Source organism: Uloborus diversus, chromosome 3 (assembly GCF_026930045.1).
Source record: "Uloborus diversus isolate 005 chromosome 3, Udiv.v.3.1, whole genome shotgun sequence".
Taxonomy (NCBI): domain Eukaryota; kingdom Metazoa; phylum Arthropoda; class Arachnida; order Araneae; family Uloboridae; genus Uloborus; species Uloborus diversus.
Genome location: NC_072733.1, coordinates 80,887,917 through 81,032,095, shown reverse-complemented (window position 1 = coordinate 81,032,095; position 144,179 = coordinate 80,887,917). Strand labels below are relative to the sequence as shown.

The window sequence follows — 144,179 nt, the reverse complement described above, 5'->3', positions numbered from 1 at the left end:
TGATGTTTTATTTATCTGCAAACTCATGAAACTAACTTAAAATGTGCAGCAAATTGTTTTTTTTTTAAATTTTTATTTTTTAAAGTAATTTTTTTGAGAAATGAAAAGTTTTATATTTAAAATTTCATCTTTTCCTCATTGCTTTGAGCACAAAAGCGCTAAAAACTTTTCAACTAAAGTGTAATCTCATGAGGATTTTTATTTTAAATTTTTTTTTTTGCAACAAATTCAAAAATTGACATCTTAATTTTCAGCGTCGTCGCCATGTTTGGTCATTTCCAAGATATTGGTACGCAAGACTCTTTAAGTGCCTACGTTTTCATACACAGAATTGGATGTTATTGCAATGCAAACTGTAGAAAATTATGCAAAATGTGCCATTTTTTTGGATAATTCTTAATTACTGTCTTGAAAAATGCAAAATTTTATCTTAGAATAATATCTTATCTTCATTGCTTTAGAGCTAATGTGCTAAAAACTGACAATTTCATCTAAATTGTAGTTTTTAAGGATTTTGAATTTATTTCTAGTTTTATGTAACAAAGTCAAAAAACTCTTTAGAATCATTAATTTTTTGCGTAGACGCCATGTTTGGTCATTCGCAAGATGGAAATAGACAAGACTTACTTGCCTAAGTTTCCAAAGACAGAATATTCCGTTCACCTCAATACAAACTATTGAAGATTACATGAAATGTACAATAAATCATGATTCTTTTAAAATAATTTTATTAAAAAAATGAGAATGTGTGTACCTGCGCAATTGGAATTGCTTTGGAAGCTTTACTATAAACTAAAACATTCATCTAAAATACAGTTTCCTGCCAACTTCTCATTTACTAGTTTATTTATTCATTTTTTGAAAAAAATTTCAAAAACCTATTTTAACTTAAATTTTCCAAAAGCAATTATTCAACACATATTTAAATAAATATGTATTGAATAATTGCTTTTCATAGTGTGCAGAGTTCTATTTATTTTTATGAAAGTAGTAAAAGCTGCCCATCACCCCTTTTTTTTATATTTTCGGCAACAGTGGTGGCCACTAAGTTTTTCCGGTCTAATGGCCACTATCCAGTTGGAAAATTTCTGAGTCTTGACCTTTACTTGTATATTTTATGAAAACTCAAAATGAAACTGATAATAATGCTGCAGATTATTTTCAACTGCCCAAAATAGTGTCATAGACTGGCTAGAAAGTTTCTGCTACTGGGCCCATGGTAGTCTTGTACACGATAGTTAAACATTATAATATAAGATGTCGTCAAACTTTGCCCGTTGCAGTGAGCTGTAAATTTCAAAATTATCTATATTATAACTTTTAACAGTGGAACTATAGACTGAACTCGGAGTGGTTTAGGGATTTGGGAAAGTGATTAAATTTTTGAGGGAATATTTTTTTTTCTAGATTTAATATCTGTATCTTGCTACTGTGCGATATGAAACAAGTCCAATTAAAACTTTATGTAAAGATTTGTTGCCCCCCAAATGTTAGTGCCCTGGGCCTGTGCCCCATGTGCCCATACCTTAATCTAGCCCTGGGTATGTAGTACGATTCCTCCCTTTTTCAAAAATGCATAGAAAAGATGGTAAATTCCTGTTTTTTTAAACAGTTTTAGCTTTATCAAAATGTTGAAATTCTGTTTTATTGTATTTATCTAAAATAATTTTATAGTTTGTCTCTTGTTATGCATTTTTTGATGTTTGACATATTATAATTTACTACTTATTGCTTATAAATTTTAAAATTTGAAATAAACTATCAGAAAACTTTGTGCTGCTCTGTTTGCTTTTCATTCTAAACAGAAGTAAAACACTCCAGATCTTACCAAAGAAAGGATGGATGTAATGAACATTTCTGTCTCCCCTCCCAACAGAATGTGTTATCTAGAATGTTTTGGGCTATAAAAGCATTTTTGAGCTAAATTTTTCCATTTTAGTAGCACACACAAGGGGAGGGTTCAGGCGGTCTGCACCCCTTCCATCAGCCTAGAGTTTTTTTGATTGACTCTATTCCTATTTATGTAGTAGGTAAAATAATTCCAAGCAAAGGTGAGATTAATTTCAGATTTCATAAATGAAAAAAAGGATTTATTTTCTCTTTCTTCACCTGTGTGTGTGCCAAATCAAACTGTATGTGGACATAAATCATTCTAAAATGAGTTTGCTGTTTTTATTTTCAATTATGAGAAAAGTAAATACGTTCATTCTTGTGCTCCCTGGTATTTTAATTAACTATTTGTTATTAATAAATTTATTTTATAAACTAATTCAAAGTAATTGTTCAAATTTTTAAAAATGTTTTTTTTTTTTTTTTTGTTCAAAACAATTGATAAAAGAATGTTTGGATGCATGTTGGAGTATGATATGAGTATAGTGGATCTTCATTTCTGGACCCCCCCCCCCCCTTGAAAAAATTCCTCTGTGTGCCACTACACCATTTCAGTACTTTTACTTCTATTACAGCTTTGCTGTAAAACATTTCTTCCTTCATGGCCATTTGCTGCTTCTATCACTATTGTAATATTGTTATTCCCAGATGACATAGCAGGTTTGGTAAAGCAGACTATAGATTCTAAAATCCTTTTGGATACTTTTTATTTGCGTTCAGTTTCTTTGGGCAAAAGACAGTTCCTGATAGAAGGTTAGCTGATATTGGTTGATAACCCGATCAAATAGATCCTAGTATTCCGTTACCCTAATTTTAGGTTTGGAACCTTAAACTCTCGAATTTGTTGGTCCTTATTTCTTCTTTGAATTGCCCTATTTTTCCAGTTCATTTTCGTAACATTTTGATTGGTTTTCGTCAGTTGCCATTGTAGTAGTTGCATTCATGCAGACTAATTAACTTGATTAAGAACAGTGTAAGACATCTTCTTAATAGGCCCTGGTTTGCTTTCTTGAAACTCAGAAGAGCACAGTGTATTGAAACTGTTGTGCAACTATCAAGTACATATTTTTGATTCTATGCTCAAATTTTCAGTATTTTCCCTTCGTCCCTGTAACCTGACAGGAGTAGCCGATAATGGTAGTTTTAGTAGGTTTTATGTGGAGCTTGACTTCGATTGGGTTGGAAAGTCTTTAGGTCCAGAAGTTTCTCCATCTTATTTGTGAGGTGTCACATTGAGAGCCGTTAGTATGCAAAATGTGGCATTAAAATTTTTTTTTCTTTTTTCAACACTGACAATGGCACTTTTCCCCCTGTTCTTATGGGAGTGCCGTTTCATCTGGCTGCTATTAGTTAAGAAATAGGAACTTTATTCATATTAAAAAAAATCTACCAGTCATTAGGCATGCCTTTTGAGTTGTTGTCGTTAACGGTGTGAACGCAAATCAAACAGAATGCACAATTTCTAATAGCATATTTCAAATTTTAAAATTTAAAAGCTATAAATAAGGAACTTATAACACCCCAAATCTAATCATTGCAAGTAAATACAGCAAAAACAAAATTTTACATTTTGCAAAATTTATTAAAAAAAACATTAGCAAAAACATAAAATTTAAAAACTTCTATACATTTGCAACAAGAGAAGGAACTATACCACACACCTCAATTTTTTTTATGGGAATTTAGTGCCACTAATGGCATTTTTTATGCACAACCTATCATCAAAAATACAAAAATATTTTTCAAAAATTTTGTTTATAACATCAAAAAACATTTGGTCGAAACTTCAACATAATTGCGGCAGATCAAAAAATTGTCCAAAAAATTTCATTTTTATATGCACTCTGCCACATCAGTAACACCTTTTTGCTCTACCCGTCAACAAAATTAGAAAAAAAAGGTTTTTTCGGCCTACCTTTCAAACGGGATGCCAACTAATAAAGCCCTAAGTTGTAGAGTAAGTAGCAACACATCCGCCATCTTGGGGCTAAACTGTGCTTTCTTTCAATGTTTGCTATGGTGAAGTAGTGTGTTTTGGGTCTTGATTCTGGTTTCTTATTAACTGCATGTTAATCCTCAATCAGGAAGAAAAACACTTTGCTTCATTATAGCAGACATAGGAACAAAGCAGCATTTAGTCCCTGGGTCATTCCGTGTCAAATCAACACACTTTTAATTAAAATTTTACCTCACCCCCTCAGATTTTGATAAAATTTGGCACACATATAGTGGGCACTAAGAATAACAAGAATACAAAATTTCAAATTTTTATCTTGAATAGTTTTTTGTGTACGGCCTTGTAAAGTTTTCAAAAAATCGTGAAAAAACTACAAACAAGCAATTTTCAAATTGCTCTAAAAGCTGTCAAAATTGAGTTAGAGAGGTGGGACCGGTGTTATTTTGTAGCTTTTTTAATGCTCTTTTAAGAGATATGCAACATGTCCTATGTAGTAGTAAAAAAAGTTTTTTTTGGTGCAAATCAAATTTTTGATTTTGATTTTTTTCAAAAAGTACCACTTTTAAAATTTTCAAAAAAATTCTATAAATAGACAGTACTTTCATAAACTGCCATGCAAAGTTTTATGATGGGATGGTAATGGGATCTATGCCAAAAAAATATATTACTGACCCCTATTTTTCTTGAATGCCAGATTTTGACCAAATAATAATTATTTTATTGTAGCAAAATATTTTGTAGTGAATGCTTTCATGACAAATATGAATGCATTGTACTTTAAATTCTTCTTATAAAAATATTTGTAAAAATTAAGGCAAATAAAGCACCAAAAATTAAATAAAATTATATCAATTTATGCTGTATGAAAAGTTGATAAATTTACAATAAATATTGTTGTGGCTAAATAGTTTGATAAGCAAGTATTATTTAAAAAAAATTTTTCCCTTCCATTCACTTGATCCAGTATCTGCAGATCTAGCAAGTTGGTACCTTTCTGTGCAAGTTAAAACAAACACCAAGTCTGCCACATGGCCCCCCATGTGGCAGTCTGGTATTTCTTCTAACTTGCTTAAGCCAGACTCTCCACAAGCATTCATTCAGTGACTAGAGACCTTGCTAACAAGTAGTGTTTTAAATTTTATTACTGTTTTAAGTTATCCATTCCATAATGTAAAATAGTTGTGATACCTCACATAAAAGAATTATTACTTTGAACTTCAGTATTTCTCATGTGTTAGCGAATTTAATCTATGATTAAAACTTGTAGTTAAAAGGCAAGTTTTAAGAATTTTTTAGAAAATATGGAAACTAGTGAAAAATGCAGTACTGTGGTAAGAGTTCAGTGTTGTAATCCATTGAAGAAAACAAATCATCGTGTTCGAGATAGAAAAAAACTGAGAAATGTCACATCTTGGATGACAGGTTCATTTCCACAAATACTTGATGGCTCCATGATTTGTGATCAGTGTAGAAAAGACCTAACTAAGTTAAAAAATACAGTGCCCATTAGTAAAAAAAATTCTGAAAATGAAGATTCTCCTGAGTTGGAGGTGAATGTTCCAGACGAAGATCCAGACTTTGCAACAAGTTCAGTGATTGTTCAGACACTAAATACTTCACTTCAAGAATTAGGTGTGTCCCCGATTGATAAGAAGAAAATAACTTCCAAGCAGTATGCTTCGACTAAAGTAAAAAAAAACCTCTTCATCTATGAAACGTAAACTCTTTGTTGCTGCTGAAAATTCTTCATCAGATAATGATACTGAAATTGACCAATCGGTTCTTCAAAATCTGAAAACCAACTTTTTGAATTGTACAAATAGATCAAAAAAAGTTATGATTCTCACATGTTTACCCGAGAAATGGAGTGTTAGGAAGATAATGCGTGAGTTTAATGCTCCAAACTACTTAGTTCGACAGTCAAAGCAAATTTTGAAAGAAAAAGGGTTTATGGAAGGTCCTAATCCAAAGCCAGGGAAGTGTTTATCAACAGAAACAGTCGAAACTGTGCATTCTTTTTACGAAAACGATGAAATTAGCCGGGCGATGCCAGGAATAAAAGATTGTGTAACAGTTACTCCGCCAGATGGAGGCAAGAAAAAAATGTCAAAAAGACTTATTTTGTGTAATCTAAAAGAAGCGTATAATCATTTCAAAGATAAGCACATAAATATAAAAATTGGTTTTTCTAAATTCGCGGAATTAAAACCAAAACACTGTATATTAGCTGGGCAGAGCGGCACACACTCTGTATGTGTGTGCACAACTCATCAAAACATAAAGTTGATGATGGAAAATGCTAAGCTAAATTCACTTACAGATGGTAACTTGAAAACCTACAAGGATTCTATTGCAAAGATGCTTTGTAACCCATCAACAATAGATTGCAACATGGGGAACTGTGAGTATTGCCCTGGAGAAACTGCTTTACGGAAAATTTTAGAAACTTCTTTTGAAAAAACTTAATTGAAAAAGTTCAGTTTCGCCAATGGGTGTCAGTCGATCGCTGCAACCTAGAGATGTTTGAGAAAACCTCAGACGAATTTATAGATTTATTTTGCAGCAACATGCCTTCTTTAGTCCGACATGATTTTATTGTAAAGCAACAAGCATCATTCCTCAACAACATTAAAGAAAACGTCAGAGAGTCAGAATTTGTAATTACATGTGATTTCTCTGAAAATTACAGCATAGTTTTACAGGATGAAGCCCAGAGCTACCACTGGACTAGTCAGCAGGTCACCATTCATCCCTATGTGATATACTTTAAGAACGGCAAAATTGAACACTTGAACTTCGTTGTCATTTTTGACTGCCTAGAACACAATACAATCGCAGTCTACACTTTTCTCAAGAAACTCATTCCTTATTTAACGAATAAGTTCCAAAAGCTTCCAAAAAAAAATCTATTACTTTTCAGACGGTTCTGGCGCACAATACAAAAATAAGAAAAATTTTTTGAACCTTTGTCTTCATCAGAAAGATTTCGGTATTGAAGCCGAGTGGCACTTTTCGGCCACGGCGCATGGAAAAGGGCCTTGTGATGGAGTAGGCGGTTCAATTAAGAGACTGACAGCTTGAGCAAGTTTGCAGAGGCCATACGAAAACCAGATCCAAACACCAAGAGATCTTTTTGAGTGGGCAGTCGAAAATGTTCCAAAAGTAGATTTTGCCTTTTCCACACAAAAAGATTACATTGAAACTGATAAGATTTTACAGCCCCGATTTAAAGAAGCCTTAACAATCAAAGGTACACAGCAGTTCCATTCGTTCATCCCTAAAAGTGGTTCAAAATTATTAGTGAAGTACTTTTCAAATGATACTCAGGTGTGGGAAAAGGAGGTAACGAAATCTCCTGAGAAACTTACATTTGAAGATATAAGAGGCTACGTTACTGCCGTGTATGACAACAATTGGTGGCTTGGTTATGTATTAGAAAAAAACGAAGAACAAGATGAAGTTAAAATTGCTTTTCTTTATCCAAGTGGACCCACCAAATCTTTTTCCTACCCCAGGCATTCAGATGTAATGTGGGTCTCTGTTGTGAACATACTAACAAGAGTGGACCCTGTTACTCCAACAGGAAGAACTTACGCTCTTCTAGAAAATGATATAGACCAAACCCAATTGGCTTTTTCAAAATTTAAACAGTGAACTTCTGAACATGGACCTCCTTCTTTACATAAAATCTAATTTATACTCAACAATTTCACTTCTTTAACCTTTTTTAAGTTAGTAGTGATTTCTTATTTGTTTAAAATTAATATTTTTAGTTCTGTGTAAATTTTCAATGAAGTTAAAATAATTCTCACCCTTCTATATCACTCATAAATGTAAAGGCTTATAAAATCTGCTAATTATTGTAAAGCTGTCGACTAATGATAACTATTCATGTATTCACCAAACAACAAAAGTATGTTCAACTTGTATTGTAGATTTCTATAACATCATTATGTTATACAGAACTAGCAGTTTTGCCCCAAATCCACAGTTTATATATAGTCTAGAAATATAGGTTTTATGAATTTATTATGAGCACAGAGTGTTTATTTCATAAACAATTTAATGTATATTATATATAGGGTATATATAGTTTTATGTCAAACCTCTCTTATGGTGTGTCGAACGTCCCTCAAGTGGGGAGGTTTGACCCAGTTTGAACACTCTTGAAAAATCTTTAATAAAGAAAATAATTTTTAACTTAAATAAATAACAGCAATGTAAAAAGTTGCTTGGATGTATTTCCTTTCGAAAAAAGTCAACCAGGAATTTTTTTTATTCGAACTTTAAAAAAAAAAAAAAAAAAACCTTAGTAAAAAGTGGGTCAAACCTCCCAGTTTCCCCTACTCAAGTGATTTTTCATAAAATCTTATATCACTACATTAAAATTATTATTATTTGGTCAAAACTGTCTTTATGAAAATTTTATTGTAAATATTTATTGTATTTGTATTTCATACAGCATAAATTGATATAATTTTAAATTTTGGTATTTTATTTGCCTTAATTTTTACTAATATTTTTATAAGAAGAATTTAAAGTACAATACATTCATATCTGTCATGAAAGCATTTACTACAATATATTTTACTACAATAAAATAATTATTATTTGGTCAAAATCTGGCATTCAAGAAAAATAGGGGTCAGTAATATATTTTTTTGGCATAGATCCCATTACCATCCCATCATAAAACTTTGCATGGCAGTTTATGAAAATACTGTCTATTTATAGAATTTTTTTGAAAATTTTAAAAGTGGTACTTTTTGAAAAAAATCAAAATCAAAAATTTGATTTGCACCAAAAAAAACTTTTTTTACTACTACATAGGACATGTTGCATATCTCTTAAAAGAGCATTAAAAAAGCTACAAAATAACACCGGTCCCACCTCTCTAACTCAATTTTGACAGCTTTTAGAGCAATTTGAAAATTGCTTGTTTGTAGTTTTTTCACGATTTTTTGAAAACTTTACAAGGCCGTACACAAAAAACTATTCAAGATAAAAATTTGAAATTTTGTATTTTTGTTATTCTTAGTGCCCACTATATGTGTGCCAAATTTTATCAAAATCTGAGGGGGTGAGGTAAAATGGGTGTGTTGAGTTGACATGGAATGACCCCCCCTAGACTTAAACTACGATCTAGGAATTTATCAACTAAAAGTGGTTGCAGAGAGGGAGCTTCTGCAGATGTGCTCACAAAGGGGATTAGTAACATCAAGCCCGTCATGTAGGGGGTTAAGAAGGGGCTATCCCTTTTAGCTTTTAAAAATTATTGTGCTGCTATGTTAGTGTAGATTTTGCTGGTATTCAGTATAATATGGCTTGAATATGTACCCTTTGACCCCCTCAGCCTCTCTTGAAAAAATTTGAAATAATTGGGCACATATACTACTTAGCCACTGAAACCAGTGGCCAACTGTACTTAATCACTGAATTATATACAGGGTGTTCCGTTTTAACTTGCAAGACCTCTATTTTCTATACTTTCGCAACCTTTTGTCCTAAATGCATACTTTCAATTGCAAAAATATTCAAAATCAGATGCAGGATTAAGATATTCAAAGTATGAAGCAAAAATAAAAATGCCAAAAAATAAAAAATTTAGCTTTTTATATGGGCCGTAGGTCCCCTAATTTATATTCAGAAAATAATCTCCATTGAATAATAATTCAAACACTAAAAGTTTGACATTGGTAGAACCAATATTCACCGAGATATAAAATGCAGCGTTTTGTGACTTACACCACTTAACACTAGCCGTCAACAGTGGCGCACACAAGGGAGGGGTCCAGGGGGTCCAGACCCCTCCCAAAGGTCATACTCAAAGTCTCGGTTCTAATAAGTGAAAAAAAAATCCTCATGATAAAAGATTTTTAAAAATATTGTGCACTTTTCCTATAACGAATTGCCTATAACAAGCAGAATGGTGATTATAAATTGAATACACTAAAAAAACATGTTTTTAGTTTTGTAATTACAGATTACATCAAATGAGATTCTATGAACTTCTATAATCATATGGTGCTTCTGCAATGATGAATTTGATTTCTTGAATCCATTTTTTAATTATGGGAAAAGTTAATGCGTATATTATTTTGCCTTCTGGTAATTTATTTATGTATATTTCATTCAATAATGCTAATTATTTGTTCAAAAGTTTATTTTTTACTGTATTTCGCGCTTGAGAATAAAAAAAATCGAGTCAGTATGTTTGACGGCGTATTGGGGTTATGATATGAGAATGAGGCTTTCAATCTTGGACCCTCCCCTTGCAAAATTCCTGTGTGCGCCACTGGCCGTCAATAACACATTTTGGGGGGAAATGTAGCAGTTATCAAGGGTTTAAAATTATATGTGTGCACAGCGTGCGGTTTTTCAAATTGATTGAGGTTTTGTAGAGTGTTTTTGCTTATCATGGCATAACATTTGCATTTATTTTTGAAAAGCGATGAAAAATATAATTTTTTTTAATTGAAAAAAAAAAAAAAATTACTTTGGCAACCTGTCATTCTTCTGAAAGGGTGATAAGTTCCAGTCTCATCTTCTATATGGCCCCTTAAATTTTTGAACTCTAATATCTCCTTGAGTTTTGGTCGCACAAATGTAAATTTTTTTGTGTTAGTAATATCTTTCAATGGAGATTATTTCCCTAAATATAAGTTAGGGGACCTAAGGCTCGTGTAAAAAGTAAAATTTTGTATTTTCTGACTCATTTTTATTTTTGCTGCAAACTTTCAATACCTTAACTCTGCCTGTGATTTTGAACATTTTTGCAATTGGAAGTATGCATCTAGGACTAATGGTTGCGAAAATAGGTCTTGCAAATTAAAACGGAACACCCTGTACATAGGGCTTTAGTAGTTGGTCATTTGAGAGAGTGATTTCTGTTTTTCGTTCACCTGTAAATTTCTGCAATCAACACAACAACAAAAACATTGTAAGACTTTAGGCTATACCTTTCTGACAATGATTTACTAAATTGTTTCGGAAATAAAAACATTTTTATTTTAAAAACTAACCTTTTGTTAATACAAGAAAATGCTAAAGTAGTCGGCAAGGTGTGGACATCCAGTGCTGGGCCATGTATGAGCTCAGTACCTAGTCAGCTGTTTTATTTTCATTTCTCTTATGGGGTATGATTGAATGAATTTAAGCAAAATTTAATGCCTAACTTACAGCACAGCATTGTACTTACATTTTTTCAATTATTATGAAATAATTCTGCATTTTTGATGTCTTTTAACATTTATGTTTACATTTTTTTATCAATTAGCAACCAGTTTGGATATGCATCACATGCAATACTTTTTTTTATTATTTTTCTTCTGCATCACTCACTAAAGTAGTATCATATACTGCAAAAACAGAAATTAATTGAAGTAAGATAAATTGTGTTAGCAGGTATGGGGTAATTTCCCCCTTTTTTTTGGGGGGGGGGGGGAGCGTTAAGTGTATGAATTCAATGCATTTAAAAGGAAATAAGAATCAAAAGACTAGCATGAATGCAAATTTAAATTTTGTTTTGAAAGTACAGTGGATCAACTGCCCCCCCCCCCCCTGATTGCCCAAATGACAGGCCTGTATGTGGGTAAATTGAAATTGAGAAATGGGGGACGTCATGAAGATAATCTTACAGCTTACAACAAGAACATTAGTGAACAATAAATAAACTAAAATGGAGTGGGTAGCAAGGTTATGCAACTTTGAAATCATGTTATTTTAAAATAAATTCAGCATAATTTTAAACAAGTAAATTTTGATTTCCTTGTGAAGAAAACCCAATTTGGTTAAAAGCAGTTAATAAAATGTGGTACCAACATTTAGAATATATAGTCTTAATAAAATACAGGTTTCTTGAACCTTTTGGTGAAGCAAATAGTTCAGCAAAATTAGCAATAGAAAGAATAATCACAGGTTTAACGCTCATTGAAATAATTTGAGCTAATGTAACTATTGCAGTTTTATATCTTAATTCCTTACAATGGCAATGTTTATTTATTGCCGATTAAATATTAACTGCAATTAGATCATTTGTTTTATCAATTTCATCAATGCATCAAGATTCAATTAAAAAAACACCCTCGATAAATTACCATTTGGTAACGACAAACTGAGTTTACAACCTGTTTTTGAGAAATCTAAACTAAAATCAACATTAGAAGCAGCAAAATGATGAAATGACTCTTTTTGTCAAAAAAAGTCAAGGCACAAAATTTAAACGTTTTCTTTTGAAGAAATGACATTAGAAAGGGAATTTTTACTCAAAACAGCTAAATTGCTGCTTTGTCAATCCTTTATTTAATTACTATTTGATGAACATTAGAAAACGCATATTAAGAGGACTCATCAGACAGAAAATTTCTATCTTTTGGAAGAGAGAGAGAGAAAGCTGTAGCGTTTTACTTCCCCCTCTACGTGTAGCGGCTGACAGGTTTTGGGGGACGTCTTCCCCTCTATGCTGTCACCGCTCAAAATTTATTGGCAGGGGAAGACGGTCCGTGTATAGTATTGGATGACCACATACAGTTTTTGCGTTGACTCTTTTAGCGCATTTTAGTTTCGACCGAAATCTTCTACACAAATCGGTGTTTTGTGCCTAACTTTCCTTTCCTTATGCAGTGAAACCAGGGTTCGTACGCTCCGGGAAAACCGGGAATTGTCAGGGAAAAGGACACTGTCAAAAATGTCAGGGAAAAGTCAGGGAGTTTTTAAATTTTGTCCTCCAAAAATTTTTTTTCCATTTTTTTCCCCAAGGAATTAAGTACCATGAGATCTAATCTTCGTTTTTATTGTGATTTCACGAAAAAAATTGTAAATTTTTATCTAAACCGACGCTTAAAAACTGCAATCGAAAAATGAACTTTTTTTTCACAACGAAAAATGCGCCAAAAGAACGAAGATTTTCTTACACGGAGTTAGTGAGGGGAACGCATTTCTTTCTACTGCCTAAAGTTTTAGATGGGTTGCCACAACATTCTGTTCGTTTCACTTTCAGGGTTCGTACGCTCCGGGACAGGGAGTAAAAGGAAGGAGACGAATCTCCATGTTAGCAGTTTGGCAACAAAATTCCACTTCCGCCCAGGGGCGGATCTAGAGGGGGGCCATGGGGGCCATGGCCCCTCCCAAAGCCTTGTGATTGTGTATTAATTTCTTTAAGAAAAAAGAAAAGAAAAAATATTATGAGAAGATAACAAAATTTAACACATGTGTTTTACTGAAAAAGAAGTATAGGCTTTAATTGGGAGATAAATTATGTCCCTATCCTCAAAACAAAACTTTTATTTCCAAAATTTTTCTCCATCTTTTACATCATTTCTTGATTCCAACTATAGACACTTGGACGATCTCTAAATGCTGCTGTTCTCAGAATAAACCTATTTTTGACAAGACCAAAGAGAGCCTAAATTTTCCTTTTTATTGCTTTGATTTCGAAACTAGGGGGAGAACCCCCTTTCCCATGCTCTTTCACAAATGCCTTGATATGTAGCAAAAAATTGCATTTTAAGTCTTTTATTTGGAAAAAATGTCAACGGAAACTAGCTTATCCAGCCCTTATCACTTAACTTACTTAAAAACAACTTAAATGAAATTTTTTGGAACTTCAATTACAAACGATTTTTGATAGGACCCCCTCCCTCCCTTGTTTATATCGTGATGACAGCTTTAAAAGGAGGTTTTTGGAGGAGCTCACGAATCTTCCATCCCTTTGTAAAATATGTATAAATATAGTTAAAAATCGAATTTTTAGAGCCTCAAAAGCAAAATATTTCCTGGAAGGAAGGATTCTAAGCACCTTCACACTTCCTTTAATGTAAAAGCAAACATTACCTAAAGGTGCATTTTTAGGCTGGACAACTGAAGAGCTCGAGAAGATCACCCCTCCTCTTCTAACTTCTCAAATGTATAATGACAGAATATTTTGGTTTCTAAGCTTTATTTTCAAAAAGTATTTTTGGCCAGCGCCCGAAACCTGATACCTTTCTCCGTACACCATCAAAAATAGACAAAATACGTTTTAGTTTTCTAATTTTCAAAAATTACTCGGAAATTTAAATTTTGAAACATTTTCGAGGGAGATTCCTAAATCCACCCCCTCACCTAATGTCTCGATACCCCGAAAATTGAGCTTTTAAAACTTCATTTTAATAAAATTTCTGAGGAGTTCGGAGTTTGTTCAAAAATTTCGGGTGGCCCCTCCCAAAACAATCGGCTGGATCCGCCACTGCTTCCGCCAGAGGCCGCTAGAGTATCATCTCTCGCACTGCTTATATCTTTTCGCTCGTAGCGAAGCATTGTAAACAAGTGTGTTTTAAAAACTATCACCTGTATATTTGGAAGTATTAAACTACTTTCGCCATGAAAGCTGTTCAAAGAAGCATAGAATTCTTTACTCCACCCTAGGTTTTTGGCATATTTTGCATTCGATGTGTTTAATTTGTATTTCTGCTACGACTTTAGCGAGCATTCATTCTTGTTATGTGTTGTGCAATTTGTGTTATTTTATATATTGTTTTTGATATGGCTGTTCTGCCATTTGCCATGAAACTAAAAATGATTTTAGCTGGCTTTTGAAAACATTTTCTCCCAATAAAACCCGTAAATTACGATCCGGTTTTCATAATTTTTCTGAGTACTATGCATTTAATTTCAAGAGTAAGCGAGAAGACTTGATTTTAAAGTTATTCATTTAAAAAATTAGAAAGAGAGTAGCAATGAACAACTAAAGTTTTGGAATTTAAATCACTAATTTTGTTTCCTTCTAGTTATATTTCCATGTCCTTTTTCTTCTTATTTATTAAATTTCACATATGCTTAACTTGAATTATAGAAACTCCACTGTAGTAGAAAAACTCAATAACGCACTCATGTAGAGAATTCAATTGAAATTAAGGTTGAACTAATTAACATATAATTTTCATCAAAATATTTATGTTTCGCTTTTTTTTTCTTTAAATTTCACTTAAATCGAGAGCAGAGCAACAATTTCAAACTAAACGTAATACATAAAGTTTTATGTAAGCTTATATCACACGAAATTTATGTATGGAAGGAGGAGAAAGAAAGTAACTATGGTAAGTAAAAACGAAACACAATGTGATAAATATAAGCTATAAACTAGATCAACGCTTGTAATAAATAGCACTTTCTTCTAACATTATTTGTAATTGTTCACTAATAACTAACGATAAACAATTTTTTTTTTTCAATATACAGAGTATTAATATTTTTTCTAATCGTTTTTAAAGATGAATCCAACAAAAGAAAAAAAGGTTATTTCAGCAAAAGTAATTAATTAAACAAAAACGAAACTAAATATTGGTGCACATAATACAGTGAAATATATTAAGTTATATGAGCTAATATCGCACGAAATTTGTGTGTGGGGGGGAGGTGCAGGATAAAGAAACTCGGTGTAACAGAACCAAATATTGGAATAAAAGAACCAAGTAATTATGGTAAGTGAAAATGAAACTCAGCTTGATAAATATAAGCAATAAACTAGATTAGCGCTTGAATTAAATATCACTTTCTTGTAAGATTCTTTTTTAATTGTTCACAATTAACTAACGAAAAAGCAGTTTTTTTCAATGTTCAAAGTATTAATTATTTTTTTTTCTTATCGTTTTTAAAGATTAATCCACCAGAAAAAAAAAAACTGCTTTTTCAGCAGAAGTAAACAAAAAAAAAAAGAAACTAAATATTGTTGCACATATTACTGTGAAATATTTAATTTTAAATGAGCTTATATCATGCAAAATTTATGGGGGGTGGGGGGGGGGAGAAGGTTGATCGGGGGAAGTAACTGCATAAATTAATTGGAGTAAAAGAACTAAGGAGAAAGAAGATCGAGGACACACAGAATTAATGTCTAAATTCTAGAACAAATATAAGAAAGAAAGTAATTTTAGGTCCATCCTGCTGACCGCGCGATATTATTGAGTTCCAACAAATTTTTCGTATCAATGGCCCCAAACTAGCTAACTGCAGGCATCCACCCAGTCGAATACTCGGGGTCGGTTTCAGGCGAGTGAACTGCGAGAGATGGACCACTAGCGCCACCAGTGGCGATGGAATAATCCGGTCACTTTTTCGCCCCGCTGCCAAAGGCGATGAGGCTCCTTCTTTTAGCCTCCCTGCTCCGGGAAAACCTGTAATTATCAGGGAAAATGACATAGTCAAAAATGTCAAGGAATTTTCCAAATGTGTCCCCAAAATTTTTCTTTTCCCAATTTTTTTCCCAGGAAATTTTGTTTTATGAGATCTAATCTTCATTTTTATCGATGTATTTAAAAAAAATTGTAACAATTTTAAAGCAATGAAAAAAGTGGCGACCCAAAAAATCTTCAGCAGCCGCCATTTTTGGCTCTCAGTAGTTCCCAAGAAAAAAAAAATCAGGTGAACAGGAATTATGCACAAACTCAACAGTTGAGAAGACAATTTACTGCTTCGGAAGCACAACCTGTAGATGGGAGGGTCGATCGGGGAAAATCGTTTTTTTTTTTCTTCCTTGATCGGAAAATCATTTCAGCTACGTGTGAAACGTAGTCGCCATCTTTGGTCTTTCACAAGATGGAAGTAGATACGATCCTAAAATGGCTGAGTTTCTAAAACAAAGCAGAATTGGATGTTTTCTTTAATTGAAAACTGATGAAAATAACAGAAAATGGTCTGCAAATTGTTTTTCTATTATTATTATTATTTAAAATAATTTTCTTGAGAAATGATAAATTTTGTTCTTAAAACTTATTCTTTTCCTCACTGCCTCGGACGCAAATGTGATAAAAAATTTTCAATGAATTGTAGTTTCATGAAGATTTATTATTTTTTAATTGTCTTCATGCGACAAATTAAAAAAGTTATTTCTTATTTTTGGGCATAGCCGCCATATTTGGTCATTCCCAAGATGGAAGTACACAAGATTTTTTAGTGTCTAAGTTCCCGAAAACGGCATTGGATGTTAATTGCAATGCTAACTATTGAAAACAACACAAATTGTGCCTTTTTTTCCGGATAATTTGTAATTATTTTCTGGAAAAATGCAAAATTTAATCTTCATAACATTTTTTTGTTTAAATTAATTTAGACTCTTATGTGCTAAATACTGACTATTTTGCTTTTATTGTAGTTTTTTAAAGATTATTAATTATTTATTACTACTTTTATTACTACAAATCCAAAAATCAACTTATTATTTTAAATTTTTTACTTTGTCGCCATATTTGATCGTTTGCACAATGGAAGTAGACTTAAACTTCCAGAAACAGAATTGGATGTTTATATCAATGTGTACTATTGAAAATAACATTAAAATGTGCAAAAAGTTATGAATTTTTGAAAATTGACTATTACTTTCTGGAAAAGAAAATTTGAAATTTTAATGTAAGCGTCCTTTAATATGTGGAAAAAAAAAAGATTATTGGCATTGGCCTAAAGATCGGCGTATGTTGATTTTTGTTACTATGCATTATATGGCATGCCGATTGATGCAACAAGTTAATCATATTTATACTGAAATTTAGCTTTGCATTTTGCTCAATCTGTTTTGTGTAACTTACTAATAAGAGAATAAAAAGAAGTATTGTAAACCAAAAGTTGATGCTAAAAGGTTGCTGCAGGACTACAGCAAAACGCTATAATATTACCCATGACATCAAAGAAACGCTAAAATAAGTTGAAAGTGCTCTGTTTTCAACAAATAGTAAACAAATTAAAACAATTTTGAACAAAATGTTTAAAAAAAAACTTAAAATTTTGACAGACAAAACAAAGGAAAAAAAAAATTCCAATTTTTATTTAATTTCGAATCTAAGGGGAGAAGTTTTAGTTCTTCTGCATTGCTACTTTAAACAATTTTTATTATTTTGAAAATATTACTATTTAAACTTAAATTTTGAATGAAGCGAGTAACCTGGAATTTTCTAAAAAACAACCTGGAAAAGTCAGGGAACTTTTTTCAACCAAAAGTGTATGAACCCTGTGAAACTCGAAATTTTGTTAATTTTATATTTGTTATTTGTTTTCTAAATTTGATTTATTAAAATGCTTTCACATGCTACTTTTTATGCACAAGAAAGATATGCAGTAGGATCATTAACATTTCGTTTTCCTTCGAAATGCAGCATTATCAATCGGGAAATTAAAAGCATTTGCAGGATTGATAAAACAAATTATGGATCACGTTGCGATTCGAATTTGCCGCTCTTGTTCATCAAATATTACAGCATCATTACCGCCAGCACCAGGCAAATGGGCGCGAAATTCCTGCAGTCTGGTTGAACTCACCAAAATGAAACAATTATTCAAAATTTGAGGAATGTGCCAAAACAAGGCCCCCACCCCCCCTCCCAATTTTAAAGAAACGACTTGGACTTGAAATGATCTTTTCGAATAAAAGCAAAACTGTTACTTTTGAAAACAGTTATATTCCAGTATTATTTTAATCTTTTGCAATCTATATTCTGTAGCATTTGATCTATTTCAGCCTCTGCTTCACATTTTAAATGTCGATTATGAAAATTACGTTTAAGAACTTCGTTGGCCGCTGCGACACCATCATTAACTTTCTAACCAGAAGTCAGTAAATTTAATAATCAATTAAATTTATCCTGATTTAATTAAACACACTGGTATGATAAATTATAAATTCATTTGTAGAAACGTGAATCGAAATAAAAGTAACGGAAAAAGAATGATTATGAAAAGTTTTCCGCATTAATTTCCATATTTGTCAAGCTGTATGGGAATGACAGAATCCTTAACCCCCCCCCCCCACGCCACTTATCGATGCGAATTATCAGGGAACGTATTTTTCGGACTTGAAACATACTGTTTTAATTCATAGGGAAAATTTTAGGATTGGTAAAGCGTTCGAAAAAGAAAATCAAATTTGTTTCTGAAGTTTTTTAATCAAAGATTGCAGTCTTGAATCATTACTTACCTTTTTTTTTTTCTATGTCCTTTTTTTCTCTTTTCGAATTTGTGCGTAGTAGTTGATTTATGTATGTTTTTAAAAGCAAGAGTTTTGAATAAATTTCAGGTTTTCTTTTCAGATTTTTTGTTTACGCTAAATGTTTCACGAAAAGAATACTAATGAATCGAAACAGTGTAAAAGTTATACCATAAGAACAGTGGCACCCAACCTGCGGCTCGAGGGACACATACGATCTGTGAAGTTGATACGTGTGGCCCGTGGTCTTCTTTAAACTCAACAAATCGAAAAGCACGTTTAATGAGAACGTCAAAAATTGAGCTAAATATTCAGAACTGGTTTCTGATAAACTGATGCAATTAAAAAAAGATGCATCAAGTAATGATTACATCAATTATTGGTTTTTAGTTTTCATTCTTTTTTCCTCGTTTTCACATGTTATTTAAAAATATGTTGAACATTTTCAAATTTTTGTTATGTTCTGGGTGCTTATTCCAAGCTCGAAATTCACCTTGCGAGATTAGTTCTGATCGCCTCACTAGATGGCGCTATAGGGAAAAAAGCGGGTCTCGAAAGGAAATTCTCGCAAGTAACAATTCCAATCGCCAAAAGAAGGAGAAAAGTGACTTTTTGAGCGCTTATTTGCGGAGCGAAATCTCGACTGCCCTAAAGTAGGCGAGATTGTGCGATTTTTGTGATACAATTTGGGAGTTTGTCTTTCTGAAAGGTATTGGCTCGAGGAAAACGAATTTGGATGTTGCCAAACTTGGAGATGGTGCAGGGGGCAAGGGGGGGGGGGTATTAAAACTGCACTGGGGGGGGCGCAAGTGGTTTTCCGTTAAATTTTTGTGACACAAAAATGGGAGCTAGTTTTTCTGAAAGGTATTGGCAAGCAGAAAACAAATTACAATGTTACGAACATTGAACATAGTGAAGGAGAGGGAGGGGGGTTAAAACTGCGCTGGGGGGGGGGGAGCAAGTGGTTTTCCGTTAAATTTTTGTGACACAAAAACGGGAGTTAGTTTTTCAGAAAGGTATTGGCAAGCAGAAAACAAATTAGAATGTTACAAACCTTGAACGTTGTGAAGGGGAGGGAGGGGGGTTAAAACCGCGCTGGGGGCAAGTGGTTTTCCGTTAAACTTTTTTGACACAAAAACGGGAGTTGGTTTTTCTGAAAGGTATTGGCAAGCAGAAAACAAATTAGAATGTTAGGAACCTTGAACATAGTGAAGGGGGGGGGGAAGGGGAAAAGTGGTTGTCCGTGGAATTTTTGTGATAAAATTCCGGCAGTTGGTTTTTTCTGATAGGTATTGGCACTAGAAAAACGAATTAGGATGTGGCCAACCCCAAAAATGGTGCAGGGGGCAGGGGGGGGGGGATTATAACTGCAAACATGAAATAGGTATATATGCAACATTTTTCGCTTTACAACAAGTTTTCTAAGCTTAAAATGTTTAATTCAACTAATAACAACGTTATAATGCACAAACATCCGAATTAAATTGCAGACACGTGTTTCGGAAGACACGTTTTAAGAGCTCCTTTTTCAATGTAAAAAATGTTACTTTGTGAATGAAAATGCATTCGGCTAAGGTTGATAACTTCCATTGATTCCACTTTCTTGTAACCAAACCCATCATTTAGGAATTAAGGTAAGGGTGGGGGGGGGGGGGGGGGGGGATCGGGAGCACACCAAATTTTCAAGATATAATGCATTTGAAATAATTCAGGGGCTAGGAATTTCCTACTCCCTCTTATTTTTTTGACCGCTCGACGGCCTGCACAAATGCGTCTAGGGCAAATTTTATGTAAAAAGCGTTTATAAATTTTATTTTTCTTTTGTACATTATCCCACTTAAAACTTTGTTTTTTCACAAAAGTACTAGTTGTTCCTGAAAATTGTATGAATTTCAAATTTACACAGAATGTACAATCTCTTTTTTTTCGCATTTTAGGGGGGGGGGGGTGACATCACAAATTACCACCCCGGGTGTCACCCATGCTGGGCACGCCACTGACGTAGGTAATTTTTTTTTTTCTTCTTTTGCTATAAAATCCTCCTCCCCCCTTTTTTCCTAAATTCTTTATTTATTACCTACTGTCAATATTCAATTTCAATTGAATTCAATTTGTAAGAAAATTTATTTTTCTTTATTGAAATTTGGTATTGATTAACTAATTACAAAACAGTAGAAAGGCTGGTAATGTCTGGGGAATTGTTTCTAAAATTTGATTTTCCATTTCGCCGACATCAAAATTAGCAATATTATACAAATACTGTAATCGATTATACTGTAAGCATTTGTAAATTGGCTGCTATATAATATGATGCATTTCAAGGAAAAGAGAATGCTTGAAAATGCTCCTTTTTTTCATTTCTTCAATTTAGGATCTTTCCTTTGGGTTGAACTTTAAAGTTCTTTATCAGCTGAAGAGAAATAATGATTGAAAAATTTATTCCTTTTACGAATATTTTTCAATATACATTTACAGAAGCAGAGTATTTATTTATTTTAAACTGCTCTTGTAACCAAGATTGCTGTTTTGACTTTTTAATCTTGAAAAATAAAGATAGAATTGTGTAATCATAGGTAAAAGTTGCTTGTTTTGGAAAAAAAAAAAAAAAAAAAAAAAAAAAACTAGAAATGTACTGTTTTGAGGATATCTTAAGTTTGGGTCTTGGAAAACAATTACCTAGAAAAAATGGAATTTGAAAACCGAAATATTGAAGAAGTAATACTTTTTATTTAGCATATGCTTATTAAATTAAAATTTTAAAGGAGAAGATAAAAAAAATATGGAACATGTCTTTGAAACTGAGATTGTTGTTATAATTGCAACTGGAGTGAGGGGAGGGTTGGTTTTTACATTACTAATCCTAATATGGAAGATTATATATTCTGTTATGTCTGCTCCCATCCCCAAAAGCTCAATTAGCACAACAAACCTTTTACATTTTGTAGAGGTGCCCCTCCCCCCAAATATCCGGAAGACTCCCCCCTTCAAAAGTAAGAGCCCCTCCCCCCAAATAAAAAAATACCCCTCAAGCCCCTTTAAAAATTTCAATGGCGCAGTCAGCGCCATGCCCTAACACCCCCCCCCCCCTGCATTTCAGTGTTTTTTTTTCAATTTGAATTAGCAGATTTTTTCATCAAGACTTTTGGATGCCTCTAAACCTTTCGCACTCTGCACTTCATTAGACATGGCAACAACATAATATTCAATCCACGATTACGAACTATTTATATTTTTTCGTCTGCATTTATGACGGTTAAGATTTTTTTTATTTTTTAGTATCATTATTTTTTTAAAGTTATTATTATTATTATTTCGATTATAGTTTCTTCGGAAAATATATTTCATATAAGACGTTCTTACTAATATAGATGGTGTTATATAGTAAATCAACAAAATTTACGGTTAATTTTTATCATATTTATGTATTGGCTGTTTTCACCTCTTCGATTTTTGTTTTAGACACTGTAATATTGAAATATGCAAAAAATACGACTTACTTTTTGCCATTCGACTAAGCTTTTTGCACCGGAGCCCTCGGCCATTTTTCCTTTGTGTACTATTTTGTAAAATTCTCGGAGAATTAATTTTTAAGAACATCTGGATTTGCTTCAAGAAAATCTAAAATTATTTCGGTGTGATTCTTTGTAACGTAAAACGTATTCTTTGAAGAGTAGCCATTAGCGTGCCAGTCGTCAAAGTTCGCGCTTTTCCCTGCAAGGATTAAACAAAACAAAACTAGCTGTGCTGAAAGGACATTGATTGGAAGAAGTCACGCGTACCTCCTGGCCGACCAAACTAATCGAAAAAATCGGCGCCTCTTCGAGAGACAGCTGCGAGTTGTTCAGAATTCAACGTTGCGAGATTTTTTCGACAACATAGATCACGTGACGGGAAATCTCGAAGTCGAAACGTGAATAGTTTGGAATGACGACCCTGAACCGCGAGAACCATTTTAATATGAGGTGCGGTCTCAAGTAGAAAAAGGTTTGGCACCACTGTCATAAGAGATTAAAAAATCATCAAAAATATTTTTTATTACAGTATGAAGTATGAGTTTAATAATTTTCTGGAAACACTTCGGAAAACATACACAAAAAAATGTCCCCTGTGGCCCGAGCTCGCTTATTATAACCCCAGTTTATTACGTTTTATCTGCAATCTTAGAAGTTTGGATTTTGAAAGATTGGAAAGTTTTGTGTATTTGCCACGATATGAAATTACATACCTTTAATAGCATCCGTTTTATTTCTACCTACATTCGTAGCATAAGATGGAAAAACGCAGAACTTCGAAGCTGTTAAGCTACCTCTCTCTAAATGTTAAAATTATGAGCTCAAACTTCACAATAATTATTTTTTACATAGATGAAACCAAATGGGAGAGTAAAACCAATAAAATAAAAAATAATAAAAAGACCTATTTTGGACCACGCTAATTTACCATGCTGTTTCGTGTAAGCTGAAAACGGACAGGATACAGAAAAATCTTTTGGAGGAGGCACGGAAAATTGAGTCCCCCCCCCCCGCCTATTCAATGTTTAACAACAGAGTTTTAATGACTTTATTTTTAAATGGTTTTGCGGTCAATGAATATACTTCTAAATATAGGAATATTATGCACTAATATATTTTGAATGTGGACGGAAAACATCTTCAACGTCTCAAGCCAATTAAATACTAAACCCAATTTAATGTCACCGAGATGCTATACAATGAGCGGTTTTAATTAGGAACATTGAGGGCAATGTTATTAAATAAACCCATCCCTCATTTGAGATTTTATAAATTAATTTATATTTTAACTACAAAATATTATTTGAGTAAGAAAATCATAACTTAATAAAACATAAGTTTTATTGAAGAATTCAGAAACTCTTTCTGTGTGAATTTCAAAGCAGTTGCTGATTTGTTTTTCAAGTCATGACACAGTTGAGATAACATATTGATACTACATGCCGTTTCCATTAATAATCATGATTTTTCCAAGAAACTACTATCATGTGATTTCTATCATTTTGCATTTTTTATAAGCTGAAAAAGAAATCTATTATTTATCAAATAGCTGCCTGGATCAAAATGACTTTTTTAGGTGAACCTACACATTTTTTTAGAAATGTTAATTATTGATTCCATAAAAGAAGAATTAGTAGACGAATGGCGAGAATACGTTCCCTAGAATTCGAAACCAAATGTATTCTGCCACTCTGTGCCTCTGACTCCAGTATTACTTCTTTAGCAAACAAGAATGCTTTTATTCGAAATATGCTGTGTGTGTTTTGTGTTAATAACCTATATAAAAAATGCAAAAAACAGTTCAATTAAAAATAATTAATAAAATAGTTAAATTAATCTATCCCTTTTGGGGGGGGGGGGGGGGCTGCCTCACCCCTAAAATCCGCTACTGATCATAAACTTATGATTTGCTTTCTGACCCGCCATAACTCTTCTAGGTAAGTACATGCATATGTATTTTTTTATGTTAATTACTAATTCAATGAAAAAAGAAGTAATAGACAAATCGCGATAATATATACCCTTGGGTTTAAAACCATTAAGTTACATATCTTTTTTCGCACTGTCCTTAAATTCCAATAATACTCAAAAAGCAAACAAAAGTGATAAGGGTAAGTTCAAATTTTCTTCTAGGTATATTCAAATATTCTTTCCTTTTTATATGATGTAATAATTAAAAAATATATATATAGTTACATTGTGACAAAATTAATTAAAAATTATTTAATGGGTGAGTTCAATTTATTTTATCCCGTCGAGAGAAGCACGTAAGCTCTCAATCCCCCCCCCCCCCAAAGATTTGCAACTGCATGTAAATTGTGATTTAAATACTTTTAAAGCTTAAATTTTGTGTTTATATACATAATTTTACAAAAAAAAAATGCAATTACTTATTAAAAAATAAGCAAAATTAAAATTATTTAAGAGCGTCATTTTTGCCAGGTTTTTTCCTCGCAATTCTCAAGCGAAGGAAAAAAATGCTTTCCAGACAGCTATTTTGGACAGTCGATCTGTGGACAGCAGGTGGAGAAGAAACACGCCCACAAGTGGGGAGCTGACCGTTTCCCCGAAAAGGCCATAAATCACTTGCGTAGAGGCGAATCTCGTACCTTCGTAAAGGGGGATGGAAATTTTTAGTTTGTGAATTGGAATAGGCTCACCATTTATTTGATTACCGTTGTTCAATTAAAGCTATCGAAAATATTTTAACATCTTTAGAAAGCTGAGATTATACGCTATGCTTCTATTTTTTTAAAAATCCAAATACTCCTCCTGGTTCGTCAAAAATTCACCTTTTCTCAAAGTTCAACTTAAAGTTTGTATAAAAATTTTTTGAATTATTTTAGTGAAAAACCGCAAAAATAGAAGCACTCTATAGTCGTCACAGATTAAGTCAAAAAAAGAAAAGTTTGAAAATCTCAATTTCCCAATGAGCTATTGTAAGAATGAGAAGACATTCTGCCCCGTAGGTTAACATAGGGATGCGAAAACCGGGAATCTGTCTGATGCGGCCTCTTAAGTATACAGTCAAATACTATGTAGATATACCTAACAGTAAAAAACCAGTGGTCAATTTGCCATGGCCATTTATTTGAAATGCATAAGAATTCAAGTAAACCCCTCTAAACATAATTGAGTCTTAGAATTTTTTTTTTTTAAATTGAAACGTTATGTTATACAATTCATTAAAACATAAGAAAAAGCAAATGCACCAAACTAGGGGGGGGGGGGGGGAAACCATTGTTACTCTATCAATATTTGCTACTGCTTTTAGGTTGATAACTATTCATTTAATTGTTGATTTTTTAGTATGTCTAAAAATATTAAAAATAGCTCAACTCAAATAGTTTTGTGTACTTAAACTGATTTTGTATGAGTTTTAGGCTAAGTTAAGAATTCTTTTATCCCTTACCAAAACTATCAATACTATCAAATGATTCCAGCATTGATTTAATTAAGAATTCAAAATATTTAGCAAGCAATATTTAGCATTGCCTATCAAGGCGACCATGTCATGGTAAAACAGAGGCAGTTTTTGCAATAAATCCACTTTGCCTATTCACTTACAATATATATTTGTGGGGTCTGATTAATGCACGGTCCTGCAGGTCCATGAACCTGTGCACCATAATTTTAGAAGTTCCAAAATAGGGGGAATTTCATTCTTTCCCCTTTTTTTGGAACGCTACTTTGAAAATATGGATTTTCTTGTGAGAATGGCATCAAATTTTACTAGGACCTGGACGGTGTAATGTTGTTAAGAGCCATTGTCCGTAAGAATCAGGCAGTTTAAAGCATTTGTGATTGTTGACATTTTTAATTTTTTTTTTGTTTTCACATATGTTGTTCCTTATCATAAATGTAATGTAAATCCGAAATTTGAGCTTTGTCCGACTCGCCATTTTTGAGAAAACAATTTTTTTTGTTTAGGGGGCGTGGCACATTTTTGCCGGTTTTTCAAATTTGTAGATTTTAATGTGCTTGTTGCTTGAAGCGCCCTTATAATGACATGGCTTTTTTAATTCCATATTTCTATATGGGCTTGTTAGATACTGTTACAGCTGTCAAATCGGTGACACTACGAGGGCGATGCCCACAAACTCCGTTTAAAAATGACTGAAAATGAATTTTTTTCTATATTCAAGGCCAATTTTCTCAAAGCGCCTTCATGATGACACCAACATTTTTAGATCATTTTCTAGCCACACTTACATACATCAAAAATATGTATCAAAATCGGTGTCACTATAAGGGCGCCAGCAGATATTGGAACTTTTATTCAATAAATTTCACAACAACACAAATATTTAGAATCTAATTACAACTGTCGCCCTCATAGCAGATATCTGATACATTAGGTTGATAACCAACATGTTTGTCTAACATTTGCACAAAAAAAAATCGGTGTCACTCCTATTATTTTTGGAAATATAATCGTTCCAAGTTAGTACGTTATGGCGTTTTTTTTATATTTATTTATTTAATATTTTCGCACCCAGATTTTTTTTTGTACATATTTATTTTTAATTTAATACAAAGAAGTGTACCTTATAACATAAACAGCTTTGGGCAGCAAGAGAGTCTTTTTCTTGAATAGAAAATGCCCGTTTTGATATAGGTACCAGGTGGATCTATTGTGCATAACATGTCTAGACTATTATACCAATACTCGTCTTGTTTTTTCCGGCCAAACAAATTTATTTATTTCAGTTGTTCTTGACATGCATTTGACATAAACTTGCAAATGGTCAACTTCTACTCTTTTTCTGGGATACCATGTTTTCCCATGCTTTAGTGCTACAAAATTAACAGTTTTCAATAAGAGATGACCGTCTTTCTGAAATTGGTTTGACTTGATTCTTAATGTTTTCTTCGTTTTGGTCTGCGTTATCCTCAAATTCAGTTTCAGATTCTGAATGTTCGCTTTCTTCAATATTCTCATTTGATGTATTGAGAATGCATTCGTTTTTTTTGTTTCTTCCATCGAAAAAAAAGGATTGGATTTGTTTCATAGTACAATACTCTGAAGCAACGAACAGTTTTTTCCCCGTTACGAACTGCATTTCTCATCTAGTGTGCAACTTGACAGGGATGTTATTTTTTCCCAGTATTTTCACTAATCGTAAATTGTTCTTATAAATACTCCTTCTGTTTTGAAGTGAACTTGAACTGAGCTCGTAAAGATAGGGACCATCCAATTTCATTAAATTGAACTTTTGGCAATGCAGGGGTATTTATTAGTTGAAAATTTGAAGCATTTATATAAGATGTTTGTAAGAGCTTCTCTCTATACATCTTTCGTATAAAATCCATTTGCAAGTTGAGGTCAAATGTATGTCGAGAACAATTGGAATAAATAGATTTGTTTGGCCGAAAAAACAAGATGAGTATTGGTATGATAATCTAGACATATTATGCGCAATACATCTGCCTGTACCTATATTAAAACGGGCATTTTCTATTCAAGAAAAAGACGCTCTTACTACCCAAAGCTGTTTATGTTAAAAGATACACATTTTTGTATTAAATTAAAAATAAATGTGTTCAAAAAAACTATCTGGGGGTGAAAAGATTAAATAAATAAATATAAAAAAAATGCCATAGCGTACTAACTTCGAACGATTATATTTCCAAAAATAATAGGAGTGACACCGATTTGTTTTGTGCAAATGTTAGACAAACATGTTGGTTATCAACCTAATTTAGTATCAGATCTCTGCTATGAAGGCGACAGTTGTAGTTAGATTTTAAATATTTGTGTTTTTGTGAAATTTATCGAATAAAAGTTCCAATATCTTCTGGCGCCCTTATAGTGACGCCGATTTTGATACATATTTTTGATGTATGTAAGTGTGGCTAGAAAATGATCTAAAAATGTTGGTGTCATCATGAAGGCGCTTTGAGATAATTGGCCTTGAACATAGAAAAAAATTCATTTTCGGTCATTTTTAAACAGAGTTCATGGCCGTCGCCCTCGTAGTGACACCGATTTGACAGATGTAATAGTCTCTACGAAGACCATATAATAGAGTAGAATTTAAAAATCCATGTCATTATAGGGGTGCTTAAAGCAACAAGAACTTTAAAATCTGCAAATTTGAAAAACACGCAAAAATGTGCCACGCCCCCTAAATTAAAAAATTTAATTTCCCAAAAACGGTAAGGCAGATAAAGTTCATATTTTGCACAAACATTACATTCATGATAAGGACCAACATTTGCAAAAATAAAGAAAATTAAAAATGTCAACAATCACAACCTGCCTGATCCTTACAGACAATGGCTCTTAAGAGTCTGGTGCAGCTTCAAACTTCCTTTAAATGACGACACAGTTCTTGAGAAAAACACTGGAGATTTATTTACAAATATGTACAAGAAATATCATTAACAACTGCTAAATTCACCATAGCATTTAGGCAAATATCAATTAACACTGTATACTCAACGATGACACACGTATTTACATACAAATATGCAAAAACACAGCGAAATGCCTCACAATAAACAGAGCAACGCTCAGACGAATCTCGGACAGCTCAAGAACATAACTGACCCTCCTTCAAATGCCACTCGGCTTTTTATACTGCTTTGGAAAGTTCGACAAAATTCAAAATGCTACTCGTATTTTCTTTTTATTCCATTCACAAATCTTGTCATTCAAAAATGGGAAGACCATATACTTTCAGTCGAATGTTAGGGGGTTGTATGTACAATACAAGAAGCTATTTACGGATTACGTTACTAAGATGATTTTAGATACAAAATGATGGAATAAACTCCTAATTTAGCCAGATTACAACAAATTAATCACAAAAATAATTAATATTTACAGAATATGTAACAACGTTTCTCTCTTTCCCCTTCAGGGCAATTCCATGATAAGGTCAACCAGATGATCAATTTTTCAAAATTAAAATTTCAAAACAAATAAGGTATCATTTTAAAGGTAAAGAGTTGTATATTTTGAAATGCCTGTCTAAAATTTGATGACTTTAGTTATAAATTAGTTACAGGAGGTTAAACTAAGGTTAACATCTTGTATTTTCAAACCATCTTGGTGACTCTCAAAGAAATTGTTTCTTCCAAAAAATACATGCTAATATTATGAATTAAGATGAATAACCATTTAAATATACAATGTATTGCTGGTGATGTTTTAAAAATGTGTAAAAATATAATTCATTTTGATTTGTAAAAGAATTCCTCTGGGGTACATTAAATGTTTTACATCCGACACCAAAATACGCTATTAATTTTGCCGAGCCAATAATTTTAAAGCTATATGCATGTATTTTTGGGTACAAAGTAAGATTTTCAATCTCATTGATGTAACCTATTTTCATTTTGCAACAAGTGAATATTTTTTATTGAAATCTAGGTGTCGGACGTAAAAAATTTCTTAAGTCCAACATTGTTACATTCCTTTAAACAGCATATGTTTTCAACGTGCTTCTCCTGTTTTTGCCTTTAATTTCAAAGTTAAAGTGAAACATGCATAAAAAACAACTTAGTGAATTTACTGTACATACATATAGGGTTGATTGGGATAAGTAGGATCCCTTTTGAGAACAGTTTGTTTTTGGAAACTTATGCAAAAGTTTCAAAAAAAAAAAAAAAATTGTCTTATTTTATCTTAGATATTATTAATAAACAGAAGTCCATCATTGTTTTCTAAAATAATGCTTTAATTATTCTTATGTATTTTTAAAAAATCGAATGGGTGTCGCACTTACCCCATAAAAGGGGTAAGTGGGTCACCTCCCTTTTAATTAAATTTAAATGAAGCATATCTAAATAAGGGATAAGGGGTTCATACATGATAAAGTATTTAAATTTTTAGTGTGAATTAGTTTTTTCAAATGCATCCATTTATGAGATACATACTGTCTTTTAAATCTGTATCATGGTAAATTTTAAAACAAAAAACAAAACTTCATTTATGAAATTTATTGAAAGTCTTTAGGTATATATTTTACTTTTACACCTAAAGGTGTGTTGAATGAATGTAATACAGGTAATTAAGATCAATTTTGACAAATTAGGCAAAACTATAAGTTGAAAAAGAAATTGGAAACACTAAATGACTGTGTCTATGTAAAGTTGGCTAAGGAAGAACCATTATCAACATTAGACCTATAAATCTTAATGGTTTTCTTTCACGTAAGTTTCACAAATAAACTAATCACCAGCTTTAGCAGTTTTTGTAGCTGAACTATCAAATCCTACTGTCATCATATTTTTCTTATACAGTAGAACCTCCATTAAAGGACACCTCCGAATAAGGGACACCTCTATTTAAGGGACATTTTTTCTGGTCCCAGTCCCTTTGATTAGGGACAACCATGTATTTACCTCTAATTAAGGGACAGTCACAAAAAAAGAAAAAGCAAGAAATAATGAATAAGCACATAAGAAATAGTGAATTTACTGGAATTCAAGTTTCACTTTTCCTCTAAAAATTGACGTGGGTTTGACATAAACATATGTGAAGAAAACAAGTAATGTATGCACAAAAAAAAAAAAAGAACTTTCTGAAATAAACATACATAATTTGCCCTCTCAACAATTTATTCATGTTGATGCAGGGCCAATGAAGAGTACACAGCAATTAATTAGCTTTGAATATAAAACTTAAGAATTATTTCTGTATGCTACAAAACTTTGCCATTACGAATTTTTTTATTAAATTCTAATTAATAAAAAAAGATAAACTTAGAAATGAATAATTATGAATTTATTTAACATAATAAGACATTTTCAGTATTTAATCTTAAGTGTTAATAGTTAATGTTTATTGTAATATTATACTACTAAGTACACAGCATGCATCAATTCATCCACCTCCCAATAAAGGACACCTCTATTTAAGGGACAAAATGCCTGGTCCCCTTAGTGTCCTTTATTGAGAGGTTCTACTGTATTTCACTAATACAAGTATTTCATCAGAGTTGCTTTTGATTTTCAAATCCTCACTGTTGTGGCGGGAACCACTTACTCCATAGTGTGAGACCTCTTATAGCGAAATTTTACGGGATAAGTAGGACCCCTTCCTCTAAAACAATTATATTAATAATACTTTATTCAAAAATTCTAACTGCAGTAAGCGCTTTAAGTTAAACTGTACATAAGGTTCAATGATCATAATAAAATAATAAAAACTAACCGGGTAACACTTCCTTGAAAAATGTTGCTTGAACTCGCCAAAAAATTTTTTTCAGATTTTTTTTTTGACTAAGTTCTCTGACCTAGAAAAATATTCCACAAAACCCAAATATATGCAAAACCAATCACTGATGAAATTTAACTTGATCAATATAAAAAAAAGTATAAAAACCATATACATATTTCAGTTTTAGGAGGGTGACCCACTTACCCCAGCGACCCACTTCCCCCAACCAACCCTACTTCTGAATTTACTTGGTAAATTTTGTTTCAGTATATGTAACTTATAATTTACATAATTATAACTCAATCTTTAGTATACTTGAGAATTAAGCTGTTTTTAAAATTAAAATGTAAGCCAATTCACAGGCTTTTAATAATTTTAAAGTGAACCACCAATTTTACTATTTGCGTGTTTACATCCGACACCAACTCTTTAAATTTTTTTAATTTATACTTTCGGGATCTATTTTGAAAAACTAACATGATCTTTTATTCACTGGGATGTAACAAGTATCTTGTAAATAAATTTAATTATTTTGGATCAGTTTATATTTGGTAAATGGAATTAAAACTGAGAAATGTTTCTTCCTTTTTTACGTCCGACACCATGGAACTGCCCTTCAAGTCAATCTATAATTGTTTAAATATAGATAAAAATTGAAAATTTCCAAGGTTAAAATTTGCTACTCCAATTTTGGGGTTTAATGGGAATAAAATCTAGAGGGATATGGTTCTATTTTCAATTAACAAAATATAAATATTCTGTTCCTGATATATATAACAGTTTGTTTCTAATGAATAGCTCAACTGAATAACATATTGAAAGATTCATTATAGGATTTTATGGCAGACCATGGACACCAGAACAAAGACGAGATTTGTTTGCCAAGTAAGTTTTTGAATTTGCTTGTTATTTATTAGTGCTTGTGATTGAACCATGATAGGATCGGAGTTTTAAATAAAAGTAAGTCTGAAACTAAACAAGCCAATTTCCCCGTGTACCTTTATCAAATGGTCCAGCTAGATGCATTTTTCAAGACTCTGCCAAAACTCTCTTATAGAGGGTAACAAGAAATAACATACTTTTAAATTTTAATGCAAATGAAAATATTATGCCAATACTTCAATATAAATAGGAATACATTATTTCTTCTAATATATTTCAAATTTTCAAAGTAGCTATCGTTAGCCTTAATACAGAGTGTCACAAAAATTTCGGCTGTGGGATGTAACTCTCTGATATTTTTTTCCCATTCCTTGCCTAAGGATTTCTTTAGGAATGCCGAAGTTTTATGAGATTTTGCACACCGGAGTCTCTTCAGATCATTATTCCCAAAATTCTCGGGACACTCTTGCCTTGGACGAAATTACCTGAACTCACCTTAACATAGATGTTTTAAAGAGTATTTTGGTTATATATAGTAACTAATTACATCAATCTTTATGTACTATAAAGACAAATAACGTATAAAATATAAAAACTAATAAATTTTGCATTTTCAATAAAAATAATTAAATCACTAAACTCTAGGTTGTGTATGAAGATAATAAGTAACAGCTCCATAGTCAGAGCAAAACAGCAAGAAAATATCAAGCAATTTTTTTATGGCATCTGGAAACTTCTGTTTTGTGCAAAAAATCTGTCAAAAGGAAGGCAATCTGAAACTTCTATGACAGGGCTCTGTTATGGTTATTCCAAACTGACGATCCCTAATGAAGTTTAAACTGCAGTCTCTGGTTGCTGCAACAAACTGTTTGGTACAGTTGCTTGTTGTACCAACAAAAACTCACTCTAAGCACCGGGCATGGTGAATAACTTTTTGCACTATTATTGCTAATTGGAATCTAATTATGTACTAAAAATCTTGGAGTTTTCATTATGCTGTTTCAACACAATATTAGAGCTCATATTTTTTAATTGAAGAGCAAGGTATTGAAAGTATGATTTGAAGTTTCAGTAGAAGCCTAGTAACTCTAAGGAAGCTGAATTACAGTAGAAGACCGTTATAACGCTGACTTGTATAACGCAATTCTCTATAAAACGCACAACTTTTCAGAAGTAAACAATACTTTGAAGTTTAAAAAATCCTTCTGTTTTGCTTTGCAAGCATAAAAATTGTTGAGACAAATTAAATTTTGAAAGTTTTTCATCTTTCCATCTTAATTCAAAGCTTTTAAAGGAAAATTAGTACTTACAGTTAATAGAAAATACCAGATGGCTCTTGAAATTCAGCTGTTATGCAAACCATGAAGCTAGCAGAAGTGCAGGATAATGCACTTTCTTTTGATTATGAAACATATTTATACAAATACAAAAGTGACGACCAGCAACAGGCTCTGGGCCCAACTAGACTGGCCCTAGTCAATTTACAATCCCCAGTGAAGATCAATGGCCCTCTTAAAACTATCTACTTCCTTGCTCATTACCACCTCTTCCGGTAAACTGTTCCAAGGTTCCACTACCCAGCTAAAATAATAATTTTTCCTAACATCCATGTTAGCCTGAGATTTAAATAGCTTAAAACAATGACCCCTTGTCCTGTTTTCAGTGCTAAACTTCAGTCCTGTAACATCTTTCATTTTAATAAATTTAAACTACTGAATCATATCCCCTCAGTCTCTTCTTTGCTCAAGACTGTGCATTTTTAGCCTTAATTTATTTGTGAATAACTAATTGTAATATTGTGCTTTAATACTCATTGCAGATGAAACTCATTCTGAAGTGCTAATATATAGATATATTCTGAATATTAGTTTCAAAATTTATGAAATGAGCTATATAACGCAAAAACCTGTATAACGCAAAAGCTCTGGTCCCAAGGTGTGCGTTATAACGGTCTTCTACTGTATAAGAAAAGCTGAATGTTGTTATGCATAATTTTGTTCAATTTTTTGCAAATTTAATTCTGTAAAATATTTGCTGAAAATACATTGTATAATTGTAAAATTTACTTTTCAGAATGAAAAAATTTGGCTTAAACACATACATGTATGCTCCAAAAGATGATTTTAAACACAGAGCTTACTGGAAGGAACTATATTCTGTTGAAGAAGTTGGTAAGTTTGCAAAAATAATTTCATTAGAAAATTTAGTTTCATAAAATGAAGTTTCAGTTGAAGAGATAAGCTTCTCTGGAGCTAGTTTCAGTTGAAAAATAAATAAAATAATTTACTAATAATAATTTTCAAATTGTACAGGCAAACTTCATTAACATGTAATTAGCTGGGCCATAATAATTACTTCCTGATATCTGGATTTCATCTTATCACATAAATTATTGAGTGGTTGTTAGCTCACGGAGCCAAAACATTTCATGCAAATCGTTTTTTTCACATTAAGTTATTTTATATTAAAAGGGTTTAGCTGTGTACATTTATAATTTTTTAGCACATAATTAATTATTGGATGTACTGTCTGATATTAGTAACATCTGGTAACTCTCAATTATTCCTCATTTTGCTAGATGCAGTACATTGCATTTCTAGTTAAAAGCTAGATAGTTGGTGTCCAACTACTAGTTATATGTTATGTTGATAGTTTCAGAACTGTTAGAGGCATATTTCAATTTTGCTTTATCATTTGGAATTTAGAAGTTTTTTTTTTTTTTTTTACAGAACATCTGACATCACTTGTTAAAGTTGCAGAAGAAAATGATGTGACCTTTTTCTATGCATTATCTCCAGGCGTAGACATATCATATTCAAGTGCAAAAGATATTTCTGCGCTTAAGAGAAAATTAGAACAAGTATGTATAAAATCAAACTTAAAATAATTATTGTTTTTATTTACAGGGTGAACTAAAAGTTTAATAGAACTTTTAGTCATAAAAAAGGAACTAGTTATACTATACCACTAGCCGACCAGTGTGGAACTTCGCACTGTGCTTTGAATCGTTTCATATGACGTTCCACTCTTTAAAAATTTCAAAGAAAGAACATTAATAATAGGAATCGAAAAAGGTTAACAGATTAAAGTAAACGGAAAAAAGTAAACTCACAAAAGAAGGCATGTAATTTGAAGATATCAGCTACAAAACCTTGTTAAATACAATGTTGTGATAATGTGATCATCACTCACCTTTTGAATGTACGTATTTCCAATGCAAACATAAATACAGTAGAGTCTCAAAAATCCGAGGTAATTGGGGCTCACGCCATTTTAGATTACTGAGACTCGAATTATCCGAAAAATTCTATAGACTACATAAGGACATGCGCTGTTTACTTCTTCTGCTATGAAAAGGAAATATTGTCTCCTCGAAAAATTTATCACTCAAATTTCAAGATAAATTAATGTTTTAATTTACCCTAAACGAGTCTTGATTGTTTTTTCTTTCTTGATGTCTGCACCTGCTTGTGTGTAAATTTGCAGGAAACCAAAAAATGCCCTTTAATCGTCCTCGAATAACCTTTGATGAGTTTTGTCGTGACATTTGTGTCTATGTGTGAGTGTGCGTAGGTACCTCACCTAATACAAAAACGTTAGTCATAGAAGGAGGAGAAAATTTCGTATATACAAATCGTACAGCGCCAAGTTTTGCACTTCCCTTTTTAATTGCAATCGGATATTCTAAAAGAGATGTTTATTCGTTTTTTAAGACAAAACAATGTTTTGATCTCAAGTTATATTTGAATCAACCAACTTCTTACGTTCTCCAAGGCATCACTTAATCCATCTCTAACAGTCGATGAATATTTCTTGGCGACTGTTATTGACATAAACCTTTCAATATCATATTATTACCTTATTGTATGTTGTTAGGAAAGTTCTACATCACAAAATATTTCGATTTTCAAATTAAAGTATTTTTTGTCTGTATAAAGTATACTCTTAAAACTGTCAACCAAAGCCTCGAATTAAGCTAAACCTCGGACTTTTGGGACTCGAATTTTCGAGACTTTACTGTATCATTAAAAGTGACTGAGTGACTCAAGAAAAAGCAGCAATTGTGCATGTGAAAAAACGGGTTGTGGCAAATACAGTCCTGCCTATGTGAGCATCTGACGGGAAAAAAAAACATTAAAGAGATATTTATTGGCACTACTTGAATTGACGCCATTCTGATTAACCGTATGACACTCCAACCAACCGAGCAGTTGCGCCTTCGTTTTCGAATGCTATTTATTTAAGCAATGTGTAATAAAAAACAGCAAAAAAGCTGTTTGCCGAAAAAAGAACATGTGTCTATGTTTTGTCATTAGCCGGCATGATACGCTTTAAAATTATTCGTAAAACATGGACTTTGATTAAGGAATGAGGAAATATCACGTAGTCATTGAAACAAACATTTTAGAGAAATAATAAATTAGATTGAAAATAAATGTTTTATTTTTTGAAAAATGATACAATTTTGCATAGTAGGCTGCTTTAACCGTTACGGCTTGAAATCCAGCACATATTTTTCTTTTAATCGAACATTTAAAATTCAAAACCAAAACCAGTTGAACTTTGTCCATTTTTTTAAAGTGTAATTTTTTGAACGTAGACAAAATGCAGCCCCTCCCCCCGTCCGAAAGCAGAGGAGTAGACAATGATTTCTTACTAATGAAGTTCATAATAATTTTAATTTTTTACATCGTATTCAACTAAATAGTTAAAAGTTTACTGGGTGAAACTCGTAACTTCAATTTGGCATAGTATTTTTTCATTTATATCAAATGTCGAACTCTGCTATGAGAAAAATATACAATTCAGCATACAATGTAAAAGTTTTTCTGCACAAAGAGGATTCCCTTGAGAACTGAATTTTTAAATCTAATACTTTTTTCTGCTTATACTATGCATGCTTAGTGGTCTGAACGGAGTCAAAACTTAAAAAAAAAGAAAGAACACCCTTCAGGATAGTCAACTCCTCTGAATAATAACTGTAGCCTGCATAAAGGAGTCGAAACGCCAAGTAGTATTTCTTTTCTTAAGGTTGTTATCTGTTGCATGTTATGAGTACATGTAATGCATAATATTAATCTAAATAGTTTATAATGTCGGACAGCCCGGGCAGGCCTGAAGTTCAGCTAGTTAATAGCCAAACGCTCTACCGAAAAAAAAAACTTTTCAATAAAACCGACCAACTAAGTCCATTGCTTTTAAGCTTGATTAAAAAAAAAAAAAAACAGGTTAATTGTATTTTTTTTTCGCCGAAAGCACCCAGAAAATTGGAAAACTATTAAAATTTTGCTTAAAAAAATCTGCATAAGAACTACAGGCTGTATCAAAGTTTTGCAACAGCTAGGGCCGTTTCCGAAAAATTGATTTTTACACCGTAAGTCTATTTCTCGTGATTGGCCGGCCCGACAAGTTTTAAAATGAGGGGTGAATTTCTTCACGAAATAAGAAAGATCTCGCATATCAACAGAAAAATAATCCACAGAAATAATATATAAGATAAGATATTGAAGTGTTTTTATTTTTGAAAATTCATACAATTTGGTATCGCTAGCTGCTTGAACTGCTGTTATGGCTTAGATGGCAGCACGTGTTCATCATTTAACCGAACAGTTAAAATACAAAATCATTTGAACTAAGTTTGTTTTTTAAGCGTAGCTTTTCGAATGTAGTAAAAATGTGACTGGCTATTTGTTTTTTGCCGAAAGAAGGAAAAAAAAATATGATATTTTACCCATCAAATTGTTATTAATTTTAATGTTTTATTTCGTATTCTAATAAATATTCGTACTTTAACTAAATAAAAAGTGTAATTTCAATTTGTGGTAGAAATTTTTTTGTGTACAAACTGTCAAAAACTGTCAATAGAAGAATCTGCATTTCAGTATAAAATTTTTTTTTGAAGCAAAAAACTTCAATTTGTAGTCTAAAATCTTAAACCTGATACTTATATTTTCGCTTACCTTATGCTTTAGTTTTCTGACCGGGGGCCAAAGCTTTAAAAACAAAACAAAAATCCAACTAAGCACTAATTTAGCTACCGGTTGCATCAAGGTTTCGTTTCTGCAAGGAGCATTTCCATCACATTTATTACCTCACTTGTGTTATGAATTGTTTTCATGTGTTCATGTTATGCACAACAGTTATCTACTTTTTGGATTCAGATCATCAGGGCGGACCTGAACACTCGTTCTTCTGGTTACCATTTGAACGCTCTGCCGATCGTGCAATTCATCTCTGTCGGTCACGGAGCAAGTTACTTATAAATTTAACTGAAAACCTGAGTCGGGTGCTTTAAAACAGGTTTTTTTGACAGGAAAAACAATTTTTAAACCGTGGGTCTATTTTTCGTCATTAGCCTGCATGATAAGCTTTAAAATGAGGTTTAAATCAAAGAAATCAATCAAGAATTGAAGTTCTCACGTAGGAACAAAAAACAGGCTACAGAAATAATATATAATGATTTTTGCCAATTCTTATGTAAAATGTCCTCTTGATTCTAAACGCAGCCCTATTTTTCCTTATCACTCACAGTATTCTGGAGATGCCTCTCACTATTTTTTTTTACCTTTTAATAATTTTATGGGCATGATTTTGATTTGAAGTGATGGAGGTTTGAAATTAATCTGCAATTGTATGGTTCAGATTATTGAGAAGAGATAAAATGGAGGGAGTGAAGACTTTCATTCTTGAAAGAAAGATCCCATGTCACGTGATAGATTTTAAATAAAAGCATTGGAAAAAATCAGGTTTGATTTGTTAGTTTCACGCAAAAAGTGTCAGACATTCGTTGTTGAGTCAGGTGACTTGAGCTTCACGTAAAAAGTGTCAGTCATTCGTTGTTGTTGAGTCAGGTGATTTGAGCTCTTTGCCCAAGTTTTTCTTAGCCAATAATTAAACTTGCTCCCTCCGTTTTAATTTTTGCTCTGAGACAGGATGGGAGTGATTGGGGAAAAAAGGACTGAACCCTGAGGATTGAGAAACCCTTTGTTTAGTTTGTAGGTAGAGTTGCATCAAGAGCTCATTTATGTATTTTTTCCAAGTTTTAGAACTAAGTACAGTGGACTCTCCCTACAACAATATTTAACTTGCTTGAAATGGCTATAACACGATTTTTCACAAGTAACGAATTTTTATAGCTAACACAGATTTCTCCAGCGGAACACGAATCTTTTAAAAGGGTATTTTATTTTTTGTGATGTGTAAATATCAACTTTGTTATTGGCTACTAAATATTGGTTTCTAGATTGAACTTTTTCCCCTTTAGCATTATTGATAGTGGAAGTTTTTACATAGTACTACTTGTCTTAACATCACTTGGGTAGTGTATATAAATATCCACCTTCATTTTTTTTTCCATTTCTAGTATAAATGATGAAATACAGGGTGTTTCTGAGCTGTTGGGCAAATCTTTGGGGTGATAGTACACATCTGGACAAAAAATATAATGGCAAAAATAAGGTTCCCAAATGTCTTCCGAAGGAGATAGATGGCATTTATGTTTAGGATCCAAAATTTAAAATGATCATTAAAAATGGAAAGATTGGTCGATTCGTTTGCGGTTTTTGCTAAAATTATTCTTTTTATTAGTATTTGTTTGAAAATAAAGCTTGAAGATGTAGTTTAAAAAAGGCTGATAGAGGGCGATTTAGATTTTGGAGTAACGAACAACTATTTTTTGCCGCTATTTTTGAATCTCATTAGATTTTTCCTAATGCTTGGACTTAAACTTAATTTTCAGCACGAAATCAAAATCATTGGGCATGATTAAGTCACACAAACTGAACTGTGTTCAGAAGTTGAAATACACTGTCACACAAAAAAAAAAAAAAAAAAACCATAACAAAACAAGCGATCTTCATGAAACTTAAAACATATGTGACCTATGACAAGATAAAGAAATGATTACAGATTCAGAACAAAAGATTGTTTTATTGAGAAGTTATGAGGCAATAAAGGTTACAAAATCATAAGTTGTAAAGCCTCCTCTAGCAGCTATACAAGACAAAACATGGCGTCGTATGGAGTGAAATATGGATTTACCCATGACCACTGGGACTAAATCAGGATTCATCATTGAAGATAACATGTCTCCTGGATGTCACAACCCAGCTAATCAAATGCAGCAAAAATCCAATTGAAGAAAATCCAATCCATCCTAATGGACGCCAGTTTGAGATACCAGTGACTTTCAGTCTACTCAGGATTGTTCTTCTTGATACTATCAGTTTCTTGGAAAGTAAAAGTATCAAGGTAAAGGGTAAATAAAAATGGAAAGTAATAATATCAAGTAAAAGTAATAGGTCGCTAACATTAGTTCCATGCCGTAAAGGCATGGAACTAATGTTAGCGACCTTATTGATACGGTAGTGGGCACTCTTATGAAGTGCGATCTTCGTGCTCATTTCTATTTCTAGAATACCTTAAAAGACTGCGATGAAGTGATTCATTTTTTTTAACAGCACTAAGCTACTACCATATCGCTCGAGCCGAGGTGGCGGCAGATACATGCGTACTACTAACCTGCTTCTCTGAGACCTACTGTACGTCCCTTTAAAAAGTTTAACAATTCTTCGTATATCTTTAAAGGTCGTCTTTACAACTCGACAGTTTTGTTTGAAGTGCCCTTTGACACAAGCTTTCACACTTTTAATCGTACTTATCTGCGCATCTTGTGTGCGCATATCACGCTTACCCTTTCGTCACTGGCGATGAAATTCAAATCTTTTACCAAACTACATTCCTGCCGAGTTTGTTGGTTGCAGCTCCATTTATTCTTGATGTATACATTTTTTTTGTGACAAAGTGCAACCTTTGAAGACAGTTCAGTTTTTGCTACTTAACCACTCCCAACAGTTTAGATTTTGAGCTCAAAATTTAGTCCAAGCATTAGAAAACATTTAATGAGATTCAAAAATAGCAGAAAAAAATTGTTGTTCGTTACTCCAAAGTCTAAAGTGCCCTCTATCGGCATTTTTCCAACTACATCTTCAGTATTTATTTTCTAGAAAATACTGATCAAAAGAATAATTTAAGTCAAAACCGCAAACGAATTGACCACTTTTTCTGTTTTTTATGAGCATTTGAAATTTTGGACCCTAAACTTTAATGATGCCTATCTCCTTCAGAAGACGTTTGGGACCCTTATTTTTGCCATTATATTGTTTGTTCAGACGTGTACTATCTCCCATTAAAGTTTTGCCTAAGAGAGAAACACCCTGTATAATGACACTTTTATTTTGCTATTTCTTCTTAAATTTGTGAAGTTGGAAAGAAAAAGAAGTTTCTGACAGTTCAAAAGAAGGCAAAGATTCTTGGAACTAAAACAAGTTCATTTTAAGAACAACTAAAAAATACGTTGAAGGTAGCATGGCAAGAAAATATGAGTGAATCTTCCATACGTACAATTAAAAGTCAACGAAAATTCAGTATTGAAGCTCACATAGTAGTGTCGAAGCAAAATGCACACATTATTTAAATAGAAGCGGTTCCTGTATTGTGAACTATAAAGACCTACAAGAGGGGAGTCAGACAGTGGAGGATACTAGGGGGGAGAGGAGTCATGACCCCCTTCCCAAAACAGTTGACAATATTATCTATTTACATTGTGTTCAAAACAGTGTATGAATAAAATGTAAACGACTTCACTAGTCTTTGAATTATTTTTTAAAGTAAATATGAAATATTACCTTTTTTTATTGTTTATGAAATTAGTTAATACCTTTAATGCTTTACTAAGTGCCTTATTGGCTAATTTGGTGCTTTTTATTGGCCGTCAAGCAGTTTCAGAAATTTTTCTTACCCAAAACCATTGGTTTATTCATGAGGGAGGGGCTGCATAATTCTTCAGGTGACCCCCTCTAAAATGTTAGTCTGTATCTGCCCCTGTCACTATCGATGGAAAGGTTATAAAAGAAAAGTGAAGCTACTGTATTTAGAAATATATCGAAATATCAATCTGATTAAGCAACATAAATCATTATCTTCTTATTTTAATGTTATAAATATTTTACTGCAGCATTTTATTGTTACTACATACTACACATACCATACTGTTTTATTTTATGTCTCCATCTCCCATTGATCATTGATTTTGTATATTGTAACAGTATTTTCTGTTGAATAATACAGGTTTTTTTTTTTTTTTTAAATACAGAGAGCATTCAGTTCCTTATGTAAAATATAACAAATATGGTAATAACAATGGTTTAAAATGGTTTGATGAGTGTTTGCAAATGTCTTAAATTATTGGGTATGTTTATAGAAAAATTCATATACATACTCTTCCACACTGCGTAATTTTGACTTAGGCAATGGTTCTTGGGACGTATCCCTCGTGTAAGTCAAGACTCAACTGTATGGATTATGAGTTTAAATCCATTTTATTTCTAAAAATGAAGAGAGCTGTGTTTCTCCTGCTGGAATCTGAAAAAAAGTAGATTGGATCAGACATCAAGAGTTGTTTGTTTGAAACCACTTCAGACAGAACTTTGGGGAAAAAAAACAAACAAAACATTATTATTGTTTTTTTTTTTTTCATTTAAGTTATAGCAACATGAATTATTAAGAATAAATCATACAAAATTGCAATCATTTTTGATGTTAAACAAAAAATTTAGAATGTACATTGTTCTGGACAAATCATATCTATTACTGCTGGACATATCAGTGCAAAATTAAATACATACAGTAGTCTTCACTTAATGTGATCTCGGTTTATGTTATCAAAAATTTATTTTATCCAAACAATTTGGTCCTAAACAAAATATTTTCTTGCAGGTACGTCAGTTTGGATGCAAAGCATTTGCTCTGCTTTTTGATGACATTGAACCTGAAATTAGTGAGACAGACAAAGAAGTATATCAATCCTTTGCTCATGCTCAAGTTGCAGTTTCAAATGAGATATATGAATATCTGTCTCATCCAAAATTTATCTTCTGCCCTACAGGTAAAGTTATTGAAGATATCTACAATTTTTAGGTCAACTATATTTTGTTCGTTGTCGTGCATTTAAAAAAGAATTTTTGCCATTTCTCCCTCAAATCTGATATTGAATGTTGTTTAATAATTTCTGTTCAAATAGCTTAGATCTGTTAACGTTTAAAGTAAGGTCTAAAATTTAGAGTGTGGCAGGATTCTTGCCCAAGTAGAATATCAAATCTTCTCCTTAAAATAACTTGTGTATGCATGCAAACTTGTATGATTTGATTGTGCACTCTGCAATGTACAGTTTTTTGACCTATTTTAAGGTCAAGGTATAAAATTGTTCTCTTTTTGAAAATATCTCACCAATTCCATCATTGTTTTATAAATAAAACTGAATTTCACGTACTAGGCTTATTTAAAATTCATTGTTATGTGTGTTAATATAAGAGGAAGACCCTGATCTTAGTCTGCTGCATCTCTTTCATGTCTGAGGGAACGCAAGCCACTCAGGATTACTTCAGCCTTGATTGGGTGAACTGACCTATCGTATTTTACCAAAAGAAGTTTCCAGATTGAAAGTGTTCACTTAATGATACTTTTTCAAATAAGTTAACTAAAGATTTATATGCTTTTGAAAACCTTAAAGAGTACTTGGGGAAGGGGGGGGGGGGCAGGGAGATCAGTTTCCAGTGCTTGAAAATATTAGTTTTAAAAGCTAATGGTGCTTGAATTGTTTAGAAATTCATGGAGTTGTGCTTAAATTTTTTAAAAACATTTCATCTTGCTGATTTTAACAATTAACTAATACTTCACAAAATTCGGGTTCCCATGTTTTTAAGGCTGCAGTTATATCTTGCAAATACAAGGGGTTTTAAAAATGTAAGATAAGAGCTGTGATGGGTGTGCAGATTATCTGCATGAATAAAAATCACACTGAAGATTACATAGATGATCAGAACTTTGAAGTGGTACTGGTAGATGGAGCTGAGTGTCCGCTAACACAACAAAATGTTGGTTAGAAGATGGCTGCTCTGACCAAAATGTGTCTCGCCAATGAAACGAGTGTGATAAGATTTTTTCATTGCGAGATATTGGACCACCCTTCTTACAGTCCCGACTTTACTTCAAGTGATTTCCATCACTTTCGACCTTAAAAGAAACTATTGGGAGGTCAACAATTTAAAATGAATGCTGTGGTTCAACAATCCATCTTGATGTGGTTTCATGTTTTTGAAGATAATTTCTTCCCTGCTGGATTTAGGGGGATTGATAACATTGACTTCTTGAAAAATTTGTTGCAAAACATTTCCTTAATTATTTTTCAGGAAGGGAAAAAAAAAAACCCTGTAGAATGCTGTTTCCAGCTGTATTAAACCAGTACAATGTGAAACAAAAAAGTTGTTTACTACAAATCAATATTATGTTTTATCAATACGATGTTTTTAATTTTTCATTTTATTCTTATTTGCTTTGAAGATGTAATAAATCTAAGTTGTAAATTAAAGTGCATTACAATTATTTTTTATGTTTTCTCATAGAATATTGTGCTGCTAGAGCAATCCCTAATGTACAAAATTCAGAGTATTTGAATACTATTGGACAAAAGCTGCATTTGGATATTGATGTTATGTGGACTGGTAAGTCATTTTAAAAAATAATATATATATTTTAAATTTTTCATTAATGCAGTTCAACACATAAAGACTTTTACAAGACTAATGCTAAGCAGCATTTCAGATACATACCTAAGTATTTCACAAATATGCAATGCAATCACAATGCTATTTTTTGTTTCTGACAATCTATAATTTCTGGAAAACTTAATAGCAACTTCAACCATAAAATTTGATGCAAAATTACTTTGGGCTCTGGATTTAAGGAGCCTGCATCTCAAAAGAATTTTCTTTTAATTTCCATATTTTTCTTTTTTTATTCTGATTTTTATATGAAATTTTGCATAAAAACTCATGAAAATGACCCGTTGGAAAAGTTAAAACAAAAATTGGTGCATGAAATATACCAATAGCCAGATTTTCCCATCCAGATGCTGCAGCTTTGTCTTTGTTTGGACTTATCAGTCTGGAATAGAGAATAACCAAGCTGGAGGCAGATGTCATCTCATTGAAGCTGAGTGCCGAGAAACTGGTTGAGATAAAGAAAATTTATCTCACCAGCAAGAGTCTGCAGACATGGTGCTGTTCAATTCTTAAATTAAAGGCAAAGCTTGGGTGTTGAGAGCCAGTTTTTATAAGAACTGGGCAGAAATGGGATGTTCTAAGCCAGTTTTTATAGGAACCGGGCAGAAACGGGGTGTTCTGATATACACCATTTTTGATTTTGCTCAAATTTTTATGATGGATTCTTTTAAAGATTTAAGAAGATAGGTATTTTTTCTTTTCCTCCAAAAATTTTTTTGGGGACCTGTAAAAATTTGTAAATTGGAGCCCGACGTAGAGGTTTTTCCAAATCAGCCTTTTTTAAAATACGATTATTTCTGTGTAGCATCATGCAAAAAAATTCTTGTGTTGACAGTATGACGTTTAGTACCTAAATTGAAATGTATTGTAAATTTTGTGGCTGACCTTCAGTACAGCCTTTCAGGGGTCGCTAAACTTTGTTGGAAAAAATGAAAAAGGGCCATGTTTGAGGCCCTCTGGTTCCCTGCATTCAGGCTCAACATGGTTTTTGTAAGTAATTTGTGTAAGAATATATATAAATTATTCAATACCCTCATTAGTTGAATGGCTCACCTTCTGCGCGGCCAAAAAAGGCAGTTTTTGTATCGGAAAATGCTAAAGAGTAGTTTTCATGAGCCTTTATCTCAGTGCACTGAGGGTCAGTGTAGACCTGGATGCCTGCATTTCAAACTAGAGTATGTATTTTCACAAACAAGCGACATAACTATGGGCAAATTCTTTTCAAGAACACAATACGTATTTCAAAACAGCAAAATAAATTATTCAGTTTTCAATTCAGTCAACATATCTGGGTTTAAACTTTCCTCTCGGGACTTTCAGATACTATTTGAAAAACTAGTATGATCAAAAACTTACCATAAAAGAGTTATAAACTTGCAAATAGACTGATTATGCATACTCGCATACTTTATAATATGATAACTAGCAGCAAAGTGAAAGAAAACATCAAAATATAATAAAAAATGTACTTTTTAGGGGCCTGTATCTCAGTGCACTGAGGGTTAGTATAGAACTTGATGCCTACATTTCAAACTAGAGTGTATGTCTGTTCACAAACAAGTGACATAACTATGGGCAATGGTTTTGCAGGCTCACAAAATGCACTTCAAAATGAGGAAACTGCATAAGAGTTTAACGAAGCATCCAGTTAGTTGTACTCAAGCTACAATGCTTTGTCTCACATTTTTTGTACTGTCCCACTAGTCAGTTAGGCAACCATACCCTCGTTTTATAATGTCATAGTATTGCTTTTTATCAGAAGTAATAAAATATAACTTAGTAATTGTTTGCTATCATGGTAATTTAGTGCAGAGAAAATAATTTTTGTCACTATAGTGTACAGCCTAAATGAATGTGAATGAACGAACTATAGTGTACAGTACAAAAGAAAAAATGCTAGCTTAATTAAAATAATCAAAAATATACCTAAAACACCTTCAAAAAGTGTTACAAATTAATTATGTTTTTACCACAATAACTTTTTTCTTATTTTGTTTCCAGTTATCATAATGTAAAGTATGGGAGTAAGCATAATCAGTCTATTTGCAAGTCAATAACTCTTTTATGGTAATTTTTTGATCATACTAGTTTTTTAAATAGTATCTGGAAGTCCTGGGAGGAAAGTTTAAACTCGGATATGTTGATTGAATTGAAAACTAAATAGGTGATTTTACTGTTTTGAAATACGTGTTGTGTTCTTGAAAGAATTTGCCCATAGTTCTGTCACTTGATTGTGAGAATACACATACTGTAGTTTGAAATGCAGGCAATAAATTCTATACTGACCCTCAGTGCACTGAGATACAAGCCCCTAAAAAGTACACTTTTTATCATATTTTGAAGACAAAACTGCTATTTTTTCGCAGCAGTGAGCATTTACCATGCATTTAATGAGCCTATTTAATAATTTATATATATCACTACTCAAATTGCTCGCAAAAACTATGGTTGAACCTCAGTGCATGGAACTAGGATGCCTCAAACATGACACATTTTCACTTTCTTCGGCACAATTTAGCCACCCCTGCCAAGATTACTTAGCCCAATCACAAAGATTACTTTTGCTGATGCTCAATATGCAGAGATAATTGAATATTAAAAAATGTCGATTTGAGAAAAACCCTAAGCTGGGACCATTTTTCGAAATTTTTGTGGATCAGAAAAATTTTTTTTGGAAGAAAAAAAATGTGTCTTCTAAAATCATTCAAAGAAACCACTTTAGAATTTTTAGCAAAATCAAAAATGGCATGTATCTGACCTGCCTGACTCTTATAGATACTGGCTAAGCAGTAAGTTTTTAGCCCCGCCAAAGCCAGGGCTAAAAGTTTGGTCTTAAGCACACAACTTGCTCCTTCACCATAGCTACAATCATTCTTAATAAAAATATTTTTACATCATAATGAACTGATTGAGTTTAATTTTTAAGGATTTAAAATAAATATGTTTTTTTTAAGGATTTCTCAAGAAATAAGAGACCAATTGCTTTGTAACCTGTCTCACATAAAATGTATGCTCCTGCTGTCATTTTGACATAAAAGGTATATCACCCTAGCATTTTGCGGATCAGTAACAAATTGAAGAAAACAAAAATGTTTTTTGATCATTTATCGTAAACAGCTGAGAATATGCTGTAAATTTCAGAAGTTAGATTTTGCTATGTACAATTATTTTACATATTTTCGAGAAAGTATCACTGATATTGTGAAGATATAAGCATTTCCATCAAAACCATGAATTTTATTTGAAGGCTTTTATCTCATAACGAGCAAAGTTTTCTGTCAAAGCTTACCAAACTTACAGAAAACTTGACAGCATACAAGAGAAGTATAAAACTAAAATTTAAAATTAAAATGTTTAAAGTTTGATAAAATATGGACATTTTTGAAGCAATCAATGTTTTACTGCACAGGTACGTAAGATAGCAATTTATAACTTTCATAATCTAAAGCCCAACTAGATTCTTCCACTCATGATGAAATTTCAGTTGAATATCTTAAAAATTCAGAAAGTTATCAGATCTAATAAGCCGAATTTCAATAATTCTTGGATAGGCAACGTATCGTGAGTGGTCATTCGCATGTTACAACATTTGCTGCAATCGTTCTGTGTTATTCATGATAAAAACAAATCATTTGCGAACGGTCCCTCACGATAAGACACCTATCCACAAATTAAATTTGGCTCATTAGATCTGCGATAACTTTCTGAATCTTTAAGCTGTTCAACTGGAATTTTGTCATGTCGTCGCCTCAGAGCAATAGTAAGATATCTTAGTGGGGGGGTATTCTGGGATCAGATAATTTACTGTTGCTCTGAGGGGATGTGTTGAGGAATCTAGTTGGGTTTTAGATTATGGAAGTTAAAAATTACTATCTTTCACGCAATCGCAGTGAAAAATTAATTGCTTTAAATATCTATATTTCATCAAATTTTCAAAATTTTAATTTCAAATTTTTGTATTATACTTCTCTTGTATGCTGCTAAGTTTTCTGAAAGTTTGGTAAGGTTTGGTGGAAAAAGTTGTGTGTTATGAGCAAAAACCTTCAAATAAAATTCATAGTTTTGAATGAAGTGTTTATATCTTTGTGAATATCTGTGATAATTTCTTTAAAGTATGTAAACTAGTTGTTCATAGTAAGCTAACTAATTTCTAAAATTTACAGCCTATCAGCTATTTACGATGAACAATGATCAAAAATCATCTTTGTTTTCCTCAATTTGTTATTGATCCTCGAAATGAGAGTGTGATGTAAGTTTTATTGGTAAATGACAACTGGAGCACATATTTTATGTGACAAAAGGTACACATTAATTGGTCTCTTATTTCTTGAAAAATCTAAAAATGTGAATTTTTGAAAGTGTCCCAATACTTTTGGTCATATAGTGTATTATACATATATATGCAAAAGGTAGCATGCACGGAACAATCAACATTTATTTCACCACACACTTTTACCCTCCTGATCATAAGTTAGTGCAGAATATTTTTTTTTTGCAAACACTGGAGTTAAAAGAAAATTTTATTCTTTACGTTTTCGCTTATTCAGAGTTTTCTTTTTGTTTGCTTGTTGCTTGTTTGTTCCCCCTCCCTTTTTCTTCCTTTTTATTTTCCTTTCTTATTTTCTCTTACTTTTTTTCCTTTCTTTCTTTTGCGTTAGTGTCAATGGGCCCTCTCAAGGCATGGGCCCCTAGTTTCAGTGTAGGCTGACATGGCCTCTTGTCAGGCTTCTACAAAAGTTGAAAACAAAAATCAGTGATTATGTGCTACTTGCTCCTTCATCATACGGATAATCATTCTAAAGAAAGTTATTTATTCATTATGTTAAACTGATTGCATTTTTAAAAGAAACACATAAAACTGAAGGGCTTGTGGCAGAAATGTGACAAGCCACAATGAGTGCCTTTTTGATCAAAATTTTTGTTTCTCATAGCTAAAATTCAAATAAACATGACAATGGATTATGTTATTTGGAGAAAAACATACCTTGTTTTAGTTTTGCAGGATACAGAATGTATAATACCTTTGAAAAATTCTACAAATAGTTTTTTAAGTTGGAAATTGGCCTACTGAAAAATTCACATCATGTGGCGTATCACATTCTTTCTCCAAGCCCTTAAATTCATCTGAAATGTTTATTTTCAAGTGCCATTCATGCAATGTCATGTCACCTCCAGTATCAAGGAATGTTTCATTAAATTTAATTTTGCTATCTTTTTTGTTTAAGTTTTACCATACTCATGTGCTCGAAAACAAATGGTTATTAGTCGTATTTTGCAGCCATCAATTTTGTTTTGTCAACCTCAATTTTTATCCCAGTCATCATTCTGACGCTTAACTTTGCGTCTCTCCTCAATGCCCAGCTCCCAGTTTCAAAAGATTTGTTTTCAAATATCTGCTTCTAGATCACAGAAAGACTTCCTGAAATTATCCTCATGTCCCCCCCCCCCTCTTCCACCACATAATGTAATTCCAGCTGGATATATCACTAGCACATGCCTTTTGTTCATTTCTCTCTTTCCTTTTATTCTGTGTGGTGGGCCCCCTTGGAATGCTTCCCTTTTCACTGTCTTGTCCTTTCAGCTTTCCATTCCTTATCAGCATCCTTACCTCATGCCCGAAATGTGGTAATGCACTCAGATGAAAACCTCAAGCACTCTGTCCACCATTTGTGGTCCAGTTTCATGTGCTTCCATTTGTACCTACTTAATATTCAGCCATTAGTAGCCACACATATGCATTCTGTGCAAGGGTGAATCAGAAATCCATTTTAGTTGGATTGAGTCAGTTTATAACTTAAGAAAATCACATAAATGTTACTTTTTTCTTCATTCCTTTATTTACAATTTTTGAATGTTATTTATATTCAGGCATGAATGTTTTCCATGTTATCGCTGAAATTTGCTTTTTTTTTAAAGACTTCCGGTTGTTCTTTAGATTGATCAAATCTGATGAGAAGTGACCGAAAAGGTAGAGGGGGGGGGGGGGATAACTTTTAAACATATTTCTTGTAGTTAAAAAGAAGTTTTATCATTCCAAACTTATGCATGTGAAAAATGAATGTGTTTTGGAAACATTCCAGCATCAAACACGTGCATGGCCGAAAAAGGCGCGCTGACTTTAAGATTCCAATCCTTTTGCATCCTGGAAGAATTCTTATTCTTCTGAAACTTTAAAGCTATTTTAGCCCTTGTTACCTTTAATCTGCCCATTTATTTTTTGCTTCAAGAAATTATTTATTTTTTCTTTATTTTTGTTACTAAATCATTGGTAGTTATTAATGTGTCTCAATTAATTCTATTATTTACCTGTAAAAATATTTTTCATGCATTTAATAGCATCCTCCTGTCTAACACTTACTCTGCTTGTACACTATTTTTCTCCAAAAATCTGGCCTGAATTAAATGCCATTTCCCTTCCCCCCTATTCTTATCTTCAATCTACGCATACAAGGTTATATGCCCTAAGTTACTTCCATTTTATCCATCTGATATGATTTTTAACCCTGATACCATGGTGCGTGACAATTATGCCGATTTGACATTTCTAGGTGTAAACTATTGTACATTAATTTATTTTAATTGTGTTTTTCGTATGGAAAAGAAGCTTAGGGAATTTTAGTGCATTGTACTGGTGCAGCAATCTTTTAGCATCTATTTCTAGTTAATCCTTCTTTTAGTAATTTCTTGAATTGTACAAAATGCAATAACTAATGATCCATATTAATGCCTTATTTTATTATCCGCATCCCCCCCCCCCTACCAAAAAAAAAACAAACAAAACAGAGCTGATGTGTGCATCACATGACTTCCTTTTACTCCAATTTAATGTCATTTCCCCATTACTGGCAATTTTAATGTGATTCAATAGTTTACTCTCTAAATATAACAAACAGTGGCCAAATTAAAACAAATTAAAAAAAAATTGCCAAATTTGTCGCCAAGCAGGCGACAAAACTTGGCGACCAAAAGACTGGCGATATATCGCCAAGTGTCCGCCAAATTATAGCACCACTTAAATTTACATCAAAATTAACAATGATTTCCCCTCAAAAAAGGGCAAAAGACCCCTTTAGAAACATCCAAATGCAACCAAAAGGGGAGGTGCACAACTAGACCCCACTAGGAGTCTAGGTACCAAATTTCAACTTTCTAGGACTTACCGTTCTTGAGTTATGCAACATAATCTGCACATACGCACATCCATACGTACATACAGACGTCACGAGAAAATGCATTGTAATTATCTCGGGAATCTTCATTATGGATATTTCGCGTGTCTATATGTTCTTAGGCACTTATCCATGTGTGGTCGAGTCAAAAAAAAACTCAATATTCATTCGGGGATGAGTAAAATGGAAATTAAGGTCGATTTTTGAGTGAAATTTTTTTCGCAAATAAAATACTTCCTTTTTTGTAAAAGGAAGTAAAAAGAGGGATTTGCTACGGAACTTCGTTTTAACTTGAAATTTGCTGCTTTAGTGTCAAATATTTTTATCTCCTGTTGTTTAGCATTTGTTTTATTTTGCCATATTTTCGACAAACCAGTAGTTATAGATTTACATTGAGGTGCTATATGTTGTATGCCCTTTTTGCTTATTGCCATAATGTATAAAATAAATAGCATTTGAATCTGAAATTAAGTTTATTAGCTAATTATTTCATTCTTGGAGAAGGGATTGGCATCCAATTCTTTATATTAACATGCACTAGCGATAACTTTGTTCTGTGTACATTTTAGGATTTTTACGTTCATTTTATACAGTTATGCATAATTCTTTGCAAGATTAAGGCATCTAACCAACTTAATTTAGTAATTGCTACCAAATTAAATATTGATGCTAATTTCGACCTCTGCATGGCAGAATTGTCTATCATTTGCTCACTAAATAGTATGTTATTTGTTTTGTAGAGTACAATTGTATTCTATTTCAATGTTTTGGAAATTAATTTTTTTTTACTAAATTTCTTTCATGTGTTATATAATTACATCCCTTTTCTTTTTATTCGCAGCAGTTTACAAAAATTAAGCTATTTCAGTGGCTACTTTTGCATTAACTCTTTTATTTCAGAGATGCTCATCCGGTTCGACGAGAGGTCATGTCATCAGACTAGTCATAAACTAGGGGCTTGTGCCTTGGGGGAGGGGGCACTATCAAAGCACTTACACCACAAAAAAAAAAAAAAAAAAAGAAAATAGAAAGGAAGGAAAAAGGGAAAAAAAACAAACAATAAAAAAAGAAGGAAACCCGAATAAGCAAAAATGTAGAGAATAAAATTTTCTTTCAGCCTGTGTGTTTGCAAATAAACAAATGTCCTGTTCTCACTAATGATAGGGAGGGCAAAAGTATGCAGTGAGAAACTTGACTAGGAGCTCGCCTTGACTCTCGGTCACATTGTTGGGACCATGAGTGGTTCATAGGCACCTCTGAGGGGTATAACCATGAACTCCCTGTCCATGGTCCAGGCGCTGAAGTTTTCAAGAGTGGAGCTCTAAGCTTTCTTTTTTTGGAGCTCATTCTTTGGGGGAGGGGTACTCCATAGTACTTAAGAAGGTTTTCAGGCCACTGTTTGGACAGTGGGCACCCCTGCTCATTTATTGTCTTCTAATAAGAGTCCTTTGAAATTAAAGTTAAAAATTACCACAAAAAAGTATCTGAAAAGTTGATTCTTTGAATCTTTTTTAGCCTATCTCTCCTGTTTTTTATTATAAAATCTAATTTCATTTTTTTTTTTAAATAAAATTTACTGTTTGTGTTTCCTTTAAAGATGGTTGGTATGCAACTGTTTTTCTTGAACTTCTTACTGTGTATCTCTATTGTAATATACTGATTGACATTAAGTTTGGACTGTATCCTAAATAAAACCTCTGATTGTAATCTTGTAGGTCCGAAAGTCATATCAAAGGAAATCACTATTGACTCTATTCAGGAACTTACTGAAGTTCTCAGGCGTCCTCCTCTTATATGGGATAACTTACATGCTAATGACTATGATCAAAAGCGACTCTATCTTGGTCCATATTGTGGAAGATCAACTGAGCTTATTCCTCGCCTGCGTGGAGTGCTTACAAATCCTAACTGCGAATATGAAACAAACTTTATTGCTATTCATACATTGTCTCAGTGGAGTAAATGTACTGTTGATGCCAAAAGGGAACTAAATTTGAGTGAGTAAAATTCATTTATTACAAAGATTCGAAACAAAGCTTTTATTTGTGTCATAGATTCTTATTTTTTGTTTCTTTTTAAAGGTGATTCTGTTAGTGCTGATATTAAACTAGAGACTGAAAATGAAGATATTGATGACATTCCATCGCATGTCAATCCTAACACGTACCACCCAAAAATTGCTTTAAAAATTGCTATTCAAGATTGGTTGCCAGAATTTTACAAAGCAAAAACTGCTTTTGGAAGAAGCATTAGTGCTCCATTAGTTCCTACACCTATACCCGCATGTCCTCTTCCAGTAATTACTGCATGTTTCTCTACTGCTTCTGTTACAACCCCAACCCCTTCAGGTAGAGGAAGCCCAAGTTTAGACTCTTCATTCCAACCACTTTCTAAGGAATTGGTTAATTCATTAATTGCATCAAAGGAAAGTGAGCCAATGGACTGCAATCCTTTGCCTTCACCAAAGGGTTCTCCTAAAAGTTCTTCTAAGAATAGTGAAAGTGATATAACAATAGCTAGTGGAAGTGATATCAGTTTGAAATCTGAACCTTTAACTGATAGTGTAAATAAAGAAGACGTAGCTGAAGAAATGCAGACAGAGCCTGTAGATGTATCACCTACTAGTTGTGATAGTGAATCAAAACAACTGCTTGAAAGTGATGTTGTTTTATTAAGTGATTTATTCTACTTGCCATTTGAACATGGGAAGCAAGGACTCAAAATTTTACAAGAATTCCATTGGTTAAAATCCCATGGATATTTACTGTGCCAATCTTCAAATCCTCGAAAAAAGGTTGGAGCAGTAATGGAAAATCCTGAAATACAAGAGTGGTATAACAGAGTTGCCAAATATGATACCATGACTCAAGCAGTTGGAAAACTTCTAATGCGTTTAACATTTTGTCCTAACCGTTCTTTACTATATGATCTTTATCCATATGTTTGGGATATTAAAGGCGTAATATCCATGCTGAATTCATATTTGAAATGGATTGGTAAGTAAGCTTTTCTATATTTTCTGATATTTCTTAAATAGAAAATTTATAACTTTTAGTACATTAAATATTGAAGCACTTTTCATGCTTCTTTCGCAGGGATCAAAGTCATCCTATATTTCCTATAAATCCTATATTTTTCAAAAAAAAAGTCAAAAACCATCCTATATTTCCTATAAATCCTATATTTCCAATAAAAATCCTATATTTTTGGTACCCCAGAGGAATTTTATACCTTACGCATAACGAGCTATATGACCTTTCATTGAAAGTTATGCCCTGCTTCATCAAAAAAGAAGCTCTTAAAGGGAAAACTGGTGAAAATTTACTTCAGTTAGATCTAATAAAAGATTTGAAATTTCATGTTGATAAATAGCCCCAAATGTACCACAAAAACATTTATTCAAGTTAAAAAATATTAAAGTATCCTGCACTTAGCCTAAAATTTATAATTTTCTTCAAAAAAATAATATTTTTCTATATGTATATATTTAAAAACATAAGGTAAATTTTTAGAAATTATAAAGCTGAAAAATATAAATAATAAAAATAGGTAATTAGCATTAAGTAGGAGATTTTGCTCTCATGCAATATTTAAGTCTCCCACATAGTACTCAAAAATATGGTTTTTTTTTTAGGTTTCAGTTGAATTTTTCATTTTAAATATAATTATTTTTTTATTATTCATTTGAAAATGTTGATTTAAACATGTTTTTGCTAATAATTTTTGAAATTGATTTTTAATATAAATTTATGTATATTTTTTAAAAATAGAAAAATTCAATTTTTTGAAAAAAGGCCTTCTACTGTATAATTTAATAGCTTTTAATTTGGATAAATGTTTTTGTTGTACATATGGGGCTATAGAAACAGTGTTTTACTAGGATAAAATTTCCAATTTTCAAAAAAAATGTTTTCTCTATTCCTCCTAGTACGTAAGTGCTGGTTCAGAATTTCAGAAGCAAGTCAGCATGGCTTGCCGTTTTTAAAATTATATGACATATTTTACAATTGTTTTGACATAAAAAGGAAAATATGAAGGTGTGCGACTCAACAAAAAAATTTTTTTTGGATATACCCTAATGTACATCGATGACGAAGATATTCTTAAGAATGTAGCAGATAACCCCATCAATAAGTATTGGAATTTCATCTTTAATCTGAAGTATGAAAAGCTGCGCTACTCTAATTCGTCCAAACTTGTTAAGGCTGTTCTGACTTTCTCTCATGACCAGACTTCTGAGAAGAGAGGCTAACAAAAGAATTGTAACTAGTGACAAACCAAACATGAGTTTAGACGCAATTGTTGCTCTGTGAGTGATAAAAGACTCGGTAAAACACCCTGTGAAAAATATTGATGTAAATAAAAAAATGATCCAGTTGTGCAAAGCACCACACTTGAAATAAAAGGAACAGAAAGAAAAAAAACTGGAAGAAATAAGAAGGAAAAATATAAAACCTAAATCGAATGATGTAAGAAAAAAATAGTCTTGAGGTAAACTAAAAGGTTATGAGGAAAGCATTAATTCAGCTCAGGCAGTGATAGATGATTCAAATACGAAATTAAAATTTAGGACTCAAATGTAATGGGTGATTGACATTGAGACGGGGCAAGCCGTAATAGATGCTGGTAATAAAAAATTTAAAAACTGCTCTGCAAGAGTCAGCAGTTCTATGTAATTTGTTGCTAAACCATTTTGATTTTTAATTGAAATAAATTGCTATTTCCCATAATATTATCGTTTTTATTTATTTTTTTGCGTGTGAAAAATTTAAATTTTTATAGTAGAAGTAAAGAATCAATAAAATATGTCTAACAATTTTTGTATTCATATATTTTCATCAGTGGCACTAAAAGATAACTTTTTTATGATGTGTATGCAAAATTTAAATCATTTTTTGGTGTCCTATAAATCCTATATTTTTTCAAAATGTGTCCTATATTTTTTCAAAAAATGTCCCATATTTTGTCAGTTGGTCACTTTGATCCCTGCTTTCGTTGTTCAACCCTTTCAGCATCTCCTTTTGCTTTTTTTAAAACTTCCTAAACAATCATTTTAATCCAAGTATGATTTCCAGTTAAAAAACTATTTGGCAGTAGATAAGTATTAACATTGTTTTAATGCATTTAGTAGCAATCATAAAAAATGTACATTTATTTTAGAATTTGAAAGACTAGTAGCCTGCCCTGACATTGTTTCAGTTGAAAAAAATTATCTATCTTAAATAAATATTATACAGTTACTTTTTAAGTTAAAACATCATGGTACACAACATTTTTGTTTCCTTTTGGTGGGATTTTCAAACAAATTGACCTTATTTCCTGATCAAGAGATTATTATTATTTTTTATTTAGAAACTGATTTGCTTTAAAACATGAGTCTGCTTCAGATTTTTCTTTTTTTCCGAAACAACTTTTCCTTCCAGTTTTGCTGCAAAAACAAATTATTAATGATTCTTTCCAGGTCAACTGACCTAATTTTTCAAATAGTCCCAGTTCGACCTTCTTGGATTTGGATAGAATTTTGTACAGGTGTAGTGCCTTTGAAACTATATATATATATATATATACTGTTGGCTCTCTCTGTTTAACGTCGCTCTATTTAACGACTCTCTCTATTTATCGGCGGCTTTTCACGGTCCCAGATGGTCCACTGTAGTGTTAAAAGCGTTCTATTTAAGGACATTTTTTACTTAAGGACGATTTTTTGTGGTCCCTTGAAAGTCGTTAAATAGAGAGCCAACTGTGTGTATATATATATACTGCTCGACATTGAAAATGCAACAACAAGAAGGAGTGTTCAGAAATTTATGCAAGTTTTAGAGTAGACGTACGTCACTGAGTTATGTAAGTCCGATGCAGGTGAACTAAGATATAAGGGAAGGAAATTGCAGAATGGGCAATATTCGTATCGTTATTTCAGACTGGAGAATTATCTAAGAAATTTTGTTTTTGTCTTGGAGGATACGTACCCACATGGATGCGAGCACGGTGCATTGGCTGTGCCGAAGATGGTTGGAACAACGAAATGTGGTAAGATTGAGGGTGCAGAGGCAGCCAGAGTGACGTCAGAACGCATTAATCGACGCATCCACCGACAAGCTGTAGCAGACCCACGAGTCACTTGTTCCTCGATTCTGCAGCAGGTGCAAGATACCCTGAATGTTCGCGTGTCAACCAGAACCATTTCCTATCATTTGGTCGCACCTGGTCTGCAATCACGGCGTCCGCTAAGACTGCCATTGACCGCACAACATGGACAACAACGTTTAGTATGGTGCCGGACTAGAGTGACGTGGATGACGGACTGGCAAAATGTCGTGTTCTCAGATGAATCCTGCTTCTGTTTATCCAGTGATAGTCGCCGCATACATATAAGGCGTCGACGTGGAAACAGATCTAATCTGGCAGTAAATGTGGGACGTCCCATCGCATGACAACATGGCATAATGGTTTGGGGCACCATTTCCTACAATTCCATATCACCTCTAGCTCGTGTTCAGGGCACTGTGACGGCCCAACCATACTTGGATAATGTGCTGCGGCCAGTGGCAATCCCTTACATTTGTGGGCTACCTAATGCAAATTTTCATCAGGATAACGCCCGACCGCAGAGTGCTTGCATCTGCCAACATGCTCTCCAAGGCACACAGATGCTTCCCTGGCCACCATACTCTCCTGACCTGTCACCAATCGAACATGTGTGGGATGTGATTAGACATTGTTTGCAGACTGTCCCTGCCTCGTTCAGAAGACCAACTGTGGCAAATGGTTGAAAGGGAATGGAGAGTTTCAAAGGCATCTCTACACTTCTATAAAATGTTGGCCAAATTAGAGAAGGTTGAGCTGGGACCACTAGGTCACTTGACATGAAATGACTCAAATAACACAAAGGTTATTATTATATTAGTTTTATTTATTATTATATATATTATTATATTAGTTTCTTTTTCATTTCAATATTGTTAGGTTTATCATTCAGATCAATTCCGTACAAGTAAAAGTGTCTTTGTTTATCGTTCAACCCCTCCACCCAATCTGTCTTGCTTAAACTGATTGTACATAGCAAAATGTGAAAGATTAGTATCATTGTCGCTGTCCAGGTCTCAGTTATTCCAGTAATATCTTGATTTTTACTTGTAACAATGCTTTTCAATTTGTTCATCTTGTTCCTGATATTATGAGCATTGCAATGTGTTATCCCTTTAGGTTAGTTAACCCTTCATGACACTTTAATGTACCATTTACAAAATTGCAACTACTGTTAGATGCTTTACCAAGCTTTGTTTAGTCTCATGCTCAAACTAGCTGCCTTAAGGACAATAGGTTGCTTATTTGCCAATGTTTATTTAAAAAAGGCTCTCGCTTTGGAAAGTCAGGTGCATCATAAAATTGAGAAAAAACAAAGGAACTGTATTTTTATTGCAACAAAATCTAATGATAACACACAAATACCGATACTTATAATTAGACTTTTAAACAAGGAACAAAACTGACTTTTAATGAATGAACAAAATTGACTTAGAAGATGAATAGAATAACCTATATCTGTACCTACATAACCAAAAAGCAAATATTAAATAAACCAAAATTGTTAGGTAGGTAGGTAGGTAAAAATACAAAAAGGAACACACTAGATACTTATTCCTTCATTCCATCAACAACTTTTCTGTTTGTTCCAATTTGTCCTTTACAGGCTTTATTTTCTTCATAATTTTTGAAGATGGATACCAATCTTATCTTCTTTTTCATACAATTCCCAAAACTTACCTCACTTCATCATGTTTGAAACTTCAAACTCTTTTACATCTACACCTGTGATTTTTCCTGGGTAATTTTCCCCTGATAACCTAACTTGCCCTCTGAAATTCCGTCTAATTACTGTACCACATTCCTCTTCCAAATTGTAAACTTTACACATTTGTACTTGTAGCAACATCAAAATATTTTATTTTTGAATGAAAATTGGAAGTAACTTTCTTTATGTAATACGAAAGAGAAAAGTTCTTATGAAATCATGATTCTTTCTGCTTGAAAAGTCTACCAACATAAATTTTCCGGCTACCTACAAACACATAGCAGCAGTTGCTAACAACCAATAAATTCAGAATCACCAGGTTTTTCGTCTGGCAGGCCGGTTTGACAGTGATAAAAACTCTCTCACTGCCAGAGAAGGTTGCAAAATAGTTCCTATTGAAACTGGGATTTTCCAGAGTGCACTAAAAACGCTTAATTACGTCAAAGCTGGGATTTGTATCATTCTCTCCCTCCAAACCATTCTCAACCGCTTTTATGGTATGTACAAATTTAAACAATTAGCAATTATGTATTTGTCATATTTGTTACTAAATATAGGGTGTTGCATGAAATGAGCAACTTAAAAAAAAAAAAAAAGAGTTACATAGAATGAAAGCACCTATTCTTATATTCAATAACATCTCCAATGTAAGTCTTTGCTCAAAATTCTTTAATGAACTGTGTGGAATGTTCAGCTACTGTGAATGCCAGTGAATTGATTTCCCTTGACTTACTATTACTTTGCTGCACAATAGCAATTTGTTGAGCATTGTATTGAGTGCATTTTTGCCTTGGGGTTTTCACAACACCAACAGAACCAGTTGTTTCAAACTTTTTTTATCAGCAGCAGAACTGTAGACTTGATGGGTGCTTCATTTCTTTCAACCATGCAAAATTGTCACACTGTCTCACTTTCAAAATTTTTATAAGTTTTCACGATCAGAACACGTTGTTCATTTGTAAACTGCTCTATGTCAACAAATGCAACAATAAAGAAAACTGCTAATCAAATTGGAAATAAAAACATAGTTACTAGAGATGATAACGACAGGGCTGCCAATGAAACATTTAAATAATAGCGCCAAGTTCAACAATTGCATACTTTATGGGACATCCCGGTATATATTTTATGTTTTCATTAATTATTGCTGAATTTGTTAAAAGCTTACAGTTGCAGCAAAAATCTAATAATATTTTTCTCTCCTTTAGCTCTTCGGGGAGTTCCAGTCCCAGTGACCAGTTTGATGGCTTCTCCTTTATCATGTAGGACATAATTTGTTTGCATCATTGTTCACTTTTTTTGTAAAGGGTATTTGCCACTAAAAAATGTCTGTTTCATTTAGATTATTTGTAAGTCAGAAATGGATTATATACTTCAAACAATTTGTATGCTAAACAGGTGTACTCATGCTCTCAGTAGATTTGATCGTAAATCGTTGAAAAAGTTAATACCTTTAGTGACAAAGTATTCAGAATAGCTTCTTATTTTCCAGTTTGCAGAATTTGCATTCCATCTTTAATAAAATATGTATGCAAGGTCTGATTAAAAAAAAAAGAAACTTGTCTTAAATTTTCAGTATTGATAATACAAAAGTGACGACCAGCAGCAGGCTCTGGGCCCAGCTAGGCTGGTCCTAGTCAATGTATTAGTCCCCAATGAAGATCAATGGCCTTCTTAAAGCTATCCACACCCTTGCTCATTACCGCCTCTTCCAGTAAGGTGTTCCAAGTGCCAACGACCCTACTAAAGTAGTAGTTTGTCCTCATTTCCAGGTTAGCCTGAGATTTGAATAGCTTAAAACAATGACCCCTCGTCCTGCTTTGCGTGTAAAAATTTAACCCATTAACATCTTTCATTTTGATAAATTTAAACAATTGAATCATGTCCCCTCTGATTCTCCTCTGCTCTAGGCTATACATATAAAGCCTTTTAAGTCTGGTATCATAATCTAAATCTGAAAGTCTTCTTACTAGTCTAGTAGCCCTTCTTTGAATCCATTCCAATACAGAAATATCTTTCCTAAGATAAGGAGACTGAAGCTGAACAGCATACTACAAGTGAGGTTTTATTAAACTCCTATAAACTACATTCCCATTATTTGTTGCCATCATTTATACCAATGCTAGATTTCCATTTTAACGTACAGCAAGCTTTTAAATTGTAAAATTATTCATGCAGGTTTTAACGGGGATGGTTTTAGGGTCATTGCATACAGATTCAACGGATGAGTGCGCTCGACCATTTTTATTTTTTTTGAAACTCATATCCCAAAAAGATGCGTATGAATGATGTTTAAAACCACTTTTATTTTTTCTCTAACCTTAACCCTTGATTTTTTAGAGGTCATCAAAAGTCATTTTCACAGTCAAAAATGGGACTTTTAGACCTTTGCATTTTGGCCAAAATCTATTTCAATTATATTTATGGCAGCTAATTTTACGCTTTGATGTTAAAGTGCATCAGATGATAGTCTTACATGCTGAGTTACGTGGATGTAACTTAATAATTAAAATAATGGCAACAGGTTAAAATTCAAGGTCAAATGTAAAATTTTTACTCATTTCAAAGGGTCATAACTCGCTTAGGGGATAAAAACACAAAGTGAAATATGGCAAAAACTAATCACTGGAGTCACACTAATGAGAAAATATAGCTGTAATTGTGTGTTTGTTTACCCTTTATAAATTACGGCCCTTCAAAGATAAAAAAATTGAGAAAAATGACATTTTTAGACCCCTGTAAACCAAAAGGGGATGGAATTAAAATTAAAATTTCTTGGCCAATTGAATATTCCATTCAAGTACTATACATGTTATATATATTGTTTTGTGTATTTAGTTTGTAAAAAAGATACAGGTCTTTGAAATTGAGCAATTTTGCTAGTTAATTTATGCACTAAAACATAAATAAAAAGTGTGAAAACTTTATTGCACTTTCTTAAATGGCCTATATAATATATTATGCTGGAAAACGATATTTTAAGTATAAAAGTAATTATTTTAATTTGATAACTTAGAAATATTTGGACATAAATGAGTAGTTCATACATGATTGACAGCTTAAGTAGTTCATTTATAGACCATCTACACACACAAATTTTCAATTCATACAAACATACGCACTGTACATTAACTTATGTAACTTGCCTAACGTGCAAAAGCATTATCTACATAGTTGAAAGGAAAAAAAAGGTGCGTTTTTCATTTCTTGCTTCAGTCTAGTTTTGAGAAACAGAACTCACACAGTAGTACTATAGTTCTGGTGGTGACGCAGCATGTGGCGTACTGAAATACTTTACTCAAATACACAACAAGAATAGAAAGAACTTTCTTAATTTATGTAATCAAGAAACAGATGTCAACTTGAGAGCTGATTGGCATTTCTATGCAATATCACACGATAATGGACATTGTAACAAAATCAGAAGAACCGTAAAAAGAAATGATACTACTAAGACTAGCTTGCAAATAACTACTAGAAGTTACATTTTAATTCCTACAGAAATGCATACCTTCTGCATTTTTGCTACTCAACATTGCATGTATCCTTGTGAGCATTCAGTATATTAAACTAGCTGAAAAAATGCTGCAAGAAAGGTTTGACTCTGCAAATAAAATTCCCAATACAACATTTAATCACTGCTTTATGCCATCGTATTTATATATTATCTCTGTAAAATTATTGTCCCCTAGCAATAGGTATGAAGAATAGTGTGTTTCTAAAAAGATTATCGAAAAAAAAATGCCCATTATTGTAAAAAAAGTTATTACACAGCTTGTGTTGATCACTAAATTTAGAACTGTCATTGTCATGCTCCTAGTACATTTTCAAAGTATCAAATTATGGATGTGCCTTGGTAAAGCATTCCAAAACGCCATATACTTGAGTCACCATTACAGCTATAGGACTACTAGGTGAGTTCATTTTTTCAAAACTACACTCAAACAAGAAATAAAAAACGTGCTTTTTAAACTTTAAATTTTGTATATATAATGTTTTTGCATATGTTTAAGGCAATTTAGATATGTTAATGTGTATTAAAAATTTGTGTGTGTAGATAGTCTATAAATTAACTACTTAAGCTGGCAATCAAGTATGAACTACTCATTCATGTCCAAATATTTCTAAGTTATCAAATTAAAATAGTTTTTTGATACTTAAAATATGTTTTTCCAGTATAATATATTATATAGGCCATTTAAGAAAATGCAATAAAGTTTTCACACTTTTTATTTCTGTTTTAGTGCGTAAATTAACTAGCAAAAGTGCTCAATTTCAAAGACCTGTATCTTTTTTACAAACCAAATACACAAAACAATATATATAACATGTATAGTACTTGAATGGAATATTCAATTGGCCAAGAAATTTTAATTTTAATTCCATCCCCTTTTGGTTTACAGGGGTCTAAAAATGTCATTTTTCTCAATTTTTTTATCTTTGAAGGGCCGTAATTTATAAAGGGTAAACAAACACACAATTACAGCTATATTTTCTCATTAGTGTGACTCCAGTGATTAGTTTTTGCCATATTTCACTTTGTGTTTTTATCCCCTAAGCGAGTTATGACCCTTTGAAATGAGTAAAAATTTTACATTTGACCTTGAATTTTAACCTGTTGCCATTATTTTAATTATTAAGTTACATCCACGTAACTCAGCATGTAAGACTATCATCTGATGCACTTTAACATCAAAGCGTAAAATTAGCTGCCATAAATATAATTGAAATAGATTTTGGCCAAAATGCAAAGGTCTAAAAGTCCCATTTTTGACTGTGAAAATGACTTTTGATGACCTCTAAAAAATCAAGGGTTAAGGTTAGAGAAAAAATAAAAGTGGTTTTAAACATCATTCATATGCATCTTTTTGGGATATGAGTTTCAAAAAAATTTAAAATGGTCGAGCGCACTCATCCGTTGAATCTGGATGGAATGACCTTTTAATGAAAACTAAGTAAAGACCATTAAAAAAAAAGAAACTGTTAGCTCCGCTGAATCGAATATCATCAGTTCTATGAAATATTATTTCATTAAGTGGACTGTTCAATTAAGAGGAATTTTCCTTTACCTTTCCAAACTGACAGCATATGTCTTAAAACATAACAAAAATACATCAATAGCTATGCAAAAGAAATAATGTTATTGGTAAAAAGTTTTTGAAATATGCGAAGTAAACTAAAAAAATTGTTTAATAATTAGTATATATATTAGAAGTGCATGAAAAAAAAAATGCAAGTTACAACTTGAGTTATGAAATGATTGTTGTGCCAACTATTTTCAGTACATTATTTTTTGAAAAATTTTGTAATAGTGAGTTGCTTGCCCAAGGTCTTTTGGGAACAATTCAAACTTCTCTTTTTCCCTCCTCATCTGCCGTGTTTTACATTTAATATTTATAAATTTATTATTTTCTTAGCAATGTACATTTCTTTGTTATTTAATTATCAACCGTGATATTTAATGTGTCTGTGTATGTATTTTTTTTTTTTTGCAATGGCAAGGACAAAAGCAATTAGAACAGAGGAAATGTTTTGATGGAATATGAATTTTTCTTGCTTGTTGATAGTGAAAATATTGTTTTATATTTTTATGTCAATAACTGTTCTTACTTAATTTATTTCTAATTTATTCAAAATTTTTCTCATCAAAAATAGTTGCTAACACTGATCTATATTATTTGTTTATCCGAGGAATTTATTCGATTAAGCGGGGATCTTTCATACTACCTCTATGGGGAAATATTCGGTTCCGGAGGGTTTTATTCATATAAATTTGTTTATCTGTTACCCGATTAAACAGATCTGACAGTATATACTTATTATTTTATTATTTCATTGCAACACATTACTTACAATTTTTTTCAAGTTTAGAATTTGAAATTGGCTACCATGCACACATTTCTGTTACTTAATCTGGTTCAAGACGGAATAAAAAATATTTTAATTAATTTGTCAGTTGAGTATTTGGTAAATACGTAGTCTGCATACTGTTCTAGATTATGATCTAATGTATTCTGTGAAAGTTGATGAAGTCTTTTCTTCATTGAGAGGGCTATTGGAATAGATGATTTGATTCAGCTTCACTTTCTTCAAATGAAGTTGATAAATGTGCATATGTGTTTTTCAGTTAAGTTGAAAAACTTTCTGAACAGCTCCCTGAGCCTTCCCCAATCTCTTCAAGTATTCAAAGGTAGCCTAAAATTGATTTTTTAACACTTCAATTTCGGAAAATTTCCTTGGGAAATCCCTACCCTCTCAAGTCACCAAAGAAAGGATAAAACTGACTTTACTTTTAAAAAGAAGAGAAAAAAAAAAAAAAAATCTGGAGCAAGTTCCAAGCTTCTTTTCCATTAGCATTAATAAAAATTGCCCAAGATTCCAAATTTTGCCTTCATTTTTGGAATTTTTTGGTGGTGCTCAGGATTCTTTTTTTTTTCTTCTGCTAGAAAAAAAAAGTTTATTTTCTTCTTAATTATTATTACTTTAAATACTTTGACTCTTAACGTATTTGCTATTTCCCATCAAAAGGGTTGCAAATCAAGGAAGGTAGAAGAAAGGGGAGATGCCCAAAGCCGTAAACTTGCCATGCGCACTTGTCGCAGCGGACAGCTGTGAGTAAGGGAGAGGGGAAGGGGAAAAGTCTACCAAAGATAGCACTAGAGAAAACGTTCATAAAGAGAAAGAAATGTGTCGCCCTTCCATAATTTTTATTGTTAGAGTGTAATATATGCTTTACTTATCACATACAACAATGTAACAACTATATATTTAAGGTGGGGGGGGGGGGATGAGGGTTCTTATTTTTATTTGTTTTTGTTGCTAGTGAATGCAATTTTGGAATGTAGAGTTGTTATTTATTTCTCCATTACCACTCGATTTCAGAAGCTTAAATGCACTTAATTTATGAAAAAGTATGTCTAAAACAGTGTTTAGTTGGAAAATAGCGCAGTGTTTAACCTTTAGGCTACGGCAACTATACAATTATCTTTTCCCTCTCCCTACGGCTCAAAGCTTTCTTAGTTCCTTCCCCCCCGAATAGGACAGCATAAAGGGGGCGATGTCCACTTCGACCGTTGAGCTCTCCGCAATACAGGGTTACTATAGTGGGACACTATACTTGGCTAGTCATCACTTATTCAATGGTTTGAAAATAATTTTTTTCCCTCCTTGTTCCTTATGGGGTTCTCTAGGTTTAGATTTTCTGTAAGTATATTTGGTTCAGTTTTAAAATTGAAATCACTGAAATAACGCTTCTCATCTAACCTAAGGCTAACGACAACAAAATAATAAATATCAAACTCTATTTGTGAGGTAGACCACTGGATTCAATAAATGCCAGATGTCCTTATCTATGCGCTAAAATGCGGAGGTAAATAGCGTTCAACTGAGACCAAAGCCATTGTAAATACAATGTAGAATACCTTAGATTCAAGGGAGGCAACTTTGCTTTTCAGCTTGGCTATTCAGAAAAATGATGACACTAATACGTGTGTCCAAGAAAGAATCCACAATAATAGCGAACAATTCCTTGCTTTGCTTTTCTGAGGAGGTGCAAGCGGAATATGCTTGAACACCGTATTCATTTACATAAAGAACGTTAGCGCTTATCTATCTTTTAGAGCATGCAAGGCACCCTTTTTTGTATATGAAGCTGGCGTTTCAAAGTCAATCACTGTCGAGTGAGATAATATGGAGAGACAGCCTACAAATCCCCTGATATCCCCATTCACTCTTTCTTCTAATTGTGGTTGAAATACCTCTAGTAATTGTTGAAGGATTAAGCTCCGCTCCCTTCACAATGCACAAGAAAAATATCTGGGCAAATTTGTTTTAGATTCCAAGTCTTTCCTCTTTTCAACATTTCCTATTTATGTACTATCTTTATAATACATTTTCACTACCCAGTACATTGTTATTTGTGAGTAAGAGAAGATAAGTAAAAAAAAAATTCGCATGAGTAAACAGAAAACCAATCTCTTTCTTCCATTTTTTACTGGCATAAACAGTTCCAAATGTAAGAATTAATTAACAGAAAAAAAAATAAACAGACATTAGACTCTCATTGAAAACTGAGTAAGATATATCAGGTGCTCTTATAAATCTTTTCACTTAACCTCTTTTTTTTTTTTTTTTTGCGCAAGGAAGAAAGAGGAGCAACCGACTTTGACTTAAAAATTAACATTTTAAGCCCCTTAAATACAAACAGGGGGAAAACTGAATGCACAAATTTATACTTTATTAACTGCTTTATAAGGCCATAACGTTTAAGAATTCCTAAGTTGAACCATAAAATTAAAAAATTCAGCGAAAAAAAAAAAATCCTCGTAAACGTGCCCCGGTGTACCATACTTATTTTGTTTCATTCAGCATATCCTTAGTCCTTTTGACTTTCTACTGAAATAATATTTGCTATAGACAAAATATCAAGGAAATACATTTATATTTTCTAAAATATCAAAATTAAGTTTTTATGCTTTTCACTCAATAAGTGAACAATTAGATAGATTTTGAGGCGTAGCGAAGGGGGGGGGGATAAAAACACCCCTCAGAGCCCTTGATTTTAACATTCTTGCCATCCCTAGTGCAATAACTTTTACATATGAAAAGGCTCGTTTTGAACAGAAAACCCCCTCCAGAAGATAATTCTGGCTGTGCTAGTGACTCTTTTTATAAAAAAAAATAAATAAAAAAAAATAAGCATTTAGTCTAACTTTCAATTTTCAAACCAAAAGATTCACGACACAGATTCTTAATTGGACCTCTCTTTCAAATTTATTGATTTTAGAATTTCCATGTTTTGTTGAAATGGTATTACAAATAATTTTCAGTTAAAATGTAAATAAAGAAATAAATGAAACGTGGCAAATCGCAAATTGATAAGTTGTTTCTTATTCAGCATGATATTAATTTTCGAAAAGTTAGCAAAATAAGATATGCTTTTCAAGTGTTTAATTATTTTTATAAAACCATAACAAAAGAAATATTTTGGAGAATGATGTTTCTTGCGCTCTGCTCCCTAAATATCTACACTGCTTAAACTAAATAGGTGTTTTGTACTCAGTAAAATATGCTGTTATTAATTATAGGAAGCCTTACTATTGGGTTATTAAACAGAAAAAGGCTATCAAAAATTTTTCTTTCCTTCAAGTATTTTACTTCTGCTTAACTTTCTCCCCTCTTTTTCGAAACTTCGCCACACATTCCTTCACTGGGAACAAAACTATGCCAAACGCCTCTGATTGACAGACCCCCAAAAGGGGTGTAGTGCGTTTCATTCATTTTCTCCCTGCGTAGGCGTGTGTGAAAGGATTATCAACTGCGGGAAGTAACTGGAGGGGGAAGGGAAGGACTGGTACAGACGTTGTACCACAGCCGTAGGAAGAGAGCACTTTTTGTCGGTACAGCATATGTACCCGCCGTTGGCTAAAGGTTAAATGTGTATAAACACATGACATATCCAATTATACTTTAAAATGAGGATTCTTTTGATCTTAAATTTTGAACATTGTTTGAAAGAACTACAGAATGCACCAAGTACAGAAAATAATCTTTATTATACACAATAAATGTTGACAGATTGAAAATAAAACAAATGTATGAAAAAAACTTTGATTTCCAAAAAAACTCTTTTAATAGTCAAAAATTTAAATAATTTGTCTATTACATTTTCTTCGTCAAGAGCTCCCCTAAAAAAGTTTTGTTCAAAAAGAAAAAAAAAAACCCTGTTTATTAGTTCACAATTTAAATGTTGCTTAAACCATTTGCACAAATGAGAAATTGTTACGTGTATATTTGCCCTTTATTTCTGCAGGGGGTGCCAACCCCCCCTGAGAGCAAGGGCACAACTTCCTCAATATCGCGGAGATCCCCCCAAAGTTATTTTATTTACTCTCCACTTTCTTTCGCTCTGCATTCAAAGTATTAATTAGAAAAGCATTTTACTGAAACAGTACAATCTTAACATGTGGATTAGTTTCACTGATGCAGTTTAATATTTTAGGCATAAAAACATAAATTATTAGAATATAGTTAAAAGTACTGTAATGTTAAACTAAATACAGCCAATCCCCATAAATAAAGCACATCTAGTTTTGCCACGTTGGTGAATATGGGCAAAAATATTTTTGCCCGAACAGATTTTACCTTTTTTTTCCCCAACTTTGGTAAAAAATCCCAAACCGAACCTAATTTTGAAAAAAAAAAAAAAAAAAATCTCCCAATTTTTTATTATTAAAAGAATGACTTATAAAAATGTTTACTACGTTACTTAGCAACATGTTATTTTGCAGATTTAAAATGACTGCTTTTGTTACTAAATGCAAATTTTGCAATTTATAAATAAATATAATTAATAATAATACTGATAGCTGAAATAATTTATTTTATGTCATTCTTTTTCCTTAAATAATTAAATTCAATTCAACTTTCTTATTCTGATTTTGCCGTTTTTTCCACTGTACTAGCACATATTCGTTATTACTGGCATTTTTACCCAAACCTTTGGTTTAAATATTCTTCTATAAATGCACAAATGAAATGGGAATCAGAGTTTTCTAAAACACCTTGATAAAAAAAGTGACTGTTTAAACTTTGAAACAAGGATGTATTTAACTGGGTGCAATACCTTCTCTTCAGTCTCCAAAATACCATGTTTTTCAAGCGAAAATTTCCCTCCATCTGCTTGGATATTTTTCCTAAAAACTGATTATGTAGTTCTACAATTCTGAACACAACACATCAACAGATGGATGCACCAATCCACCTCTAGTTTTGAAGGAAATTAAAGACTTCAAAAAATAGGGATCAGTGGTAATAATAGCAACAGTACATAACAAGCACTTTAGAGCTCGGGACAGCGTTCTGGAAACAAACGCTGCTATATAATACACTATGTGCTCAGCAAATTAAGTTGAAAACCCAGGATGAAAGATGTAATCATGATAAAAAATAATGAACAGAAAATATTCATCATTAAACACAGCATTACACTACCATTTCTAAGCTAACACCACTGTTAAAGCCCTTCAAAGCCGAATGTTTTCGGTAGACTTTTCGCCGCGCCAGTTAAAACTGGTTATGGTTTTGGCAACACTTTTCCCTGCGTTGGGCATCTCCCCTTCCTTCTATCCTCCCTGTTGCAAGTTAAGGAACTGCCCTGGGTGGCAGAAACTAACTACGCCACTGCTCACTTACATTAGATATGTTTCATTAAATGAGTAATATTCTTTGAAGGAAAGATAACTGAAACTATCTAAAGGTAAGGAAATATGTTAGGCCTATGAAAAATGAATCAAAAACTCTTTATACAGGTTTAAATGTATAAAGCAATTATAATTCATTTTGTAAGAGATATATTTATTGCCGAATGGTAAGATATGTTTTCTATTCCAAAAATTGCAGGTTGCATTTCAGCATGTCAAAAAACAAATTATTAATTTTTTCCAGCTACAGCACTGTATACCATATACATATAGTATTGCAACAGACCATGAATAATGAAAAAAGTAACAAAAAGTATATCGGTAGCTCAGCCGGAGTACCAGATAATTTAATTTAAAAAAAAAAGACTCCCCCTAAATATTAGGAAGCTTTAAAAATTTTCCACAATACCGAGAGAACAGAAAAAAAAAAAAACTCCTCAACAGTTTTTTAAATGAGGGGAAAAAAATAGATAGTAATATAATCCTTATTGAAAATTTCTGGAATATTTAATATAAAGTAAGCAACTTTTTTTGAAGTCTGCAAACAAGTTAAAAAAATGCGAAAGCAATATAGATGGTAGTTGGTAGGGATGTTATAGAAGACAAAAGGATCACCAGAAAAGTGATGAAAGGCATTTTTTAGAAAAAAGTTTGGCGACAGAAAGCATGAGAACGATTTTCGCAGATGCTTAGGACATCCAAGCATTTTGTTAGTAGCCCAAACAAGTTACACAAAGCATTACTATTGGATACATTGGAAAATTGCAAGTGAACTGCAATGGTTAAAGAATAATGATAAATAAATCAGAAAGTAAAAAGGATCAAAATGAATAGATTGTACTGCAGTGAGAAAAAAGTAAAATTGACTGATTAAGAGTTAAAAATTTAATGATGAATGTATTTTTTTTTTTTAAATGTGATTTTATCACCAGTGCACCAATACAATGTTCCAAAAGTGCTCACCGTGCAAAAGAACAGTTGTTAATTTTTTAAGTGTACGAACAGATCCGTTCATTTTAAGGAATTGTTCTTTTCGACCCGTTCATTCATAAACGACAAATCTCTCGACAATGCAAACATAGAAACATGTGCCTCACCGAGAACTGTGATCGTTGTTTGAGATTTCAATCTTTTTGCATCCTGAAAATATTTCAATTATTTTGAAAGATTTAAGGTATTTTATTGCATAATTCTGTAATTCGGCTCATTTTATTCATTATATTGTCGTCTCAGAGCAACACTAAGGCATCTAAACCCAGGAATAAAACTAAGATGTCTTACTTTTGCTCTGAGGTGACAATATATTAGTAAATTATTTATTATCATTATTTGAGTTGCTCATTCTTACCATGTAAAGTCAACCAAAAAAAAAAAAAGCGGTTTACAACCATGTTTGGAATTTTTAATAAAATTTAGCATATTTGCTCTATTTTATTGAAAATGCATTTAATAGAGCATATAAACTTTATTTTAGGCGAAGCTAAAACATTTTAAGTTTTAAAGCTTGTTAAAGTTACTATAATATTAATTTTACTGTTATTGCTTATCAATTGTGTTCTTGTTGTGGTTAGCTTTTTTTTTTTTCTGTTAAAGCGTAGTGGATTTTTTATATATATGGTCATTTTTTATAGATGTGCTTTTACAAAATGAATTTGTTTCTTTCATAAGCAAATACTAGAATACCGGTTGCACCGCGAGCACCATTTATTTTTTCTTATAAATAGGTGGACATAGCTAATAATACATGCACACTTTGTGTTAACAAAAGTAATTTTTAGTTAACTTTCAAAAAATGAGTAAAAATAAATTTTTACATATAAAATAAGTAAATACCAAGTAATGAAATCAAACTTCACAAAATCCGAAGCATAAAATGCATAAAAAAATATAAATGTAAGTGCAAAGTCAACATGATTTTCGGAATTTTTCGTTGCTATGTAATTAGTTGATTACGATAGTTTTACAGGTTGTAAGCAAGGGTCAGCAGGGGAATGTTTTAACTTAAACATTTTCCTTTGTGCTTAATTTTCAGCAGAATCCAAATGAGCGAGCTTGAATAACAAAGCTGAGCTACAAAAAATGTCAAAAATGTGAAAAATAGAGAAGAACTTCCAAATGCTGCGCTTTACTTTCTCACAGTAGTGTAAGTCATGGTTTATATGTACTCTAATTTTATGCGACAGTGACACTTACTGTCAAAATACAAATACAAAAGTGACGACCAGCAACAGGCTCTGGGCCCAGCTAGACTGGTCCTAGTCAATTTACAATCCCCAGTGAAGATCAATGGCCCTCTTAAAACTATCTACTCCCTTGCTCATTACCACCTCTTCCGGTAAACTGTTCCAAGGTTCCACTACCCTGCTAAAATAATAATTTTTCCTAACATCCATGTTAGCCTGGGATTTAAATAGCTTAAAACAATGACCCCTTGTCCTGTTTTCAGTGCTAAACTTCAGCCCGTAACATCTTTCATTTTAATAAATTTAAATAACTGAATCATGTCCCCTCGGTCTCTTCTTTGCTCAAAACTATACATTTTTAGCCTTCTAAGCCTGGAATCGGAGTCTAAATGAGAAAGTCCATTTATTAGCCTTGTAGCTCGCCTTTGAACCCTTTCCAATACATTAATGTCTTTCTTAAGATAAGGAGACCAAAACTGAACAGCATACTCCAAATGAGGTCTTACCAAACTTCTATATAAGGGCAGAAGAACTTCTTTAGATTTGTTTGAAATAGATCTATTGATAAACCCAAGCATCTTATTGGCCTTGTAACTAGCAATGCTGTATTGTTGGCTAAACTTTAAATCCTGACTTATTAAGACCCCCAGATCAGTAACTTTGTCTGCCTGACTAATGACTGAACCTTGCAAATAATAACTTGTACACTTATTTCCATGCCCTAAATGTAGCACTTGACATTTCCCAACATTAACAGCCATACCCCATTTATCAGCCCACTCCGTAATATGATCTAGATCCTCTTGCAGCTGTTTTGCTTGTTCTTCATTTTCTACAGTCCCCATAACTTTGACATCATCAGCAAAACAATTCATGTTCCCAGAAATATTTTTGTGAATATTGTTCCTAAAAACAATGAACAAAACAGGCCCTAACACTGATCCTTGAGGAACCCCGCTTAAAACCTCACTCCAATTAGAATAATTTCCCCTTACAACTACCCTTTGTTTCCTTCCGGTCAGCCAGTTTTTTTACCCAAATGAAAGTTTTCCCTCCTATTCTTATATGAGCTAATTTGCTAAGTAGAGCAACATGCGGTACCTTATCGAAAGCTTTTTGAAAATCAATGTAAACAACATCTACAGGCTTCTTATTGTCCAAAGCCATGGTAACTTTGTCATAGAAATGTAATAAATTACTTGCACAAGATTTACCTTTCCTGAAACCGTACTGAAAACTAGTCAATAGATTATTAGTCTCTAGAAAATTTACTATTTTAATTTTTATCAACGTTTCAAAAATTTTGCAAACCACCGAAGTTAGACTCACAGGTCTATAATTTCCTGCACTCCCTTTAGACCCTTTCTTGCAGAGCAGTGTAATGTTAGCTAGCTTCCAGTCCTCTGGCACTGTCCCCGAGTTATAAGAAGCATTGAAAATAATTACATCTGCTAATTCCTCCGCACATTCCACTAAAATTTTTGGATAAATATTATCAGGTCCCGGAGCCTTAGTCTCTTTAATTTTTTTCAAATGAAGTAAAACGTCATCCCTGGAAAATACAAAGTCCTCAAGCTGTACTATAGCTTGTGTCTTGTTGGTGTCAACTGTTGAGATACAGTTATCGTTAAAAACACTCGAAAAAAGTTATTAAGAACATTAGCAATATCACTATCGTCCTGAATTAAAATTCCGTGCTCATCAACCAGTGGCCCAATATGACTATTTCGAACTTTCCCCGAATTAGCATATGCAAAAAACCTCTTAGGATTCCTGTTTATGTTATCTGCCAGTCTTTGCTCCAACTCTCTTTTCTGAATCCGTACCAAATACTTAAATTTACGCCTTGCCTTACAATATTGGAGCCTATCTGCACTGTGACCAGTTTCTCTAAACCTATGAAAAGCAGCTTGCTTGTAATTTAGAGCGTCTTTAGTTTCCCTGGAGAACCACATTGGCCAAATTTTAGTGTTGACACCCTTTCTCCTAAAAGAAACATAATCCCCAACCATTTTCGCTAGCTTTTCCTTAAACTCTGCCCACTGAAGATTCACATCGCTATTGTCCAATCCAGAAGAAAAAATTGCTTTCAAACTCTGCCTAAGTGCCACAAAATTAGTATTTCTGAAATTGGGCACAAACCTAAAATTCTCTACTTTGTGCATGTCAAATTTAATCCCAAACCTAATACTGTTGTGGTCACTGTCTCCAATGTGTTCCCCTATACATAACCCCTGAACAGAACCTTCCATATCACAGAAAACTAGATCCAAAAATCACGTTCTGTCGAGTACCCTGAGTTACAATTTGATCTAAAAAAACAGTCACCAATTACTTTCAAAAATTCTTCTTCTCTGCTATTACTATGGTAAAAATTATTCCAATCAATTCCAGGAAAATTAAAATCTCCCATTATAATGACTGACCCCTTGCTTGAAATGTCACTAATAATACTAAACAACTGTTCATCTTGACCCTAGCTTAAGTTGGGTGGCCTATAAATGTTCCCTAAACGTAGTTTATTGCCCTTATTGCTCATCAACTCCAGCCAAATCATATCAATCTCATTAGGTTTATCATTAATTACCAATTCATTGCAAGTTAAAGTGTCTCTGACATAAAATAAAACCCCACCACCTCTTTTACCTACTCTATCTTGTCTAAACAAATTGTACCCAGCAATAGATAATAAATCATCATCTCTTTCGGTAGCCCATGTCTCGGTAACTCCAATAATATCCAACCTCTCATCTATTGTTATGCTTTTCAATTCTTCCATCTTGTTCCTAATACTATGAGCATTGGTATAAAAAAACCTTAAGTAAGCCCATCTTACCTTTATTTAATGCTGCGCGATTATTTGAATCCCAACTGTTAAAATCTTTTCTCTTACTAGCCACCATATTTCTGTTTCTACTAAAATCCCAATAGTTAGTACCCATTCGAATTCTACTCCTTAAAGCATGCCTCCCATTCCAACTTAGTTTTTTGATTCTGAATCCTCTAAAACCAAACTACTAACCATTTTGACCCCCGTAGAGCTCAGATGCAGACCATCCCTAGCAATCCAATCGCGTTTACATTTACTCCACACATCAATAAACCTGATACTACGCTTAACGCAAATTTCCTTGAGTACCAGGTTCATACACTTAGCCCGTTGGTTTAACCAACTCCTATGCACTCCATACCTGGGAAGCAAACCAACCACTTGGACATTTGCCGAACAGTTGGTTGCTTTGTCCAACAGGGAATCACATTCCTTTGTAAACTCACCGTTATTACTATGGCCTACATCGTTAGTTCCCACCCACAAAGTAACTACATCCTCTTTATTAAATGGCCCCTTCTTTTCAGCAACCCTATTTACATCTCTCACCCGAGCCCTTGACAAACAACATCTAGCCCCCTTATGTCTAACTCTGCCTATTGAGTTTCCCACCTCACGCACCATTGAATCTCCCAAAATTATACCCTTTGTTTCCCAGTCTGTTGCCTCAGCAATAACTTTCCCCTTTACCTCTGGAATATTCCCACTATCTAACACACAGCTGATGCCCACCTCCTTTTTACTAACTTCCTCCTTTCCCTCTGGAGTGTTTATCCCATCTACACTCCTACAGCCTAATGCTAACTCACCCTCCAAAGTAAGCATCCTAACTCTGATTTCTGAGAGTTCAACACAAGTTAGTGCAAATGAAATCCTTCTCAGACTCATCTTTCCCCTTAAACAAGCAGAACATCTGACATAGGTCACAAGAAATCCACTTGTCCCCCTTTACCACTTTTAACCTCCTTCATTATGCATATAACCCCCATTCTAGCTCAAAATGATACACTTAAAAGTCAATACAAAAATGCAAAAATTGAAGAAATAAAACTAATTATTAGAATTAGAAAGCATTGGAAGTAAAAGGTACAAAAATTTCAAAATCCTAAGACAAGCAGTAAATTAAAATAAACAAGTTACACACTTAACAGAGCACTCAGGCTTGACAACAAGAAATTAGCACATTTTAGGCTTAGCTGCAAAGAATAGAAAAACACTTTAAGAAAGCAAGTAAATAAAAAATAAGACTGAAAAGCACAAAAATACTTAATTATATGATAAAATACAATAAAAAATACTGAAATTAAAGCAGTAAAATAAACTATTACAGTAAAAAATCACTCATCTCAGGAGCAGCAAAATATCACCCCAGCAAATCAGAATACTTTTTTATTTTCCTAATATGTTTCTCTTTATTATTTTCCAAAAATTCTTGTTTTATACAGCAGATTTTAAAACATTGTCACCCTGAATTTACAAAGTTTTTATCCCTCCAGTTCTTTGTTCTTTTAGAAACAAGCTCTGAAATATGTGCTTTTATCTGTGTTGCACACAAATTCTAACTTTGGATGGTTAATCATTAAAAGGGAAAAAACTTTTGACATTGGATAAAAGTGAATTCTGTGGTGCCCCCGGGCATAGTGTTGGGGACCCTTGAGTGTAGTTGAAGTACTTTCTTTTTCTTCATTTAATCAGACCTTGGTAGTCAAAAACTAATATTCATTTAAGTTCTGCATAGGTTACTATAAAAATGCTGTGGTGGAATTGAATCATCATTCATTAATGACTTGTCCTTGGAAGTTTTTTTTTTTTTTTCTGTATAGTTTATGAGGCCAAGAACCTGAGATGAATCAACCATTGCAATTTTATTTATTTTTCTTTTGTTTTTACTTTTCACAATGCAGTTATTTCACTTAGAAAATTTGCAACTTTTACTAGCCTGTGGATGCTGACTAGTAATATCAATTTTCTCTTTCCAGAATTCAAGATGATGCAAAACATGTTATTTTTTCAGTTTAAAAAATTACTATTTTAAAAGTTTGGTATTAAGTTTAGTACTTGACAAAGTACTAATTCATGATTAAATAAAAATATCGATTATCTTTTGATAATACTTGGACAAAGCTCTGTCCAAACTTGTAATTAGCAAAAACAATGATCTTGAGGTTCATTAGTATTATTATTACTATCATTTTATTTATATTTATTATTATTATTATTATTAATTTGCACAATTCATAAGTAGTTTCATGCTTGTTGATAGCCTCAGCAATGTATGATTTTTAACTATTAGGGTTTTCTAAAGGTTACAAAGAAGCCTTCATGTCAGGAGATCAAGAACCTTGGGTATATGTGGGAGGTCTAACATCTGAATTACAGGTATGTATTTTTCAATGTTTTGAATAGGGAGAGATGGGGCACATTTCACTTCAGGGCAAAAAGGATCGCTCAGCGGGGGGATTGTTATATCCCAGGTTCGCTGTAGTGGAATTTGACAGTACAACAAAAGGTGGCGTACATAGGAGCAAAATGAGAAAAAACCGTAACAAGATTCAAATCTTAACAAGATTTCTTCCCCCCATCCTAAAGTACAAAATCTATGTTTAAGCAATTTAGCTCAAAAATTAAATTTGAATCAAAAGATCAAAAATAGGAAAAATGATCAGTCTCCATTATGATACATAAGATTAGGAATTTACTTGGTTTTGCTCTTGAAACGTGATTGTAAAATTAATTTCTATAATTTTTTATGTTAGTGTTTAATGATTTATTGAAGGATGGGTTTAATGATTGACACATTGAATAATGATCATTAAATGTTGATGAACAGTTGTTGTTGGATTTTAACTCATGATTTAATGTTTGAGATTTTGTGTTAATTTGGAAGACTGACTAGTTTCAAATCTTTTGTAATAGTTTCAGAATTAAATTAATGAATGAGATTTTTTTGTGCACTTTAAAAGCAACATGTTTTGTTACTCTTCAAGTTATGCTTGGAATTTCTTGCACATCTTGTATCCTGGGTTGCAAGTGTGAAGAAATTTTTCGTACTCTCAAGATAAAATTACTCTCTTACGTAAATTTTACCTCCCGCAAGCCAATTTTTTCTTGTTTTCCCTAATGTTTTCAAGTATTTTATCTATCTGAAATACTGAAACATAGATATTCATGAAAAAATACGGATGTTAATTTATCCAACAATCCCATTCTTAAAATGAAAAGAAAATTGCATTATCCTTATATATTATTTCTGTAGCCTTTTTTTTTTGGTTCCTACGCGAGATCTTCCTCAATTCTTGATCATTTCTTTGATTTACATCTCATCTTAAAGCTTATCGTGCAGGCTAATGACGAAAAATAGACCCACAGTCTAAAAATTGTTTTTTCTGTTAAAAAACCTGTTTTAAAGCACTGGATTGAGGTTTTCGGTTAAATTTATAAGTTTAACTTGCGCTGTGTCCGACAGAGCTGAATAGCTCGATCGACAGAGCGTTTGAATGGTAAATAGAAAAATGCATGTTTGGACCCGGCCTGGACGATCTGCATCAAAAAATTAGACAAATATCATGCGTTACTTGAACACATAAAAACAAAAATAATTCAAGTGAGATAATAAAATTAATGGGATGAATGCGCTCCTTGCTGTTACGAATACTTGATGCAACATGTAGCTATATCGATTCTAAAATGTAATTTTTTTTGTTTTTAAAGCTTTATGTGTAAATTAAAAAAAAATTTCTACCCCAAATTGAAATTACGCTTTTCATTTAGTTAAACTAGGAATAGTTATTAGAATACAAAGTAAAACATTAAAATTACTAACAACTTGATGAGTAAAATATAATTTTTTTTCTTTCGGCAAAAAACAAATAGTCGTATTTTTACTACATTCAAAAAGCTATGCTAAATAACGAACTTAGTTCAACTGATTTTGAATTTTAACCGTTGGGTTAAATGATGAACATATGCTGCCATCTAAGCCATAACAGTTCAAGCAGTCTGCAATAGCAAATTGTATAAATTTTCAAAATGAAAACACTTGTCTTTAATATCTTATATATTATTTCTGTGGATTATTTTTCTGTTGGTATGCAAGATCTTTCTTATTTCTTGAAGAATCCCTCCCCTCCCCCATTTTAAAGCGCATCGGGCAGGGTAATAATGAAAGATAAGACTTACGGTCTAAAAATCAATTCTTCAGAAATGCCCCATGCTGTTGCAATACCTTGATGCAGCCTGTAGTTCTTATGCAGATTTTTTTTAAAGCAAAATTTTATTAATTTATTTTTCCAATTTTTGCATTGCTTTCAGCAAAAAACAAATCTAAAATTAACCTGCTTTATTTTAAATAAGGCTTAAAAGCACTGGACTAAGTTGTTCGGTTAAATTGATAAGTTTTTCGGTAGAGCGTTCGGCTGTAAACTAGCTCAACTTCGTTCCCGCCCGGGCTGTCCGTCGTTATAGCTAATTTAGCTTAATATTTTGCATTACATGTACTCATAACATACAACAGATAACACACGTAAGGCAATAAAATAAATACGATGGCAAAGCTACTTGTTGTTTCGACTCCTTTATTTAGGCTACAGTTATTATTCAGATAAGTTGACTATTAATCGAAGGGTGTTCTTTCCCTTTTTTTTAAGCTTTGACTCCATTTAGATCACTAAACAAATGTTAGCATAAAAAAGTATTAGATTTAAAAATTCAGTGCTCAAAGAATCTTTTTTTTGTGCAGAAAAACTTTTTCATTGTATGCTGAAATGTATATTTTTCTCATAGCAGTGTTCGACCTTTTGTATAAATGAAAAAAATACTACGCTAAATTGAAATTACGAGTTTCACCCAGTAAGCCTTTAACTATTTATTCGAATACAAGGTTTTAAACTTTAAAACTTATTATCAACTTTATTAGTTAGAAAACATTTTCTACTCCTCTTCTTTCGGGGGGGGGGGGGGGGGGTGATGCATTTTGTGTACGTTCAAAAATTACACTTAAAAATGGACTCAGTTCAACTGGTTTTGAATTTTAAATGTTTGATTAAAAGAAAGACATATGCTGGCATTCAAGCCGCAACAGTTAAAGCAGCGTGCTATGCGAAATTGTATCAATTTTCAAAAACAAAAACACTTATTTTCTATCTAATTTATTATTTTTCTAGAATGTTTGCTTCAATTGCTACGCGATATTTCCTCCTTCCTTATTCAAAGTCCATGTTTTACGCATAATTTTAAAGCGTATCATGCTGGATAATAACAAAACATATATGCATAATCTTTTTTTTTTGGCAAACATTTTTTTGCTGTTTTTTGTTACACATTGCTTCAATGAATAGCATTTGAAAATGAAGGCACAACTACTTGGTTGGTTGGAGTGTCATGCTGTTAATCAGAATGGCGCTAGTTCAAATCCATGCCAATTAATATCTCTTTAATCTTTCTTTTTTTTTTTGCCATCATATGCTCACATTGGCAGGACTATTTGCCACAACCTGTTTTTTCACATGCACAATTACTGCTTTTTCACAAGTCACTCGGTCGCTATTTTAATGATATTTATGTTTGCATTGAAAATATGTACAACCAAAAGGTGGGTGATGATCACATTTTCTCAACATTGGATTTAACGAGGTTTGGTTGCTGATGTCTTCAAATTACGTGCCTTCTTTTTTGTGTTTACTTTATTTCGTTAACTTTTTTTCGATTCTTCTTCATAATGTTCTTTCTTTGAAATTTTTAAAGAGCAAAATGCCACATGAAACGATCCGAAGCATAGTGCGGAGTTCCGCACGGGTCGACTAGTGTGATATTTAAAAGTGGAGATAGGCATGATAATGTGCAAAACCTTTCATACATTTTTAAATTAAATAAATAAATAGACAGAGAGAGAGAGAAAAAAAGAAACTTTTCCTTTTGTGTCAAAATATAATTTTCATTCATTGTGAATATAAAATCACATTTAAAATTAGAAATAACTTTAATTTTGCTAATGTTTTTAATAAATTTGCATGAAAAATCAGGGTAAAGTGAGTTAAGATAACTTACCTTAATCAGAATGAACAAACTGAAAATTTGTTTTGAAAATTTCAGTGCATTGAAGAAAGAACAATGTATTGTACAATAAAACTTACATCAAGATATTATTTTTATCTTTTGGTAGTAAATTTAGATCTTCAAAAGAAAAAAAAAAAGGTGAATAATTTTCACTTTCCCCATGCATGAGGAAAAGTCAAAAATAAAATAATTTTCTCTTAAATATTATCAACTTACTTACCAAAAATATCTTTAACCAAATGAATAAATGTACACAAATGAATTAATAAATGATAAAACAATTAACGAATAATTAAATTAATATGCAAAAAAAGAAAAAATAATAAATGAGTGTTAAAATAGTGAATGAATATTAAAACAAGTGAGTGAATGAATGAAAAAATAGTGAATTATTTAAATTTGTGAAGAATTGTAAATGATTATATGTATTGATGAATGAATAAATAGGTGATTTGACAAAAAAAAAAAAAAAAGTAAGCAGAATGAACTATTTCACTGTCCTACATGAACTTGATAAATTGTATTAACCCATTAAGCGCCGCTATATGAACCACATTGAAAATACTTAAGTTTTCATGTGTTTTGATATTCAATACACATCTCTAATCATATGTAGCTGAAATTTCGCAAAAATATTTATTAGGTTAGGAGATATGGTATGGTCCCAAAATGGGAGACTTGGCGTTTAATGGCGACAAAATACATATTCCTGCCACTATGTTGATACTTGAATAATTTCTGGCTAAATCCAATTAGAAAGCCCTAAAATCGTTTTTATGTAATTAATATGGCTAGGTATTGGTACTTTATGTACATATTTAACATATTCAAGCATTAAAATGTAGAACTTTTAAGTTTTCATGACATCCAAAGCTATACATTTTGGGCCCCCTTGCAACAAAAGCTGTGGAGGCCAGCCCCAGAGGCTAGCAGTGTATATTTGCAACATTAATAAGTATTAGTATGCTAGTTATTTTCAATTTCTTGAGCCGTTGGGGCCCTTAAGAACGTTTCCCCCCCCTCTGCCCGTACATCACTCCGTGTCTGGTTTTCATTCCTGTTGCATTCCTTCTTCTTATACATTTTTGTACAAAACGGAACTTTTCCCACACATTTTACTACTTTTTAGCAAAAAGCCTTAAGATTTTAATACACAAAAAGAGAAGAGGTAGCTTTTTTCTATTAACCATGTAAGGGGATCAAGCAATGGTAAATGACAATGACATGAAGCACTATATAAAATGTATCTTATAAAATGGAACTAAGATATTTTTGGGCTCCCTGATGGTGTAATTGTGTTATTAAAGGCAAGGGTTTTTTTGCAGTCAACATTTCAGTTGCTTCACAACATGTTTGATGACATGATTTATTCATCATCATAATGTTTTTAGAGATAAATGTCTAGCATGCTTCGCATTGAGGAATTATCAAAGATCATAGTTTCTCCGATTTCATCCAACAAATTACGATAAATGGTAAAAATGTAAAGTGAGACAGTTATCGCATTATCTGTGATCTAAACGATTTCGATTAAAGTGTTTTTTTTTCTCAACTATCTAAAAAGAATTTGGCGATTCACAAACAAGGGATACTGCACTCATCTTCTTGTTTTAAGCTAAAATATATTATTTTAATAGTGTTTAAAGCTCGGAGCAAAGTCAAAAATTCTTACTACGTTTTTGATTTCAAAAAAAAAAAAGGTGAAGAAATTTCTCTATTGAAATTCAACCTCCCTAATTGAAGGGGGAGCTCCCTCAAGGGGGAGGGGAGCATGGAGCTGACTGAGCTACAAAATATTTTTATGGAGCGGGGAGGAATAGTTTTAAAGGGAATTTGAACTGATTTTACGGAAATCGCTTTCGTGATTTGTAGAAATTCAGAGAGATGCGTTATCCTCCTTAGGGAGGATTGGCACCCCTGTTTTTTCAGAACTTTCTTCTAAACGAATGGAATGTTACTTGTTTTGATAAAAGGACCTGCTCTTGACCTTGAACAACAAAATAGTGTTTACAATGAGAAACTACAAAGGGGGCTGTGGGAAAAAAGGGGAGAGTTCATTCATGCACAATGGGTGAAGACGATTTCTACTGGGCATGACTTGCTCTGCTAATCACAACACGCCAAGTCTCCCATTTTGGGACTTCAGTAAATAAAGTCCTCTAAAACTACTTTAAATTATTTTTCTTGACCCCTGTTTGTTGTGATTTGAACAAAGGTCTATTGAGCTTCATATTCCATGTTCCTAATTTCCTGCATTTGCATTTATTATTTTTAGGGAATTTTTTCCCCGTGTAATGCAAAAACAAGAAATTTTCGCAATATTTAAAAATTTTTCAAAAAAGAATTTACATTCCAAACCTTTTTGAAAAAAATACCAGTAAAGTTTGGTTCTCTATCATTCTTATTAAAAAGTTTCAAAATGATATCTTAATTACTTGATGAAGAAAAAAATCTTAATTGAAGGTTCCCAAAATGGGAGACTTGGCGCTTAATGGGTTAAATATTGAAAATCAAAATATGCTGAATATTAATGAAATTAGTACTGCACTGGACACCTATAAATCTTAATGAATATTCAAAATACTAGTTGAAAAATTTTTTATCATTTTCTAATAGCAAAAATTATTTTTGATAAAACATAAAATATATGGTTATCAAATTTTGAATATGATTTACTACATAACTTTGCCTTTTGAGCTGTACTGAAAGTTTGTATACTGAAAGTATTTTAACTTTTTCACTTTGCCTTGCTACTTCACTTGACTCTTCATTCCCCTACTTTTATAAACTAGGTAAAATCAATTTTTAATTAAAGGACTCCAATCAGTTTAAGGAAGCTCTTAAAAATTATTAAAATAGTAACTTTATATAATAAATCATTATAGAAAATAATATTTAATAAGTTTCTTTTATAATTAAAATTATAAAAATTACTATTTCCTGATCATCTGCACCTGCTCTTAATTCGTCTCTAATTTATTCATGAGATAAATAGTGCAAAATTTGGGGAGGGGTGTGGGGACCTTTCAGCACTAATAATAAATCAAATGCCTGTCTTGCAAGATATAGTCTAATTTAACATTTTTTTTTTCATCCTAGTCAATTATAGTGTATTTTGTATTATTTATAGATTTTAATTAATTTTGAAAATATTAACTAAGTACTTCTGGCATTTTAATTATATTTCAGTGATTTTTAACTCTTGCTGGAAGAAAGTTATTGTGGAAAAATGCCATAAATACTTCTTTTATGGACGATTGCTTATTAAATTTTGAAATTTTAAGCATTTACATTTTTAAGTCCATTCCATATTTCCTGCAATCTTTTATGCTGCCGCCGATAATTCGGTAATTGATGTAATAGTATGTTTTCAAGTGAACATTGAATGATTTAATAGTATGAGTAATGTTGATGTGTGAAAGTATTTTTAATAATTTATATACATTAACAATACTGTTTTTTTCTAGCATTTATTGCCTCTTGAAAGTGTCAACGATTTATTTCTTTACAAGTCTCCTGAAACACCGAACAGTAGGATTTATACTATCCGTCCATATTTGCCAAGTGATGAGGTAATGAATGAATTCTATGTGTTTTTTATACAAATGTACATGAATATATATGGTTGTACTTTTTATTTTATGATTACACTTGACACATAAAAGACAAGTAAAATTTCTTTATTTGGAATCTTAATATTAATGAGCTTGAAAACATAGTCTGGTTGCTGAAATGATTTAAAATGTGTTGCATGTGGTGCAGGCTGTTCATTTAGGGTAATCAGGAGGAGGCAAACATGTGTCTATGATTCTTGACACAATGTGCATTGCTTATAAACCGTGTGCTTTATGTGGAGTATCAAAGTGAGACAAAGGTCCATTTTAAATAGATCTAAAACTTTTCTCCAAGTTTTTTTGAGCAATCACGATTGCTTATTGTTCTCATTTGACTGTTTTTGGCGTGCTATGATTTTATTCCCCCCCGCCTCCCTCTGCCAGACCACTGTCGACCGGCATCACGATGCTGCTCCTCTAGCAAAAACCGTCTCCAGGTTGCGTCCATATCCTACACGCACACACACACACACATACCCACACACTCATGCCTGCACACAGACACAAACACACACCTGGACACAAACACACACCCATCCACATACTCGCACACATACCTACACACACGTCTGCACACAGACACAAACACACCTACACACACACATTCCTGCACACACGCAAAAAAAAAACACATGATTGCGAAAAACATAATTTGAATTCAAGATGTCAAAATTCAAATTAATTTTGTTTTTGTTTGTGTTTGATCACAATTTTTTGGGACAAAGAGAAGTAGCATTGAAATGCTTTGGTCTATTGTGCAATATTGCATGGTAAATATTTTCATTTAATGTCAAGTTTTTCTAATTTTTTTAATCCAAGTTTTTAAAAACTGTTTACTTTTGTTCCATTAAATTTTCTCGGATATTTAAAAATGTAAATGAACATTTTTTATTCTTATAAAGTATAACGTCATCTCAGGGCAACACTGAGACATATAATCCCAAGAATAACCAGATATCCTATTGTTGATCTGAGACAATGATACAGTTTCTTTTCAGACAAATAGTACTAAGAGAAAATTAGCATTTGTAACATTCATAAAAATTCAGTGCCATGCATGGATATAGATAGTTAAAATGCTATCAAAATATGTTCATTAAGATTGAGACAATAAATATTAATATTAAAAATTATTATAGAGAAAACTCTTAAATTCTTGCTTTGGTGTGAAGTGAAATTGAGAAAGTTGCATTGGAAACATTTTTACAAAAATAAAGTTTTATGTAGTATGGGTATGCATAATTGATTGCTGATACTAATTCCTACATGCACCTCACTCAAAGATTTTTTTTTCAGAAATAGGATGGGTAACTTTACAGACATGTCCCCCCCCCCCCGCCCCCCCCCAAAAAAATGATTTAACGTCTGTTTTTACTTGGAAATATTTTGTGTCCTGCATGGACATTTTTCAAGAAGGCCTAAGAAATTTCAAAGGGAATCCAAACATAGTGCCCTGAATTCACCCTGTAGGATTTTTCTACTTCTTATACATATGCCAGGACCCCAACCTTGGCCAGTGCGACTGGTGCTATGGCACGGGACCCATAAGTCAGGGGAACGCAGATCTCACCACAAAAATAAAAGAAGAAACAAATGGTGGCTTGTGGAAAATCTTCAGCAAGCAAAGTGTATGTGCAGGTTTGTCAGTCGGGTTGGAAACTTGGGGTTTAGCTTTTTTGGGAGTCTGGCTTGGAGTTAGAGTGGCAGCAGAAAGTAAAAATGTCTTCATGCGAGTAATAAGAAACTCTCCTGGACAAGTGATTGGTGTGGTGTGAGACTGAGCTATTGGTATCTGATGCGATGCGCAAACATGTTGGAACTGTATGATACGGAAGGAAATTTCACATGCTTGTGCATATTTGTATGATGGTTTACAGCCACTTTTAATGTGTCATGAATAAAAGAAGTTATCCCCTAATCATTGCTCAATCATTTGTTTACTCAAAAAATTAATGAATTGTAGGTCTCTGGAAAAAGAAAGGAAAAATCCCTTGGAAATTAGGAGAAGTACAATATTGAAACAATAAATAAAATCAGTAACTTTTTCCAAATCAATTTTTGTAATGTATTGGATATCGAGCAAATTGTTGTAATGCACATGATCAAGCTACAATAGTTTTCAAAAGTTTTTAGACTACTGTGAAGCACCATTTATGTTTCTCTTTTATACATTTTTATCAATTATATGTTTTTCAATTAGTCCCTGCAGAGTCAAATACATATACCTATTATAATGTACTCCTATTATATGCATTTTCATTTATTCGCTTTTGTCATACAGTCCCTTTAAAAACGTATAAACTGTGCTTCACTGAATATGTTTTTCTATTCTAACTTTTCTATAAGCTAAATTTCTTATTAATGTAAAATAATAATCTGTTGCTTTGGTCATTAGGGTGGTCACAAAAAATCGATTTTCGAATTTCTTCTGTGGCACCCCCCTAAAATGTACCAATGGACTGGAAAACATGATTTGCAAAGTTTCAGCTTAATCCAATAAAATTAACACATGCCGCAAAGAGGCTAAAGGTACGAAAAACAGCAATTTTTAGCAAAAAATCGTAGTTTTTCCTCTTTAAAACAAAACTTTTCATCCTAAAAACTTCATTCTGGTCTCATTTTATAGGAAATTTTATTCTCGTGATGAAATGTTTTATACATTTTTTTAAATAAAAGTTACAGAATGGTTCTTGGCATTATTCAGGTCAGTTTATGGAAGATATCATCAATAAGGAGTTTTCATGCAAAGACCTAAAAGCATTACAATATTCAATTACCAGTGTTCGCGCTCAATTATCCGTAACATGGGTCCCAGGGACCCATTAATGAAATAGATTTGGGTCCTTTGGTGGAAAAAATGAGTCCCTTAAATTTTAAACAGAAAATCTTAGTGCGTAAATGAATAATATAAAAATATTTATACTTGGGGGGGGGGAGGCATGAAATAAAATAAATTGGTTATTTTTGCCCTAATTCTTTTGTGATTTTATCATTGTAAAATTATTTTCAAATAATACACTTGCAAGACTCAGTTATGTGAGAAACTATTTGGTCAGTTACAATGAGATTAACTCAAAATTTACTTTAAAAATGGGTTTTACCATAAAATATAAAACAAGTGCCTCTGATTGATCAAGCAAAAAGCACTCCCTTAACTTTTGTTTTCCTGGAAATTTTTCTTAGTGAAAAAAGCAAACAGACCCCCCCCCTTCCCAATTATCATTGGCAATTACATAATAATAATAATAAATCGCAAGCGAATAAACCCAACGCAAAAATCGCGATCGCAAAAACGAAACATTTTCTCATATGAAAATGTGTGAAAATTGCTCATTTGCAATCTTAAATCAGTATATTTGACTTTATTTTGACTTGTTCAAAATATCTGTTTTGATTTTTGTTCTATTTTTAAAATGGCGCGATCGATTAATACCTGACTTTTGCAAGTCCAAATAAAAATAACCCATCAGAAAGAGATGAATTATTAGAAAAAGAACAAGGTTAAAGTGCTTTTGTATAAAATTCAAGTATTCATAAGCAATTTAACAAGAAAAATGTAAAGTTCCGAACTCTTTGTGTTTAGCGCGATCTGGAAAATATTCGCCATTTTTTTTCTCCCCTCTTTTTATTGGGGATGCAAAATGATGATTTTCAAAAGTAATTCTGGTTACATGAATACCAAATTGCAATATTTTTACTGTACAATTGTCTTGTATTAATCCTGAAGATTGCATTGAAAACCTCTCTCATTTTTAGTCTTCATTTCTGTTTTTAGGAATTTCCTCAAGACAAAAGTTGAGGGAAAGCTTATTCTTAGAATACAGTACAATGGGCTAGTTGTGAACTTGCTACCTGAGCTCTGCCCAGAAGGTCACTGTAAGCTCCAGTCTTATCACTAAAATTCCATTGACTGGTCCACAATTGGGGTGTGTTTGAATAGCTGATAAACAGATAGGGTCATTTTAGTCCCTTTCTGTTGATTCTCCTGGTCATTTTGAAGCTTAAAAGCATTTACTAAATAGATCTTTAGCATTTTCTCCCATTTTTTTTCTGGTTCTTATCTTTTGGGTTTTCTGGGTCCCTGGGACCCGATTTTTCGCGGAAGTTGCGTCCCTTTCCCGCGAATTTGCGTAAAAAACCCGCTATAGCGCGTAAACGCGAACCCTGATTACATTTATTTGCTCTTTGTTAATTTTAATTTATCCATTAAAAAGGTTTCATTTGGAAGAATTAAAAAAATTAAATGCAACAAATTGCTGATTTAAAATAAAGGAACTAAGCTTAGAAGAGAAAGCAAAGAGTTTAAACTGCAAAAAAGAAAAAAAATCTAACGCATTTTATTACTTACACTGTTAAATGACATACACTGAAAAGACATACATCATTATGTTATTACTTTTCATTGACAAATTAAAGTGGTAATGGCTTCGATATGGTAGATTTTGATAAATGTGGAAAAATGTGCCTGCATTCAGACATAACTTGTAGTAGAAACAAGTTAGAAATTAGTTTTACACCTCTTTCAGCTGTGACATTGACAACCTTTAAACTGTTTATCTTTCTAGTTTTAATATAATATTGGTTTCTACACTATTCATCAAGATCAGTATTTAAAAACTTTGTATCAATTTCGAATCTCTTTAAAAAATTGAATCTCTTGAATATTTGAGGAGAAATGAAAGAATCTACTTATTTGTCCAATAAACTAAGCTTCTTTCAGATTGAGCTGTGCTTTTGTATCCATCACAATCATCTTCATTATCTCCTACTTCAGATTTTAATTTTGCAGCCTCCCTTGTTTTGATCTTTCTTTTTTTATTATTATTTTTTAAGTATCATCAAAAAAGGGAAATGCAACCTTCTCTGAGTTCAGGACCACAGATGGCTAATTATTTTATGTAGTTTTGTGCCAACATCATCTTCATAAATACTCTAGTATTGAACCAAGGATTTTACTAACTGTAGATCTAGGTTGGGGGCCAAAGCTGAATCGCAGACATAAACTATATTTTTACGTAAATATGGATGATAAACAACCAAATATCTTCAATACCTTTTATCTCTAAATCGATTAAGGAAAGCTGACTCATGAAAAGATATATTTTTAAAGGATATATGAGGCAGTGAGAAGCAAAGGGATGTAATTGACAGAATTAAAATTTTGGAAATAATCATTACAAATAATAGAGGAACCTCTACTCTGTTAGGGGCAAGAGATGGTACTTGTAGCTCTGGTAGGGGCTGTTATAAAGCATGATTTAGAAAAAAGTTCAGTGAAAGCCTAGGATCTGAACTCTAAACATGTTTTATAAAGAACTTTAAAAAATCCACTTACATCACTTTGCTTCTCACTACCTCATATGGCCTTTGTCATCCATTTAGTGCGATAAATAGTGCGAGGTACTCGAAAAGTAACGTTGTTTGGAGAAAGACTCCCTAAACAAGTTAGGCAAAGTGGAATGAATTGCTCGTAGTCATCCCTAGGCTGCTACTGATTTTATTTCTCAAAAAGAAAGCTTGAAATTTCACCAGGATTGCATATTTTGTTTTTAATCCTCTATACTTGCTTTGGATTGCTTCTTATCTATACCATTCATCCTGAAATTCTTGAAAAATATCTGGTTGAGGACTAGTGGACGTACCTATTTTGCAAATCAAATCTTTTAAACCAACTTCTAAAATGTGGTAGAAATTTGCTAAATACAAAAACTTTTTCTGTAACAACTGTACTCACAAAATGCAGTTTTGCACTGCAGAAGCCCTAACAAGTCTCCGTCTAAGAACACAGACCACTTTCCTGAGAATCGTAAATTTTCCTTTCTCTAGGGGGTCGAGAGTCCTTACAAGACTGGGATTTTTAAGCTATTGCTTAGCTCTGACCACCGAGGAATAAAACAACGTTCCGTATTTATGGCCTCTACAGCTAATTTCAAAAGTTTTACACGCAGTTGTTTGTTTTTGCTTTGAATTTAAAGACATAACTATTGTACAGTGAAATCCTGTTACCATGAACTTCGAATTACCAGAACTTTTAGTTGTAACGAGGTTTTAGTAGTAATGAAATTCAGGCAACGTAATGGAAATCAAATCAGGGCTGAAAATTTCTTTTGTTAATTCGGATATTTCATTGTATCAGCATTCGTTGTAACAGGGTTTCACTGTATAACATTTTAGATAATATTACTGTTTTTGCTCTGATTACTTAGCATTGTAAGGGGATTACAACCATTAACTAAAAGAACTAATACAATTTTTTTTTAATGATTCATTCTTTTAAGCGATTTTGAGGATATTAGCTATGACCTGACTTGGAAAATCCTGAATAATATTCAATCAATTTTTACAAGAATTTAAATGAAATAAGACTTAAATTCCCTATAAAATGAAACCAGAATGAAGTTTCTAGAATGAATCGTTTTGGTTTTACAGATGAAAAACTATGATTTTATGCTAAAACTTGCTATTTTTTGTAGGGCTCGACCGATGGCATTTTTTGGCCGATGGGCCGATGCCGATTGTTGGCCGATTGTTCAAAGATGGCTGATGGCCGATGGCCGATAGTTTTCCTCCAAATGGCCGATTGCCGATGCCGTTGGCCGATGGCAAAAAAAAAAAAAATAATAATAATTATAATAAAAAGATCAATTTGAATTCTGTTATTTTTAATTCAAATTATGTTTTTCGCGATCACGAGTTGCGACAGGACCCTACTTATTAGAGTTATTGTTTCCAGAAACTGCTCCTGACCCCCCAAACCTGCCCTTCTCCTGGGCGGTTACGTGTGTATAGTTGTGTGTGTGTGTGTGTAGGCGCGCATGCATATGTAGGCTTGTGTGTGCGTAGACCTGTGCACACACGTAGGCGTGTATGTCTCTGTGTGTAGGGGCTTGTGCATGTGTAGGCTCGTGTGTGCATAGACTTGTGTATGCATATAGGCGTGTGTAGGACCAGGAGAAGCGGATTTCGGGGAACATTGCTCAGGCTCCGGAGGAGCCACGCCTGCAGAGGACGGTGGGCGTGAGTGTGGCAGAGGGAAGTGGGGGGGGGGAGGGAAATAAAATCAGCTTAACGTCAAGGACAGTCAAATGAGAACAATAAGCAATCGTGATTGCTCAAAAAAATCTAACAGAAATAAATTGATAAGATTGTCAGGGATTTGAAGGATCATTGAAACAAGTATAAGAAATACGCAAAATGACATCTCTTGTTGACCTAACAAATTTTGTCTAACTCCCGCAAGGAAGGTAAACACTAAGTTTAGCAGATGCCTTCTGTTTCACATTACTGTAGCTATCAAGTGAATGAAATGTCAGAATTCAAGTTGTATGGCTAAATCATTTTATTTATAATTATCCTATAATTAACAACTGTAAAACAAACTATAACATGAGTAAAATGTATAAACAAATATGAGGAATTTCAACTCTCAAAAACATCCTTCATGTTCCAAAGGAACATCCTCCAAAAAAAACACATTTGACACCCTAACTTGACTTATCCTAAAAATGTTTCAAAAATTTTAAGTCCCTAACTCTCATGGTGAAACTCTAAAAGCCATCCCCTAAGTGCAGGACGTCGCCACAACAGCGAACGATCCTCTCAAAAAATACGACTATCGTCAGTCGAAAATGAGAAACGCGAGCAGAAGAAGTGATCTCCTTCTCATTTCCCCCTGCTTATATAATACAGCGCACTCTATGCACGTCACGCCGGATATGCCTACGTAAGAGCTCAGTCTGGATGCTTCCAGAACATTCGATTTGCCGCGGAGCTATCGGGAGATTACATCATCTCCGCTCGTGCTCTGACGTCACATCCTTCTTTCTGACGAAACACGTCGTTCGAAGTCGTTCTGATGTTTACAGGTTGATTCTCCCGTACGCGAATTGAAACAAGCGTCCTTTAAGGGACAAGATTAACTGCCTTTTCATTATTAAAGAAATACAAGTGAGTAAAAACATTTACACTTAGTTTTCACTTGGCTTTCAAATCGAATTGTTGAGAATATTTCTCAAATAGACATTTTTGGCTATCAATGCCCTCCCTTCTCGACAATTCATTTGATCTCACATATTCATTTAATTTCAAGCATTATCTGATTTAAATTTCCCAAAAAAATTCTCACTCTTCAAAATTTCTTTAAAGACAATTTATCACTCAAAAAAATTAGTAAATTTTTAAATCTAAATCTCATGTTAGTTAATTTTTATCGTTTCAAAAATTCGTTAGTTTCAACATTTTGTAAAAACAAACACTTAATATTCTTCTTGAATTTAAGTAAAACAACATTTGCTCATCACAACAATAATATCACAAAACATAATTGTTAAAGTCCTATAGGAGTCCTAGAGAAAAAAAGTTCAACCATATTCAGTCCAAAAATTCTCAGTCACAATCGTATCTTCACAAAATGTCACTGATCTTAAAAAAAAAATCCCGCAGTTGACAAAAGCTCATGTTGGTGGACAGACATCAGATTTAATCTGAAAAATAACGATAAAAACCACAAGTAACTGTTCTAATATCAGCAATTTAACAACAATTGTATAATATGTATAATCATAATAAACAGTTTTGAATATAAGTTCAAGCTTCATTTTTGATCAAAAAAAAAATAAAAACAGAAGTATATAAGCTCATTTTTACATTAATTTAAGTTGACAATCCATACTAAAAAAAATTTAACAAAAACATAAAAAATGACTTTCTGCACGCGTTTTTCACAAATGACTGCTCATCATCGAAAAATGATTATCAAAAAATTACAAACACTTTCTACAATAGATTAATCACTTGAATTGAAAAAAATTTCTTGGAAAAATTTTAAGTCGTTTTGGGTTAGTGGCTTCGTGAAAATATCTGACAAGTTAGATTTACTTTCTACATATGAAACAGTAAAAATATCTTTAGCAATCAAGTCACGAATAAAAAATAATTTCACATCAATATGTTTACTCCTGTGATTTTCAATTGGTGATTTTACAAAATCCAAAGAAGCTTGATTGTCTACATAAATAATTGCTTTTATTTTTATGAACTTTAAAAGTTTATTTTTCAAACATTCTTCCAGAATTCTGTCAAACCACAATGTTTCTTTTGCCGCTTCTGTCAATGCTATGAACTCCGATTCCATAGTTGATAAACTAACACTCCGTTCTTTAAAAGTTCTCCATTCAATAGGAGCTTTGTCTAACATAATTATTTGACCCCCCAAAGAAGTTCTGTCATCTTTATTTGATGCGAAGTCTGCATCTGAAAAAGCTACTATTTGGATTTTACTGCATTTTAATTTTAATTTTAAATTTCGGGATTGATAAACATATCCAAACAATTTTAAAAGACCATCCCAATGACGTTTCCCTGGGTTATTCTGAAATTGACTAAATAAATTTACAGTGTATGCAATGTCTGGTCGTGTTCTATTGGCTATAAATGCTAAACATCCTAACAAATTACGAAAAGGAAACTTAGTCATTTCAAACTTTTCATTTTCTGTCTTAGGACAGTCAGAATTAGAGTAAACAATGCCTTTACTAATTGGAAGAGAGGTAGATGGGAATTTGAATTTCTTAAAACGATCATACACTTCTTCTATATAGGAAGATTGATGTAGATACAATTCCTTTCCTATTAATTCAAATTCTACCCCTAACAATTTCTTTGTACTTCCCAATACCTTCAAATCAAAATGTTTACTTAAAGAATTAATTGCACTGTTTATATGACTTTCCTTTTTACCAAAAATCACAATATCATCAACATATACAAGCAATAGAACATTAGGATTAAAATATACACAGTTACATGATTCAAATTTCTTAAAACCAATTTGTGATAAAACTTGATCTAATTCATAAAACCACAAGCGTCCACTCTGGTGTAACCCGTAAATAGCCTTATTTAATTTACAAAAATAATCTTCCTTTCCTTTTGTTACAAAACCGGGAGGCTGGCTCATATATATCAAGTCATCAATTGGTGCGTATAAGTAAGCGCTCTTTACATCGCACTGTATATTTAACCAATTTGCACATGTAATTAACAGAGAAAAGAAAAATCTAATTATTCCAAAATTACATACTGGGCTGTATGTCTCATCAAAATTTTGGTTTTTGATCTGATGCATGCCGTTTGCTACCAATCTGGCCTTATAAGATTTAACTACCCCTTTCTCATCTTTCTTTAAAGTGTAAACCCAGCGAGACCCTACTGGAACAACATTTTCCGGTAATTTTGCCAAATTCCAGACTTTTCGGCTATGCATAATTTCTAGCTCAGTCTCCATTGCTTTTTGCCATTCAGCACTTTCTTTTACCTTTAAAGATTGTTTGTAAGTCCTAGGGATTTGAATTTCTTTTTCTAGTCATAAATTCTTATTGTTTTTCTTTGAACTTACCGACACATTATTTACTTGCCCCTCTGTTAGATCTTTCCCTTTAAAACTAAACTTATCTGGATCGTATTTTATATCTTTTAATTTACAATACTTTTCAATGTCATGTTTAGATCTTAACCTTTTCTTTTCCCCTTTCTCATAATAATATACATCATTTCTTGTGCTATCCGGTCTTTTCACTACTTTTCTCACCCAAACTGCATCGCGTAGGTGTAAACCACTTTCGCTGTCAGAATCCTCAGATTGAGAACTCGTTTCACTTTCCCCGCTAGCAATCGAGCTTTCAGAATCGGTCGAATCTGAACCCTGCTGTTCATTTGCCGTTTCATTCTCGCTCAAGGTTGCAGGCGGAAGTGCCATGGGCCGTGATAGAACTCGATTCTCCTCCTCATTTGACTCATTTCGAAAGTCAGTTTGGAAAAAATAGTTTTCTTTGAACGACACATTTATTGATTCTATAATTTTGTCGCTGTCGGGCAGATAAATTCTATACCCTTTTCTATTAAACGCGTAACCTATGAGAACACCCTTTTGTGCTTTTAAATCCAATTTCTTTCTTAATTGTTTGGGCACTCCAACAAACAATATTGTTCCGAAAGCGCGGAGATGCCTTATAGAGGGTTTTCTCCCCCCATAAAGTTCAAATGGGGTTTTAGTCTGATTGGCATGGCAAACCCTATTCCAGGTGTACGTAAAATATTTCATTGCCTCTGGCCAAAAATTCTGAGGTAAACCGCTCTCCTTTAAAATCACCCGCATACTATCTGCAATTGTTCTGTTAAAGTTTTCTGCCGTCCCATTCTGTTCAGGAGAATAGAAATTGGTTAATTCATGATGTATACCTTTCTCCTTAAAAAAATCATCTAACTCATGGTTTACGAACTCAGTTCCGTTGTCTGTCCTTACAGCCTTGACTTTCTTTCCCAAAAAATTTTCCGCTTTTATGATATGATTCATCAAAATTTCGGGTACTTGGCTTTTAAACTTTATAGGGTATAGAGAACTTCTTTTTGAAAAATCATCTATAACAGATAAATAATAACGTTCTCCATTTCTACCCTCAACATTGCAAGGCCCCCAAACATCACAAAAAAGCAAGTTCAACGGACTGTCTGACTTTGTATCCCCAATAGGTTTAAAACTCACTCTTCTGAATTTTCCTAATTTACAAGTGTCACAATTTTAACATTTTTAAATTCTGGTAAACCATTAACAGCTTGTGAACTCCCTGTCTTTTGGATACATTCTGTATTTATATGTCCGAAACGTTTATGCCAGGTTTCAATATTTAGATGATTTGACTCTAAAAAAGTATTTTCATTATCAGTGTTACAAACAGGCAATTGGTTTGATTTTACAGAATCAACAATATATGCACCATTTTCTAAATTTGCTTTAAAAATCAATTTACAAGTTTTATCTAGTACTTTCACGGAGCCACCACCCCCTTCAAATTTAGCACCTCCCAAATCAAATTTGGGTCCGGACAATATATTTCTCCTTAACCTCGGTGAATACATGACATTTTCTAAAACAACAGATCTATTTCCGAAACGAACTTTAATTTCCCCGCTGCCTTCAATGGGAAAAGTCTGTTTCTTGACTGCTACTGCCATTTGAACATCCGTTAAGGGAGAAAATGTCCTAAACCAGTTCCGGTTATGGGTATAATGATGACTGGCCGCCGTGTCAAAAATCCATGTCGATTCCTTTACCCCTACTTCATTTAAATTTGCCTCTGATAAGAAAAAGGATCTATACTCACATCTGTCAGTTGATGGAGATCTTCGCCGGTCCGTTGTATTTCTATATCTGGCTCCTCTCCGTCGACGATTCCTTCCTCGTTGGTTCGATCTTCCCCTAGAATTTCCATGTCCTGTGGTGCTTCCTCTCTCGTTGACTGGACTTGGGGACTGGTTCGTCGTGGGATTTTGTTGTCTCAGCTCTGGGCAATCCTTCCTGAGATGTCCAATGCGGTCACATCTGTAACATCGTTGCCGATTTTGAACTGTCATCACCTCAAGCCGCTCCTTAGTTTTCGTCTTCAAAACCATGCGGTTCTCTTCAATCACAAGATCCACTACCAGTTTTTCGAACTTGAAATCCTGGTCACTCCTTGTAAGCATTGCTTGGACTAGATGATCATATTCTTTAGGCAAGTTCTGTAAAAGCTGGAAGCAGATACAGTCCTCAGGATATTCGGGATATGTAACCTTAATTCGATCAAACAATCGTTGTAAACGGGCCGCAAAAAGGGAAATATTTTCATTTCTTTCAGGTTTTGAATTTTGCAGTTCCATGAACAGCTGCATCTGGGCACATTTGTTATCTGGGTAGAAGAACAATTTCAACTTTTTCCATGATTCTCGGGGATCTTCACAATTTTCGATAATCTTCCTAAGTCGTTGCTCAATATTTAAGAAAATCATAGAAACTGCTGCTCTCCTCCGAACATGGTAATCTTTAATATCCGCTTTTGTGATTCCTCCCTCTTTGTTCTCGATCGGTTCTTCTTCCTCACCAATAACAATTTTCCAGCAGTTCCTGTCCATTAGCAGGAACTTGAGGTTTGTCGCCCATTCGACATAATTCGAATCATTCAATTCTTCAATTTTAACGGTTTGGGTGGACATAGTTCTTTACTGGGCAAAAATTTCGTATCGTTTTCAATTCATAAATTCTTTCATCTCTTCGCTTCGATGAGATCGCTCAAAAAATTAATTTTCAAATTTCTAATCGATATTTTATCCAACAACATTTCTTCTTCAACTTCACTTTCTTCAAGCTGACGGAATGTGAATAGGGAAGGGCAGTCTGGGCCCATAACCCTCTTGTTAACCTAACAAATTTTGTCTAACTCCCGCAAGGAAGGTAAACACTAAGTTTAGCAGATGCCTTCTGTTTCACATTACTGTAGCTATCAAGTGAATGAAATGTCAGAATTCAAGTTGTATGGCTAAATCATTTTATTTATAATTATCCTATAATTAAAAACTGTAAAACAAACTATAACATGAGTAAAATGTATAAACAAATATGAGGAATTTCAACTCTCAAAAACATCCTTCATGTTCCAAAGGAACATCCTCCAAAAAAACACATTTGACACCCTAACTTGACTTATCCTAAAAATGATTCAAAAATTTTAAGTCCCTAACTCTCATGGTGAAACTCTAAAAGCCATCCCCTAAGTGCAGGACGTCGCCACAACAGCGAACGATCCTCTCAAAAAATACGACTATCGTCAGTCGAAAATGAGAAACGCGAGCAGAAGAAGTGATCTCCTTCTCATTTCCCCCTGCTTATATAATACAGCGCACTCTATGCACGTCACGCCGGATATGCCTACGTAAGAGCTCAGTCTGGATGCTTCCAGAACATTCGATTTGCCGCGGAGCTATCGGGAGATTACATCATCTCCGCTCTTGCTCTGACGTCACATCCTTCTTCCTGACGAAACACGTCGTTCGAAGTCGTTCTGATGTTTACAGGTTGATTCTCCCGTACGCGAATTGAAACAAGCGTCCTTTAAGGGACAAGATTAACTGCCTTTTCATTATTAAAGAAATACAAGTGAGTAAAAACATTTACACTTAGTTTTCACTTGGCTTTCAAATCGAATTGTTGAGAATATTTCTCAAATAGACATTTTTGGCTATCATTTCTTAGCCAAAATAAATAATCGCTAAATATTTAAGAAATGCTTGAAACGACGAGGGTGGGTTTGGGGGGACACCCTCTGATTTTGGAATAATTCACAACATTAAACTTCGGCCCCAACTTCAGTCTCATTTTTTTAGTACAGAACCGCTACCACCAACGCCTCGGAAGAGTTTCTGAATCTACTTCAGCACTTCCGAAGAAAAAATTCAAAAAAGCCTTTGATTTCCGAATTATGTCACCATTCAAAACGTCTTTAATCAATTTCTTACATTAACCCCTTCAGACCTGGTGTCCGGTATACCGGACATACTTTTAAACAGCTGCTAATCATTTAATAATTGATTTAATTAGTTGATTTTTTTTTTGTAGTTGACTCTTTACATTCTACTTATTATAATTTGAAGTAATTTTTCGTTTTGGGGTTGACAACACTGACATATAAGGATTGAGAGATAGAGAGTGGCTCATTTTTCCAACAATGGATTTTCATTTGAAAAGCGAGGTTTTTTTCTGATTTTTTTAAAAATATACAATCTTTAATTAATAGTTTCAAACGCTTATATGTTTTATAATTGTTTGTAGAACATTTTATAATGAAGTTTGTTCGGTATTTTATCGTTTTTGTATATGAAATATTGATTTCAAAAATATAAGTCAGGAATATTGGACGTGCCATAACTCTTTTAATTTTTCTCCTACAAACTCAAAAATTTGTCAATAAGATACCCTTTACCATAGTACACTGTGTACAAAATATCAACATTTTTGGTCCAATATTTCATAATTCTGACTGAAGGGGTTAATGCTCTAAATTCTTCCTAAACAATATATAAAGCTTGAAAAAAAAATCTCTAATTTTAAGAATGGTGTTAGTTTTAAACAACTAAGAAGTGCAACCTAGAGTTTAATTTCAGAAATTGAGGGAATGGGAGGAGGGGCACTCAAGTGTTCTCGGAAATGCAAAAAATAGTCATAAAAATAGAGTTTAAAACAATCATAAACATTGAGCAGAAAAATCCTTTTAAAACTTGCACCCGAGTTTGTTTTGACGTGCAGTGGCGGATGTAAAAAATAGCAAATGTTGCAATTGCGCGAGAGGCCCATAACCATAGGGGCACCGTAGGAGCTGCAAAAATGCTTATGATAAATGTTTTATAACTGCTGTGATAGAGAAATAGGGCCCCAAAATGTATTTCGACGGGCCCCAAACTTGTAGCTCCGCCGAAGCGATACAGAAAAGACTGCATTACTGTGATTCACATTACAAATATCGAAAAATTAAAAATTACCATCGGTTTAACGGGAGTCTAACAAAATGAAACTAAACCGGTTTCGCCATCTCATATTTTTTCCGTGGCCTCCTATTCGGCAATACATCACCAAATGATCGTCAGTCTGAGACGCTATATTAATTTTCCATTGAAATAAGTAATTAATAGCCACAAAAAATGAGTAAATAGGCTTTTTAAAACACACGATCGACCAAAAAAAGGGAAGTGCACAACTGGAACGTATGCACATCCCATATGTGAAAATTTAGCCTTCTGCAGCTTACCATTTTTGAGTTATGACTTATGAGAGATACATACGTACATCCAGCCGCAAGAAACAACGCAATAATTAACTTGTTTGGTACCTGAATGCAGTATTTAAAACTCTTTCAGGGGTGATTAAAATAGAAATTCATACTGAAATTTAAGTAAACAATTTTATATGAAAACAATAACTCCCTTTACTTTGCATTAAATGTAAAACAACAAAGGTCCTTTTTTTTTTTTCAAAAACATCAGCCAATTCCATCGGCTTTTTGATGTTTTTTAAGGCCGATGGGCCGATGTTTCCTGCAAGTTAGCATCGGCTGTGTATTATTCGTGTGAACTTACAATAAACGAGAAGTAAGTGATATTCTGTGTTTCATTCACATGGAACAGAAATACAGATGCAAATTAACGAACATTTTTTGGTCCTGCGACCCGGACTTCTTAAACCTTGATACTTTCTTCGTGCGCATTCTGTTCCATTCATAGTCAAGTTCGCATATAGACTTCCTTGTTGCAAATGAATTCAAAGTGTTTCATTCAGAACTATTAATTCCAGTTGCGAAAGGCATTTTCGTAAGTTCAGTTATAATTCAAACTGCAATTGAAATTAGTGAAACTTTATGAAGTGTTTAGTTTCAATTTACTTGTGCAAATGCTGAAATTTGAACTTTTGCATATTGAAATATTTCCTTTCCGTGTATCTGCCATTCTAATGTCAATTTACTAGTGTGTTGAGTTTGTTTCGCAAATACGTTAGCAGTTTTTTTCTAAGTAATTTGTTTTAGTCAAATTGTGTTTTTTCGCGTGTGTGATTGAGTGCATTATTTTTCTTTTAAAATGGATCTAAAAGCATTACTTAACCAAAAGAAGATTGCAAAGGCATCTATTACTCGTCTTAAAACAAAAACTGAAAGGGATGTTGAAAATTTAGATCTTACTCAATTGGAAGTTAGGCGAAATCGATTTATTCGATTGAGGGATGAAGTTGAAGGGATTTTCAATTCAATAATGAATGTATGCGAAGATAAAGAAACTGATACTTATTGTATTGAAAAAGAGGATTTACTTGACGGGTTTGAATAAATGCTGGTTCTAATTGGTAGGAACATTGCTAAGCATTCTGAATCTAAGCAGCAGAAAAGTTTTGATTCAAAACCTACCGAATCGGCAGATGTTAAATTACCTACGTTATCTCTTCCAACCTATTCGGGGGAAACGGAAGAATGGTTAACATTTTCAGATTTGTTTCGTGCTGCGGTATCAGATAATCCAAATTTAACTGAAGCTCAGAAATTACAATATTTAAAAGGTGTTTTAAGAGCAGATGCTTTAAAAGTTGTTCATTCATTACCAATTACTGATCGTAATTTTAAAATTGCATGGGACCTTTTAGTTGAAAGATATTTTAACAAGCGGGAAATAATGTCATCGCTAATGAAGAAATTTATGAATGTGATACAATTAAATGGTGAGTCACACAATCAAATGTTGAATTTGATCGATTCTACTAAAGAATTTGTGCAGACCTTAGAATCGTTAGAGTTTTAAGTTTGATAAAACGGCGGATACTATTTTAATGTTCTTAGTTATGCTTAAACTTGATCCGAACACCAGGACTTGGTTTGAGAGAACCCTTTTGGGGGATAAGATTCCCTCCTTAGATGATTTACTTCAATTTCTTAAAACACATGCAAGGTCAATTAGGACAGGAAAACAAAGTGAGAAAAGAAATGTACAGAAAAAGGTGGCGTTAGTTGCATCAAACCTGCAATCACAGTGTTCGCTCTGTAATGGAGATCATGAGTTACGTAGATGTGAGGCGTTTTTAAAATTGTTGATTCCGAAGCGTATGGAAGTCGTAAAATCAAATAATGTTTGTTTCAATTGCTTAACGCGATTTCACGGAATCAAAACATGTAAAAGTAAATACAGATGTCGTACGTGTAAAAAACCGCATCATACTTTGCTACACTATGAATTTTCGAATGGTAAGGGAAAACAAACAGTAGGAAGTGGACTTTCAATAAATGCTCCCGTGTTTAAGCCTGAATTTGCTTCAAGTGAAGTTTCCGATAAAGCGTGTAGTGTTCCAAAGGTAGTAGATGTTACATCTTGTTTGTCAAATGTTGACCCTGATGTGCAAATTCTTCTGTGTACAGCTATAATTCATGTAAGAGACGTTTGGGGTGATTTTCAGACGTGCCGATGTTTGCTCAACGGTGGTAGACAAGCTTCGCTGATTACTACCGAGTGTATTGAAAGACTAGGTTTAAGCAAACAAAAAACTAATGTGCGTATTTCATGTTTAGGAGCGTCAGACACTCGAACTAATGGAATGTTTCAAATTCAATTCACATGGCATTTTCCATCTCGTTCTTCATTTACAGCGTCGGTGTATGTGGTAAATAAAATTGTGGGTTTGCTTCCCCAGTGTAGTTTAGCTGCGTCATACTCAGAAATGTTTACGGATCTCACTTTGGCTGATCCAGCGTTTCATGTTAGTAGTCCAGTTGATATTCTTTTTGGAGTTGATGTCGCACTACCGTTGTTACGGGGTCAGACGTTATCAATGGGTAAAGATAAACTATTTGCAATGCGTTCAGATCTTGGTTGGGTGATAGGCGGTAAAGCTACTTCAGGGGGTCAGAATTTTCTAAATGTAAATTCCATCCAAGTAGTGTCAGATCAGCTAATGAATAAATTTTGGGAATTGGATTCGGTTCCTTGTGCTAAAAGTTTTACAGCTTTAGAACAGTCTTGTGAAGATCATTTTAAAGAGACACATTCTAAAAACGATGAAGGCAGATATACGGTTAGGTTACCATTTCATTCCTCTCCTACGCAGTTAGGCGAATCGAAACAAATAGCCCTTCGTAGATTGCTTGCAATGGAATGTCATCTCAGTTCTGATCCAGACAAATACAATCAATATAGACAATTTATGAAGGAATATTTGACTTTAAATCATATGGTAGCAGTGCCAATATCAGAATATAACAAAGGGAGTTCATATTATTTGCCTCATCATGCTGTTCTAAAAGAGTTGAGTACTACGACTAAACTTAGAGTTGTTTTTGATGCATCAAGCAAAACGTCATCAGGTGTATTGCTAAACGACCTTCTCATGGTTGGCCCTAGAGTACAACCAGAACTGTTTGCGATACTTATTCAGTTTAGAAACTTTCAATTTGCACTTTGTGCTGGTCTCGAAAAAATGTTTCATCAGATAAGAGTTCATCCAGATGACACTGATTGGCAAAGAGTCTTATGGAGAAATTCACCCGATGATTCTATTACAGAATATCGTCTTGTCACTGTTACGTACGGAACTTCCTGCGCACCATTCCTTGCAACAAGAACTTTACACCAGCTCGCACTAGATGAACAAGAATCCTATCCATTAGCTTCTAACACAACAATTCGGAATTTCTACGTCGACGATCTTTTGAGTGGAGCTTCTACAAGAGAAGAAGCAGTACAACTTGTAATCGAATTACAAGAGATGATGCGAAAAGGAGGCTTCAATCTTCGAAAGCGGCATTCTAACGATCCCTCTATTTTTCGTGACACTTCAGTTGACGCTCAAGAAAACGATGCAGTTCAGTTTGAAGACGACAATGATTGCAAGGTTCTTGGAATTGAGTGGTCGCCAAACTTAGATGTGTTTAAGTTCTCAATAGCACCAATAGACATAAAATTCACTTACACCAAGCGAGAAGTACTCTCACAAATAGCCCGTGTATTTGATCCGTTGGGGCTCTTGTCACCATGTGTAACTTTCATGAAAATTCTGTTGCAAGAGCGTTGGCAAGGGAAATTCTCTTGGGATCAACCTCTTACTGCTGAACTTTGTAAACGTTAGGAGTAACGTTTGTAAACGTTAATGTTGTTTCTGGAGGAACTACATCTTTTTGAGCAAGTTACCTTCCCGAGATATGTGCTGCAGTCTCAGAGTGAATTTGAGTTACATGCATTCTGCGATAGTTCTGAGAAGGCTTACTGTGCTGTCATTTACATTCGCTGTGTTTCTAATTCTTCGGTTCGAGTCATCCTTTTGACATCAAAAACCCGAGTGGCTCCTCTAAAGGTGCAATCTCTTCCAAGACTTGAGCTCTGTGCAGCTCTTCTGCTTACTAATTTGTTACCTTCTACTCTTCCACATCTGAACCTTCCTATCAAATTGAAATGTGCCTGGTCCGATTCAGAAATTGCTCTAGGATGGATTTATTCAGAACCTAGAAGATGGCAACCTTTCGTTGCTAACACAGTAGCCCAAATACAAGAATTGGTTCCAGATATTCAGTGGAATTTCATGAGTGGACTCGAGAATCCAGCAGATTGCGGAACAAGAGGCCTATTTCCATCCAAATTTGTAAACTGTGACTTGTGATTCAATGGCCCGAAATGGTTAAGTGATCCTTCTATACCCTATACAAGGCATGAGGAAGATCAACCACTGCCTGAAGAATTTCTTAAGGAAGAGAAGAAAACCTTCAAAATTGCCATTGCACAAACGATCAACAATACGTTCATGACTGAAGTAATTCAGAAATATTCCTCATGGAATTAATTGAAACGAGTTATTGCATGGTGTCGAAGATTTTCCACTAATTGTTCGGTACCCGGCTGAAAAAAGAGTGAAGTCTTCTTTGACAGTTGAAGAGTTAGACAACGCGGAAAAGACAATTGTGAAATACATTCAAAAAGTTCATTTCTCTACAGAACTTTCGTGTTTGGGTGCTGGAAAACAACTTCCTTCCGGCAGCACAATCGTTCCGTTGGCACCATTTATGGATCAATTCGGAATACTACGTGTAGGAGGCAGATTAAAGAATTCAAATCTTCCAGAAGAACGAAAGCATCCCATCTTGCTTCCCAAAAATGACTACTTAGTAGACTTGATTATTACTCACTACCATTTAACTTTACTTCATGCAGGCCCGGAACTCCTTCAAGCAGCAATGCGAGAAAAATTCTGGGTGCTTTCAGCTAGAAATGCTGTGAGAAAGGTTATTCACAGATGTGTCCCATGTTTCCGAAATCGTCCAAAGGTAGCTCAACAGCTCATGGGAGATCTTCCGGAATCCAGAGTTTGTCCTTCTACAGTATTTCAAAACACAGGTATTGATTTTGCTGGACCATTTTTGGTTAGAAGCTCAAGAGGAAGTCGCAATACAAAGTGCTATATTTGCGTGTTCGTCTACCTTGCAACTAAGGCGGTCCACCTAGAAACTGTGAGTGACTTAACTAGCAAGGCATTCATAGCGTGTTTGAAACGGTTTGTAGCCCACAGAGGTAGGCCTACAGAACTCTATTGTGACCGAGGTACCAATTTTTATGGCGCTAACAGAGAACTTAAGACAGAATTTCAAAAATTGTTACGAGATGACAACCTCCATCACTTCCTTGCTACAGATAACATCAGATGGCGTTTCAATCCTCCCTCGGCTCCACACTTTGGAGGCCTTTGGGAGTCCGTGGTGAAGTCCTTTAAGTTCCACCTTAAAAGAGTAATAGGTAACACCAGTCTCACGTTTGAGGAATTGACAACGATTGCAACTCAGATAGAGGCATGTCTCAATTCAAGACCTCTTTGTGGACTTTCAAGCAATCCTAATGATCTTAGTGCTATCACACCAGGTCATTTTTTGATCGGGAGACCTTTAACTGCAGTGCCGCAACCACAGATTTGTGACAAGATCAGCCATTGCAATCGATGGCGTTTGCTTCAGCATATGATTCAATATTTCTGGAATCGATGGTCGGCAGAATACTTAACAAAGCTGCAGTCGAGATCCAAGTGGTGTAGGGCTAAAGCAAATCTTGACATTGGTGACTTGGTGCTGATAAAAAACGAAAACTTGCCACCACTGCAATGGAAGTTGGGCAGAATTCAGAAAATATTTCCAGGGAAAGATAAAGTTCGCGTTGCGGTGGTAAAAACGCAAACCGGAGAACTAGTGAGACCAATTTCCAAGCTGTGTCCATTACCTGTTACATAGTTGAACATTCTAAAAGACATTTTTGCTCTATGTATTTACTCATGTTTTCAGCTTTTTTTACAGCGTTGTAGAGTCATCTTTTCGCTGTACTAATTTGTTCAATGTGTTTATTTTACATATTCTGCAATTTCTTTAAGTGCATTTGTTCTGTTAGATTAATTAATCTAATATTATGTTTAATTATGTTATTGAAACCCCCTCCGAAGTTTCAAGGGGGGCAGTATGTTTAGAATTATTTTCCAATACAGTTCACTGCTCTAGAGGGCGCTTCAGTTCATGCAGGGACGTTTGAATTTTTTCATTTTTTCTCAGTTGATTGTGTGTGCGCGTACGAGATGCTTCGTTTTGATCAGAGGTCCTTGTGTGAACTGAACTCGTGTATTATTCGTGTGAACTTACAATAAACGAGAAGTAAGTGGTATTCTGTGTTTCATTCACATGGAACAGAAATACAAATGCAAATTAACGAACAGAGACAATATGAGAAAATTTAACTTTAAAATACATATGTAAAAGGATGTGCAACTTAATGTTAAATATTTATGTATAACACTATACTGAGATGATAAAATTCAAGAAAGTTAAGAAAAGCTGAATCATCTCAAGACTTTTGGTTTGAACTTTTCAAATTTACATTTTGTACTTTCTTTTTTTTTTTTTAATTAATGATTTTCATGCAAATTATTAGTTTGCGCCAGGTAAGATGACCAAAGCTAGAAATTACTAATTTACATTGTTTGTTCTTATTGATCTTATTTTTGTGTACATCAAAGATAAATCCTGGGACAATTGCTGAAATTCTTACTATCATGTACTGCCAAAACAAAAATGAAAAATCATTACTGGTTGTTATATGATGATGAACAAGCTTCTAGTAAAATAATATCAATTTCTGTGGAGCACTTGCTTACATAGTTATGATTCATCAACCCTTTGAATTTGATTGCTGTTGCTGGGGGGGGGGGGGTGACATGGAGTAAAAAATTCTGCTACTACTTATACATTCAGGATAACATCATCTTTTACATCCAGGATATGCTGCAAAAAGACAAGTTCGTTCTTTTTTAATAGATTAAGATTTGGAGATCCGAATATCTATATTTTTTGATTTTCTCTGTAAATTCAAACAGGAGTTAGCGCAAATAGTTAGGAGCTGAGCATATTTTTAACAGTAACATGTTATATGAATTAATGTTTAACTAATGTATACTCATTATTAATCTTAGAAAGAGCTTGATTATAAGTCTCCCCTCCCCTCACTGCTTGCCTATATATTTATTAGTTTGCTTTGCTGTGTATAGTATTTGTTTCACTGTTTTTTATTTTGTTATTATTACTTTAAATAACCTAAAAAAATAATAAAAATAAATGAATTAATTTTTATCTAATGGATAAAATATTTGTTTAGAGCAAAGTATTGAATGAATTAGCAATGATATTCTTTCAGACAAAATGTGTACAAAAATCTTAATGCTTAAGTTATAAATGTTTACTCATATTCAGTACTTTCATACCATTCAATATGTAAATGAATTCTTCTAAAAGGAGTAATACAGTAAACTCCAGATTATCCGCCAAATATGGTGGCATGATAACCGCAAATAAATGAAAACCACAGATAATCTGAATAACAGGTAAAAAACGATACTATTGTATAAAATATTGTATATTTTCCTTGTCCAAAACCTCTTGCAAATTTGTGCATGCATCAGCTCTGTTCGGATTTTATCAAAATAGGGGTAGAACCTGGAAGTAAAAGGATGCAAATTGTAAATGGCAAGATAACAAGTGCAAGCAAAAAGTGCCCATCCTCAGCCTATTGCCCCTTTTTAAAATGGAATCTATTCTGAGTGCTATTCTCTTTGCTTTCAAAAATGTACAGTAGCTAAAAAATATTAATAACACTCACACATGCATTTAAATTATAGCTTAAACCAGTGTAAAATTGAATCTACTAACATTGAATGTAAAAAATATACATATGTAAAAGGTAAAAACGAACAATAGCATAATGAATAGTTTGAAAAAAATTTAATGACAGTTTTAAAAAATGTGAAAAGACCCGCGAATAATCTGAGCGCCAATAATCGAGAGTTTACTTTAATTTGTTTTAAACTCAATATAAAATAAAATATAAAGACATCTGAAGTGCATAAAAATCGAAAATATAATTCAAGTTGGTTATTTTTAAATTAAAGATTGTGGTATCTCTTTTCTTTCACAGGCTCAGGTTTACAATGTCTGTCGAAGAACTAGTGATGATGGAATGGATGGCAGTGAAGTTTTCCCCGACTATCCAGACCTTATGGGTGATAAGTATGTTTAAGTTAATATTCATTTTGTTGAAAAGGAGTAGTTGTATTTTGTCTTCTTGATTTTATCTATGCTCATAGGCTGATAGGTCCCTTTCTTCATCTGAGTCCTGAATTCTGCTTTGTTGTTGAAGATGATACTGGAATTTGTGGGTATGCTTTAGCAGCTTTGAATGCAAGAAGTTTAAGAAAAAAATCCGAAATGTGTTGGATTCCTGAGTTGCTCTCCAAATACCCTGCTCCCAAAAAAGCAAGTGGAGAAATGCTTAACCCTGCTGAAGTAAGTATCAACTCTTCATTTGTTATTTTTGGTTATACAGGAGTGAGCCAGATAAAACTCCTTTCTATAATCGAGTTAAGAAATCTTACTCTGGTTCAATTAGATCATAGTTTATACAAGAACGTCTCTACTTTTCAACTCTGTAAAAAACCGTTAGGGAAAGAAAATATTTGTCCATTTTATCCTCTTTTTTTTACAGTGTGTTAATAATTTTAAATTAGAAACTTGGAAATTCACATATTTTAGGAAACATTTTATCAAAAAATCACATATACGTATGTAGGAATACATGCAAATATCATGTGAAATATTTAAAGTGTAAATAAGAAAATAAAATCTGTCCATTCAAAAACTTTCTTATGGTAACATGTTAATAAAATAAATGAATATCAATATAAAGTAATGATGCATTTTTTATAGCAATTAATGAAGTATCTGCACTTTGAGTACATTTATTATGCTCATCTGCCATACAGTAGCTAACTCCATTACCAGTCAATTTATTTTTTAATAAAAAAAACTTCAGATAAATATTGATTATGCCTTCAAAGTAATTACCTTTTTACATTTTTTGTTTAGTTGCTCAAATGGTATGTTAAATTCAAACTTTATTTTTTTACATCATATTATCCGTGGATTGTATGCCGCCGCGAAGCTTTTTTTTCTTCAGGCCGATTTTAGGACCTGCGGATTATAGGTCGCCCGCGGATAATACGCAGGAAAATACGGTACTCACTATGTATATTAACATATTATATGGACGATTCTCAAAAGGTGGGAGCAAACACTGACCTAAATTTTAAAGCTTTAACACCAAATAACTTTTATTTTAAATCACACATATATTTTTGAGTAAAATTATAATTTTGTATAGAGAAGAATTGACATAAGTAATGGAAAAAATGTTCTTCAAATACCCTTAAAAATGTTTTCTTTGCTAAAAAGCACAATTTTGGACATTCAAAACATTAACTGAACAAGTGTACCATGGGGAAAAAAATAAATTATTTGCATATGTTTCAAAAAAATAAATAAATAAAAATAAAATACGGGTATGAATCTTGAACTGAATAATTTTTTGATAATTTCCACAAATGACAAAAGTAAAGACATATTATTTATTTTGTTAATGATTTAAAAAAAAATCAGTTTGTATGTCCTGAACACGTTAAGTGCAATCGTAACAAACGTATTAAGTAAACAAAACGGTGGCAGCTCATAACTCTGCAAAATTTCATCACTTGATTATCAGTTATTTTACTGATATTTTGGACAAAATGTTTTCTAATTATGACAAAAAATCAACATAAAAAACAGCAAGTCTTTACAGGGTTGGTAAGTTTTTACCGGAGGCGGGAAAAACCACGGTTTTTACCGCCCGGCAAAAAAAGGTTTTTGCCAGTTTTTGCCAAAGTAGCAAAAATAGATTTTGTGTTAACAACTTACGGACAGTTTTTTTTCCTTTTGTATAAAAGTAAAATCATGAAAAGATTTTGATAAAAGGCTTTGCCATTTTCTGTAGAGTGAGCTAGTATCACTAAAAAGTAGAGTGAATATGGAATGCACATACAGGGTTTGTCCGGAAAGTAATGGGACTGATTTTCTTCCACCGCGACTGTACTTCGGAGCATGCACTCGCCGACTGGATTCGGTAGAGGGTGTTGCTAGCTAACGAACGAGCAGCTTGTCGGTTGTCTCCAAGCACCTGGAGAGTCGGGACAGGCATTTTCGTGCGACATCTTTCTGTGAGTAGTGCAAGCCGAAAATGCAGCGTTCGTTAGAGCAGAGATACAGAATTAAATTCTGTGTGAAACTCAGTAAATCTGCGACAGAGACGTTTGATATGATCAAGCAGGCTTACCCAGATGTTGCTTTAGTAAAAAGTGGTGTGTTTCGGTGGCACCAGGCCTTTTTGGCGGGCCGGGAAAAGGTCGCCGATGAAGACCGTGCTGGAAGACTTTCGACTTCGACAAACACCGACAATGTGACTCGTGTGCTCAAAGTTTTAAACTCAGACGGTCGACTAAGTATTCGTTTAATTGCCCAAATGTTAAATTTACCAAAATCTGTGGTTCATGACATTGTGACGATGCATTTGAACACACGCAAGGTGTGCGCGAAGTTGGTGAACAGCTACCTGACCAAGGCTGGCATCCCAACGCTTCCACAGCTGCCCTACAACCCAGATATGCCCCCCCGGACTTTTTTTGTTTCCCCCCTGAAAAGGCCGTTGAAAGGCAAACATTTTGAGACGACAGAGGGGATCCAAGCAGCATGCACCACAGTGCTTAAGGCTATTCCGGAGAATGCGGACCGTGATGTCTTCAGTGCTTGGAAATCGAGTTGGGAAGTGCTGCATTAACGCAGAAGGAGCCTATTTTGGAAGTTTTTAAAGAATTGTAACAATTGGCTAAATTTTTTTTAATGGACTCAGTCCTATTACTTTCCGGACAAACCCTGTATTGATCAGCTTTTTTTCCTTCTTTTTAAATTCTTCTCTTGGCTATCCATTTTCCCAGTAAGTGAGAAAAAATGCATTATTTCTTTAGTGAGGAAAAGTTAATATTTTTCTATATTCAAGTAAATATTCTGTTATTAATTAAATAACTTAAAAATCTTAGTGGGATAAAAAAAGTGATTAATTAAATATGTGTATATATATATATAATTATAATTCAATTTTTTTATTAATTTACTAGCCGCCTTCGGCGACCAGCTGGTCCGCTTTTTTACACCAGGGTTGCCGCCTTCGGCGGCTGCATAGACAATTTAGCAATGGTATTAATCAATGTTTTTCTCTATATATCAATATTATCATCTGCCTTTTTACGCCAGTGTTGCCGCCTTCGGCGGCTGCTTAAATAAGTTTCATGGCGGTATCAATCGATCTATATCTATATCATTATTAATTTAAATAAAATATTTTCTAGATCTATCTCCAGTTCCGTCGTTTGGAATATTTTTAAAGGAGGGGGAGGGGAGACACAAACTGCTTGCACTTCATGCAAATTTAGTCGAAAAATAACAAAAAACACTTCCATTTTTACTTGAAAGCATTGTTTTTTCAAAGTCATGGTGTGTGTGTGTGTGTGGGGGGGCATTGACACCCCCGTTGAAGTTCCTTAAATAACGGGCATGTCTCTTTCTTGCTCTCCATCTACTATATCGACCTCTGCATTTGTCTATCTATCTATCTATACGATCTATGCGTATCTACCTCTGACAGTAATTAACAATGTTTTCAAATCGCAGCGACACCCCCCCCCCCAACCCCCGTTGTTGTTCTTTAAATAACGGGGTCTGTCTATCTCTCACTGTACATCGACCTGTAGATTTATCTTTCTCTAGATCCATGGAAATTTACCTCTGATAGTAATTAACAATCTTTTTTCAAAGAAAAAACGTATTAATTCTAGAACAAAATTTAAAAAAAAAAAACATTTTTTGTACACTCAATGTATATCTATCTACCTATTCGATCCATCTCTAAATTTTTTCATCTATCTCTATTTATTTTGATCTAACCTCCAATCTTATTCCCTAACAAAAAGAAAATCATGCAAAAAAAGCGCGCTTACTTATTTGTTAAAATGCACAAAAAATTGATGTCTTTGTGGTACCCGAGTTTGCCAAAGTATAAAAATCATTGTTTTTATTGAAATTCAAAAAAAAAAAAAAAAATATTCACATTATAGAACAAATTAATGTACCAAGCCGCTAAAAGAAAAAGAGCTGAATTATATTACACAACAATGTATCAACTGAAACCAAATAAAAATAATTAATGAAACAAAAAATGCATTCAGTTTTTAATATTAATAATCAAAGATATTTATGATCAAAATCTTAGCTTTAGCAATGACGAAGTCACAGCATGGCCAACTTCAGAACAGCGCTAATAAAAAAACACAAGAATTTAAACGCACAGCTTGACATAATGCAAAGAAAATTCGTTCCTCCAATTACAATTTAGCAATTAAGATTCGATGCCTCATATCGAATCGAAATCCAAGTAGTGACGTCAGAGGCATAAAAGATTGAAGAACGCTTTTTTTCGACCGATGCGTGGAGAGACATAATGCGTTCAGCATTAAAAAAATTGTTAAAAAAAAGCTATTGCGTATTTTTAGGGGAACTTTTTTCTTCTGAAGAGGGCGAAACGTTTTTACTATTACCAACTTAAATTTTAGAAATGGGGCTTTGATACTTCTCGCAGGATGATATTAGAAAAAAGTAAAACCCGGGAAAAAATGCAAATTAAAGGTTTTTTCAAAAATTCGTAAAAAATACAAAGATTGCTCTATCTTCAAATTTTTTTCATTCATCATATTTAAAATTAATTTTCCTACACTATAGTGCAAAAAATATTTGTGTGGTGTGATTCTTTCGTGGACTGTGAGGTATAAAGTACTAAAAAGTGCAAAAAAACACATAAAACATTAAATAACTTTTTTTCTAATTAAAATATCAAAAATCGAAGTCCGAGGTGCACAACTTCAGCAAAAACTACACCTGTATACCAGATTTCATCTTTCTAGGCCTCACCGTTTTCCCGGGATGTGCGCCACACACACACAAACATCTTATTTTATTATATGTATAGACTAAGCTCTTTGTTTTAGCATTGAAAGAATTGGCTCATTCTGAAAAAATTGTTTTAGCAAACATTTAAAATCTTAAGTTTTGCAATCCCAACATTTGTTTTTTTATTTATTTTTCACCTTATAAATTAGAAGTAACATGGAGAGACATAACTAAAATATTAAAGTGCATTACTTATATTATATTGTCACTATTTCTTGATTAACACTATAATGCTACTTTATTTGCAATTAGGTTTTTGCCTTTTTTTCCATTTTTGCCGGTTTTTTTCTATTTTTGCCATGGTTTTTTCCACTGGCCCGGCAAAAATACCTTTTTGGTGGCAAAAAACCCAACCCTGATTCTTTACTAGTTCTTCAATCTTCTAACATTTAGGTATTTCTCTTCTTTGCACAAAAATAGCCAAGCAAACCTCTATTAGCAACAACTCAGGATAAGCAATGGGTTACTAGCAGGGGATTCCTGTTTTCGTCAACTGGAACAGTTTTGGTGACTTTATCACCTGCTCTGGCAAAATGGATGTTTTTTTGAGCATTCACGGTTGCTTATTGCTTTCATTTGACTGTCCTTGATGTTGTGGTTCCTTTTTCAGCTTGGACCAGGGGCCTCTGCAGCACCACCACCCACCGGCGGTGGCGCGGCTTCTCTGGTCCTGAGCACTGCCCCCGGAATCCACTTCTGCTGAACGTCGGCGTCCATGTCCTACACACGCATGTTCATACACACTCGCCTACGCACGCGCGCCTTTACACACATACACACGTCTACGTGCACACACCTAAGCCTACACACACACAACTATACACACGTAACCACCCAGGAGGAGGGACATGCTTGGGGGGAGCCATTTGTAGAAACAATAACTCTAATCAGTAGGGTCTTGTCGCAGCTTGTGATTGCAAAAAACATAATTTGAATTCAAAGTTTCGGAATTCAAATTAGAGTTCATTGAGGGAAATAGGTCACAGGTCTTTTTATTTTTTTCCCCGCATTCTGCGAAACCGTAGCAAAATTTTATTATTTGAAGACCAGTATCTAAAGCCATTCAAGTAATTAATCCTCTCTATTTTTAATCGCAAAATTAAAAAAGTTTTTTAAATTTTCATTGGAAAAGTTTGAAAATTGTGAAACTTACATAATGATGTCCAAAATCTTTTACCTAATGGACAATTAGTATGTCCAAAATCTGTTACCTACTGACCAATCATTAAATTTGCGAATGAATAATTTTTATGAATACCTGCTGTCTCTTTATGTTTATATACAGTCAAACCTGTCGATCTCAAATTTCACGGGATGGAAAAAAATTTCGAGATAGAGGTTTCGAGATACGGAGGTTTTGAGAAACTTATTGAAATTTGGAATCTGATGATGAAAATTTTTGAATTTTATACCAAAGACTATACATGCGAAAGATTAAAATTCTTCCGTAATAGTTTTGTTAGGTATTTATTCTACTATTTTATACTAAGCTCTTTATTGCAAGTTTAAGGAATCGCTTTGACAGTAATGAAATTTTAAGCATACCTTTTGCAAGCAAAATATGTAGTCTTTTATTGTTTTTCAGTGCCTGATTTTTTTAGATTCAACTATCCTCTCTTGAGGTTGGCAATGACTGAAAACCCATCTTGGCCTATACATACTTAACTTGGCGGCAATTTCATTTTTCATCTTTAATGGATTGCCGTCTCAAAATTCTAGAAATTTCACTTTTTCATCATTTGAAAAGATTTAGCTTTCTTTTCACGCCTATCATCTCAGTTTTCTATGCAATCACAACTTCAAGCAAGAGATCACTCACGGAAGAGTACTTAAACCAGATACGAGGTAGTGAAACGGGTTTTAATTTGAATGACCTTTAACCAAAAATTTGAAAAAGTCACCCCACATGTCAAATCTGTCAAACCCAGCCCTCTCCTCATTGTCCCATTCTCTGCCCTCTGCTCTGCTTCCAAGAAAGCGCTCGAAATGACTTCCTTTCGTTAGTCTTTCTGAAAAAATACCTGGGTGCATTTCGCACTTTTTTCCACTGCCCTTGAGAATAATGCTACTGTTTCTGTGTTTAAGGAAAGTTGTTTGTTTTTTGAAGATTGCTGGGCTTTGAATTCAAAAATGTCAGCCTTGGTGGAATTCGAGATATAAAGGTATTCAGGATTTTTTTTTTTTTTTTGAGATAAACATATAAAATACACTAAATTTTGACTGAAAATGAAGGGAAATTAAAAAATTTCGAGATAAGCAGGTTCGAGATAGACATGTTTGACTGTATGATGTTCTAGGTGTACATTAGGGTGGAACGAAAAAAAAAGTTTTTGATTTTCAATTAGCCGTAGTGCAGAAAAGTTGCCTTTTCATGCAAACAAGATGTAAAAAAAATATGAAAAATATTGAAGCACGTCTTGAAGTGCCGCAAAGAGCATAAAATTTTGCAATATTGCAATTTTTGCTACATTTTAATTTTTTTTTTTAAAAATTCAAATTTATCTTTTCGCTTCAAATGCTGTTGAAAAGCAATTTTTATGTTCAACAGGTCGCAAAATAACTTTTTTTTTTGTTGTTCGGATTATGTCTTGAGGTGCCGCAAGAGCGAAGTAGGTTTCACAAAAACGTACTTTTTGCCAAATGCACTGGCATCTGGGAGCTTGAGTCATTGCAGCAGTGGATGTGTAAATGGGGCGGGGTTGGTCAGCAGTGATTTGTGTGAGTGGTGCCAAGCTCAGATCAGCAGGTGTCAATTTCTTTGTCGAGTTGAGTTAGCGAGTAACGTAAAATTTCGTTAGTTGGTAAGATACTTCATTGTCGTGAGTTGCAATGGCTCAGTCTAAACAAGTGCAGACGAGACAAACGTCAGAATGTCCTATTTTTGGAATCTTTAGTGATTTCAATGAAATTTTACTACCTACTTACAAAGATGTAATGAAATGTTTCTGTTTTATTAGACACGGCCTAAAAAGTGAGGCTGGAAAAGATCTTTCTGTAAGTGAAATATGTGACTTTTTAGTTTCCGGAATAGATTACATTTGGTCAAGAGCATCTTTGAGACAACAGAATAGAAACCTAATGGATTCTTAGATGGTAAAACAAAAGAATTAAACGAATTTAAAGACAAAATAGGTCAACAGCTGGAAACCTGTTCTATAATCTTCCTGTGGTTACTTCCTTACCTATTGAAAATAACGCTCTTTTTGAGAACATACAGGACATAAGTACCGATCACAAATATGTATTGGATATGTGTGTCACTATATCAAGTGAGACTTGCTCACTAGATTTTTCTTCAAGGAACCTGGGAAAACTTCCCCACTCCAGATGACTTACATTTGCAAACCGTATATTTCCATTGTACGTGGCAACTAAAAATCCGACTGAAAATCTCGACTCTGACTCAGTACATTGTTAAAGTGTAGTAAAGTATAGTTTCTTTTACATGGGGGTGGCATTTCGCTAAATTGTTTGAAACAAATAATAACACTGAAATATATTAATAGTAATCATTATTCATTCATACATTTTCAAGAAAGGATTCATTTCTTGTACGGATCAAGTGGGCAAAGCGTATGCTCCTGTGTGGTTTAAGATCAAGTTAAAACCTTCTCGTACTTACGGCTCTAAACGTTTATTTGAACTTATCTTCAGTCACTATATCTCTCTCATAATTTTGAGAACATTATAGACCGGGTTATATAAAGAAATGGGTATTTTGATGCAACAGAAAATCTCCATTTGACTATGTTATGCAAAGAGCGTAGAACTGTAGGAGAACTTGGATTACGACGTGTGTTGAATGCAAGAACACAAAGTAGAGGCGGGGTTAAGAAGTTTAAAGTTCAACAAATAATTTTTGCTGCCAAAGATTACAACGATTTGATCTCGTGGGGTGAAAATGAAATAACCGAACCCCCCTTGGTAAAACATTTGTCTAGTGAATCCCTCAAAGTGAAACTTGTAACCCCTAAGCGGCTCTTAAAAAGTATGGTTCAGTCGCAGGAGACGAAAAATTGACTCAAGAGTTATTTGGAAGAAAGAGTTATTTGGTACAAAAAAAAAAAAAAAAAACTTTAATGTGTCAAAGAAGTAGACACAAACATCATACAGGTTTAACCATTTATTTACAATCATTAAGAATACTTTAAATGGTAAAAATGGAATTGTTAATGTCTTTTATAGTATACTAGTGATACCCGTACGGCTTTGCCCGTTGTAGAAAAAATAAAAGGTCATTTAGTTTGCTTGTATATTTACAAATAATGTAAGAAGAATTTCTCGGCAATCGGCTTGCCCATGTTACGGTTCCACGTTATGACAACTTGGTAATTTACTCGCCCATCTTATAATTTTGCTCGCGTAAATGTGATTAAAAATGGAATAGAAAAAGAACAAAATCGAATTTTCGAAAAATCGCTTCAAGGTGTACATCTTCCATGCTACAAACTAACTTTGTGCCAAATTTCATGAAAATCGGTCCAAAAGTCTAGGCGCTATGCGCGTCACAGAGATCCAGACAGAGATCTAGAACTCCAGACAGACTTTCAGCTTTATTACTAGTAAAGATTATGATTTTTTTAAAAATGTATTTTGTAATTAGTATTTGTTTTCCTAATGTAATGCTTAAAAATGTATTTACTGTCATATTTTGTGCCGTTATATACAGTAGGAAAGCATAAAAAGGAATTTCATTGTTAAATGGAAATTTCGGTTATTATCAAACTTTAAAAAGCTCGTTGCGGCACCTAAAGATGTTGTAGTAAAGCAATGAAATTTCTTCTGCTTCTTTTTAAACTTAAATGACAACTTTTCCCCCATACGGCAAACCAAAAAAATTGAAAAAAAAAATTAAGGTCATTTTTGTTCCACCCTAGTGTACATACTATTGCAATAGAAACAAAATTGATGCCAAATCGAGAAATTTTGAAAATTTCTCAGAATTAACTTTTTTGCTCCCACCTTTTGAGAACTACCTATATATATATATATATATATATATATATATGTATGTATATATATATGTATATAATACTGCTATTAATCACATAAATAAAGATCAAATACAAAAGTGACAACCATCAACATCCTTGTGGGATTGTCAAAAATTTTTATTTTTTGGGAAGAAACTTTTATGCAATTTTCTTGATGCAATTTCTTATGAATAAGCATAAATTATGTACACATATTAGTCTTTTTGATGAATTTGCAACTTTTCTGCATCATTAATGTTTTCTTAGCAACAATATAAGCACTCCTTGAAATGAAAAATACCACATATCTCTACAATGACGATTAAAATTTATATTTATTAAATACTTTTGTTGAATTGAACATATGTTCCTTTTCCACTCAAAATTTTATTATCAATTGTAGCAATTTTCCATCTTTTAAAGATGTATCAGTTAAAAGTAACATTATGAATTGCATATTAATTTTTAGACAAAGAGCATTTTTTTCATTATTTTTCTTTTATAGGAAATTATTTCAACTTTCTACAACCCTCAAAAAGAGGGACCTCCAGATATAGTTCATGAACATCATCCATCAATATTGTGTATGAATATATTGCCATCTGTAAATGATTCAAGTGTACCTAAACGTATGCTGACATGTATACTCTCCACATTGAAAGCAAATGGTAAGCTGTGTTGGTTATGTGCCATTTTTTTTCATTATTTTGTTTTATTTACAGTTGATTAAAATTACGACTACAAGATTATGAGTGTCTCATTGCCAAATTATGATTATAATTTCACGAAAATGTAATCGATTACGTAATCGGCGATTACTCCAAGCCTGGATCAAATATGTGTTCATGTTAAGTATAATGTAAAATGTGTTGGAAGTGAAGTTAAAAAATAGCTATTAAAAATCAATAGCTGTTTTTAATACTCTCTTGTTTGTTGATTAATAGTTTCAGCTAAAAAGTTTTTCACCATAGTAACTTAGCATTTATTTATTTGTTTATTATTATTGTTATAATAACTGACCCATGTGAAGTATTCACGCTAGAAATCTTATAGCTCTGCTGTAAAAATCATTTAAAAACACTAGATATAAAAATTGACATACAATCGGATCTCTATAACTTGAATCTTTTAACTCGAATATTCATTTATCTCGATGTCTTTATTGGGTCCCAAACTCTTGAGACTGTTGTGGAAACTTCCCATAACTCGAAGGTTTTAACCGGTCCCTTGGGACTTAGAGTTATCTAGAATTGACTGTACTCACAAAGACCATTTCCACTGCATAAATTTGAACACCGTAAGTGTTCTACTTAAAATTCTTTGTTTAAAAAGGCCTAAATAGTGACTCAACACCTGGATTATTTGGTTGGTTCAATTGGTAGTCTGATAATTTACTGATTGTGGTATATAGACCTCATTTTGAGGCATGAAGCAGAAATTGGTATTTTTAGCGAAGAAAATATTTTTTTTTTACTAAAAAACTGGTGGAATATGAATTGTTTTTTTTTTTTTTTGCCAAATGCGGGAAGAAAATATTTAAAACGTATTAACTTATCGTATTAAGGAACATATGGCATTCCTACCAAAAAAAAAAAAACACCTTTAAGAAATAATATCTTTGAGTTTTACATTTTATAGATCATCATATAGTTGAACAGCTCATTTACATTTTGCCAAACATGTTAAGAACTAAAAAAATGTCAAACATAAATTTTAATACAACTGAATATAATGATGAAAAACTCTTAACGTGAAAATCTGTAAATGCTAAAAAATGACTGTGTGTGACCATTATACTTTTAAGACTAAGTAAACTGTTACACTTTTTCTATTGGAAAATGGGTTCTTTATAGCCTCAAAACATATGGGTTTCACAATGTTGTTCTCTCTTAATTTCTGACTATAAACTTCTACATAATTGATAGTTATACACATAATTAGTTTCAAGTAATATAAAGCTTATTCACTATATGATTTAGAACTGAAAATTAAAACTGCCCTAAAGTAGCAGTATATTAACATTTTTTGATAATTATCTTCTGGACATTAATTTGGACCGGGGATTGAAATCCGGACTTCGCAGCAAAATCTGGACATCTGGTAAACTTACACGTAGAATTTCAAAATTGGAAATCAACCTGGGAAGATTTCACCACTCCTCTTGTGCAACAACATAGCAATCCAAAGGCGTCTTATTAAAAGATAGGAAGTTGTTGTAGGAAAGGAATAAAGATTGAGTCTCTTGTGGATCTGGTGGATTGGACCACTGTCTTTTACCCTGACAGCTTGCCATCACCTCAAGGTTTTATCATCTCTCACATGCTATACAGCAATCCTATGGCTTCATGCTAAAAGATGGGAGTCGTTGGAGAGAAGGATCAAAGAAGAAAGCATGGAAATACTACTTAAGTGCCAAGAGAAACCTAGTTTTAATAACAGAACACTTTAAATCCTTCCATATGAGGACGGCACATACACACCAAAAAGGAACAATTGGACTCAAACCTTACTTTTAAAAATATGTCTGAATTATGCTTTTGAAGTTTTCGCGCTGAAAAAATAGCTGCAATTAGAAAATCAATTCACTAGAGAAATTTTGTCATAGTGTACCACTCACAAAAAAAAAAAAAAAAAGTGACCTTAGGGAAAAATTTAAAATGATGCAACTAATTCAAATGCTTGTAAATATTCAATATAAGGGTCAGTCTCTAGAAATGTGGAATTTTCCGTCCCATGTTCACTGCAACCTTATAAATCTTTTTTTTTTTAATACTATTTATTTGTCACCTTCTACCCATTGTCCCTCGACTCAATGTTTGTCTTTTGTGATCTAACTATACTGTAAATAAAACTAAAAAATGCCTTGAAAAATTTCTTCATAACTGCCAATCGAGGGCCAACAAGTCAAATGAGAGAGGAAACAACTTTCACTTTTTCTTATCACAATACTAGTAAAATATCCTGAAAGTTTCAGGAAAATTGAAGTTGTCAACTATCAGGCCCCCATTCACTTTATCCAGCTTTAAAAAAATGACTCTTGATGAACTATTGTAGTTTACCAAGGGACATATTTTGTCTTTCAAAAAAAAGTCAAACTGCGTCCTTCCTGAAAAGTTCAAAAATTAAAAATTCAAGATTGCAAAATTCCACATTGCAGGAGAATGACCCATAAGTATTTTGTACACCAAGAAGTCGAATGTGAACATGAAAAAATTAATTGAACCTGCATTGTCTGTTGACTCAACAAAATGAAATGCAGACTCCATACTTGTACATTTTCTTTTTTGTGTGTTTGAAATTTTAACATCTTTAATTTGACTGTGCTGCAAGCCTACTGAATTGTGTTGTGGTCTAGATATTGCTTTCGGAAAATTAGCCAAATGACAGAGTGCTAATATGTTCCAATTTGTGCGTTATGCATGATAGAAATTCCACCATTTTTCAAGGATAAACCTCAAACAAAACCATGACAAGTTCCTGAAGAGCATTCACCGACACTGTCTTCTTTTTTTAAAATTTGAACAATTAGAATTTTAAAACAAGTTAATCCAAGAAACCTCTTTTGTGTCATACAGTTTGATGACTTAGGTTTTTTAATTTACTGCAAAACTTTTAAATTTTAAGATAGTGCTATTCACTAGTACATTTTGAAATTCAAAACTTTGAGCTCAGTGAACTGCAAAATGTATAAAAAAAATTGGAATATGAAATTTTCACAATTATCTAGTTTATCAAGATACCTAAAAGGACTCATTAAACGCATCAGAAAGAAGAGGCTGTTTTTTAAAAACTGCACTAAATAGAAAACATTATAATGGGTTTTTATTAACCTACTTATTATTCCATTACATTTATCATGACACAAAAAGTTATTGTTCGTATGTAATTGAAAATTGAATTATTCTTTTTTCAACACTGCTGTAAATAAGAAATTAAAAGGTACTTGGACCAAAGTTCTATTTGCAGCAATAACTATGTGCCTTTTGAAAGGTTGTTTTGAACAGCGTCTAGCTGCATCTTGTGATCAAAAACGAAGATACAAGATATCTTTTTTTTCAATTAGACTGGGAAAATGTTTACTTTTGTGCAATAAATTACAAACATAATAACATAATAACATTGTACTTGCCTAAATAACAATAAGAATTGCAGACTTGTGTTCCCGGTTTTCAAGGATCTTTTTCAGAGCAAGAAAATGTTAAATTAAAACTGATTTGGATGCCATTTGAATCATGCCAGGGCATGAAACTAAGCAGTTTGTTCAGGTACCATTTGGTAGGGATGTGACTTGTATTTGTTGAAACATCCATGTTTTCCTTACTGATTGATTAGAATCTGCTTTAGTATTGATGTTTTATGTTTAATGTTTTTCAGACGTTCATCTATTCTATTTGAAAACGAAGGTATTATTAAAAAAAAGAAAAATAATTCTTCTACTAATGAAAGTAACTGATGAAAGTTGCAGCATTTATCAGTGATGGAGGAATCCATGCTTCTTGGAAAGAATTTACTGAATGTATCAATAGAACTAAACTTCATTAGAGAAAAGTTAACCAACTCCTTTTTCATCTTACTTCTTAGCTAATATTCCAAGAAATAGTAGTATTTTTACTAATGTGCTTTTCAAAGGATTCAAATGTTCTTTCTTTCACATTTGAGCAAGAAGTTACAAATTTTTAGTAAAATGGAAATTTTTGTTAAGTATTTTTTGTATTTTTTTTTCTTTTAATTTTAGGCTCACATGGAGTTTTTACTGAAGTCACTGTTGGAGACAAAAATATAGTTGACTTTTTCTCAAAGCTTGGATTCCAGGAAATTGCCCATCCAGGATTCACATGTGATGATGTTTTTTATATGGGAAGAACATTCTAGATTTTTATTGTGAAGTCATGATGAATTTTGTTTTCAAAGAGTAAAATGTAAGTGATAAAAGCATAATTTTCCTGCCTATTGCAGCCACTGCCCATTAATTGTCAGTTAAATACTTCTAATGAGCTGCTTTCAGTGCTCTTGCTATAAAGACAATCCTGCATCAGATACATTATTTATGTAATTTAGTACCTTTCCAAATAATGCTTAAAACTATTGGTAGCCAATTCCAGTCATAAATTGTATATATTGGGACAAGTGTAAATATATTTTTAATTTGATACATGAATCAGAGTAAGTTAAATGCATTTAAGTGCTACTTCTGAGTGCAAAATAGTTGAGGGAAAAAGGAGCAGTTTACCATAGAATTTTTGTATTTTTAGATTATTTGCATTTTTTCTCAAAATGTTTGTTGAATATGTTTTCACTATTTTGAAACACTTCCTGTTTTTAGTGAAATTTGAAAATTTCATGGTAGAATATTGTTACTGGCTGCAACATACGTTTGTTTCTCTCTAGAACAGCAATTTTTTGTTTTGTAAACATTTAATTTCAAGATTACTACAAATTTGTCACATCATTATTGTGATACTAGTATATGTATGATCATGCAAGAAGTAACTGAAATGAATATTTTTTCTCCCTAGACATGTATATCTAAGAAACTCAAGTTGCAAAAATATTTTTGTGGCAGAGTACCACCACTTGTATGTAGCTCTGAAATACTATGTCTTAATATGAAAGTCAATAGCCCCACTGTTATTTGGTAGAAAGAATTACAAATTTAGATATTCTTCACATTAAACTTAGCTTCATTTGTTGGCCAGCTCTCTGATTGCTGCTGCAAAAGCTACTTGAGTATAGCTTTTCTCATTTCTTTGTTTTATGTTATTTATATGTTAGCTTTTCATGAGGAACTCCTACATTTACTTTAACAATCAACACAAGTTTTAAAATTGAGCTTCCATTTCAATGTCCAAAATTCATTAAGGTTCCATGCTGTTTATCTTCATTAACTGCTAGCCAGACATTGCTTAGTGTAATTGTGTAATGGTCTTTCCTTTGTCAGGTAATGATAAAACAACTCATTTTCTTTTAGAAACAGTATTTCAAGTAAAACAAATAAATCAGAATATGATAGACAGAAAACAAATGATGCTACTGAAGGCTAAAGTAACACTGAAAATAACAAAATAATGGTAACTAATTGCCCGTGTATCTGTGTTATTATTGTACTGTGTACTTGTTGTATTAAATAATGACTTATAAGGCACTGTTAAAATGTCTGATTAATTTGTTCCTCTCTCCCTAAAAGTGATCTAGAGCTGATCAGATCCGATTATCTGTCAGATCAGTCTGTGTAATTGAAGTTCTGCTGTATTTAAAATAGACATACAGATGTGGACAAATGTGGCGGGATCAACCCATCTGCTTAAATTCCTTAAACTGATAAATGCAGGTGTCTTAAGGCTGAATGTTTTAATAAAATAAGTTAGAATAAAAAAAATGGTTTTACTGCATTGCAGTTGATGATACTTAAAAATTTAACTGCACATTTAAATGCCACTTGATACATCCAATAGACGCAATAGCACTGAGACTTAATTGAAAATTTTAATTTTGGATTCCAATAACAGAACTTCTGTTTATAAATATTACTTAAAAATTTTCTTAACATTAAACCACATCTACCATGGTTTTTAGAAAACTTATTATTGAACAGCAAGAAAAGTCATGTGAGGAAAATAAAAAGTTGTAGATGAGTTGTGTTGTCTGCCAACTTGTAAGTTAGCTGTTCTCACCACCACTTATGTTTGAAGTATCATACCTGAAATAGTTGAATTGATTATTAGGATTTATTTTGTATTTTGTGAACATATCTCTATGATTAAATTTATAAAGTGTAAAATTGCAGTGTTAAAAGTTTCAAGCACCTCTTTTTTATGTTTGAAGTGTCATACCTAAATTAGTTTGATTAATTATTGTGATTTGTTTTTCGCTGTAATTTGTGAGCATGTTTCTATAAATTAATTTAAAAAGTATAAAATTGCAGTGTTAAAGATTTTAAGCATTTATTTAAACCATATTTTTAGTTCTTTGCTTCCTGTAAAATTCAGGGAATTTTTTTGCTTCTTTTTGAACAATACAATTTTGCCCTTTATATACGTTGCTAAGAGTTGATGTACCAATAATTGCTCAAAAATTACTGTAGATATTTTTTGTCTTCTCACTCATTATTTTTTTTCTACACACAACAGCATATTATAAAATAGTTTAAGTTCAATATGTTTTGCTATATATATATATTTTCTATTTATCTATTTGTGCGCACAATCATGAAGTTGAAAGTTTAAATTAAGCATTTTAATGGTGGTATAATGCACAAATTCAGTGGTTAGATTACATTGTTTACTCTCATTTATGACATTTCATTTCAAAGAAGCTTTTTCATTTTGGACATTCAATAAAACTTTGAAATTCAAAAGTTTCAATATGATACTATTCTTTGTTTAAAACTTTTCTTAATTTTCTGAGGAGTTGGACATGAAAAATAGCAAGCTTTATGGTCTTTTTTTCCCCAAAAGATTCCCCTTTCACATTCTGTAATGTAAAAGGAAAATCTTTCGAAAATATTGCTCCTTATAAATCTAATTGCTTTTTAGTTTTATTCATGCAAGATAATATTTTTTTTTTTTAATCTGAACTAAGGCTAGATACTTGGTGTTTGGTTGATGTTTAGGAAGTATCCTAATTTATTGCTCATTGGGAAACTACTTATATTAACATGTATATTTTTGCAGCATATTTTCAACACAACTTCAGTCAAAATAATTTTCTGAAATTTATTTTTATTATTTTGTCAATGTCTTCATGGGAAAATTCTTTAGTGTTATAAATAAATGCTACTAAAATTTTAACTAGTTTATGTAACCCTCCTCCCCCCCCCCCCCCACATAACTGTTTTCTTTTTTTGGGGGGAGGGGAGGAAGCTAATCCTATTCCTGTTGACACTTAGAAAAAAACCTCCTTTTAGCTGAAACATCCAGAATAAGGACATTTGCTGTTTGCAAGTAATTCTTGCTCTGTATATTAATGAAAAATTATTTGAAGTTCCCTTATACTTTGACATATGCAAATTTTTAATGCATATAAAAAGCACAAAATTGCACAATGTTACAAAGCAATTTTGACAATAGTAATTTGGAAGATTTTGGATAGTTTATTACAAAATTACAAAGTATCTAACACTTTGATTTGTACAAAAAGGAAAGGAAAAAAAAATGTTTGAAAGGCTTATTCTCTATCCTTAACTTTCTCATGCATCATCTGTATGTACAAAGCAGTTACATTTATTGTGTCTGAAGATATGATAGAAAAAATTACTTATTGACGGAATTGAAACATCAAAATTAATGCAAAAATGCTCATTTAGTTGCTTTGATTACAAGTTTGTAAAAGCGCATATCTGAGCATAGCATTTTTGTAACAGTATTAATATGTAGGACTAAACCTTTAAAAATCGTACATTTTTTTAATGACTAGACTTATTTCTAAAAAAAAGAATTTAACTATTCTACTTTTTATTTGAGTCCTTTTTTTCGGGCCAACCAGCAACCCAAGATAATGCCAAGTGAAAAAGGGTTACATTTACCTCACTTATTTGAGTTTAACCCCTTGAGGACCAGCGCATGGAAAACGAAGCACTGCTACGGGACCGAACGTTCCGAAATGGAACGCCGCCATCGGCCCGAGCATTTACAGCAGTTAAGCCTAACTGAACAAAAATATTCATATAAAATCAGCATTTCAAAATAATGACTTGAAATTTTAAATTTGCTTACATAATGTACTACTGATTACTAATTATTAATATAAAGACTATTACATTATTAGAAAGGAGTGAAACAAGTAGAATACTAAAACTTTAACTATGTGCACAAAGATAAATAATATGTGCACAAAAACAAAGTTAGAGTTAGACATCGTGAGTGTGCAATCAAAGAAAAAGAAATGTAGCAAAAAAATATGTTCCTTATGTAATTTTAATTAAAACAACTTAGGTCAACGAATTTAAACTAGTTAAATTCCCACGCAACAAGTCTCAAAATTGCTTCATAATTCTCTCGAAAACATTCCCTTTCACTCACTTCGCTAATCATTTTTATTGCAATGTTCCAGTCTCCAAATAAAAAAGAATAAATAAAGAAGAACAATATCAGAAAAGATTCAAAAATAATCATAAACTTCAGTGCCGCTTGAAATCATTCCTGTACTCTCATCGAACGGGGAATCCCAAAAGTCTGGAACACATACGCAAAAATATTTTAACCTTCCTCCCCCTCCCCCATAATTTATTCAGCTAGATGTTTATCTCTTTCAATTACTCGCAACAAAAAAAGAGAAGCAAAGATATAAACAAGAGCAATTGAGACCTCATAAATCGTATGCGCAGAGCAGTGATTCACTGTTGTTTACATAAAAAAAAATCTATCCCATTGAGAGGTCCAAATAAGAAACTAAAGCGTGTAGATGAAGGTCAAATACCATGTGACTCGAATATGATCAAAGTTATAGCCATTTAGCACCATCTATTATCGTTTAAATATTCAATTCAATCGTTCCATTTCGAGAAAGCGTATATGTGACGCTGGGACGTCAGTGTCGATCAGAGCGCGAAGCGAATATGTGTCGCTGGGCTGATAAGAGAGGAATTGTTGCGTAGCGTCCGCGTGACGCTGGGTGCGAACGGGTTAATAAAATGTTCTTTTTCATTTTTTATAAGAAAGGAAATGTTTTAATTTTTCTCGTAACATTTTTCATACACGGATCATTTCTTAGACTCATTATACAGTCTATGCAGCTTTTTTAATGCAGCAATTAAGAATAAATAATTGAAGGATCTGTTGTAAAGAATTGCCTTTTAGTTTCTTTGACTAGTATGAATTTTTATTTTAAAAGTAATGTTAGGTATGAAACTATATGAATTATATGAATTAGAATGTGTAAACAAGAACAATTTAAAAGAAATATTTTTCTTTAGCAAAAGATTTTGGACAATTTGAATCTTCATTGTTCAATTTATTATTGAATATCTTAGAATGCACCCTAATTTGTTTTTTTCCTTTGTTAAAAAATTAATGCTTTTAAACATCATTTTGACAAATGATAAGATCAGTAACTAGCACTGACAGATTGATGCTTTAGGTTATTTTATAGCTTTTGAGATTCTCATTCATGTATAATGTCTATGTATCTTTTATTATGTAAATTAACTGAGTAACATTCTAAAACTATATTGGAATTGGCATTTTGTTTGAAATTGTAGTTTGAGTTCCATATATGTTTATCTTGATGTTTCTTCATGCACTCCCCTCATACATTTGTTTCATTTTATCAAAAGAATTCTCATTTATGTAACCATGTTTCATGACAAAGCTCTATTCATGAATGTCACAAGTTATTTTTGTCATACTGATTGATAGATTAATTTGGAATGCTACTAAATTTCTGAGTGTATGGAAAAAAATGTGTTAATGTTGCTTTAATGAAGGTATTGCTAAATACTCAACAATTTAAGATGTATACATATTTTGTCACTGTACACATGTATGTTTATATATTGAGCTTTTTGTGTAACTCATGGTTTTGTCTAGACTGGGTCAAAATGGAAGATGTATTTTTGAGAAGAAAAATAAATTATGCAATACCGAATTTGTTAGTCTTTAGATAAAAATTGAAATACTTTCTTTTCTTTTTGTCGTTTCAACATAGTTTTTGTAAGATAAATCGACTTCTTCAATCTCTTTTTAACAATGTAGGCTAAACACAATATGTTATCCAGTAACATTCCACAACCATCATGATACGAGGGCTGCATATTGTTAAAAATTGCTGCAGTTGAGTGTGAGAAAATTCAGTATTTTTCTTTCATCCATTTCCAAATAACTCCACAAACATTCCTAGAATTGAATCAATTATTGCAGAAAGGGCATAAGTCACATTTTTTTTTCAAAATTGAGTTAGCTGTGGATTTTCCATATTTGTATGTAGACATCAACTGGTGTGGCAGGGAAGTCAATCCTTGTACAACAAAGCACTTTATTTTGTGCACATTTTTCGTTTATGCCCGTTATGCCTGACGCGCATGCCCTTTCTGAAATAATAGATTCAATCATCATAGCAAAATAGGACCAAACAGCATTGGATTTTTATCAAGGGTCCAATAATATATACAGTTTGTTTTCTCAACATTGGCTTCAAAAAGCATAATATTGCACTGAAAAGGCAAAAAAAAGAAAGATAAAGAAAATAGGTAAATATTGTGGCATATTTTTCATCCCATTGGACTTTGAACAGAATTAATCTTTTTTTCTGATTGAGAAACATTAATTTATTTCGATGTGCTTTTTATGTTCTCAAAATAAATTTAAAATGATCTGAGTTTATTCTGAAGATATAGAAACCACGTTACATATTTGTTCATAATTTTCCAGCATGCTTTTGATACATCCATTTTTTTTTTCATCACTGACAGCATGCTACTTCAAGGTTTTGAATACTTAAATATAGTATGACAAATTTTCCAAACTAGTAGGGTTGTGGGCACTTGGAACAGCTTGCTGGGAGAGGGGGCAATGAGTAAGCTGGTGAATAGCTTTAAGGGGGCCATTGATTTTCATTGGAGACTTTGGAGACTTATAAACTGACTAGGACCAGCCTAGCTGGGCCCTGAGTCTGTTGTTGGTCGTCACATTTGTATTTGTAGGGTGGTTCACTACTATTTAAAAATAAGGAGATATTCTGATACTGAAAATGCATAGATGCACTTAACTTGAACACTTTGCCTTCATAAAACACGTCTATAACATTAATGAGAAGCAATTTGGCTTCATAAAAGTTTTGTCTATCATACAGGTACAAAGTTTATTTTTCATTGTCATTGATTGCACTGGCGTAAATACCATGGAAAATGTCAGTGATTGAAGTTTAGGTTTCAGCAGGATGAAAAAGGTAATAGTATGAACAATTTCTAAATTTATTGCTTGATTTTTTTTTTTTTTTTTGTCATTTATGTAGTAGGTCCTTTAGGCACATTGTTAATTTCCCTTAGAAATTAAGTAACGTAAAGTTTCAGTAAATAAATAGAGATCAAAAGTCACTTTACCTTGTTGTGGATAAAATTATTACTTGAAAACAACACTTTCTCTTTCAAATCATTTTCTTTTTTCTCTGTTGGCCTCTCCAATCCTCTCTTCACAATCAAAAAAACATTTGCGAAGCATAAAGGAGTTCCTTGCCAATTAACTTCCCCTGCTGTGAAATGCTAATTCTAAAGGGTCAACACCTGAAAGACACCAGTAATGAAGGCAAACACTCCGGGGAGGGCAAATGTCAAGACTCATTGACACTAAACTAATTACAAAGAAAAAAGCCAAAATGTAAACTAAACCTTGTGGCATGGTAACCCTTTCTAACTCTGCTCTCCCTGTTTCCACAGGAAAGGTTAAAGGCAATGGCTGGAAAGATAAGAGCACAAGGTAAAATAGAACTAGATACACAACCCCTTGGAATGCTCACAAGATCAAAATACAAAAATGTAATGTCAGCATTATTCTTTAGCTATAAGGAAGGCAGTGAATTGTTCACTAAGTGCCTTAAGGGATTGAAAATGCCTTCTTCATGCGGTAGAGAGCACTGTAGTGGTGTTGGGCTGTGCACACGTTTTCCTGTACTGAATGCATTAAAATAATAAATGGTATAATCCATGATACAGAAGTGAAACAGTTCTGGAGCTACCCAGAAATTCCTAGTTTATTTAACTGTCAGATTTCAGAATCCTATATTTACAGTGAAGCACAGCATACAATTTGAAGGGACTGCATGAAAAAAGTGTATAAATGAAAAAACTTATAAGAATACGTTAATACTTGGGTGTGCAAAAATTAAGGATGAGACTGTTTTTTCAACATAACTTTGTACAAAAGCTTTCCAAATCAACACATTTAATACCGTAAGATCCCCAATACGTAAGGACATGTGTAATGTAAGCAACACTTACTAAAAGAGAAATCAGAGGGATAAAAAGAAGCTTTATTGAAAAAGTAGCATGGAGCGCAATGCGACTGAAGGCCGAAACATCCATGTGATGGGTGTCCAGCAAGAAACATCCGGTCTATAGTAGGGGATATGATCTCCCCCGACTGCTAGGCAAGTTTCACAGCATCTGCCCATGCTGGGAATGAGGGTATCAATGAGTTGTTGAGGCATTGCTGCCCATTCGTCTTGCAGCGCCAATCGAAGCTCCCGAATCGTTACTGGTGGTAAGGTACGAGCTGCCAAGCGTCTGCCTAGAAAATCCCATACATGCTCGATGGGATTGAGATCCGGAGATCGTGCTGGCCAATCTATACGTTCAGTATCCTCACTCTCTAAGAGCTGTTCGGCAGCTACTGTGCGATGACATGGTGCATTGTCGTCCATGAAAAGGAACTGCGAACCCATAGCGCCTCTAAAAAGACGCACATATGGAAGAAGAATCTCGTTACAATAACGGGTCCCGTTGACTGAACCTGCGTCGAAGATGTGAAGGTCTGTACGACTACCAAGCATGATGCCTCCCCAAACGAGAACACCGCGACCTCCATACCTGTCCCTTTCAATGATGTTCAAGGGATGATTGCGGGTTCCCCGCTCTCTCCAGATGAGTATGTGATGAAAATCGCTACTCAGCTCTCATCTGTAAAGAGTACTCGTCCCCATTCATTGTCTCTCCAATTCCGGTGTTCCCGGTACCACAGAGAACGCCTTCTTCGATGGGCAGGCGTTAGAGGTACACACCGTATAGGGCGTCGTGCAAACAGACCACCACCGTGCAGTCCTCTGCCCACGGTAAAACGCGATATCGGTCGTCCAGTTGCCTGTGTTGTGTGTCTAGCGATTTCTCCCGCTGTCTGCCGCCTGTTTCTTCTGGCCTGTAAGACAATATACTGGTCATCTGCGGGTGTGGTTCCTCGTGGACGACCACTACTGAACCCCCGGATAGCTGTTCCTGTAGTTTGAAATTGGCTCCAAAGTCGTGAAACGATGCTGTGAGCAATTCCGAACTCTGCAGCCACACTTGTCACACTGCGGCCTTCCTCCAACTTCCCAATGATTCGACCTCGGGTAAAAGCATCCAGATGTCGTCTAACAGATTGATTATTCGCCATTTCTCGCTGAGGCAGCAACTCGGTGTGATTTTAACTGCTATACGGCATGCAATCTCTTTGCCAGAAGTACTGATCTTACACCGACAACATGCTTTATACTACTCAGACACTCCCCCATTACGTCTGCCTGCATATCTGCGCATGTGCTACCGTACATCACCTTACTTAATCTCCTGATTGGTCTTTCTGTCCGCTCTGCCTCTTCGTTCAGCTGATATGCTAATTTTTCGACTTCATCCTTAATTTTTGCACACCAGTGTGTTTATTGGACTCTGCAGTGCCCAATTTCAAAAAAATAATAAATGATAAAAACATATAAAAGAGAAATTCAAATACAGTGAACGGTGCTTCACTGTATTTGAAAGATTCCAGAATACCAATAAGGAAAACTTTTGATTCGCTGCCTTAATTTATTAACACATCCTAAGAAGCTATTAGTAAAGACAATTTAATGCTTCTAATAATGCAACATAGATGTCATAGCGTGGCTGTGTGTGACTTACCTTTAATAAGTTTTTTACCTTTAGAAAATCTGTATTTTCAAGAAATGATTGTTTAAATTCAAGATATTAAAAATTATCTGCTTTTATCAGAAAAGGGATTTCCTCCATCAAGCGTAAGCTCTCTCCCCTCCATTTTTTACTTGCTTAGCAGACAGGTTGCGATCGGTTCTAGTTGAATTTTTCTCCTCTATATATACTAACCCGCCAAATTCCTGTTTTTTTTCTTTTTCTTTTTTTACCAACAAGCTATTTAATATTTTTCCCCTTCCGTGATATGTGCCCCTAATCCAGGGCCTCAGATGGCTTGATCAGTGCCGGATTAAGCCAGGGCGGGTCCTGTAGCAGATGTTACCAAGGGGCCCTTGATTTCATATGATAGTAAACAGTAGCAGACTTCTTCATGGAGGCATGGGGTTGCTCTTATGATCAGGACCAGATTCAGACTTAACGGGGTTCTAAGCTTTTTAAGGTATGGTTCCTTTTTTTTACCCCGGACTACTGCGTTACACATTTTCGTGGGGCGTTTTTCTTTCGTTTCGCTGTCACTGAACCCCATATGTTTTTGCTTGATTTTTAAGTTTTCTCCAGCGTGTATTCTTCTCTCTGCGAGAACCGTATTTTTTGCAGGGCCGATCCTAGTAGGTGTGCAGAGTGTGCACCGCACAAGGGCGGCCAAAGCAAGGGGCGGCCGCAGGCCGCATCATAAAGTTCTTTTAATCAAGCAAAATTCCTCAAGAATTTCTCAAAAGATAACTTATAATAAGTCAAATAAATGTGCTAAATTTTAAATGTTCAATTATCAAAGTAAGTGCCGATTTCCCGACAGCATAGCATATTTTAAGAAAAATAGATTGTTAGAGAAAATTGTGTTGGTTCATTGTCCATTAATATCTAGTCTTTACACACATGCTTCATTTGGTTGAAAAATTTATGATAGAACCGGTAATCAGGCATGAATACTGGGGAGGTGAGATGAAGGAAATGCCCCCCCCCTGAAGCATGAAAGGGTGCCTTCTAAAAGGAGCACTCACAGCCCAGGGCGGCCACTAATGTTTACCCTCCAAGCTTTTATAGACCTAAACAATGAAGACATATTTTATATATTATATTTTAAAAAAGCTATACTGATTAGATACTCTCGCAAGCATTTCAAACAACAAATTCTGTTTTCAACAATCGCGGCTACGTGGAGAGACAGTGGAAAATTGCGACTCCCCTGAAAGTCAAATATATATGAATGAAATAAAATTTTGTATTTTTCCCCCTTTAAAGCATTTTTTTTCGGATTAAAATCACGAATGAACTGCCCGGTTTCAGATCAGGAATCTTGCCCCGGGTAGTAAATTTAAACGTGGCTCCAAAACGAAGATCCAAAAGGATGCCATGACTTCACTTGACGAGACTAAAAAAGGCTTAAAATGGCATTTTTAGCACTTTAATTTCGGAAAAAAAATTTCTGATTTAACTACCGATCTTAAGGATCCAATTAAATCTCTGATTCACCCTTTCGAACTTTACTTAATCAAACATAGCCTGAAAATGTTGGCTTTAAAACCAAAAATGTGTTTCAGAGACGACAGCCCTTCTTAATGACATCAAAAATTGCTTAATGACATTTTTCCTATTTCTTTTTCGAAATTTTTGCGATGGAGGGCCCCGAAATTCATTCCTAAACATTACTACCAAAGATAGTCTCAATTAGCGTCTTTAGAGAGGCCCCCTAATCCCCCCCCCCTCAGTTTGAAATTGACTTCAGTTTCAAAAAACAGTTCGTGCGGACACACAGAACCGCCGCTCGCTCTTCGTCCCATCGTAATCAAACAATGCCTAAAATACGATTTTGGGACTTCAATTTCCAAAAAACTCTAAAGGAGAACTGCCTGGCTTATGTAGCTTTTTACGGCGCTAGGGCATATACTCATCAGTCGTCGAAGTGAGGTGGACAAAAGTCAATAGTTATATTTTTTAGACATTAATAACAAAGAATATCCGAAAGATCCGTCGAAGCTTCCCATTTTTGTTAACGTCACCAAAGATAGCATAAAATTGCGCTTTTAGAAATATCCGCTTGGGAGCCCCAAAACCCTTCCTTCCCAGAAATAGCCTAAAATGGATTTTAGTTCCGAAAAATATTTCAGTTCGGAATTTTTTCACGTTTCCCCTATCGTTTTCAAATGTAGCCAAAAATGGATTTTTGAAATAATAGTGCCGATAAATTACCGGAGGAAAGCCGCCAGATCCCTTACTGTCACCAAAGACAGCCTAAATTTGCTTTTTAAACTTCAATTTCGAAAACTTTCCATGGGAGATGATTGAATCTCCCTCCCTCTAGCAACGTCAACAAAGATAACCCAAAACTGCTTGTTTAAAACTTTAGTTTCGGAAAATTTTCGGGAAGAGCGCCTATTTTTCCTAAGCTGCGGTCACAAAAAATAGCTTCGAATTAATTTCAATTTTGAAATAATTTTAGGAGAGAACTCCAACATTACTTTTCCCCTGAAGTCTCGAAAATGTTCCTAAAATAGCGATATTTGACGTCAATTTCGAAAATTTCTCCATGCACCTTGAATATACCCGACTCTTTTCTCTTTGCAACCAAACACAACCAAAGATTACTAAAACTACTTTTCATACGCCAATTTCGATAATTTTCTGGGAGAATCCCCCCTCCCCTGATTCCCCCTCCTCCGTCCTTTCACTGATGTCACCGAAGACAGACTATAAAATGCGTTTTTACGACTAGTAAATTTTGGTATCTATTGCTTTCTTCAAAGATTTAAATTGTACCTAAGAAGTTTCTTATTAGAAAATTTTTCTTCATTTTTATAAGTTCAACCTTCTTCTGTTTTTTTTTTTTTTAAATTAGAACTTGATATAGAAATTTGAAGAAGTATTTATATAGCGTCAAAGATTAGTCAAAATATGCAAATTACTCTTGAAGGGCGGCACATTAGGTCTTTGCACACGGGCGGCCGACACCCTAGGATCGGCCCTGATTTTTTGCTATTTGATGCAGGATTTATCAATAAACTGAATTTGGTACATTTTGGTATCTCCCTCAACTTGGCATTTGTTACACATTTTTAAATTAATGGTTTATAACTACACTTTTAAAATTTTCAAGGTTTTCAAGCACTTGGAAATTAAACTTATTTTTTTATTCTTTTCATTTTTTTTTTTTTTTTAAGAAACGAATCATGCGGGGATTTGGCGGACCCCAACAAAGTGAGGACCTTATAGGCTACACCTTAGGCACTTTTGATATTACACTTTCAAAAACACAATTTTTGACTTCCTTTGATAATAGTAGTGGAAGAAAAGCTCGGGGGCTTTATTCGGAAAATTTTTGAAACTCCAGTCAAAAACGCGATTTTATGCCATTTTTGGTTACGTTAGAAAAAGGGATCCAGTTCACAGCGACTCTCCTCATATAATTTTTTGAAATTGGAGTACTAAATAAAATTTTAGACGAACTTTAGTGCTGTTGGTGGTAATGGTGGTGGGGAGGGGGAGGGGTCGAAGTAGCCCACAAGAAGCCTCCTCTCGCGTAGAGCCGATGGTAATGGTCAAGATGGTTTTTATTCGGTATGAGTTACAAGTCTGCGCTTGTATGGAAAAAATTGTGTTTTTAAATTTATCTGGAAATTAATTTTTGCTGAGAAAAGCAGGATCCGAAAATAGAGGGAAAGAGAAAGAAACGAAAGAAATAAGTTTAAACGGGATTTTTTATTCTTTTCTTAAACTTTTTTTCGCAGGACGTGGGGCCCCCAGAAGCGCGGGGCCCGTAGCATTTGCTACTTCTGCTCTATGGCTAATCCGGCCCTGGGCTTGATGGGCAATCCAGGCCTGTCCATACAAGAGGTAAACGCACTAGCAGTCACCACAGTGAAGCATATTTTGTGATTTTTTTAAACTGTGGGCCTGCAATATAAATTAACACATTTGAAACTATATGAGCGTATCATAGTCCTACTCTTCCTTCATTGTCCCATTTTTTAAAATGGCCAGAATGTCAATTTGTTCAATTTCTCCCCCCCCAAACTTCAAATTTGATTCATCACTGGCCATTGTACGTGAGTCAGTATTGGCCATATTGTTGTTTAGTGGCCACCCGGTGGCCACTACTAGATCACACAATAATATTATATTAGAAATGAGGCAGTTTATTATGTAGAAAGGTTTCAACCTATTGAAAGGAAAATCGAGTTGATGTATGAGAAACCTTCCTGATTCAGTAGTAGCCACTACGTGGCCACTTTTGAATTACCCTACTTTTTTAGTACTATTAGTGGCCAGATAAACTGTCAGTCAAGAAGGCAACTATTTCGAGTTGAAAACGTTCCAAACATGTTCTTTAACATTTCATAACATGGTCAGAGCTCTAAAAATATTATTTTTGATCATTGTTCTATTCATAATACAACACAATGTTTATATACCTCGTTATGGAGAAACGTTAGAAAACAGCAGAAAAAACATGGACAATCCAGACGACAATACTGAATAGTTGATAAAAATTTTCTATGATGCTCTGCCTACTCCTCCTTGAACTGCTCACTACAACATAGCCTGAGCTGTACCTTCTGCCCGTTTGAATCCATTGAGAGATCTGGAATCCTAATTTTTCAAATATAAACCTTTAAGTGGCTACTACTGGTGCGTTTGCCTTAATGTATTTTTGGTTAGGAAACAAGATACCTAATTAAATCTTCAAAAACACCGATATAATTTATTCCAGCAAAGAATTATTCTATAAATATCATGAGTGTTACTTGGAACAGGTAACATTCATGAGAAGGGAGTTACACTCATGATAAAAGACACCCAAATAATGTGTAGATCCATAGTTATAGATATTGTGTTACCTTTAACTCATACCTTTATCTAAGACATACATTTTTTCACACACATGCTTATATATATATATATATATATATATATATATATATATATATTATAAATTAACATTCATTAAAAATTGAAGAATCAACACTGCCACAAAGGTTTGCAAAATTTGTGTGCATTGTTCAAAAAAAAAAAAAAAAATTATATTTCTTAAAATATGGTATTCAAATAACTACACATTTTAGAAGAATTACAGCTAAAACTCTACAATAAATTACTTCATGTGTCTATCTCTCATGAGTGTTACTATAGCTAAAATTCCCGCATTTGTATTAATAAACTTTTTTTTTTATCTTTAACAATTGGTTTCAATATTGACATTTTTTTAGCTATTCATGGTAATTGCGATGAAAACATTTAATGTTTAATTTAATATGTCTTTATCGTAAACTTTACCTTTTATTTAGGAAACAAAGTACCACTCATGAGAAAAACAGTCATACAAATTTGTAAAATTTCTTAAATATAGAAATATTTTTACCATTTTGACTTAGTACTGAGTATTTGAGATAGTTTAATCAAGGTTTGTTGGATTATTTGTTTTTAGAAAAGAAAAAACAGAATGGTTTTTTTATAAAGGTAACTCTCATGAGAAGAACGGTGACTTGCCAAGAAGTTTTTTGGAATTTCAAAAATCTAAGCAAATTAATTTACGAATAATCACCTGCTTAGAAAGCTATAAATTGTAAGGAATTTATTCCTAGGAAAGTTTTAATGTTTATAACAACAAACATTTTCAAATTGTGTCGAACCTAATGTGTAAATGCATTTCAAAATCACCCTTTTAGTCATTAATTCAAAGTGAATGCAGTAGCCTCCAGGATTGAAAAACTTTCCAAGTTTTTTTTTCATTGTCTTTATGAGAAAGAAAATTGTCTTTTACTATTTGTAAGCTCCTTAATGCAATATTGCAACAGGCTATGCTTCAGGTTCTTTTAGATGATCTTTACTGGAGGGTGAAAGGTCTATAAGGTTGTTGACTACGGATGGAGCAGTAGCATTTCTCTCCTCATAGATTAGCTTTGAGCAGCGTGGATTAACTTAAAAAAAGCACGAATGGAAACATGTTACTTATTTTAGAACATTTCTTTCTTTTTTTCTTATATCCCAGGATAAACTTAAAATGCAGGAAATTCATAAAAAACAAACTTTTTATTTAGGTTAAATTAACTACAGTATCCTGAAAAACTTCGACCTGATTTAACAAAACATTAAATGCAGGAAAATCGTAGATTTGAGGACATAAAATCGGGGTTTCACTGTATATTAGGGTGTCCCAAGATGTAATGGCGAAAAAAAAAATTTGAATTTGAACACGCATACCCTCCATATTTTTTCCATTTCCCTTCAGAAACATGAGAAAATTTTTTTTATTACAACGGGAACCCGTGCCGATTTGAGGTGAAAGCTGGACCTGAAACCCTGTACGGCGACTGCAGTGAAAAGATTGCTAACAGTATATTTTCTTACTACACGCTACATTCATTTATATTTAAAGCAGATATTTACAACAATATGCAAGAAATATTACTGCACATATTTTCGTGCCAATGTTTGCTTTTTGCAATCAGGATAGATCTTCCGGTGCTCTTAAATGCAATGTAACACAAATTGTTTTTGTTCTTATCAGCTGTTAGCAAACCATGAAAGTCTTGCATCATTTTTGCCGCTCTTACCGCTACTTCGTTTACTGCTCTAAGCATTGAGACTCTCTCTTTTTGCATCAAAGAATGAAATATTATTAACTCATAAAGAAGGACACTCGTTGGAAAAAATACCATCAATTTTAAGTCTAGTAAACAATGACTGGCTTTTGGCTGATATGAAATCATCAATTGTTGTCTCTGCAAAATAATAAAATAACCGGTAACAAATACACGATATAAAGGAATAATTAATAAAACAAATAGATGAAATCAATGTGCAAAACTTACCATACCTAAATGAACCACAAAGATCTTCCTTCGATGGAATGTATCTTTTCTCATGGCTCGAGAAGACTTCTTTACGTAAATTTGTCATCATTTTTGATTTTGTTTATTCTTCTACTTCATCATCAAAAAGAGCTAAGACTGCTATTTCGTCCGACAAATACCATAAATGCTGGGTGAATTTTTTTAGAGCAGCTTTTAAGATAATTGGTTCCACATTTTCGTACGCTTTCAAAGATTTCAAAAAGCACAAATCTTCGTTGGGTGCTTTGACTGGCAAAATGTATTGAAGCCATAGTTTCACGTATATTGTCACTACAAACAAACATACTTCTAAATATGCTTCATTTGCTTTCGTATCTAATATTAGTTGTGAATTAAATAGTAATGGTTTTAGGGAGTTAATCGCTTGAGCAATCCATCGAGCTTGATGTATGGTACCATGTGGTCTTATTTTTACATTTTTTCTGTATCTCCATCTAAAAATATGAGATAGACAGTTCTATCAACTCTTGATAGTCATTCCTAACCGTAACGTTAGGAAGTTCAGCACGGTGAAAGCCAAGTAAATTTTCAAGTTTGGATACAGTTCGGAACAACTCCAAAGCTCCTCTACAGCACTATAATTTAGTGGGATCCATGTTTTCCCAAGACTCTATGAGATTTTTGAAGAGTGGAATATTAGAGCTTGTTGACTAGTTTAATTTTAACTTTAATACCAATTCATATATATGATGGCGACAAGCAAAGGAAAGCATTTCTCTATCAAATATTTGCTCAAAAAGGGCGCAAGGGAGAGGGGGGGGGGGGCTTTCCCTTTGTGAAGTCACTACATTCGGTACCTCGTATTGAAAATTAATTTGTTAACTGCAGAACCTGTCCTGTTTAATGCAGCAACTAGCTTTGGAGTAATGAAACGCTCCTCATTACATATTTACTTGTTCCAGGTTCTGATTTACTTGTTCTAGGTTCTGATATACTTGTTCCAGGTTCTAGAATACTTGTTCCATGTTCTAGAATACTTGTTCCAGGTTCTGATATACTTGTTCCGGGTACTCATTTAAATGTTTCAGGTAAATCTTCTACACAGGGGCGGCAAATAGGGGGAGCAAGAAGGGGCGGTTGCACCCCCAAATATTTTGCACAGAATATTAAGAAGTCAGGAAATTCAATTTACATAACGCGCGAATCAGTGATCATCATATGCAATAGGAAATTAAAAAAAAAAAGAATCTGCAGATGATCTTTAGTAAAAGTTGATGAAACATGAAATCTGCCCAGACACGAGCAACTGTTTTTCGCTATTTGGATAATAACTTAGAAATTCATGAATCATTTTCAGAACTTCCAGAATGAAAAACAGATGGAGAATAAGGTTGTTTCAACTAAAGAAGAAATTTCCTCATATGGGTTAAACGCCTCATACTTGTAAGTCTAGTGTTAAGATGATGCTTCTGCTTCTAATGTGAAAGGACAGTGCAGAGGTGTGACTGGCCCGATTTTTACGAGAAGTTCCTTGGTATTTTGAGTTCATTGTTGCGCTTATATTTTAAATGTCTGTTCAATTAGTAAGTGAACATTGATTCCTTCGGTTAAGAGGCATATTTGAGCAATTCAATACATTGTATACTTTCATAGAAACTTCTTACAAAAGACACGCTATTTTTTAAAAGAAAAATCTTGTATCAACAAATACTTTTGCAGGATGCTCTTTAACTGAGAGGTACAAAATGGTCTTCAAACGTTAAAGCTGGAAATCTTGATTGAGCTCCTATTAAGAGCTTGTTAATTTGGAATTATTGGACGCATTAAAAAAAAAATATATTTAAAAAAGTTACAAAAATCCACATGATGATGCAAAGTCATATGATTGGCTCAATATTTTGTTTCAAATAATAGATTCATTCAGTTTCTTATGAAATTAACACACGATTTAGTGATAAATCTAAGTTCAATATTATATGTGCAGGTTATTGAACAAGATAAATAAAATATTTCAGTTACACGTAAAAGTTGTTGAAAGAAGCAAAAAGAATTGTTTTGTGAAGAGCTAGTGTACTTCAATGATGAAAAATTAAGACTAGAGCGCAAATTTTAAACTTGCGTGGGTTTTTTTAAAGAGAAAATTTTTTAAGATGCATTTTTTAACATAACTTTGTAGCTTCAATTATTTTTCACCGATTCCAATCAACTCAGATAACTGTGAAAGATCATTTTCGTGTCTCAGAAGATTAGAGTTTCTTTTATTGGTACATGATGGGACAAGCAAAACTTTCATCTTCAGCTATATTGCCAGGAGCATGCCACTGGATATTGACGGGATATAGTACCAAGATTTCCTTTTCTTCTGGATTCCAAAAATCGTACATTAAAAATTTACTTTAGAAACGGTAGTATCAAGATCTTTTCTGTTACAGTTTGCTATAAAATAAATTAAAAGTGTGGAAATTAAAATTTGAATTTCTTGAATGACCTTACTGAAAGAAATGTACTCATATATTATTCCATATTGAGAAAATTCATGTTTAAAAAACTCGACCCCCCAAATGAAATGTTGAAATGCCGCCCCTGCTTCTACATGTATATTTTCACTAGAACTCGAAGAGGAATCTTCTTGTATTGGTTCACACAATTCCGAAGATGTTGAAAAGCGGAGAGAATCGTATTTCATTCGCTTATTTTCTTCATTGACAGCTCGAAATTGAGCCCTTTGCTCTTTGTCGGCTAGTTTTTTATCTACTTCACCTAAGTGACCTCGTCGGACGGGCTCTCTTTGAAGTTGCAAGAAAACCCTATCTTCCTCTATTTTGATTAACTGAAGTGCATCAGCATGTGGGATATCGAATAAATTGTTTAAATTACTCACAAATTCTTGTCGGCGCTGCTTGAATACTTCTTGCAGTTTCTTTGCATTTTTTTTGTAAGTCTTCAAATTTGATACAGGTTTTTAAGTTTATTCTCACAATTCGGCAATGATTTGGTAGAAATGCGTGCCTTTCCCCAAAAAAAAGATACATTCTCGAATAGTGAGATTTGTACTTTCACTGATTGTTAAATTTACTTCTCGAGTGTTATAAAACAAAACAGACAGAACTTGTTCGTTTGAGGGAAGTTTTGAGCCCGTAATTTGATGTTCTACGACTCCTATTAAAAATATTTCTTTTTTTGAACTACGCAATTCCACT

General features: G+C 33.3%; 1 protein-coding gene across 2 annotated transcripts; it reads left to right on the top strand.

Annotated features, from left to right (window-relative positions):
• The first annotated feature begins 32,315 nt into the window (after positions 1-32,315).
• LOC129219369 (protein O-GlcNAcase-like) lies at positions 32,316-130,152 on the top strand. 2 transcript variants are annotated; one of them, XM_054853746.1, is made up of 15 exons: positions 32,316-32,363; positions 34,434-34,531; positions 35,090-35,220; positions 43,137-43,305; positions 44,822-44,920; positions 53,865-54,146; positions 54,231-55,145; positions 61,153-61,206; positions 78,464-78,537; positions 85,680-85,784; positions 109,653-109,744; positions 109,822-110,020; positions 120,083-120,245; positions 124,313-124,496; positions 125,546-130,152. In XM_054853746.1, exons 2-14 carry the CDS (start codon positions 34,435-34,437, stop codon positions 124,447-124,449), a joined length of 2,517 nt encoding a protein of 838 aa, XP_054709721.1. In that variant the 5' UTR covers positions 32,316-32,363; position 34,434; the 3' UTR covers positions 124,450-124,496; positions 125,546-130,152. The 2 variants fall into 2 exon arrangements, with proteins under 2 accessions (XP_054709721.1, XP_054709720.1); XM_054853745.1 differs by having other exon boundaries at positions 124,313-130,152.
• Positions 130,153-144,179: the final 14,027 nt, after the last annotated feature.

What these genes read in the sequence shown, in the direction of transcription:
- LOC129219369 (XM_054853746.1), top strand. Translation starts at nt 34,435, where the DNA reads ATGAAAAAATTTGGCTTAAACACATACATGTATGCTCCAAAAGATGAT. An exon ending in CATATTTGCCAAGTGATGAG is followed by an intron (nt 85,785 to 109,652) that starts GTAATGAATGAA and finishes TTTCTTTCACAG; the next exon opens with GCTCAGGTTTACAATGTCTG. An exon ending in CTCCACATTGAAAGCAAATG is followed by an intron (nt 120,246 to 124,312) that starts GTAAGCTGTGTT and finishes TTTTAATTTTAG; the next exon opens with GCTCACATGGAGTTTTTACT.